This window comes from Opisthocomus hoazin, chromosome 3, assembly GCF_030867145.1.
Source record: "Opisthocomus hoazin isolate bOpiHoa1 chromosome 3, bOpiHoa1.hap1, whole genome shotgun sequence".
Taxonomy (NCBI): Eukaryota; Metazoa; Chordata; class Aves; order Opisthocomiformes; family Opisthocomidae; genus Opisthocomus; species Opisthocomus hoazin.
Window position 1 is genome coordinate 1953148 of NC_134416.1, and position 141250 is coordinate 2094397.

General features: G+C 52.0%; 2 protein-coding genes across 2 annotated transcripts; both read left to right on the top strand.

The window, feature by feature from the left end:
• The first annotated feature begins 17508 nt into the window (after window positions 1–17508).
• ZC3H3 (zinc finger CCCH-type containing 3) lies at window positions 17509–92417 on the top strand. Its single transcript, XM_075417221.1, has 13 exons — window positions 17509–17554; window positions 17737–17901; window positions 18199–18312; window positions 19022–19133; window positions 19180–19373; window positions 37928–38009; window positions 41367–41522; window positions 45374–45443; window positions 52967–53098; window positions 72205–72380; window positions 74065–74273; window positions 90071–90151; window positions 90328–92417. The coding sequence occupies exons 1-13, from the start codon at window positions 17509–17511 to the stop codon at window positions 90357–90359; spliced, it is 1569 nt and encodes a 522-aa protein (XP_075273336.1). The 3' UTR covers window positions 90360–92417.
• Window positions 92418–96817: 4400 nt separating this feature from the next.
• On the top strand, window positions 96818–99921 carry MAFA (MAF bZIP transcription factor A). Its single transcript, XM_075415445.1, has one exon. It carries the CDS (start codon window positions 97758–97760, stop codon window positions 98622–98624), a length of 867 nt encoding a protein of 288 aa, XP_075271560.1. The 5' UTR covers window positions 96818–97757; the 3' UTR covers window positions 98625–99921.
• Window positions 99922–141250: the final 41329 nt, after the last annotated feature.

Sequence of the window (141250 nt, forward strand, 5' to 3'; positions counted from 1 at the left end):
TGCTGGAGAGCAGCTCTGCGGAGAGGGACCTGGGTGTCCTGGTGGATGACAGGTTAACCACGAGCCAGCAGCGTGCCCTGGTTGCCGAGAAGGCCAATGGGATCCTGGGGTGCATTCAGAGGAGCGTGGCCAGTAGGTCCAAGGATGTTCTTCTCTCCCTCTACTCTGCCCTAGTGACGCCCCATCTGGAGTCCTGTGTCCAGTTCTGGGCTCCCCAGTTCAAGAAAGAGGAGGAGCTACTGGAGAGAGTCCAGCGCAGGGCTATGAGGATGATGAGGGGACAGGAGCATCTCTCCTATGAGGAAAGGCTGAGGGAGTTGGGCTTGTTTATCCTGAAGAAGAGAAGGCTGAGAGGGGACCTTATAAATGCCTCTAAATATCTGCAGGGTGGGTGTCAGGAGGATGGGGCCAGACTCTTTTCAGTGATGCCCAGCGACAGGACAAGGGGCAAAGGGCACAAACTGGAGCAGAGGAAGTTCCAGCTGAACACGAGGAAGAACTTCTTCACTTTGAGGGTGACTGGGCACTGGATCAGGTTGCCCAGGGAGGCTGTGAATTCTCCTTCTCTGGAGATATTCAAGATCCACCTGGACAAGGTCCTGACCAGCCTGCTCTGGGTGACCGTGCTTCGGCAGGAGGGTTGGACTGGGTGACCCACAGAGGTCCCTTCCAACCCTGACCATTCTATGATTCTGTGAGGTAATGATCTTAGCAGGATGCATCCTGCAGCCAAAAAGCCCCAAGGAAGGGGGTTGGCATTTTAGGGACAGGGGTTTTGCTGCAGCCGGTAACAATTATGATCTTAAAATAGTTCTGTATCAACCGATGGCTTTTTGCTTGTCCCGCTGTCACTGGCATCTGGTTACTCAATTCCGGTTGCGTTAGAAAAGGAAATGCCAGTTAAACTCATGGCATTAGCAACACTTGCAAATTTAATGGGAAAACTCTCGTGTTACCCCCAAGGAATTAAACCCTCAGTCAGTTGCTGTCTACAGTAATCCTCTCTGGCCGTACTTGGGGGCTCTGTGAGTTGGGAAACCGGTCATGGAGAACGGCGTTTCCTCCATGAGATCATCTCTGAGCTGCTCTGCTTGTGTTGGCTCAGTGGCTGGGTGATCTCATAGAATCATAGAATGGTTTGGGTTGGAAGGGACCTTGAAAGGTCCCTTCAGGGGGTTCCAACCCCTCTGCCATGAGCAGACTTTCCACTAGACCAGGTTGCTCAAAGTCCTGTCCGACCCGGTGCTGAACACTGCCAGGGAGGGGACATCCACAGCTTTTCTGGGCATCCTGTGCCAGTGCCTCACCACCCTCAGAGCAAAGAATTTTTTCCTAATATCTAATCTAGATCTTTCCAGCATTGTTAACTGACCCTCTTTGAACATCCCCTTGCCTGATGCTCTCCTGCGTTTGCCGAGGACGGTGGGAAGCTGTCATTCTTGGACCACCTTCCATCATCATTCTTACTGGTGGGTTTTTTGGCTTCTCATTTTGCTGTCCCATCAAATCCTTCAGTTCTGAGTTTGTTTGGGCAGGAATAAGTCTTTCTCTAGCTTGCAAAAAGAAGAAATAAAACCACTAAAGACTACAGAGCTCCAAAGCTGAGAGGGTGGGGACAAGGTGGGCACAGAGGCGGGAGCAGACACAGTGCCCTGAGCCTTTATATAGCATCATATCGCTCCTTTGCATGGGAGAAACCTGAAAAATGGTATTAAATAACTAACCTGGAGTCCCTTCTTGTCTGTAAACCTCTCCCTCAGCCTGCCAGCACTGGGGTGGGGAGCGCTGCTGGGTAGAAGTGTCTTACAGAATTTTGAAACAGTTACAAGTGAGAAATGACCAGCCCTAAAGGTAATTTTGGGACATTACCAGAAATTGCCTAAATATTCAGGCTGTACGCGACACTGCTGGGAGTGGGAATAATGGCAGGAAGATTGCGGAGGTGGCGGGAAGCCTGTTGACACGCTGCTCTCTGGCGTAATAGTTGAAAATGAAGGGACTGGAGAGGAAATGCAGTCGTCGGGAGGCTGAACATGTCAGGGGATATTAAAAGGTTATTTGCTCCTTTCTATTTGTTGTTGCTGCTCAGGCCGTTAACCTCTCCTGTGCTCTTTGGCCGTTGTTGACCAACAAGGGATACCGTACGCTGATACAGCTTCAGAGTAGACATTCATGCTCGATGAACCAGCTCCTTTCTTTGCCCTTCCCTAGAATAAGGGGTTGAGACATCAGAGGATGCTTAGTCTATGGTTGGATACGGCTCAATGAGCCAATCTGAGATTGGGTTGCGTGGGCAACTGGGCCAATTCAGCTGAAGCTGGGATCTTTACACCTGCTGAAATGGAGAGGGGACATCCGAAGTGACTTGAAAACCAATCTGTGTTGGATTTCTTTCTCTGTGTAAAATCTATGCAAATGTTTTCAGCTACGAGGCCTAAGAGGATGATGAGGGGACAGGAGCATCTCTCCTATGAGGAAAGGCTGAAGGAGCTGGGCTTGTTCAGCCTGGAGAAGAGAAGGCTGAGAGGGGACCTTAGAAATGCCTCTAAATATCTGCAGGGTGGGTGTCAGGAGGATGGGGCCAGACTCTTTTCAGTGGTGCCCAGCGACAGGACAAGGGGCAACAGGCATAAACTGGAGCAGAGGAAGCTCCATCTGAACATGAGGAAGAACTTCTTCCCTCTGAGGGTGACGGAGCCCTGGCCCAGGCTTCCCAGGGAGGTTGTGGAGTCTCCTTCTCTGGAGATATTCAAGACCCGGCTGGCTGCGGTGCTGTGCAGCCTGCTCTGGGTGACCCTGCTTTGGCAGGTGGGTTGGACTAGATGACCCCCAGAGGTTCCTTCCAACCCCGACCATTCTGTGATTCTGTGATTCTGAGTGATTCTATGACCGAAGTGCTTTCCCTGGCAGATGGGTTCACCCTCGCCAAGCAACCGAGACCATGAGCCCAACGCTGCAGGGCTGCCAGTGCAGCGTGAAGCCTCCGCTGTGACTTTTCTTGGAGGCACGTGAGAAATGAAAGGGAATGCCAGCGTGGGGCTGAAATGCCTTCAAGAGAGAAATGACGATAAATCCAGCGGGAGGAAATAATACGTTAGAGGGAAGGGATGCTAGGTGGAGGAACTTTGACAGGCTGGAGTAGTGGACCTGTGTGAACCTCATGAAGTTCAATGAGGCCAAGTGCAAAGTCCTGCATTTGAGACGAGGCAACCCCCAGTATCACTACAGGCTGGGGGACGAGTGGATGGAGAGCAGCCCTGTCAAGAAGGACTTGGGGGTACTGGTGGGTGAAAATGTGGACATGAGCTGGCCATGTGCACTCGCAGCCCAGAAGGCCAACCTTATCCGAGGGAGGGGATTCTGTCCCTCCTCTTTGCGCTGGTGAGACCCCCTGGGAGTTCTGCGTCCAGCTCTGGAGACCTCAGCACAGGACAGAGCTGGAGCTGTTGGAGCGGGGCCAGAGGAGGCCCCAGCAATGATGCGAGGGCTGGAACCCCTCTGCTGGGAGGAAAGGCTGGGAGAGCTGGGGCTGCTCAGCCTGGGGAAGAGCAGGCTGCGGGGAGAACTTATTGTGGTCTTTCAATACTTAAAGTGGGCTTATAAGAAAGATGGGGACAAACTTTTTATGAGGGCCTGCAGTGACAGGACAGTGGTTTTAAAGTGAAAGAAGGTCTGTTTAGATAGGACTTGAGGAAGAATTTTTTTACAGTGAGAGCAGTGAGACACTGTACCACGTTGCCCAGAGAAGCTGTGGATGCCCCATCCTTGGAAGCGTTGAAGGTCGGGTTGGATGAGGCATTGAGCAACCTAGTCTAGTGGAACGTGTCCGTGCCCCTCAACCCAGGAGGGCTTGCCTGCATGATCTTTGAAGGTCCCTTGCAACCCATACCATTGGATGATTCTCTGAAAGCCACTCGGTTGCGGTGTTTGGCCACTGAAGCCCCTGGTGTGAAGGTAGCACCGTGCTTCCCCCGGCTCGTGCTCCTGATTGAGGCTCTCGGGGAAAGGGAGATAGAAGCTGGCTCCTGGCTTGCTCATGAACCATGCGTAGCCCAAACTGTCTCTTTTCCTGCAGGCTTAATTAGGGCTTTTTACAGACCTAATGCTCCGGTTTTTAATCCCCAGCTCGGAGTAGGATTTATGACACTGGAGACGTTTCTGTCTCTGACTTTACTCCCAAGCTGTGTGGGTGGTGAAGAAGGATCAATGTGGCTCCTGTGCAGAGTAAAAATGTGAGTTATTTAAAACAGAGTCAAAATAAGGGATGTTGAATGAGTCTTGTAGCCCAGATGGGGCTGGTTCTGGAGTGTTTTTGGGGTGGGTGTAGAGGGAGCATGTGTTGACTGCCCTTCAGGCTCCAGGGCTGTCCCCAAACCAGCTGTGGAGCGAGCCGATGGGCTTGGCTGTGCACCAGCATCTCAGCGTGCACCATAGAGTGAGCCCACCTTGGAGAGATGGCGTTCGCAGTGGGGTGAAAAGCTTGAAGCCTGTGGAGACCTGTCAAATCTCACTTGTCAAAACCCAAAGATGTGACTTACGGAGACGTGTCATTCTGCATCTTGGACACGGGGACTCTGCGTGGATATTGTCCCCTTCCTGCTTCTTCAGCTGCAAAGAAGGAAAATGGTCCAGGGAAAAGGATGAGAAAAACTGGGGAAAAACAGAGCAGTGGCTGATCTTAGAAACAGGTCAAGAACCCCAAAGAATTTCTGCTGGTCCTTCCCTTCTGTCAGCTGTTACCAGCCCTCAGCAAAGGCTTGCTTGGTTCATACCGTCATCATCTCTTCCTGGAGCTGCTCTCATCTGGGCTGGTTGTTGGCTGGCTCCTGGGGATGGGGGCTTCAGGGCTTGGCTTTGTCCCCAAACACTTACAGAGCTTCCCGGGCAAAGCTGGGCACAGAGGTGCCATGTGGCCATAGCCTGAGGATGTTAAGCTTACCTTAGCTGATTTTGGGGTTCACCTCCACTGAAATTGTCCTTTGCTGAGCCACCAAGCCTGGGTCTTTCCCAGAGGTGTCCCATCTCCTTTCTCAAACTTTGTAGTGTTTGAAACATTGGATATTGCCGTTGCTGCCATGGTGCCCACGCTCCTGCAGCTGGCTCAGAAACATCGTTGTCTTCCCATGGTCTGGTCTGGTCCTTTGCAATGAGGATCGATGCAGTTGCTCTGCTCTCGCCTTCATTTTGGGTGAACAACTGAAAAAGATTTAAGTCTTACAAAGACATTGGACCAGGTTGCCCAGAGAAGTTGTTGATGCCCCGTCATTGGAAGTGATCAAAGTCAGGTTGGACAGGACTTTGAGCATCCTGGCCTAGTGGGAGGTGTCCCTGCCCATGGCAGAAGGATTGGACTAGATGATCTTGAAATGTCCCTTCCAACCCGAGCTGTTGGATGATTCTATGAAATAGTCTCCATCGGTTTAGTGCAAGCTTGACTGTAAGTCTTAAAACAGTGTTTTGAGAATGTGCTGCAAGAAGGTTGGGCTATTATTTTCATATCTGGGTCTTCCTGAGTGTAATTATTTGAGGAGGGAGCTTCTTCAGCCTGTGCGAGGTCTGGGAAGAGTTGTCATGCTCATGGGATGTAGATGTTGGGGGAAGCCACAAAAAAACCCTGAATAATCCTGCATTGCAGCTATAATCTGATGTTGCTCATACAACGTGCAGCCATAAAAGCGACTGCAAAGGTTTTGATTGAAGGATGAAGTAATGGGTTGAACTGTGAAGAAGAAACTCATTTAGATAGCTTTGATAACGGCATTGGCAACAGCGTACAGGAGAAGCTGAAAGCTTTTAAATAGATGGAGAAAGGATTAAACATTTCCAAGGCAATTTGTATTGTTTGCCAATGTTCCTGGTGGCTTTGCAGTTGGTGGTGTAGCTTCTACTGCGACCGTGGCATGTGGAAGGATGCTCAGGGCCAGAGGAGGAGAGGAACCTGTGCCACTGGGGCTGCCAAGGAAGGTGAGCGCCTCAGTCTTGCCAAAAATGGCACAAATCAACTGTGTCGTGGTGGCCGGTCATCTGCTCCTCCACTGTATCACCGTCATACATCAGCGCTACTCACCAAGCGAGCGAGCCCATCCCCATTATTTCAGCCCTTCACATGGCACCATCGCAGCTCACTCTCATTTAATTGTTAAGGTTAATTAGGATTTCAGTCCGCAAGATGGAAACCCTTGCTTTCAGTCATCAGGTCTGGTCTTGTTCCCTGTTCTTCACCAGCTTTTTTTCTGGAGGAATCTTTATGCTCGTTGGTTGAGAACCATTATAATACACTTGCAACTATTTTTCTTTCTCAAATCACAAGGATTTATTGGGTAGGGACATCTTTATTTAGGCAGTTAGGTAGCTTAATAGGTACTCATGGAGGCTGATAATTTTTCCCAGGTTTTGGAAGTGGTAGATGAGATCTGTGCTGGATTATTTTTTTTTACTTGAGATGAACATTAAGCTGTGTTTGAATGGAAATTCAGATTCAATTGAACCAAATTAAAGCAGGTTTTTTTAAAGTGTTTGTTGCATCATTTGGAGGCCTGTAAGTAGTGGTGTCCCCAAGGGGTCAGTACTCAGCCCAGTCTTGGTCAACTTCTTCGTCAATGACCAGAATGATGGGATAGAGTGCACCCTCAGCAAGTTTGCTGAGGACACAGAACTGAGAGGAGTGGTGGATACACCGGCAGGCTGTGCTGCCATTCAGCATGACCTGGACAGACTGGAGAGATGGGCAGAGAGGAACCTGATGAAGTTCAACAAGAGCAAGGGCAGGGTCCTGCACCTGGGGAGGAACAACCCCAGGCACCAGTACAGGCTGGGGCTGACCTGCTGGAGAGCAGCTCTGTGGAGAGGGACTGGGAGTGCTGGGGGACGACAGGGTGACCATGAGCCAGCAGTGTGCCCTGGGTGCCAAGAAGGCCGATGGGATCCTGGGGTGCATTAAGAGGAGTGTGGGCAGCAGGTCGAGGGAGGTTCTCCTCCCCCTCTACTCTGCCCTAGTGAGGCCCCATCTGCAGTGCTGTGTCCAGTTCTGGGCTCCCCAGTTCAAGAAAGATGAGGAGCTACTGAAGAGAGTCCAGCGGAGAGCTACGAGGATGATGAGGGGACTGGAGTGGCATCTGTGCTCCGAGGAGAGGCTGAGGGAGCTGGTCTTGTTCAGCCTGGAGAAGAGAAGGCTGCGAGGGGACCTTATAAATGCCTCTAAATATCTGCAGAGTGGGTGTCAGGAGGATGGGGCCAGACTCTTTTTAGTGATGCCCAGCGACAGGACAAGGGGCAACGGGCACAAACTGAAGCAGAGGAAGCTCCAGCTGAACATGAGGAAGAACTTCTTCCCTCTGAGGGTGACGGAGCCCTGGCCCAGGCTAGGCTGCCCAGGGAGGCTGTGGAGTCTCCTTCTCTGGAGATATTCAAGACCCACCTGGACAAGGTCCTGTGCAGCCTGCTATAGGTGACCCTGCTTCGGCAGGGGGTTGGACTGGGTGACCCACATAGGTGCCTTTCAACCCCGACCCTTCTGTGATGCTGTGATTCTGTGATTCTGTGCACTAATTATTGAAAGTAGAGAATGTTTTATGGATAATTGGACAGGACATTGCTAGTCACTAGGTTTTTAAAACTAATGGTTCCGCTGTATTTATGTTTGTGTATTGGAAGAAGACACATGCTTGTCCAGTTTTCAATTTCCAATCACCTTTCTGAACCTTGAATGTCGTAGTCAGTGAACTGAATTATTTGAGTAATCCAAATCAGGTTCTTTAAATAAATTAGATCTTGAAGTAGAAAATGTTTGACCTTTGTATTTTTAAGGAGAAAAAAAAATGTTGTTACAAATTCCGTAAATCAAACATTTAAATGAAATTACTTATTGTTTTCTGTGGATTTGGTATCCTCAAGCAGCTGGTGGTTGGGGATAGAGATGTCACTGGAGATCACAGTGGCTTCCAAGGAAAACTGGTGCAGGAGCTTGGAGGGTTACTGATCTGTCTGGGGAGCGCTTTTAAGCCCAAATCCTGTGTTTTCTTCTGCTGTGTGCTAAGGAACAAGGATATTGGGATTTTTTTTTTTTTCACTATTTCTCCCAAATCAGGGTTCTGCATTGCCACTTGCGAGGCTCAGGGTGGACGAGTTCGCTTCTGCCTCGCCGCTCCCCGCTGCTGTCCATAAACGTTGCCCTGGCTATGAGCTGCTCTTTCCTTGGGAATCAAATGCCAGCATGCAAATACGATTTCTTACTATGTAAGGATTACTTTAAAAAAAAAATAAGCTAAGCCTAAAGAAGATATCCAGTAGTAACAGAAAACCGTCCTTTACAAGCCACTTGTATTGCCGTCAGCGCCGAGAAATCCTCTCCGTTTCAGCTGGCTGAAACGCCGTTGGGATGCTCTTGCTCTGCTCTTGGTTTTGTATTTAATTTATATACATCAGATACTCTAATATTTCAAATATAGGTGCGTTTATGCAGGTGTTTATGTGGTTTTTTTGGATCAGATGGTCTCAAGTGTTGAGTGCGCACTCGTGGGCGTAGCACAAGGGTTATAAATCTGAGCATCTCCTACAGCTCTCTCTGCGCACCAGGACGAGTTGTCCTTGTTGCAGACCCTCACTTTCCACATTGGCTTGGAAATCTCCCTTTTCTTTTTGCTTTGTTTGAGACAGTTAAGAGGGGAGCATATTTTGGTAGCATCGCTTGCTGGCTCCTGGCTGAAATTTGGGTGATTTTCTTCCATTTTGAGCAGCTTCGCCGTGTTTGGAGGCAAGGAAGGCGCATTGCTCTGGGTATCAACTGGTGGTTGACTCCACGTTCTCTTGCTGAGCCTGTTTTTCCCTCTCAGTCGAGTTTTTGCTTTGGGTTTACCGGTCTGTTGGAAGAAACATTTCCACTTCCCAAATGACATGAAGGTGGTCTTGCAGAAAAGGCTGGAGGAAGAACCCAGCATTTCCACTTTCCAAGTGACGTGAAGTCAGTCCAACAGAAAAGACCGGAGGAAGGACACAGCAGCTCAGTGTTTGACCATGGGAAAGAGAAGAAGAAAGGCTTGGTCAACATGAACTTCTACGAAGCACCAACGTGAAGTTGCTGGACTCGGGCAAAGTTGCTGCTGCTTCGAGGGATGCAAGGGAAGAGCCCAGATCTCAACCTACAGAGTGTTTTATCAGCCCAGGACCACCACCCGTAACGTTTTTAGTGCAAGACACTGATTTTTTCCATAGTACTCAGCCCCAGCATTGGCCCTGGACCTCCGACAGCCATGACTCTGTTTTTAAACATTTTTATAGCGTTCCTCTACCCTCTTTTCATTAAAAATTTTTCTTCCCCGTCCACCTCAGGGGTGGGGGAAAGACAACCCTCAACCTTGTGTAGTCAAGGTTATGGCGATAAATTCTGTAGCATTGTCACTTCTATTCGGAGTAAATTGGCTGGCCGCTTTCGGGCTGAAGGGAAGATAATTTGCTGTAGTATTTCAAATGGATTAGAAATGGATTTGAAGGGAAAGTTCATGCCTCCCATTACAAAGGCTAGAAAGAAGACGATCTTAAGGCACTGTTCACACTCTGGCCTTCATTATCCACGCTTAATACCTTTCCTATTTTCCAGCGTTAATGAAATTTCCTGCCGGAGCGGGCCTTCTGGACGGACAGGAAGACTCTTTAGATCCGCGGGCTTGTGCGGCAGAAAGGGAATTACAAGCCCCTCATGTCGAGGGGCCGGTGTATTCTTCAGGTCCTTGGCCCGGCTATTATCTCATTAATTTTATCCTCTTTTCTCAATACAGTTCATTTCCAAAGGCCGTCCTTTCCATTAGGGTAACAATTCAACGGAGAGCTGTGACACCGCCGCCGATGAAAAGCGACGGGGCGTTTGGCGCGGCTCTTTGCCCTCCGTTACAACCGTCCTTCCCCTCGCCCGTCTCGCCGGTGGCTTTTCCCCGCGGCCACCGGGTCGGATGTCGCTGAGGGGGAGGGGGACACGCACCGGTGTTTGTGTTGGGGCTACACAACTGCTTGGGAGCAACAACTTGGTTTAAGAGGAAAATAGAGGTTTCCTACAGGTCAAGGTTGGGTGACGAAGTTTCCCCCGTGCTCTTCTGTATAGTTCAAGTTCCACTGTGATTTTTCGATATAAACATATTTTACCTTCAATGTATGGCTTCTATAATATACATAAATATAATAAATATTCTGATTAATATAATAAATAAGAAATATTTTAATAAATAATAACCTATAGAATAACAGCTGTGGCCAAAGGTGAACCCAGCGCATGTATTCAGCTGCTGAAATCCCCCATGAAGTATCACCAGCATTTTCTGGTGAGTGGCATCTCATCTCCTGTTGTGTTTTTAGCCTGGAGAAGGCTGAGAGGGGACCTTAGAAATGCTTATAAGTATCTTAAGGGTGGGTGTCAGGAGGACGGGGCCAGACTCTTTTCAGTGGTGCTCATTGACAGGACAAGGGGCAGCGGGCACAAACAGAAGCAGAGGAATTTCCATCTGAACAGGACGAAGAACTTCTTCACTCTGAGGGTGACGGAGCCCTGGAACAGGCTGCCCAGGGAGGTTGTGGAGTCTCCTTCTCTGGAGATATTCAAGACCCGCCTGGACGCGGTCCTGTGCAGCCTGCTCTGAGTGACCGTGCTTCGGCAGGGGGGTTGGACTAGATGACCCACAAAGTTCCCTTCCAACCCCAACCATTCTGTGATTCTCTGATTCTGTGTTTGCATTGGAGCCCGCCACGATGGCATGAACATCTGAGGGACAGGACGCCATCAGAGGGACCTGGACAAGCTCCAGAAGTGGGGCTGTGCGAACCTCATGATGTTCAATGCCAAGTGCAAGGTCCTGCACCTGGCTCGGGGCAATCACCCGGTATCAATACAGACTGGAGGATGAAGGGACGGAGATCAGCCCTGCCTAGAAGGACTTGGGAGTGCTGATGGGTAACCAGCTGGACGTGAGCTGGCAATGTGCGCTCGCAGCCCAGAAGGCCAACTGTCTTCTGGGCTGCATCAAGAGAAACATGGGCACAGGGCGAGGGAGGGGATTTTGGCCCTCTGCTTTGACCTGGTGAGACCCCCCTGGGAGTTCTGCGTCCAGCTCTGGAGCCCTCAGCACAGGACAGAACTGGAGCTGTTGGAGCGGGGCCAGAGGAGGGCTGCAAAAATGAAGTTTTTTTATGATGAGGGTGGTGAAACACTGGCCCAGATTGCCCAGAGAGGCGAGAGATGCCCCATCCATAGAAACATTCCAAGCCAGGATGGACGGGGCTCTGAGCAACCTGATCCAGTTGAAGATGTCCCTGCCCATGGCCGGGTGGGTGGACTAGATGGCCTTCAAAGGTCCCCTCCAGCCCAGACCATTCTATGATTCTGTGATCTATGGGCGAGGGGTCCCACAAGCCCCAGGCTGTGTCCCCTGGGCTTACCCCTCTGCAAAGTTCACCTCCACTTTCTGGGGGGCAAAGGTTAGAGGAGGCAACCTCAAATACAATAGCGAAGACCCCTAGGGAGGTGTTTGAGGTGGGTTACTGGGGCCCTTTGCACCCCATGGTGGGGATAACCACCGTAAACATTGACTTCTTAGGAGGGTGTCCAGGTGAGGAGCTGGACTGGTGCAGAGCCACCGTGGAGGCCGAGGGGTGCTGGGGACAGAATCACAGAATCACAGAATCACAGAGTGGTAGGGGTTAGAAGGGACCTCTGTGGGTCATCTAGTCCAACCCCCTGCCGAAGCAGGGTCACCTACAGCAGGCTGCACAGGACCTTGTCCAGGTGGGTCTTGAATATCTCCAGAGAAGGAGACTCCACAACCTCCCTGGGCAGCCTGTTCCAGGGCTCCGTCACCCTCAGAGGGAAGAAGTTCTTCCTCATGTTCAGATGGAACTTCCTCTGCTTCAATTTGTGCCCATTGCCCCTGGTCCTGTCGCTGGGCACCACTGAAAAGAGTCTGGCCCCGTCCTCCTGACACCCACCCTTCAGATATTTGTAAGTATATATTAGGTCCCCTCACAGCCTTTTCTTCTTCAGGCTGAACAAGCCCAGCTCCCTCAGCCTCTCCTCATAGGAGAGATGCTCCAGTCCCCTCACCATCCTTGTAGCCCTCCACTGGACTCTCTCCAGTCGCTCTTCATCTTTCTTGAACTGGGGAGCCCAGAAAAGGACATCCTTGCATGGACACTTCCACCACCTAGAAGGTGGAAAATGGAGATGGTCAAGCCTCCATAGCCTCCAGTGAGCTCAACCTGAGCCCCTGTTTGAGACTTCAGTGTGGTGGCACTCAAGGCTTTGGCAGCCTGAGCAGACGTTCTTCTTCTGAACATAAGGAAGAACTTCTTCACTGTAAGGGTGATGCAGCACTGGAACAGGGAGGTTGTGGATTCTCCTTCTCTGGAGATATTCAAGCCCCGCCTGGACACGGTCCTGTGCAGCCTGCTGTAGGTGACCCTGCTTCGGCAGGGGGGTTGGACTAGGTGACCCACTGAGGTCCCTTCCAACCACTAATGTTCTGTGATTCTGTGTGGAAGCTTTGCTTGGAGGCTACCTAGATGGTCATTTTTCTACCTCAAAATCGCAATGGCTACAAAGTGGAGGAGGTTCAGCCCCATTCCCTTTGCAGGGTGAGGTATTTTTCAACGCTTTCTGCCAAAATCCTTGAAAAATCCCAACGGGAACATCGCTAATGGCAGATACAGCACTAGTGGTCTCTCGCATGTGGGACCTGACCATACTTCAGGACTGCCGGAGACGAGAGCATGCCGCTGCGCACATCGCTGCTCCGCTCCTCTTACACTGGCTTTTTCTTTTTAATATAGCTTTATAAAAGCATAAAACGTTTTATAATCTGCAGCTGTTGCTGTTTGCTCGGCAGCTGCTACCTGCTTGCTCTCTGCTCGCGGACCGGGGGGGTCAGATGCCACCGGGTAATAACTCTTGATAAATGGTGACTTTCGAACAAGGAGCACTGGAGTGTGCAGCCGCTTCAGTGGCTTGAGCGAGCGCGGCGAGGCGAGAAAATAAATATTCCGAGGATTCGGGGCAATCAACCCAGCCGGGCTCTTAAACTGGTGCTTAAACCAGCGTGGATTGGGCTCAGCCGGCACGAGCAGCCCCCAGGGCTGTGCACGACTTGGGTTTGGGTGGATTTTATTGATGTTACAGACATAAGAGGGGTTTTTTTTTCCCCTTTTTAATTTTGCACCCCGTTGATGGTTTTCCAAGGAACCGTACTGAGGCTAGGAGCAGTTCCTTAAGTTCTCATTCGAGGCAGAAAACCCCTGCCCTGATGCTCAGGGATGTCTGCCCGTGCCCGGAGGAATGGGGAGGATTTGGGGTGTGCGAAGCCCGGGTTCGGTACGGACGGGCAAGGAGAAACAAAATTCGTGCAGGAGTAGGAAAAGCTGCTTGCTCAGAGCTGCGCCGTGGTTTTTGGGTTGGGATGTCTCGAGATATGTGGCCTGGAGGTTATTTTATTCGTATTTTTATATCTTTGAAAATCTAATATATATTAATGAGTAAATATAATTCCATTTATAGTCAATGTATTGGAACATGCATTCTCTAGAGATAATAGATAGATACACATATCTGTATAGGTATAGATACATCTATATAGATATAGATAAAGCTAGAGATATATATAGATATATGTAGAAATATAGATACTTTATCTATTTCAATATAAAAATATGTATCAGCATAATATGTATAATATACCTATAGATAGATAAAATTCGTGTCTCTAGAAATAGGTATCTATAAAATATATGGGTATATGTATATAGATATAATCTAATCTATATAGAATATACATAGATTTAGTATAGTTTTATATATAACTAGAGATATATATCTGTAGTTTATATAGTATATATACTATCTATAGTGTTTCTATATCAATATATATAATATATCGCTATAGATACAGATATATAGGTGTGCCTATATAGTTATAAACTGTATATACCTATATTACATATAGATAGATAATATGGAGGGTTTTTATACTTCAGCTTCTGCCCTGCCCTCTAACAGATGAAAACAATTCTATCCGGGCCTCGTATCTCTGTCAATTGTGTCTTGATACTTTCGAATATATATATTGAATATCTCTAGATATTATTGAATATATAAAAAATTCAATATATGTATTCAGTGTGTATATTCAATAACATCTAGAGATAATTGATAGATAGGTAATATTGTATAGATTTTTATAAATAAGTATATGTATATTGCTATAGATAATCTATAGATAATATATTTCAGTGCAGGTGTTTGGCAGGGAGATTGGAGCGAGGTGATCTTTAAGGTCGCTTCCAACCCGAACCAGTTTATGATTCTGTATGTGTCTATGTATCTATACATATTATCTATGATTCTGTATATATCTATGTATCTATACATATTATCTACAGATTATATCTATAGAATATTTATAGAATTTTATATATTGAATAATATCTATATATTTTAGGATTAAGTACATAATATATATTGCGTATATGAAATATACATAGTATATACATTATGCATATATACACAAATATATGAAATAATATCCAGGCCCCATATCTCAATCGGTAACACCCTATAGACATTCTTCTATGATTTCTGTGTCAAAAAGAAAGTAAATCCATCTCCGGTCACTACCCATTCCCCTGATGCCGTGTCTGTCCGGGGAATACGGATGAAGGAAGCAAATGCTTGCTCTCCAACTCTTCTTCTGATTATTTCCTGTTCAATCAGCAGTGCTGGCTGCTTCTGTCCTGCAGACTTGGGAGCTTTCAGGAGACTTTTTTGCAGCTGTGTTTTCTGAAGAAGGTTTTACGGAGCCTCCTTGAAGGGACTGATGTCTATAGCTCAGTGCTGGGCAAAACAGGAGCCCAAAAGCCATCGGCACTGTAGACCCCGTGGATCACAGCATCACAGAATGGTAGGGGTTGGAAGGGACCTCTGCTGGGAGTAAAGGCTGGGAGAGCCGGGGCTGTTCAGCCTGGAGAAGACCAGGCTCCGGGGAGACCTTATTGCAGCCTTTCAGTACTTAAAGCAGGCCTACAACAAAGATGGGGACAGGGTTTTTAGCAGGGCCTGTTGCGATAGGACAAGGGGTGATGGTTTTAAACTAAAAGAGGAAAGATTTAGACTAGATATAACAAAGAAATTTTTTATGATGAGGGTGGTGAAACCCCAGCCCAGGTTGCCCGGAGAGGTGCAAGATGCCCCATCCCTGGAAACATTCAAGGTCAGGTTGGACAGGTCTTTGAGCAACCTGATCCAGTTGAAGATGTCCCTGCCCATGGATGACTGGATGAGCTTCAAAGATCGCTTTTGACCCAAACCATTCGATGGTTCTGATAAAGGTATCGTAATATAGCATAGCACCACCACGGCTCTGACAAGACCCATGCCAGCTCCAGCTCTCCTCCTCCTCTTCCTCCCAGTGAAGAAGCTCTAGGAGGGCACTGAGATGCTCTGTGCCACCATCCACACCTCCATTAGGAGGAGTGTGGCCAGTAGGTCAAGGGAGGTTCTCCTTCCCCTCTACTCTGCCCTAGTGAGGCCCAATCTGGAGTACAGTGTCCAGTTCTGGGCTCCCCAGTTCAAGAAAGATGAGGAGCTACTGGACAGAGTCCAGAGGAGGACTACGAGAACGATGGGGGGACTGGAGCATCTGTCCTATGAGGAAAGGTTGAGGGAGCTGGGCTTGTTCAGCCTCGAGAAGGCTGAGAGGGGACCTTAGAAATGCCTCTAAATATCTTTAGGGTTGGTTTCAGGAGGATGGGGCCAGACTCCTTCCAGTGGTGCCCAGCGACAGGACAAGGGGCAACGGGCACAAACTGAAGCAGAGGAAGTTCCAGCTGAAGATGAGGAAGAACTTCTTCCCTCTGAGGGTGACGGAGCCCTGGACCAGGCTGCCCAGGGAGGTTGTGGAGTCTCCTTCTCTGGAGATATTCAAGACCTACCTGGACGCGGTCCTGTGCAGCCTGCTCTGGGTGACCCTGCTTCGGCAGGGGGGTTGGACTGGGTGACCCACAGAGGTCCCTTCCAACCCCTACCATTCTGTGATTCTGTGATTCTGTGAATTTAAGACTCGATGCTCCTCTCCGGAGCAGTTTCATGAGGACCAGACCTTGGGGAAACTGGAAGCGGAGCAGCAGCTTCTTTATGCAGTCCCCATCCCCTCAGCAAAAACCATGCAGCAGTTCTCCGAGCTTGGTAGCCAGTGGCAACAGCCCAATGAAATGAATAGGCTGTCACGCTAAGCGCTGAGAAATCTAACGATTACATTTTACAATTCCCTTTTTCTTTCCAGCACATGTTCATTTAAAGGTAATGCTCTCCGGGGTTTGCATTCTGCTGATAGGATAGCGGGATCTTAATTTACAGATATTCTCCGGTAATGCGCGGTTTATATACGTTCTGCTAATAGCATTATGAGCATAGTTTGGACTAATACAAAATTAGAGCTCTGATTTGCATAAACAAATTACTGTTTGGATTAGCACTAAATGGGGAAGACGACTGATATTTGAAGAGACTTGATTTGGCTGCAGCGGCTCTGTTTGTATAACGGCGTATACGCGAAAACGAGCTGGGTGGCTCCACGCGGGTTGGGAGGGAGGTGGGACAGAGCAGGAGATGCTGGGTCATGAACCGGAGGGGTTCTTGGTGGCGGATGAGCCCCTCTGGTCCATATTTGTTCCCAGGGTATCACTTCAGAGCTTCCTGATTGTGTTGGGTTTGCGTGGCAAGGTTTTGGTAGCGGTGAGGCTGCAGGGGTGGCTTCTGTGAGAAGATGCCAGAAGCTTCCCCCGTGTCTGGTAGAGCCAGTGACTGCCAGCTCCAAGATGGACCCGCCACTGGCCAAAGCTGAGTGAGTCAGCAACGGTGGTAGCGCATCCGTGATAATGTATTTAAAAAGGCGAAAAAAATGCTGCCCAGTAATACCTGGAAGAGAGGAGTGAGAATATGTGAGAGAACCAACTCTGTAGACACCAAGGTCAGTGGAGAAGGAGGGGGAAGAGGTGCTTCAGGTGCTGGAGCAGGGATTCCCCTGCAGCCCGTTCTGAAGACCATGGTGAGGCAGGCTGTGCCCCTGCAGCCCATGAAGGTCCGTGGTGGAGCAGATACCCGCCTGCAGCCCATGCAGAACCCAACACTGGAGTAAGTAGATGTGCCCAAAGGAGGCTGTGAGCCCATGGAGAGCCCGCGCTGGAGCAGGCTCCTGCCAGGACCTGTGGACCCATGGTGGACCCACACTGGAGCAGTCTGTTCCTGAAGCACTGCACCCCATGGAAGGGACCTGTGCTAGAGCAGTTGGTGAAGAACTGCAGCCCATGGGAAGGACCCACATTGTAGAAGTTTGTGGAGGACTGTCTCCCGTGGGTGGGACCCCACGCTAGGGCAGGGGAAGAGTGTGAGGATGAAGGATCAGCAGAGTCAACATGTGATGAACTGACCGCAACCCCCATTCCCCGTCCCCCTGCACTGCTTGGGGGGAGGAGGGAGGGAATATGGGAGTGAAGCTGAGCTTGAGAAGAAGGAAGGTGTGTGGGGAAGGTGTGTTAAGATTTGGTTTTATTTCTCATTATCTTACTCTGATTTTTAATTGGCAATAAATGAAATTAATTTCCACGAGTCAAGTCTGTTTTGCCCATGACGGTAATTGCTGAGTGATCTCCCTGTCCTTATCTTGACCCAGTGACTTTCATTGGTAATTTTTGTCCCCCTGTCCAACTGAGGACAGGGAGCGATGGAGTGGCTTGGTGGGCACGTGGCGTTCAGCCAGGGTCGGCGCACCACACTCATCGCTCAGAAGCATAACGGCATCACAGCTCCCAACCCATTGCCATCCCTCAGCTTCCCTGCAGGGTTTGTGGATGTAGGGGAGAGATGGGGAGCTGGAGGTGGATCTCCAGTGCTGCCTGGCCAACCCCACTCACATCCCAGCATCTGCTCGAGGTGATAGATGGGGGGTGATGACTCATCCCATGCAGGGATGTAACAAAACCCTTGCAAGAACCAGCTTTAGGGAGGAAAATAATAATATAAAACTTATAAAACCAAAGAATAATGATAATGATGCCACCAAAAATATCAAAGCCTGTAGAGCTCCGTAAAACTTGGCTAAGCTCAGGGGAGGTCCCACCTTGCTGATTCCCTCATGGGATTGCATCCACATTTCTTGCTCTGTTTGCTGCTAGGGTTGGAGCTTCAATCCAAGGGTGTAAGATGGGTCATCAGCCCCATCTTTGTGGGCTCACCTGGATCCCATTTCGGATCCACCAGGCTGCCTGTTAAGAAGCCACATGCCAGGAGTGCGGATTGAAGCTCTGCCATGTGCGGGGCATTGGGGTCAATTAACGGGCACAAACTGAAGCACAGGAACTTCCAGCTGAACATGAGGAAGAACTTCTTCATTCTGAGGGTGACGGAGCCCTGGAACAGGCTGCCCAGGGAGGCTGTGGAGTCTCCTTCTCTGGAGATATTCAAGACCCGCCTGGACGTGGTCCTGTGCAGCCTGCTGTAGGTGACCCTGCTTCGGCAGGAGGGTTGGACTGGATGACCCCCAGAGGTCCCTTCCAACCCCTACCATTCTGTTACTCTGTGATTCTGTGGGTCGATGGCAAATACCCGCGGAGTTTAGGGACAAACACCTTAGCTGTGTCCTAGCAGGCTACGATTGGGTGGGAACCTGACCTTTGGCGCCTGGTCTTTTCTCCTGCGGCATTTAGATTGGATATTAGGAAAAAATTTCTTTACTAAAAGAGTTGTGAAGCATTGGAACAGGCTGCCCACAGAAGGCATGGAGTCACAGTCCCTGGAGGTGTTCAAAAAATGTGTCGATGTGGCACTTTGGGACATGGTTTAGCAGGCATGGAGGTGTTGGGTTGATGTTTGGACTTGGTCATCTTAGAGGTCTTTTCCAACCTTAAGGACTCTGTGATTCTATGATTGCCGTGGGCGATCGAGGGGAAAGAAATGGCTTGATTCCTTGAAGGTTGTTTTTGTAGGTGTAAATCATAGGGAATCAGATCTTCTTCTCTATCTACAGCAGGAGCATCCCTGGTTCTTCCCTGCACCACCTCCATCCTCAGGCAGCTGAGGGTTTGCTCAAAAAGCAGCAGCTCCTTGCGATGTCTTCCCTAGTTTGGGCTTACCTTGACTTTATTGTTTCCTTGCAGATCCCCTCTATTAAACCAAACGCGGCCGTCACCTCAGGGCGGCAAATCCCAGCACGTGCAGCAGAGATGGAGGAGCAAAGGCTATCGCTGCATCGGCGGGGTGATGTACCGAGTGTCAGCCAACAAACTCTCCAAGACTTCCAGCACCCCCGGCCGAGGCCGAGACCTGAGCACCAAGAGCCCCGGCAGAGCAGGTGAGCGGCAAGAATTTCTCCCGATCCGCGTCCGAAATCCAATGACATCCCAGCTTTTGTTTGAGAAAATTGAGGTTTTTTCTTAACTCAGGCTTAGTTCAAGCTTGTAGAGATGCGCCGTTGAGCTGGTTCCTGTTTTTAACCTGAGCAAAGTCTCGGGCAGCTTCAAACGGCACCACAAGGTGAAAAGTATTTGAGATGCTCATCAAATGACATTCGATATTCACCTAAGAAAAGCTGGGAGGTCCGTTCTGCACATAGCTATGAAACAGGCATTTGGGCATAGTTACCGGCTTTACGTTTAGCTTCAAGTAAATTTGTGTTTCGGCTCCTCTTGTACTTGATGCCTCAAGTGTGGCTTTTGAGCAAGACCAGGTTTTTAACTCTGCTTAAAGTATTTCTTCGAATTTCTACTCGGGGTCAAATATTTTTGCTCCGTAACTGCTTTATTGACAGGTTCTGGGGACAGTTAAGCTGGGAAAGACGAAGCCAATGGCTTCGTGCTGTTGTTTTTCTTTGCTGGAAGGGTGAAGGGTGCAGAGACGAGTATGTTCGTGGATGATGCTATAAATGAGGCAATTTAGTGCCAAAGTCATTTTATGTGCGGTGGGAAAGTGGATGAAGAGAGGCAATAAATAGCACGGTGTCGTTGAGAGGTGCGGCCTCTGAAACTGCCGGCAGCCGGATTCACAAAATCACAGAACGCTGGGGGTTGGAAGGGACCTCTGTGGGTCATCTAGTCCAACCTCCTGCCAAAGCAGGGTCACCCAGAGCAGGCTGCACAGGACCTTGTCCAGGCGGGTCTTGATTATCTCCAGAGAAGGAGACTCCACAGCCTCCCTGGGAAAACCTCCTAATTTTCCTCCTGCTTTTCAAGCTTCTCAGGGCTACTCAGCTCTCCTGCTGATGGGATTTTTGGGCCTGCGCAAAGCTCCTTCCATCCGTAATCTCTGTTCTTCATGGGTTTAAAACTACGTGGGATGCCCCAGAACACTCACACGAAAGAGGAGCTACTGGAGAGAGTCCAGCAGAGGGCTACAGAATCAGAGAATCACAGAATCACAGAGTGTTAGGGGTTGGAAGGGACCTCTGTGGGTCATCTAGTCTAACCACCCTGCCGAAGCAGGGTCACCTACAGCAGGCTGCAGAGGACCTTGTCCAGGCGGGTCTTGAATATCTCCAGAGAAGGAGACTCCACAACCTCCCTGGGCAGCCTGTTCCAGTGCTCCGTCACCCTCAGAGGGAAGAAGTCCTTCCTCATGTTCAGCTGGAACTTCCTCTGCTTCAGTTTGTGCCCGTTGCCCCTTGTCCTGTCGCTGGGCACCACTGAAAAGAGTCTGGCCCCATCCTCCTGACACCCACCCTGCAGGTATTTGTAAGCATTTCTAAGGTCCCCTCTCAGCCTTCTTTTCTCCAGGCTGAACAAGCCCAGCTCCCTCAGCCTTTCCTCGTAGGAGAGATGTTCCCGTCCCCTCACCATCCTCGTAGCCCTCCGCTGGACTCTCTGCAGTAGCTCCTCATCTTTCTTGAAGTGGGGAGCCCAGCACTGGACACAGTACTCCAGATGAGGCCTCACTAGGGCAGTGTAGAGGGGAAGGAGAACCTCCCTCGACCTATTGGCCACACTCTTCCTAATGCACCCCAGAATGCCATTGGCCTTCTTGGCAACCAGGGCACACTGCTGGCTCATGGTCAACCTGTCGTCCCCCAGGACACCCAGGTCCCTCTCCTACGAGGATGATGAGGGGACTGGAACATCTCTCCTCTGAGGAAAGGCAGAGGGAGCTGGGCTTGTTCGGCCTGGAGGAGAGAAGGCTGAGAGGGGACCTTAGAAATGCCTCTAAATATCTGCAGGGTGGGGGTCAGGAGGACGGGGCCAGACTCTTTTCAGCAGTGCCCAGTGACAGGACAAGGGGCAATGGGCACAAACTGAAGCAGAGGAAGCTCCATCTGAACACGAGGAAGAACTTCTTCCCTCTGAGGGTGACGGAGCCCTGGCCCAGGCTGTCCAGGGAGGTTGTGGAGTGTCCTTCTCTGGAGATATTCAAGGCCTGCCTGGACAAGGTCCTGTGCAGCCTACTCTGGGTGACCCTGCATGGCCAGGGTGGTTGGACTAGATGACCCACAAAGGTCCCTTCCAACCCCGAACATTCTCTGATTCTGTGAAGAGACAGGAGAGAAGCTGGTGATGATAAATCCTTACTGCACATCGTCGCTGGCAGGGAGGAGGGCTGAGATTTAGCTTAAACCATGGATTAGCTGCCCCAGCCACCTGGGGAAGGGAAATGTAGATGCCTGCAGATGGTGGCAGAGATGAGGATGCTGCGGTGGCCGAGGGGTCGCAGAGCCGATGGAGCATCCCTTTCAGGTAATCTGCCTTCTGAGAGCATTAAAGGGATGCTCAGCAGCGGTTTGGTGGTGTTTTTGCAACTCAGCTTTGCTCAGGACAGATTTTCGACGGGTGAGTAGCCTGCAACGTCCTCCTCGCTGCTGGCTCTGCAGATAAGGACGTGCATGCTCGTGAGCGCCCGTCCGCATGGCTTGTTTCAAAGTCTGCGATCCTACCTGCGAGCTGTTAAATCCTTGGCTTTGGTGCTGCGTCTGGAGGAGGACGGGCAAGGATGAGCCTTTGGAGGCGTGAACAAAACGGCCATAAAGCGAGCTCAGGGGTTTGGAGACCAAGCAAATCCTGATGTCAGCGTTGTCAGATTTTTTCAAGAGCTTTGCTAACGGCAATGGGATTTTCTGAAGTGTCTGAATCAACTCGAGGTTGGTTGTGCCGTAAGCACCATCCACAGGAGTTGAAGCTGTCACCGAAGGCAGCGAACAGCTTGGTGGAGTGCAAGAAAAGGGGTGAAAGCCCCAAGATGGGAGCAGAGAAGATGCTAGATGGAGCAGGTCCAGTTTTGGGGACAGGTTTCAGGACAGAGTTTGACAGCTGGGAAGGGTCCAGGGGAGAAGCGATGACTGGAAGGACCAGAAAAGTGGAGGACATGGGTCTGTGGAATCTGAAGAGGAGGAGGTGGAGGGTCTGCAGGTCCCCAAGTTCATGAAGAGCTGCCAGGCAGCAGGAGGATGTCTTCTCCGTGGCCAGGTGGAGCAGCCAAACACCTAGGGGCTTAAACTGTAGCAGAAAGGTCTCAGGGAGAGGTTTTGAAGGATGAGGATTATGAAGTGCTGGAGTAAGTTGGCTGGGTTGACTCTGAGCATTATTGGGTTTTTTTAAAGAACAGATTACGGGAAGTTCTGATTGGGGAGGACACAAGAACTTCTTCACTCTGAGAGTGACAGAGTGCTGGAACAGGCTGCCCAGGGAGGTTGTGGAGTCTCCTTCTCTGGAGGTATTCAAGACCCGCCTGGACAAGGTCCTGTGCAGCCTGCTCTGGGTGACCCTGCTTGGGCAGGGGGGTTGGACTAGATGACCCCCAGAGGTCCTTTCCAACCCCTATCTTCTGTGTGATTCTGCCTTGCAGGAAGGAGGTGGACTTGACTCAAGCTGCTGCCTGATTTCCAGTCCATGCTTTAATTTAGGTGCTGGGAGATAATGGGAGGACTTAACTGCCCACCACTCTGCTTAAATCAATATTGCTGCTGCTGTTTGGAGCAGCAGCATTTCCGATGCAGCCTTTCCCAAGCCCAGATCTTGCGCGTGCTGTATTTCGTGGAATCATAGAATGGTTTGGGTTGGAAGGGACCTTAGAGATCATCTGGTTCCAACCCCCCTGCCATGAGCAGGGACCCCTTCCACCAGACCAGGGTGCTCAGAGCTCCATCCAGCCTGGCCTTGAACACTGCCAGGGAGGGGCATCCACAACTTGTCTGGGCAACCTGTTCCAGTGATTCACCACCCTCAAGATGAAGAATTTCTTCCTAATATCTAATCTAAATCTGCCCTCTTTTAGTTTAGAGGTGTTCCCTCTTGTCCTATCCCTACACACCCTTGTGAAAAGCCCCTCTCCATCCTTCCTGTAGGCCCCTTCAGGCACTGGCAGCTGCTCTAAGGTCACCCCGGAGCCTTCTCTTCTCCAGGCTGAACAGCCCCAACTCCCTCAGCCTGTCCTCATAGGAGAGGTGCTCCAGCCCTCTGATCATCTTGGTGGCCCTCCTCTGGACCCACTCCAACACATCCGTGTCCTTGTTATGCTGGGGGCTCCAGAGCTGGACGCAGGACTCCAGGTGGGGTCTCACAAGAGCAGAGCAGAGGGGCAGAATCCCCTCCCTCGCCTTGCTGGCCACGCTGCTCTTGATGGAGCTCAGGATACGGTTGGCTTTCTGGGCTGCAAGCCCACATTGCTGGCTCATGTTGAGCTTCTCATCCACCAGTACCCCCAAGTCCTTCTCCTCAGGGCTGCTCTGCTTGTTCCAGACTTAATTTTTTTTCATTCATGGAAGCACAAGAAAGTCTCTAAATTTTTGTAGCCACCAGCAAACAGCAAAGTCATGCGTAGGCAACTCAGCAAAGGCCGATGGATTCAGCCTTGCCATGAATATCCACCGCTGGGCTGGGACCAAGAGGAGCAACACCAGCTTGAAGTGCAATTTCTGGGAGAGGGCTTGAGCCAGAGGAATCACGGGAGGATTTTTTGCAAATTCAGGCATCGGCATTGCCCGTGGGGTTTTGCTGGGGTGGGATTTTGGGTATGGGAAGGAAAACAGCAATGAGTTTCAAGGGATTTAATTTGCAGAGGTGACTTCAAGCAGCTTTGAAAAGCAAAGAATCAATAGAAGGCATGGGGTGAGCGTGCACCAGCAAGCACTGGATGCTTTTGTGGATACTTTTTGATCTCCATTTTAGAATAACAGGACTTTCATGGAGATGTGCAGATGACTGGAGGTCAGCAGGTCGGACCTGGTGGCAGGTGGGGAGTGAGCTGGCTCCCAGTCGTGGCTTTGTCTGGGGTGATGGGGCACGGAGGAGATGCGATTCCTCTCCATCTTTCCTTCTCCACTGATGCTACGTCCTTTAGTGAGATTTCATTTAGAAAAATAGATTTAATTAATCCCATTTTGGGACAGAAGGTCCCTTCCAGGATTATTTTCTATAAAATGCAGACTCACCTATATATATCTTTTAAAGATATTTCATCTATTAGTAGTCTCATTCCCCCTGATGAGTGGTTCATTGGCTTTGGAGCCATAAAACCCTGATAACTGGTATACGTCAGTATTTTCATGTCATCTTTCAACTCTCACAGAATCACAGAATCACAGAATGTTCGGGGTTGGAAGGGATCTCTGTGGGTCACTCAGTCCAACCCTCCTGCCGAAGCAGGGTCACCTACAGTAGCCTGTAGAGGACCTTGTCCAGGCGGGTCTTGAATATCTCCAGAGAAGGAGACTCCACAGCCTCCCTGGGCAGCCTGTTCCAGTGCTCCGTCACCCTCAGAGGGAAGAAGTTCTTCCTCATGTTCAGCTGGAACTTCCTCTGCTTCAGTTTGTGCCCATTGCCCCTTGTCCTGTCACTGGGCACCACTGAAAAGAGTCTGGCCCCATCCTCCTGACACCCAACCTTCAGATATTTAGAGGCATTTATGAGGTCCCCTCTCAGCCTTCTCTTCTCCAGGCTGAACAAGCCCAGCTCCCTCAGCCTCTCCTCATAGGAGAGATGCTCCAGTCCCCTCCTCATCCTCGTAGCCCTCCACTGGACTCTCTCCAGTAGCTCCTCATCTTTCTTGAACTGGGGAGCATAGAATTACTCGCCATAATTCGTCCTCCTTCGTGAGGATGGATTCAACAGATACCGGCGTCTCTTGCTTTACAATACCCGGGGCTGGCAGGGCGGAAGATTTGTGTGTGCTCATCGTGTACGAGCCGTCACACCTTTACCGAACAGTCAGTGTTTTCAACACTTGACAAAGTTTATTTAAAAGACAGAAAAACGCAGCGTTTCCTCTCCCAGTGCCAGAAGCTGCGTGTTTGGGGTAGCGGAGAGATGGGAAACGCTCCTGACAGTTTAATAGCCTGGAGTTTACTTACAGTGGGTTCTAATTCTGCTGTTTGCCTGAATTTATTGGGTTGGTATTTTGTCTCGTCATGGCCCGACTACAAGAAGAAACGCGACGCTGGTTGCAGCGGCTGATCCATCAGTGCCATCGTACCGGCCCTGCCAGCAGAGCGGGGTGGGCAATCGTTTTGCTCCCTGGGGGTGAGTTAAAATTTGGTCCTGGGGATGCTCCTCTTGCAGCCCTGTGCTGTATCGGGGTCGATCCTCAGGTTACCAGGAGTGAGAAAGCAACTCATCCGTCTCCCGGAGCGAGGGGAAGAGCAGGGGTTTTGCCACAGCTCATCCGTGACCTGCTTCGTTATCAGCGGTGCGGCGTGGGGGACACCCGCCTTGGGGACAGGGAGAGCATCGTTGCAAACCCAGGAGAAGTTTCTGAAGGTGTTTTCAGCGTGAAGAAGCTCCCTGGATTCATTTTTGGTTTTGGGCATCACAGTGGTTCGTGCGGCTGCTGAGAACGGTGGTCTCCTCACACGTGTGGCTCTGCTCCCAAAGGGCTTCCTGCAAGTTCTGTGCTTGTGTCGCGAACACTAAAGGTTAAACATCGAAAGAAAAAGACTCTTTGCCTTCCCACCTGTGCCGTAACTCAGCTGCTCGAGCAAGGATGGAAGAAACTCGGAAGAAAACATCCAGCTGCGAGGCACGGACTCTCGCTTCTCCTCCCCGTGCAGGACGAAGATGCTGTAGCAGACATGGAAAAGCTCTTTAACCCTGGGATAACCAGTATTTCTGCAAAGGTATATTTTTCACTTTGCAGAAATAGTAGAAAATAGGCAGCGAGGTGCTGTGGAAAGCAGTCGATTCATTGCAGTTAATTAAGGAATTGTAATAATTGGGTTTCTCCGCTCACAACGAACCTTTCCTTCGTTTCTTTCCATAGCTGCTAAGATGTCATTCAGACACTTGAGGAATTTCCATGTTATTGGGGAAAGAAACAAAAGGTCCTGTCAACACAGCGTTTCACAAAGAAATTTGAAAGGGAAAATACATAAAAAAAAAACCCGCAACCCTCGACAAGATTGAAAGGAGCAGAAACCAAATTAAGGTTTGACATTGTCCGGAAAGCAGCCCTGACCCCAATTGAGGCCTGAGCCGCTGCGGCGAGAGGTGCTGTGAGCTGGGGCTGGCTCCGGCGGTGTTTCGCCAACGTCCAGGCTGCTTTCCTTGGGTAGATCTTCACCTGCACGCCTTCCTCATCCTCGGCTGAAGTGTTACCTCCTGGGAAGCACGCGGGAGCCCCGGTGGGATGGAAGGCTGGTGGCTTTGGGGACACTGTTATGGCTGGGTATCGCGTGCTGGAGGGAGGCTCATGGGTGGCAGCCAGCCCCTCGAGCAAGGTGATTTTGTTTGTTAGTGGTTTTCAATTCTTCTTCACAACTGTAGGATCCAGAAGCCTTGGAGATACCCATGATTGCTGAGCTCCCAAAGGTGGAGGTTTAAGAGAAGCTTGAAGTTCTCCCGAGCTGCCGAATAGTGTCTCCCAGTTCAGCTGTGGTGGTGGCTCAGACCCCAGAGGAGCTAATTGTTTAGACACAGGGTTGAGCTCAGCCCTCCAAGGCTGAGGGTCTTTCCCTGTATCTAGGCTCCGTCCCTCCATCCTGCTGCATAACATCCTCTCCTGCCTCAGTTTCCCCACCCTGCTGTGAAAACATCTTAGTACACAGCTGGGGAGACTGAAGATATGAGCTCTCCGCTGTGTCACGCTGAAGACGAACGACTGCTGCTCATGAACAGGATTCCAGATGTGGCAGGAGAACTCCACGCTTGGAGAAAAGACAAGGAAGATAACCATGGCGCAGGGAGCCATGCGTTAGAAGAAAGTGCACTCTCGGCTTCTCGTTTACCAACTAATTTTAGAAGTGCTGAGTGCCACAGAAATGCACTTTCCGTGTTTGCAAGGATGATAAAGTGCTCAGCACCACCAACTGGGAGGAGTGGTGGATACACCAGCAGGCTGTGCTGCCATTCAGTGAGACCTGGACAGGCTGGAGAGTTGGGCGGAGAGGAACCTGATGGAGTTCAACAAGGGCAAGGGCGGGGTCCTGCACCTGGGGAGGAACAACCCCAGGCACCAGTACAGGCTGGGGCGGACCTGCTGGAGAGCAGCTCTGTGGAGAGGGACTGGGAGTGCTGGGGGATGACAAGTTGACCTTGAGCCAGCAGTGTGCCCTGGTTGCCACGAAGGCCAGTGGGATCCTGGGGTGCATTAGGAGGAGTGTGGCCAGTAAGTGAAGGGAGGTTCTCCTCCCCCTCTACTCTGCCCTAGTGAGGCCCCATCTGAAGTACTGTGTCCAGTTCTGGGCTCCCCACTTCAAGAGAGATGAGGAGCTACTGGAGAGAGTCCAGCGGAGGGCTACAAGGATGATGAGGGGAGTGGAGCATCTGTCCTCTGAGGAGAGGCTGAGGGAGATGGGCTTGTTTAGCGTGGAGAAGAGAAGGTTGAGAGGGGACCTTATAAATAATTGCAATTATCTGCAGAGTGGGTGTCAGGAGGATGGGGCCAGACTCTTTTCAGTGGTGCCCAGCCGCAGGACAAGGGGCAACGGGCACAAACTGAAGCAGAGGAAGCTCTAGCTGAGCGTGAGGAAGAACTTCTTCCCTCTGAGGTTGATGGAGCCCTGGCCCAGGCTGCCCAGGGAGGTTGTGGAGTCTCCTTCTCTGGAGATATTCAATACCCGCCTGGACGCGGTCCTGTGCAGCCTGCTGTAGGTGACCCTGCTTCGGCAGGGGGGCTGGACTAGATGACCCACAGAGGTCCCTTCCAACCCCTACCATTCTGTGATTCTGTGATCAGGCTGGCCGAGGGCTTGCGTGAATGATGCTCTCTCCTCTGAGCCGCTTGGCTTTTGAAAAAAAGAACGGAAAATTTTAAGACTGTACATCCTAAACACATTGGGACCCAGTGGTAGAGGGGTAAGGGAGAAGTTGGTGGAGGAGAGGCCAACCCAATGCACCAAGGTGTGAGAAGAGTGAAAACTGGAGTGTTGATTTCCATAGTTTTCAGCTGGTTTTGGTGTTTCTTGTGCTGGGGTGCACTTGTGCTCAGCCCCTTCGAGCTGAATTCCTCAGGTTTGGGATTTTTTAGTCCTTTGGCCCCCTTCAAGATCAGTCCCTTGGCTTTGGGATTGCTCAGTCCCTTACTCATTTTGAACTTAATCTCTTGTCTCCTTTTGAACTTAATCCCTTGGTTTTGTAATTGCTCAATCCCTTGGCCCATTCTGAGCTCATTCCTTTGTCTTTGAGATTGCTCAGTCCCGTGGCCCCTTCAATCTCAATCCCTTGTCATTGGGATTACTCATTTTCTTGCCCCTTTTGAGCTCAATCCCTTGGCTTCTTTGGGCTCAGTCCCTTGTTTTGGGAATTACTCAATCCTTTGTCCCCTGCAATCTCAATCCTTTGGTTTTGGTATTACTCAGTCCCTTACCCCTTTTGAGTTTAATCCCTTGGCCCCTTTTGAACTTAATCCCTTCATTTTGGAATTCCTGAATCCCGTGGCCCCTTCATTCTCAGTCCCTTTTCTTTGGAATTACTCAATCCTTTGTCCCCTACAATCTCAATCCTTTGGTTTTGGTACTGCTCAGTCCCTTACCCTTTCTGAGCTTAATCCCTTGGCCCATTTTGAACTTAATCCCTTAGTTTTGGAAGTGCTCAGTCCCTTGACTTTGGGATTGCTCAGTCCCTCACCCCTTTTGAACTTAATCTCTTGGTCCCTTTTGAACTTAATTGCTTGGTTTTGGAATTGCCCAATCCCTTGGCCCCTTTTGAGCTCAGTCCCTTGACTTTGGAATTGCTCAGTCCCTCACCCCTTAGGAACGTAATCCCTTGGCCCCTTTTGAATGTAATCCCTTGGTTTTGGAATTGCCCAATCCCTTGGCTTCTTTTGAACTCAGTGCGTTGTCTTTGGGATTGCTCAATCCCTTGGCCCCTTCAATCTCAATCCCTTGTTTTTGGAATTGCTTAATCCCTTGGTTTTGTTTTTGCTCAGTCCTTTACCCAATTTGAGCTCAATCCCTCGGCTGCTTTGGCCTCAGCCCCTTGTTTTTGGGATTGCTCAATCCCTTACCCCTTTTGACTTTAATCCCTTGGCCCCTTTTGAACTCAATCCCTTGTCTCTGGGATTTCTCGATCTCTTACTCCTCTTGAGCTCAATCCTTTGTCCCTTTGGAGCTTAATCCCTTTTATTTGGGATTGCTCAATCCCTTACCCCTTTTGAGCTCAATCCCTTGGCCCCTATTGAGCTCAGTGCCGTGTGTCTGGGATCGCTCAATCCCTTACCCCTTTTGAGCTCAATTCCATGGCCTCTTCAATCTCAATCCCTTATCTTTGGGATTATACAGCCCCTTACCCTTTTTGATCTTAATCCTTTGGCCCCTTTTGAGTTGAGTCCCTTGGTTTTGAGATTGCTCAGTCTCTTGGCCCCTTCAAGATCAAGCCCTTGTGTTTGGGATTCCTCAATCCCTTACCCCTTCCGAGTTCAATCCCTTTGCGGCTTTGGAATTCAGTTTCTTTTTTGCGGGATTGTTCAATCCTTTGGCCCCCTCGACCTCAACTTCTTTGTTTTGGGGTTGCTCTGTCTCTTACCCCTTTTGAGCTCAATCCCTTGGCCCCTTCAATCTCAGTCCCTCTGTTTTGGGATTGCTCAATCCCTTGACCCCTTTTGAGTTTAGTGCCTTGTCTCTGGGATTGCTCAATTCCTTACCGCTTTTGAGCTCAATTGCATGGCCCCTTCAATGTCAATCCCTTATCTTTGGGGTTACACAGCCCCTTACCCCTTTTGATCTTAATCCCTTGGCCCCTTTTGAGTTCAGTCCCTTGTTTTGGGGATTGCTCAGTCTCTTGGCCCCTTCAAGATCGACCCCTTGTGTTTGAGATTCCTCAGTCCCTTACCCCTTCCGAGTTCAATCCCTTTGCACCCTTGGAATGCGGTTCCTTTTTTGCGGGATTGTTCAGTCCTTTGGCCCCCTTGACCTCAATCCCTTCGTTCTGGGGTTGCTCTATCTCTTACCCCTTTTGAGCTCAATCCCTTGGCCCCTTCGATCTCAATCCCTTTTATTTGGGATTACTCAATTCCTTGGCCCCTTTTGAGCTACATCCCTCGACTCTGGGATCGCTCAATCCCTTACCTCTTTGAGCTCAATTCCATGGCCCCTTCAATCTCAATCCCTTATCTTTGGGGTTACACAATCCCTTGCCGCTTTTGATCTTAAACCTTTGGCCCCTTTCGAGCTCAGTCCCTTGTTTTTGGGATTGCTCAATCTCTTGGCCCCTTCAAGATCAAGCCCTTGTGTTTGCGATTCCCCAATCCCTTACCCCTTCCAAGCTCAATGCCTTTATGATTTTGGAATTCAGTCCCTTTTTTGCAGGATTGTTCATTCGTTTGGCCCCTTCAACTTCAATCCCTTCATTCTGGGGTTGCTCTGTCTCTTATCCTGTTGAGCTCAATGCCTTGGCCCCTTCGATCTCAATCCCTTGACTCTGGAGTTTCTCAATCCCTTGGCCCCTTTTGAGCTCAGTGCCTTGTCTCTGGGATCGCTCAATCCCTTACCCCTTTTGATTTTAATCCTTTGGCCCCTTTTGAGTTCAGTCCCTTGGTTTTGAGATTGCTCAGTCTCTTGGACCCTTCAAGATCAAGCCCTTGTGTTTGGGATTCCTCAATCCCTTACCCCTTCCGAGTTCAGTCCCTTTGCGGCTTTGGAATTCAGTCCCTTTTTTGCAGGATTGTTCAGTCCTTTGGCCCCCTCGACCTCAGTCCCTTCGTTTTGGGGTTGCTGCTTACCCCAAAATCTCTTTGATCTCTTACCCCTTTTGAGCTCAGTCTCTTGGCCCCTTCGATCTCAATCCCTTTTATTTGGGATTGCTCAATCCCTTGGCCCCTTTGATCTCAGTCCCTTGTCTCTGGGATTGCTGAATCCCTTAATCCCTTTTGAGCTACATCCCTCGACTCTGGGATTGCAGACACTGGTGGGCAGGGACCTGGTCTCTTCAAGGAACACCGCTAGATCCAGCACTGGTGTAGACCAGAGCTTGGGAGATGCTCTGCGGCAGCCGCTCTGGCCTCCTTGCAAGCATCTGCTCATACAACAACATCGAACCCGGACCGTGCTTCGTTAATTGAGGTTGCTTCACTAATAAAACACCCGTGACTGCCTGACCTGGGGACGTGCACGTTCCTGCTAGGAGCCTGGGTGCAACCAGGCAGGAAAGTGTGCAAGCTGCATTTGTGTCTTGGCAGCTCAGCCCTTGCTTTGCTGTTACCTTCTGGAGAGTGAGGGCTTCTGCCGTCCGGTGAGTAAAATAAATTACCCCCAGCAGCTGCTAGTGCTGATCATCTGAAACAGTAGAACCCACTTAAATGAATAATAATTAAAGAAATAAATTTCCCCGAGTGCCAGCCTCAAAACTTTTTGTTCAGCAAGAAAGCGAAGGAGAGCCTCGCAAAATGAATCGCTTGGCTGCTGCCGAAGTAGGCTGCCTGCGCCGCGGTGGGCGAAGCGGGGTTATAATGGGACCTATTAAAGGGGCCGGCGTGATTCAAGGAAGCTGTTTCCGGGATGTCAAGGTCGTGTTGAAGCGGGCTGAGTAGAAACGAGCGTGGATGACAGCAAAACCCCTTCCCTTGATGAGCAAAAGACAACGGGAAACTGGGATGACCCCGTTAAAGTCATCCCTGAGTCAGAGCCAGAGGAGCCGATCGTCTGCCGGCCACGGGTCGCTTGGGCCAAGCGCTGGTTGTTTTCTTCCCTAAGATTTCCATAAATTATCCTTGATTTGGGGCAGTTTAAGCAGATGGGTAGCAATCACCCTAACGATTGTCTCACCCTCTTGCGCGTCCCGTGGCCCCGACGCATCCCAGCTCTGCGGCTTCTCCCTTTTTTTTAAGCTGTTTCAGTTTTCTACAGTCTTTCCACCATATAAAAAACAAATTACTAGAGAAGATGCACAAACAGACCTTTCCGCATGATGAGGTCCTGGTCCTTGAGCTGTGCCCTAGGAGCAATAAAGTCCTTCCTAAATAATTAAGCAGGTAATAATTAACCACACTCCCTCCGTGCAATATTTGCAGCCGATTTTTAATGCGATGGAAATATTTCAAGCGTCCTTTTTGGCGTGGGTTTGTGACATCGTGAGGGGGAGCTGAGGAGGGGTGTCGGAGCATCCTGCTCCTCATGCTGGCATCCTGCAAAGCCCCGACCGTTGCTCCCGAGCGCGGTTCCAGGGCTGCGAAGGCAAATCTCTGCCAACCTTGCCCTGGGGCAGAAGGACCAGGTTGTATGTGAGGGACCCCTCAAGCCCGGAGATATGTTCACAGAATCACTGAATGGTCGGGGTTGGAAGGGACCTCTGTGGGTCACCCAGTCCAAGCCCCTACCGAAGCAGGGTCACCCAGAGCAGGCTGCACAGGACCTTGTCCAAGTGGGTCTTGAATATCTCCAGAGAAGGAGACTCCACAGCCCCTCTGGGCAACCTGTGCCAGTGCTCCGTCACCCTCAGAGGGAAGAAGTTCTTCCTCATGTTCAACTGGAGCTTCCTCTGCTCCAATTTGTGCCCGTTGTCCCTTGTCCTGTCTCTGGGCACGACTGAGAAGAGTCTGGCCCCATCCTCCTGACCCCCACCCTGCAGATATTTAGAGGCATTTCTAAGGTCCCCTCTCAGCCTTCTCTTCTCCAGGCTGAACAAGCCCAGCTCCCTCACCCTTTCCTCGTAGGAGAGATGCTCCAGTCCCCTCATCTCCTCGTAGCCCTCCACTGGACTCTCTCCAGTAGCTCCTCATCTTTCTTGAAGTGGGGAGCCCAGAACTGGACACAGCACTGCAGATGGGGCCTCACTAAGGCAGAGTAGAGGGGAAGGAGAACCTCCCTCGACCTGCTGGCCACACTCCTCCTAATGCACCCCAGGATCCCCTTGGCCTTCTTGGCACCCAGGGCACACTGCTGGCTCGTGGGGTTATGGTAGAAAAAGGTCCTAATTAATGTGTGGGTGTTGGTGGAGAGGTGCAGCGTTCGACCCGCTTGTTTGAAGCATTTTTTTTTTCTGGTTGCGGAGCCTTCGACAGGGATAAATTGTGCCTCTTTTCTATCAAAAGCTGGAATTTCGAGCGGGAGGCAAATGTGGCGGAAAACACCGCGGGACCGCTCGGCTGTGGATTCCTTCAGAGGAGCAGGGGGAAGGAAAAAAAAAAAAAGAGAAAAGGAGTTAGGCTACAGCCCCCGCTATTAATCATAGCTGTAATCATGCGTTTAATGAACATGACAGCTCCCGCTCCCTCCGGAGAGACGCGCCGAGGCTCGCGGCTGGGTTGGGTACGACAATCACTTCTCGACGCTCGCGCTTGAGAACGCCGAGAGCCGGCGGAGCAGCCGGTGTCGGCCTGGGGATGATGCATGAAGAGAAACAACCCCGTCTGCACGGGCTGCGGGTTTCCTTACAGATGATGAGCTTCCAAGCGACTAAATCATTAAGAAAGGGGGGAAAAGAAAGAAAAAAAGAGAAAACCACCTGTCCCTTACGCAGGGTATAAAATATCAAGCCTGACGCTGCTGTGCTGTGTGTAATCGCTTAAAAAGCCCTTAATGTGCAGTTCTGGATGCTCTCCCCAGCAGCTTTTATTTTTTTCCTTCCTTTTTTTGTCTCCCTCCCCCTGTTCCCGCTGCCTTTGAGCGTGCGCAGGGGAGGAACGCGCCGTGCCGCTTATTGAAATCTCTGCGGCGAGGGACTTTTTTGCGATACGGAGGAAAGGGTGAGACGGGATACGGGCGAGTCGCTCTCCCGATCCGACGGCACCGCCGCGTCCCGACGCTGATGCTCTGCCCAGCGGGGAGCAACGGCGGAGAAAAACAACCCAGATATGGGACTGGCATCTGTCCTGCAAAATAAATCTCTGTTGTATCTGGACCAAAAGAGACTTGCAGAGAGCCCTGGGGGCATCATTTTGGCTTTAATTCAGTCCAGACAGCAGCAAATTTCAGCTCCTTATTTTTTATTTTAAGCCTTATACGGTTCTCCGGTGTCTTGCTCAGCCCTGGTTTTGCACTGTGTCAGTTACTTGAACAATACAGATACACCCTGAATCTCCACTAGAAAATATCAGATGCTTGGCATTTATTAATGAAATAATATGATATATATATGATATATGATATAATTTATCATATATATATATATAAAATATATAAAATATATAAAATATATAATATATAATGAAATATTAATGGCTCTAACCCGCCATCCCAAGTCAGTAACCACTCTAAAAATCAAAACTTGGGCTCCTTGAGACCCCCTTAAAGGTCTGAGATACCAAACCCGCTCTCCCGCATCTCCTCCCTTGCTGTTTTGATGCTTGCAGAGCCTTGCTTGTATTTAAACTTCTTCTTGCACGATGCAAAAGCTTCTAAAAATCCCATCGTGCCGGAGCCTGAGTTTCCTCCGTAAATCCCAATCGATGGTGAAATGTGTAATTACGGAGCTTCTTAACGGGCAGCGTTACGGAGCCACTGGGCTGTCTCCTCCTGGGGAAATATTGAGGTGGTTTTCTAGTAGTCCGGAGAGGATTTGCGTGCGGGGTGAGGAATTTGGCGATGGGAAAGCGTGGATGCAGGGTTGCTTCACCTGCTACCGGTCTGATGCTTTCCCAGACCTGGTCGGCACGCTGGATGGATGCATCTCACCCGGATTTTGCCATGGATGGGACCGGCTCTCGAGCGGTTAAACTGCCTCCAGGCTGCGAGTTAATTCACGGCAAGAGCCGGTAATGGGAGACGCGCGTCGCCTGTCCCCGTATAATAGCGTGACTTCTTGACAGAAGATAGAAGCTGGGCAAAAAAGCCCCCAGTCATTATGACATGGGTGCATTTTTGCCATATAGAAATTAAAAATCAGCAGCGTGAGGCCGTTGCACCTTTTATTTATTTACTTATCTATTTATTTCTTTCGTGATTCCTCCTTTCTGGCTAAGATGTGGTTATCAGGCTGGTTTAACTAAAAGGATGGCACACAAGCATGGGAACGTGCTCAACCCCGAGAGTCTGCTTTTATGCCCGAGTATTAAATATTTAGAGAGCTTGTCTGCTGCCCTGGGGAGCCGGCTCCTGGTATAGCCCGTCCTGCTGAGCTGGCTTGAAGGAGCATTAAACATAATTGCAAAGGGCTGAGGGATGTTCTATCCCTACCCTAATGGTCGGACTTTAATTTGGGTCTTTCTCCCTGCGTCAGTGGGGAGGTCAACCTTGGCTGGAGCGCGCTGGCCTCTTAACCCCCGGCCTCGCCAAGAGACGCTCTGCGGCATCTTCGGAGCAACCCGAAGTTGATGTGCGTTGATTTTAGCGCTGATAAAGAGTTGAAAAGACGCTGCGAGGCGTCTCTGTGATGGAGGCATCTCCAACGAGGCGGCTCTGTGATGAGGAAGGAAGCCAGAAAAAGAAAGAAAAGAAGAAGAACCCTCAGCGGTGGCTCAAATGCCTGGTTGATACTCGATGGGCGTGCGGCAAGCTCGAACGCGCTCGCCGGTGGGTTGTACAGAGCCTTTGCTCGATGCCTGTGATGGACAGGCATGTGCCGCCCGTGCCGGCATCGCGCCTGCGCCGACCGCTTTTGATTTGCAGAGGGAACAGATGGGGCTTCGCCGACGCCGGCAGCCCGAGTGACAGCTCGCGCGCGGGGAGAGCGCGGTGCCGCGCTATCAAATTCCGCTCGCTCACTCCCCAACACGCCCGGGCTGGCAGGTGAGTGACTGAGCCGCTCACGTACCACCTGGAAAGCTGAGATGCAGCCTTTATTTTCGATTCATTCTTTCCTACGCCGGTCGAGGACAATTTAATTACGCGCTTGCGTGTATCGGAGGCAGGCGCTGGGCTTCCCCGGCCGGCTGCGGGGAGCGGCCAAGCCAAGCGTGGAAATTTGCTGAACTGTGCAAATCACAGAATCACAGAATCACAGAATCACAGAATGGTAGGGGTTGGAAGGGACCTCTGTGGGTCATCTAGTCCAACCCTCCTGCCGAAGCAGGGTCACCTACAGCAGGCTGCAGAGGACCTTGTCCAGGCGGGTCTTGAATATCTCCAGAGAAGGAGACTCCACAACCTCCCTGGGCAGCCTGTGCCAGTGCTCCGTCACCCTCAGAGGGAAGAAGTTCTTCCTCATGTTCAGACGGAACTTCCTATGCTTCAGTTTGTGCCCATTGCCCCTTGTCCTGTCTCTGGGCACCACTGAAAAGAGCTTGGCCCCATCCTGCTGACACCCACCCTTCAGATATTTGTAGGCATTTATAAGGTCCCCTCGCAGCCTTCTCTTGATGAGTTGCCTGGAGGGGGTTGTTCTGGCACATTCAGTTGCCGATGGCAAAGGTCCCTGCTGTGTTTGGAGATGGCAAGGAGCCCTTTTGCCGTGGCCGCTCTGGAGGTGCCGGCGATGTGGAGATCTGTGAAGAGCGTTCTCACCTATCCGGGCTGTGGGAGCTGCCTGCTTTGGGTTAAGCAATAAAGGCGTGGAATAACAGAATGGTTTAGGTTGGAAGGGACCTTTGAAGGCCATCTAGCCCAACCGTCCTGCCGTGAGCAGGGACATCTTCAACTGTATCAGGTTGCTCAGAGCCCCGTCCAACCTGACAATGAAGGTCCAGAGGAGGGCTACGAGGATGGTGAGGGGACTGGAGCATCTCTCCTACGAGGAGAGGCTGAGGGAGCTGGGCTTGTTCAGCCTGGAGAAGGCTGAGAGGTGACCTCATAAATGCCTATAAATGTCTGAAGGTTGGGTGTCAGGAGGATGGGGCCAAACTCTTTGCAGTGGTGCCCAGCGACAGGACAAGGGGCAATGGGCACAAACTGAAGCAGAGGAAGCTCCATCTGAACATGAGGAAGAACTTCTTCACTCTGAGGGTGACAGAGCCCTGGCACAGGCTGCCCATGGAGGTTGTGGAGTCTCCTTCTCTGGAGATATTCAAGACCCACTTGGACAAGGTCCTGTGCAGCCTGCTCTGGGTGACCCTGCTTCAGCAGGGGGTTGGGCTGGGTGACCCACAGAGGTCCCTTCCAACTCCTACCATTCTGTGATTCTGTGACCACTGGAACAGGCTGCCCAGGGAGGCTGTGGAGTCTCCTCTGGAGATCTGAAGACCCACCTGGATGCGGTCCTGTGCAGCCTGCTGTAGGTGACCGTGCTTTGGCAGGGGGGTTGGACTAGATGACCCACAGAGGTCCCTTCCAACCCTTAGTATTCTGTGATTCTGTGATTCTGTGATCTCCCAGCTCTCCGGACAACCTGGGCCAGTGCCTCACCACCGTGACGGTAAAAAATTTCTTCCTTAGATCCAGTTGGAACCTCACATCTTTCAGTTTAAAACCATCACCCCTTCTCCTGTCGCTACAGGCCCTGCTAAAAAGTTTGTCAGCCTTCTCTTCTCCAGGCTGAACAGCCCCAACTCTCCCAGCCTTTCCTCCCAGCAGAGGGGTTCCAGCCTTTTTGACCATTTTTGTGGACCGACGATACTGAGGGCCGTGTGAATCCCTGCAAAATGTTACGATTCTGAGCAAATTATGTTTTTTTTCTCTGTTTCCAACAGCGAGGTTGCACGGCACGCCCAGTCCTGGCTTCTCTCCGTCCGGCTGCCTGAACAGATCAGCTACGAGCCGATACATCGCCAGGTCTGTACTCGCAGGGAGGATCGACACGCTCCGGCTCCGGATGCTACGCGTGATTTATGCTTAGGACGATGTCAGCAGCTTGAAACGCAGCTATTTAACTGGCTTTTTATTCGGTGAAGCTCTGGCCGCTGCTTTTCCCCCAGCCTCTGCTACGAGGTGGTTCTAAGCTCGGCAGAAAGCCACATTTTCTTCTTGGAAAAGGTTTGAGATGTTAGTAATGAATAGCAACACCTTTCTGGGAGCAAAGAATGCCAAATCCTGCTCAGAAAATCCTTTTTTAAATCAGCCATATTGTTCTCAAGGGTGTTTTTTCTCCCAACTTCAAGCCTATCCCAGTTCAGACCAGTAAACCTGCAGGTTTTCCTTCTTGCTGTCCCACCCACAAACTGGGAATATAGAATCATAGAATCATAGAATGGTTTGGGTTGGAAGGGACCTTAGAGATCATCTGGTTCCAACCCCCCTGCCATGAGCAGGGACCCCTTCCACCAGACCAGGGTGCTCAGAGCTCCATCCAGTCTGGCCTTGAACACTGCCAGGGAGGGGCATCCACAACTTGTCTGGGCAACCTGTTCCAGTGATTCACCACCCTCAAGGTGAAGAATTTCTTCCTAATATCTAATCTAAATCTGCCCTCTTTTAGTTTAGAGCCGTCCCCCCTTGTCCTATCACTACACACCCTTGTGAAAAGCCCCTCCCCATCCTTCCTGTCGGCCCCTCCAGGCACTGGCAGCTGCTCTAAGGTCACCCTGGAGCCTTCTCTTCTCCAGGCTGAACAGCCCCAACTCCCTCAGCCTGTCCTCATAGGAGAGGTAGTCCAGCCTCCGATCGTCTTTGTGACCCTCCTCTGGACCCGCTCCAACACATCCGTGTCCTTGTTATGTTGGAGGCTCCAGAGCTGGACGCAGGACTCCAGGTGGGGTCTGACGAGAGCGGAGTAAAGGGGCAGAATCCCCCTCCCTCGCCCTGCTGGCCACGCTTCTCCTGATGCAGCCCAGGATATGGTTGGCTTTCTGGGCTGCCAGCCCACATTGCTGGCTCATGTTGAGCTTCTCATCCACCAGTACCCCCCAAGTCCTTCTCCTCAGGGCTGCTCTCGAGCCACTCTCTGCCCAGCCTGTACTTGTCTTTGGGATTACCACATGGCAACTGGAAAGCACCATTGCTGCTGTTGAATGCCCTGCCAGCTTTCGCCTTGCCTTTTTTTTTTGGGCTACAGATGTGCCATATATCATCGTGTCCTTAAGTACGAGCGTTTGCAGACAAGTCCCTCTTAATTGTAGCAGACTAAAATTTATTCCTGAAGTGTGTCAGTTCCAGATGTCTGTCTACAGACGTGATGCCAGATTCTCGCTATATTTTATCATATCCTACCACTAATATGAAGTAATTTAAAATGTGCCATCGGATTTACTTGGGGATGGAGTCCAACCTGCAAATGCTTTCTTTGCAAATCAATGTGCTGGTGACCTGGCCAGATATCACAGGTAGCCCAGGTCTTGACAATGGCAGAGTCTTTTTTAATATCGCGCTTTCATCAAAGAAATACTCTTTTTTTTTAATGCTTATCATGCCGTATCATGGCTTGCCTTGCATTAGCCTTGGAAGCGCCTGAAGGACCAAGAAGCAATTTGTGGTGGAGCTCGGTGTCCCACTGAGCCATTTGTGATGAAAGAGGTGGTGGCATTTCTGACGCTGAAACGGGACCTTTGGGTTCAGTAGTTTGGCTGTATGAAGCTGTCTTTTTCTCGTTGCATTTCAACTCAAGAGCTGCAGACAACCGATAATTATAGAGGTGAAAATGTGCATTCCCCCCTAAAATAGTTTCCTGGAGTGAGGATTTATCATGGGCAATGTTGCTGTGATCCTTAGACCTATAGTTCTCACACCAGGAGGACCAAGACTGTGGAAGTACATAAATATTATATCCATATATTACAAATACATTAAAATAATTTAATATATAAATGGTTATCATTAGTGTCTAGGGAAGGAATGTATACAACTAGAGAACCTAAGGTGAATGGCTTTGTCCCTGTCCAGAGCACTGCGTCCTCTGCAAACTTGAGTTGACCGTGCAGTCCCATCTAGTTATCTGCTCGGAGAGGTCAAATGTGCCCTCCGTGATGTTGCATTCACCCAGATCTCAACACTTCCCCTCTTCCTCCTGGTCCCATACATCTCTGTAGCTGTTGGGTAATTACCTCTTCACTTGGAAGCTTATGGAAAATGTCTGCTAAGCTACTTTTGATATCCTCAAGTACCTTCTAATGGTACCAGGCAATTAATAGCGAGTTTTTCTGATGTTTGGTGTTACCTTGTGTTCCTGTGGCTGTCACGTAGTCCCTCGTTCATTGAGGTTCGTAAGCAGGTGTCCACTTGAAGACCTTCAATAGCCCTGGGGAGTGCAGCGGGCCAGCTGTCAGGGACATGTGCTGAAGAGCCCTCTAAGCTGTTAAGTATTTGCATCTTGTGCTGCACGAGCCTCAGCATGGGAGAGGATGATTTCTGCCTCACCGTGTTCCCCCAGACTGCAGGAAGCTCTCTCCGGGCTCACAAAATCATAGGAGAGAATCACAGTTATGGAGGTGGGAAGAGATCTCTGGAGAGCTCTGTCCTTCCTACTGCCCCAGAGAGCCTCTTGTCCTTCCAACATATCTCTCTGAAAAGGTCTGGTTCCACCTTCTTTACACCATCTCATTAAGAAGTCATGGAGGACAAGAAGATCCCCCTTGACCTTCTCCTTGCTGAGCAAATGAGCCCATGGCCTCTGCTCAGATGTCCTGTACTCCAGCCCCAACCATCTTGGTGGCCTCCACTGGACGCACTGCCATCCAGCGCTGTCTGTGTTGTACTGGGTGCCCCAGACTGGACCCGGTGGCCAGCTGTGGTCTTGCAAGTGCCAAATAGAGGGGATGGATCCCCTCCCTGATCCTCCCAGCTGCATTCCTGCTCATGCATCCCAGGACGCGATTAGTGTCATCACCGCAAGGAAACCTGGCTGACACCTGGGTGTCTTGATGTTCTTCAGGGTCCCCAGGTGTTCTGCAGAGGTGCTTTCTAGGCAGTTGCCCACAACCTGTCCCGCTGCATGGGGTGATTGTTTCCCAAATGCAGATGTTTCCAGGGAGGTTGGTCTCATCTGGCAGATTTTTAAACACTCAAGGTAAAAATGGCCAAAAATCAGAAAGACCTAAGAGCTAATGGCCCAGCATGAACTTCCTGAATATTTCACTCTCTTCAGAGTGAAACTTGGGCTTCTCTGTGTTTTCAGGTGCTGTTGACCTGTCTCCTCTATGTCATTGTTGCACTGAAGTTGGAGACTTTACGTGACCCTGTCTGTCTTTCTCTGTTTAGCCGTGCTGTTCAGCGAAGTTTGGCCATCATTCGTCAAGCCAAGCAGAAGAAAAAGAAGAAGGAATACTGTATGTACTACAACCGCTTCGGCAAGTGTAATCGTGGGGAGAGCTGCCCCTACATCCATGATCCAGAGAAGGTGGCTGTCTGCACCAGGTATGGATGGACATGGCAACCACGTGCTTTGACCCATCACGGTAGACTGCGCTGTCGGTTGGCTTTGGTGTTTGCTCATGTGGTGTTCACCAGGGAAACAACCTAGTAACGGAGATGTAAGACAAAGAGGACAGCTGTTCTGGGTCAGACCTAGGGTCTACCCAACATTGTTGGGTTGGGTTGGCAGGTAACTGCAGGAGGAGGACGAGAGGAGGCACAGAGAGAAAGGCACTTTCTCCTGGCTGGGACCTCTCAGCTTCTGGCACTGAAGTCCTGCAGCCTGGTAGGGTTTGGTTTTCAATTCCTAGAAGTTACCACCAAACCATCATTAGGTAACGGTCAACAGTTCTTTTTTGGGGGGAATTTATTTTGTCCTTTCTTTAACACGTGGTATTTATGGCAAGGAGTTGCACAACTGAGTTATGGACTGCATGAAAAGTGCTTCCTCAGCCGGCTGCTCAAGCGTTGCGCTGGGCACCTCCTCACTCATGGTTCATGAGAAGGATGGAATAATCATTCTCTGATCACCTTCTGGGCACCGTTTGTAACTATATAGTCCTTCCCTCTTGGTTGGAACTTCCCAGACTGGAGAACCATAGTCTATTTAATCTCCTCTGGTAATTTTTCTCTGAACTTACACAGCATTTTATACCTATTCGTGCTAATAAAGCGTCTTACAACTGGGCTCGAAGTTAAATACACGCGTTTTGGTTGCTCTGCACAGGCTGTAGGGATTATGGAAATATGTATTTTATGTTTTGGAGGTAGATACCATCACCAGGACATTTATGTCTATTAAGTAACCTTCTGTATCATGGCACAGAAACTCTAAAATCTAAAAAATCAGAGTAGTGTTTTAAGAATTAGTGATAAGATCAAATCAAAGTTTCTTAAATAGAATCAGAGTAATTGTCCTTAGTCATTTACTTAACTGCTGTCAGGCTGAAGGTGCCATCGGGGTTTGCCGGGTGGAATTTAGAGGCTAGAACATTTGGCCAGTCCCCAGAAAAGCCATCTGACTTGAATGGTTTTGTGAGTCCTGGGTAATACTCTGCTCTGCCCTAGTGAGGCCCCATCTGGAATACTGTGTCCAGTTCTGGGCTCCCCACTTCAAGAAAGATGAGGAGCTACTGGAGAGAGCCCAGTGGAGGGCTACGAGGATGAGGAGGGGACTGGAGCATCTCTCCTCTGAGGAAAGGCTGAGGGAGCTGGGCTTGTTCAGCCTGGAGAAGAGAAGGCTGGGAGGGGACCTTAGAAATGCTTCTAAATATCTGCAGGGTGGGTGTCAGGAGGACGGGGCCAGACTCTTTTCAGTGGTGCCCAGCGACAGGACAAGGGGCAATGGGCACAAACTGAGGCACAGGAAGTTCCAGCTGAACATGAGGAAGAACTTCTTCACTCTGAGGGTGACGGAGCCCTGGCACAGGCTGCCCAGGGAGGTTGTGGAGTCTCCTTCTCTGGAGATATTCAAGACCTGTCTGGACAAGGTCCTGTGCAGCCTGCTGTAGGTGACCCTGCTTCGGCAGGGGCGTTGGACTGGATGACCCCCAGAGGTCCCTTCTGACCCCGACCATTCTGCGATTCTGTAATACCTGGTGCAGGTATGGAAGCGATGCAGATCTGAGCTGAGTGACTTGAGGGCCTGCCCTGACCACGCACCGGGTGATTCCTTCTAGCAGCGTTTCTCAGATCTGCTGGGATCCGTGCGACAGGTTGGAGTCCTTCAGCCTGTGATGCCATGCAGCTACGAGACGTGATAATTTATTACAAGAGAACTGGTTCACGTTGCCAGCTCATTATACCTGCCCAACAGTTGATTAAACTACATTATTAGTCATTTAAAAAGTGTAGAAAAGCCAACTCCACTGATGAACTCTGGAGTAATTTCTCCTTAAAATTGCTGCTGTGCTAGAAATCATTTGGAGGTTGCACAAAGCACGACAGGAGACCATATAGGAGGGAAAGGTGATTTATTTATTTTTTAGCTCATTTCACTCACTCGCACTCATTCTCCCATAACACATCCTCACGAGCACCGAGGTGCGTGTGTCCAAGGCGCCTGGTCAGGATTACTTCTGGTGACATAGAGGACAAGGGATGCCAGCTACTGAGTCCTCACTTTGAACCCTTGGTTCTTCTTATGTTGGTGTCAAAGTTTGGTTTTGGGCTGTGCTCCTTGCACGTTTTAGGAATTGCGGGTCCTTGAGGCCTTTTGGGTCTCCATCCTGCCCCATTTCCATGAATCCCTAGAGGATAATGCTGATTTACTCCCGTGTCTCCTTCTAGCTCCAATTCCATAATCATCTCTTAATTTTCTCAGTGTCCTTTTGTTTTAGGGCGTCCTTTATTTTCCAGATCTGGGTGTTCTGAGGAGCTGAACGTGGCTGTGCTGTGATGACAATCATCTGCAAACCCAGTTGCCATCAACCAGCTGGTTCTCACATCTATACGTACCCTTTTATACTTTGTTCAAGCCAATCTGAATTACATTTTGTTTTTAATGAACCTCTCCATGCTCAGCTCGAAATATACCCAGATTTTATAAATTAAGCTAGGGGCATATTTTGTGCTCCAGAACCTCAGAATGTCACAGAATGTTCGGGGTTGGAAGGGACCTCTGTGGGTCATCTAGTCCAACCCCCTGCCCAAGCAGGGTCACCTACAGCAGGCAAACCTCCCTGCCAGGTTATGCAGCTCAGAACACATCCCTCTGGAGTCTGCTTCTGGGAGGTTCAGGGCAGCACTCTCCCCACAATAAGGTGTATTTTATTAATCTGCTGTCACGCTGGTACCTGCTAGGAAAGCTTCTGAGTCCAAACATCCTCACGTGCTTTGGGATCTTGGTTTCTGTTGTCTCTGCTCCTCCTGGTTGTTGGGCACTCACACCCAGGCATCTCCTGGATGCCTCCAGGACCTTGTCCAGGCGGATCTTGAATATCTCCAGAGAAGGAGAATCCACAACCTCTCTGGGCAACCTGATCCAGTGCTCTGTCACCCTCAAAGTGCAGAAGTTCTTCCTCATGTTCAGCTGGAACTTCCTGTGCTTCAGGTTGTGCCCTGGAGCATGTCCAGAGAAGAGCAATGAAGATGGTGAAGGGTCTGGAGAACAAGTCTTACGAGGAGCAGCTGAAGGAGCTGGGGCTGTTTAGTGTGGAGGAGAGGAGGCTGAGGGGGGACATTATTGCTCTCTACAACTACCTGAAAGGAGGGTGTAGTGAGACAGGTGTTGATCTCTTCTCCCAAGTGATAGAACGAGAGGCAGTGGCCTCAAGTTGCATCAGGGGAGGTTTAAATTAGACATTGGGAAAAATTTCTTTACTGCAAGAGTGGTCAGACATTGGAATAGGTTGCCCAGGGCAGTGGTGGATTCACCATCCCTGGAGGGGTTCAGAAAACATGTAGATGTGGCACTTCAGGATATGCTTTAGTAGGCATGGTGGTGTTGGGTTGATGGTTGGACTCGATGATCTTAGAGGTTTTTTCCAACCTATGATTCTGTGATTCTATGATTCATGCAGCATCTGGTGTAACAAAGGCTCTAGGAAGGACCTTTCTCCTTCTGGGAGCATCATCTCTGAACCTCATGGTACAGGCCTTGCTCTACCTACAAATAAACAGCCAAATACGATGAAAGAGCAAAATCCATCAGGAAGCGTCAGCTGTTCTTTAAGAAGAAGGACCTGCACCGAGTTAGGGTGTGAAATGGGCTTTAACAGCAAGCTCAGCAGCAATCGTTTATTTGTGGCTTTGGGGCAAACCTGGTGATGGGGCAACGCTGATGCTTGGTGTTTAATAACGCATGTTTTGCGACCCACCTCGTGCTCAACCCTCTCCTTCTGGTGTATCCACAGGTTTCTCCGTGGCACGTGCAAGAAGACAGACGGGACCTGTTCGTTTTCCCACAAGGTGTCCAAAGACAAGGTCTGTACGGCTTCCCAACAAGCGCGGTGCGGCTCTACGAGTCAGCGGACCTACGCTGGTGGTTCTTGGGAAGTCCACCTCGTTGAGTGCTTCCAACGGAGTTCGTTTGTAGTTTGCTTGCCAAGCTGTTCAGGCTTATGATGAGGTTGTGAGAGCTGAGCGTGCCTCTTCGGCCGGCGCGGTGACTCAGTAGATGTACGCATTAAGCAGCGGGTTGGAAACCAGAGCACCTGGGGCTGTGTCGGGTAACGTGCGTTGGGTGAAGGAGAGCTTTAACTCCAGGGATCGGAGAGAAAGAGCATGGGAGTAGCGTTTAGTTGCGTTTAATCCTTAGCTACCTCCGTAAGTTCGCCCTTCCCTCTAAATTACCCTGTGCTGGGGTCGGAGGAGGAGGATGTTCTAACACACAAGAGCTTGGAGGTAGAAATTAACCTTTCGAAAAAGCCAGGCAGTGAAACCGGCTGGCAGAACGGCTTTTGAGTTCGTCATCGTTTTCAACCGTCTTGATCTATTTGGGGCTTCGTGGTTTTATTACACAGAGCGAGGTGGAAAAATAATTAGGTTTTCTTCTAGTGATTATCAGTTGACGATTTAGCAGATTAACCTCCATTCAGTGGCTGGGATCTCCGATCGGACGTAGCTTTGGAGACCTCAAGTGTTGAAGCCGAGGCGAAGTAGGTGCTGAAGGTGAAGTGCAGCCGCAGGTCCTTCGCTGAGCTGGGGATGTTCTTCGAGCACATATTTACATTTCAGCTTCATTGGACGGATTTGAAGGATCGTTTCTCTGCTCCAGACAAAGAATCACCCAGACAACAGCGTCCTGGTGGACGACAGGTTAACCATGAGCCAGCAGTGTGCCCTGGCTGCCAAGAAAGCCAATGGGATCCTGGGGTGCATCAAGAAGAGTGTGGCCAGCCTGACGAGGGAGGTTCTCCTTCCCCTCTACACTGCCCTAGTGAGGCCTCATCTAGAGTACTGTGTCCAGTTCTGGGCTCCCCAGTTCAAGAAAGATGAAGAGCTACTGGAGAGAGTCCAGCGGAGGGCTACAAGGATGATGAGGGGACTGGAACATCTCCCCTACGAGGAGAGGTTAAGGGAACTGGGCTTGTTCAGCCTGAAGAAGAGAAGGCTGCGAGGGGACCATATAAATGCTTACAAATATCTGCAGGGTGGGTGTCAGGAGGATGGGGCCAAGCTCTTTTCAGTGGTGCCCAGTGACAGGACAAGGGGCAATTGGCACAAACTGAAGCACAGGAAGTTCCGTCTGAACATGAGGAAGAACTTCTTCCCTCTGAGGGTGATGGAGCCCTGGCCCAGGCTGCCAAGGGAGGTTGTGGAGTCTCCTTCTCTGGAGATATTCAAGACCCGCCTGGACAAGGTCCTGTGCAGCCTGCTGTAGGTGTCCCTGCTTCGGCAGGAGGGTTGGACTAGATGACCCCCAGAGGTCCCTTCCAACCCCTACTATTCTGTGGTTCTGTGATTCTGTGATTCTGTAAGGTTAATCCCCACGAGGTGTTGAAACGCCAGCCAGAGCGGTGTCGCTCCGCGGGGAGCGGTTTGTGATCGGCTCCAGTGTTAAGGCTCCGCTGTCGGCGTGGAGATGCCAGAAAGCGGGATCCGAACGAGGACCGGTTTTCGCGGAGAAGCCCGCGAGGCTCAGTCCTTCATCGTGGTGCTCGCTGAGTCTGCAGCCCCCCTCGGCTGTATTTCGCAGCTCTGCCTGGGGCACGGCGGGGACCGGAGCTCGCCTGAGCCCTGCTGGGTCTGGAAGCGCCGCTTTTAATTATTCAAGCTTTAGTTATTTAGCCCGTGCCCTGTGAATTGTCCTTATTGCACCTGCTTCTCCCCACTCCACTCGAGCATCACCGTCCTCCATTCCCCATCACCGTCCTCAATTCCCCACCACCGTCCTCCGTTCCCCATCCACGACGTCAGGTAGGTAATTACAGTGCAATTACTGACCTCTAAAGGATTTAACCCATGGGACGTCGGGTCTCAGCAGCATGCGGGACAGGACCTTTTTTCCAACACCGTTTGCCTTTAGGCACGCAGTTTTCTTGTCTCCCTTTCCCTCCGTTTGCCTAAGGCACGTTCGTTGTCAGCGGGGAGCTCATAAGTTATCCTGACGGTGAGCAGAGTCGCTCTGAACGAGGCACGAAGCACCATATGTTTTTTACATGTATCTCTCTGCAGAGTCACTTAATCACGAGTATATAAAACAGAGGAGATAGACTGGGGACAGCTGTACTCCCTGACTCGTGGCGTGTCAGAAGAGGGATGGGGATGAGAACTGATAGAAGGAAAAAGATCTGGTTTGGGGTTTTTTTTCCTTCCTATAACATAGCTAAACTTCAGAAATAAAGAAGCCAAGAAAGAAGAAAGCTTTGCAAAGGGACTGGCTGTTGGTGTATCCAGAATTGTTATAATTAATACAGAATCACAGAATCCCAGAATGGCAGGGGTTGGAAGGGCCCTCTGTGGGTCATCCAGTCCAACCCCCCTGCCGAAGCAGGGTCACCCAGAGCAGGCTACACAGGACCTTGTCCAAGTGGGTCTTGAATATCTCCAGAGAAGGAGACTCCACAGCCCCTCTGGGCAACCTGTGCCAGTGCTCCGTCACCCTCAGAGGGAAGAAGTTCTTCCTCATGTTCAGCTGGTACTTCCTATGCTTCAGTTTAGGAAGATTATACAGATTTGCAGTGGACATGGGGCCAGCGACTTCTTTTCATCCAATTAAGTGATGAGCAAGTGCTAACGGCAGCGCTCCACCCACTGCCTGGTGTTTTTGCTGAAGGATTGATATTCATCCAGACTACACAGGACTGTTGGTTTACGTCTATGCCGGCGAGTTAATGGCATTTCAGCGCTGGTCCCAGGACAAAAACCTTGGTGAGGCTTGGGAGCTGGAGATGCCCAAGGAGCTGTTGTGGTCGGTGGTTTGGCCACAGCCGTGTCCACCGAAGGATGCGACGGCTGGGTGCGGCTGGGTTCGTACCCGGGAATATTCCTCGGTGTGTTTAATTTTTGCTGGTGGAGATGCGGCCTCGGTTCGCTCTCCGGAAAATCCAGTCTTGGGGCCTCGAAGAAGACCCCAATCTTTTGGCTCCTGGGCTCCGTTTTGGGTGGATAAACGGGGACCGCTGGCTGCAGCATGGCACGGAAATCTCAACCTTTCCCTTTTAGCAGCACCGCACCAGTTAGAAACTGGGGAAGGACAGTGGTGTCCCCCAGGGGTCAGTACTCTGCCCAGTCTTGTTCAACTTCTTCATCAATGACCTGGATGAAGAGTTCAAGTGTACACTCAGCAAGTTTGCTGCTGGCACGGAACTGGGAGGAGTGGTGGATACCCCGGCAGGCTGTGCTGCCATCCAGCGAGACCTGGACAGGCTGAACAGTTGGGCAGAGAGGAACCTGATGAGGTTCAACAAGAGCAAGGGCACGGTCCTGCACCTGGGGAGGAACAACCCCAGGCACCAGTACAGGCTTGGGGCTGACCTGCTGGAGAGCAGCTCTGCGGAGAGGGACCTTGGTGTGCTGGGGGACGACAGGTTGACCATGAGCCAGCAGTGTGCCCTTGTTGCCAGGAAGGCCAATGGGATCCTGGGGTGCATTAGGAGGAGTGTGGCCAGCAGGTCGAGGGAGGTTCTCCTGCCCCTTTGCTCTGCCCTAGTGAGGCCCCATCTGGAGTCCTGTGTCCAGTTCTGGGCTCCCCAGTTCAAGAAAGATGAGGAGCTACTGGAGAGAGTCCAGCGGAGGGCTACAAGGATGATGAGGGGACTGGAACATCTCCCCTACGAGGAGAGGCTGAGGGAACTGGGCTTGTTCAGCCTGAAGAAGAGAAGGCTGCGAGGGTACCTTATAAATGCCTCTAAATATCTGCAGGGTGGGTGTCAGGAGGATGGGGCCAAGCTCTTTTCAGTGGTGCCCAGAGACAGGACAAGGGGCAATGGGCACAAACTGAAGCAGAGGAAGCTCCAGCTGAACCCGAGGAAGAACTTCTTCCCTCTGAGGGTGACGGAGCCCTGGAACAGGCTGCCCAGGGAGGTTGTGGATTCTCCTTCTCTGGAGATATTCAAGACCCGTGTGGACAAGGTCCTGTGCAGCCTGCTGTAGGCGACCCTGCTTCGGCAGGGGGGTTGGACTGGGTGACCCACAGAGGTCCCTTCCAACTCCTGCCATTCTGTGATTCTGTGAACTACAGTATCATCATGGTAATAAAACTGGATTAGAAAGGAGGTGGCCGTGCTGATGTCTCCTGCAGAAGAGCTGGTTTGTCGATGGCGTTTCAGGGACTGGATCCCTGGGAAGGGGTCCCGTGGGGCGTGGCTGGCCTCTGCCCATCTCACCTTTTCCCTTACCAATTCACCGCTACTGAAGCATCATCTAAACCCAAGCCGAGTTGTTAATTAACAAACCCACAAACGAAGCAGGCAGGTGCCAACTCTCTGACGAGCCTTAGAAACAAACGCTATCGGAGCGCGTGTTTCTGCCTGTCCGTGTCATGCTCCGCGGGGAAGGAGGATTATTTTTCGCAGGATTAGGTGCCCCGGGGGGGCGATTCGGAGGTCTCCGCTCACCTCCTCGTCGTCAGCACGGGCTGGAAGAGAAACAACCTCCTCTGCGGAGTTCCAGCCTGTTTCAGGGTGATTTATAGCTGTGGGGATGCTGCTACCCAAAGCGAGAGGCGACTTTGCTTTGCAGCTCCTGTAGCTCCCTGTTAACCCGGGTGATTACCAGCAAAGGTGGCTTTCGCCTCATTTATCAGCGGCGGAGAAAGGCAGGTGAAGCCGCTCGGTAGAGGAGAGCAGCGGTTTCCCCCCTGCTCGTGGGGTTTTGTGGAGCGGATCCCGCTTGCTCCTGGGATCACAGAATCACAGAATGGTCAGGATTGGAAGGGACCTCTGTGGGTCATCTATTCCAACCCTCCTGCCGAAGCAGGGTCACCTACAGCAGGCATGCTTGAGGATGACGGATTGCAGGAGCGGCTTGATTTTGGCCGTTGGAGTTGAGGTTTGAAGACGTGGAATTCTTTTCTTCGTGGGGGTGAATGACAGCGCGGTGTCGGCTGTGGTTTGGGGGTTGCCAGGTTTGCCCATGCCCCAGTAGTTGACCACTTTGTGGTGATGGGGAGGGGGGAAACCCCACAAACTCCTCATTGGAGAAGCTTTGGGTTGTCGTTGTGTGTCTCACCTCGGTGGGAAGTCACCAGGGATGGGGCCACGTGCCCAGTCCGAGAGGTGACAGACCAAGGGCTTACAGGGCTTAGCTGTTGGTTTGAGACAAAACTCTTGCTCAACCTGGGGGTGATCCCGTGCCTCAGTTTCCCCACCGAAAGAGAAGGACAATCCATCTATTTTCTATGGGAAAGCTATCACAGCAGCAGGAAGTTTTTCCCCATCCTAAACAGCAAAAGCTTTGCTCCAAGCAGAGGATGCTCTGCGGGGCGGAGGGCTGCTCCAGATGGGCACGATGCTTTGCAGATGCTTGCAAAAATGAAACTACCCCTCTGGCAATGGAAAAAGGAGCCCAGAGGAGAGGCAAAGCTGGTAGTTGGGGAATTTTGCCCCGCCGGGGATGCAGGGCAGAGCCCTCGGCCGAAGAGCGTCTTCATCGAAGTGATGAGCGGGGAATTTCTCCGTGATGAGGCAGAGCCACGGCCGTGTCCCGATGATTGAGAGAAACCGGTAAATCTCAATGAATGGGTTTGTGAGTGAGGGTTAGCGAGAGGCTAGGACTCGGGCAGCCGCCCGCTGCTGCTACAACAGCTTTTCCCCTTGAGGAACTCGAAAAGAATCAGCATTTTTCTCCCTAATAGAGCTTCAAAACTCTGTTGTGAGCAATTTGGAAATTCACGTGGAGTTTCGGGTTCATTAGCCGCCGGCTCCAAAGCGTGTACATAGTCAAAGCTGTCTAATACGGACGCACCGCACCAGTGCCTTGAATTAATGTTATTGTTATTTGTGTGGACGTGGTGGGGTGCAAACAAGGTTAATTGAAATGAGAGCGCTGCTTCCTCTTGATAATGGCTCAGGCTTGACAGCTAGGAGGAGTTTATTTTTGTAGAAGAGCTGCCTTTATTATCCCTTTTTATTAGAGCTAATTTGGGCTCTATATCAAAAACTACATTAAGGGAATCATTTACGGTCACACCACCACCACCAAAAAAGATAGCCCCAGAGCCCTGTCCTTTATGTTAATGTCTGCAGTTAAAAGACAATTAAAAATAAACTCTTCTCTTTTAAAGCACCCTTTGTTTTCTTTCCTCTCTGCTTCCCCCTCCTTCTCTCTCTCTCTCTTTGCCTCAAGTGAGCCAATTTAGTTAAAATCCTAACGTGCCCTTCAGGGAGAGGGATTTTTCCAGATAGCCTCGGTCTTGCAGAATTGTAAATATTAGTTTGGGGATGCTCGAACCAGCGGGACTGAGATGCTGCCAGTGAACGGAGGGATCGATACTGCGCCGAGCGGTAAGGAAATTCGGCGTGTAGGCGAGCAGCAAGGGGCTGAGCAGGAGGAGCTGGATCATCGCGACGGCTTCGGGAAGCGCCCGTTCCCGTCGGCAGCTGCCGAGTCGGGTCGGGAAGTTGCCTGCGGTAGCCGGTGAGTTAAGGATGCTGAAATATCGCAGCAGGCTGGTAATTTGTTTTTAATTATAACAGCTGGCAGGAGGTTGAAGTTTGTGGTTTGAGGACGATGAGGATCCTTGCTCGTTTGCGTTTCCCCCGTCGGCTGTCGCGCTGCTAAAGCTCGGGAGAGGGGCTCCGCTCCGTGTATCCGACCACTCTCCTCCTCAACCACTCGCGCCAGGAGCCCGGGCTCTCCTCCTCCTTTCCCTCCCTCCTGGAGCATCGCTCCTCCGGCGCACGGGGATAGTCATCGTCACATCGCTCGCAGCCCTGGGGGGATGCCGGGCTGATACCTTCGGGTGATGCCACCCTCCAAAAAATGCTTGTGGAGGTACAAGCGCTTCTTTTCTACCTTGCCAGAACCCATCTTTTGGAGCCTTTATCCATGTCCTCCAGGCACCTCCATACCCAAGGAAAAGTCAAACAGGGGAGGACCACACTTGGTTTAGTGCCTTTTGCGAGCGAGGAGCCTGGGGAGCAGCCACCCCTTCAAACTTGGGAGCGTTGGCAGAAGATGAACCTGCCACGTGCGCCGTGCTAGCGGAGCCCCCATGATAGCAGAGTTTATTACGATTCCCCCATGCCTTCCTCATGCTGTACAGAGGCAGTTTGGTGGCAGTTTCGTGCTTTCCACCCTCTCTCCAGCATCCTGAAGTACACCAAGGCAAGCGCGTTTGCCCCCCGTGCATATATACACTGGGACCGCTTAATGTCGGGGAGCTGCCTTGCAGGAGACCAGTAGAAGAACTAAAAATACCTCTGGGACCAGCGGCTGGCAAAAGACATATATTTATTTTACGTGTGTCACGGTTTTATTTCAGTTCTGGGTGTTGGAATGGTTCCTAATCACGAGTCGGGGCGGGGGAGCGCTAACGGGTTTCTCATCCTCTGCCCTCGCAGATGCCGGTGTGCTCCTACTTCTTGAAAGGGATCTGCAGCAACAGCAACTGCCCGTACAGCCACGTCTACGTGTCCAGGAAGGCAGAAGTATGCCAGGATTTCCTCAAAGGCTATTGCCCCATGGGAGAAAAGGTAAAAGGGAGACTGGCTCTTGGGGTCCCGGGATGGGTGCGTCTTTGCTGAAGCCACGAGCTGTTTTTCCGGCGAGCCACGGCACCGAAGGGAGCCGTAGAACTGGAAGCTCTTCAACACCTGGCTGTGATGAACAGCAGTCCTGTGCCTTGCCAAAGGGTTGTGGGCAAAGGGGCTTGGTTTCCTTAAGGGCAGGAAAAAAAAGGAAACAGATGAAAGGCTGCAGCTTGCAAATCACAGAATCCCAGAATGTTCGGGGTTGGAAGGGACCTCTGTGGGTCACCCAGTCCAACCCCCTGCCGAAGCAGGGTCACCCAGAGCAGGCTGCACAGGAACTTGTCCAAGTGGGTCTTGAGTATCTCCAGAGAAGGAGACTCCACAACCTCCCTGGGCAGCCTGGGCCAGTGCTCTGTCACCCTCAGAGGGAAGAAGTTCTTCCTCATCTTCAGCTGGAACTTCGTGTGCTTCAGTTTGTGCCCGTTTCCCCTTGTCCTGTGGCTGGGCACCACTGAAAAGAGTCTGGCCCCATCCTCCTGACCCCCACCCTTAAAATATTTAAAAGCATTTATAAGGTGCTGGTGTTTCCTCAGGAAGAACCTCCCCTGGGATGTCCCTGTTACCGGAGTCCGGTGCCCAAGCTGATAGCACCTGCCCCAAAAACTGCTCAGTTAAATAGATGAGAAGCAAAGCAAAAGCCTTATGAGTCCCAGTTTTCCATAGAAAAACTACAGACATTAACGCTTATTTTCCACGCTGGCTCTTGGACGGGTTAAAACTTGAGCCTTAGATCTGGTGGCTCCGTCTTAGCAGCAAGACCACCCGTCCTCACCCAGCTTGCAGCAACCGAGCCTCAAGCTGCGCCAAGATATCTACCTTGGGGCTTCGTAGAACCCACCGCCAAGTTCCTGGGGCCCCTCTGGTTTAGATCAATGCAGTGAAGTGAAGTCCCGCGTGGACTTTAGGTGCACCCCGGGTAAGACTTGCAACCTTGTCCACAAGCTTATGGCACCCTGCGTAACACGCGGAGCTCAAGAGAGAGCAGCTTTCCTGGAGCGGGACCTGGAGCTGACTGCCACTTGCTGGTTTCTGAAGGAATTTTAGGGCTGTTACATGCAAAGTAATGAAATCTGGGGGTTTATCCAACACCTTGTGGGTCCCTGCTCCTTTGTAAGCATCGGGAGTGGCAGCAAGTTTGGTTCCTCGGTGGCACAGTGCCGCGCTGCATGATCTCACCTTTCCCTGCTTTGTGGTTAAGGTAGAGGGTTGGCCATGCTGGTGTTCCTCTGAGAATTGAAGCGACCGTCCTGACTCCTTTTTGCTGTTTTCCATTAGTTTAATAATATTTTTGCCTCCTAGTGTGAACCGTTCTTTCATTAGTAGACCACGTGGTTTTCTTTTGGATTCCGTGAACAAGATATGGGCCACCTTCCCTTGGTTTCTCCAGCTGCCATCTCAACCCTGCGAGGTGATGCTGTCACATCAGAGTCCCCAGGCACTTGTAGTTCAGGAGGGGCAGCCAGTCGGTTTGCCATCAGGTTTGAATATAGAGGAGGTGGACTCTGAGATTTATGGAGGTGGTGTTTTTCTGCTGTAGTTGAGAGCTGCGAGGCTTTTCTCTTTTGGGGTGGCTTGTGCGGTGGGATTTCTGCTCGTCCTTCGACCATGCTCATCCTTTGACAGTTGTGGGCAGCAGGGCGAGGGAGGGGATTCTGCCCCTCTGCTCCGCTCTGCTGAGACCCCCCCAGGGAGTCCTGCGTCCAGCTCTGGAGCCCTCAGCACAGGACAGACCTGGAGCTGGTGGAGTGGGGTGAGAGGAGGCCCCAGCAATGATGCGAGGGCTGGAACCCCTCTGCTGGGAGGAAAGGCTGGGAGAGCTGGGGCTGCTCAGCCTGTAGAAGAGAAGGCTCCAGGGAGACCTGACAGCAGCCTTCCAGGACTTAAAGGGGGCCTACAAGAAAGATGGAGACTGTGTCGGAAGCCTTGCTGAAGTCAAGGTAGACAACATTCACGGCTCTCCCTTCGTCTACCCAGCCACTGTCTCCCATAACATCCTCCTAGGGAAGCTTAGGAAGTGTGGCCTGGATGAGTGGTCAGTGAGGTGGATTGAGAACTGGCTGAATGGCAGAACTCAGAGCGTTGTCATCAGCAGCGCTGAGTCTAGTTGGAGCCTGTCCCAGAACCCAAACACAACGGCGGATGATGCCTCCTGCAAGGCAAACCCATCCTTCCCCGAGGAGAAACCGCTACGGAGCAAAAACCAGGGAAAAGGAAGGGGAAAAAAGCCAAAAATGGCTTTTCCTTTTCCTTTAAGGAAAGCAGGACATCAGTGGCAGTGGAGGGAAGCGCTAAGAAATTTGTCTGTGCCTAATTACTTCTTGTGGCAGCGCGTGGAGGGGACTGCGTGCAGGGTAGACATTTCCTCCGAAGGAAAGCACGGGCATCCTGCCGCCTCCCTCCAGCCCAGCGCCAGCCATGCAGGCAGGGTCCCTACAATTATTTTTAAAATATTCCAATTTAAATGAAAATATAAAAGAGATATTTAGAATATTTATTCTATTAGTAAAAGTGCTTACCGTGTCACTTTTAGAGTGTCAGAAAAGCATTCTCCTACAGATGATGGATAGCAGCCTGTAATTATATATGGGGAGAAATTGCTGAGCGGGCCGTATTTAACTGGGGAGGAGAAATACCAGCTTGGGCCATTAAGGGTTAATTTTATTCTCTAAATAATATAAAAAGTGCTGAGTCCGTGCCTTTGCTCAAAGTAGAAAGTCCTCAAATGGACCCCGGAGAGTTTATAATATTCTACTGAATCAAGTAAAAATGTTAACCTTGCTTCATAAAACGATGGCTTGTTAAAGATGCGCAGTCCCTTTTCTTTTGAATAATTTAGGATGGGAGTAAATCTTCTCTTGTTCTGCCTTTCCCTGTCCGAGGAACGGCGAGAGTTGGCTGCCTGCTGTCTGAACCACCAAGGCCGCGAACAGCAAAGGTGTTTGCGACAGCGTAGCGTCCTCAGAGGATAAACTCAAACGAGGATGGCCGGTAATTAGGGATTTAGGTTCTCTTGTGCTGGGGTCTGGTGCGCAGGGCTCTTCTCCCAGTTGTGTTTTCCTCTCTGTGCTCCCCCGAAGAAACACAGTTTCTGACTTTTGTCAGACCTTCATAAAAAATGTCCATTATTATCCATAATTTATGATGTGTCGTTGGCAGTGTTGCCTCGTAAGTACTTTCTAGAATGTCTTGCAGGGTACTCAGGCCAAGTTGGTCGGCCCTTGACCCACCCTGTGGGCTGTAACTCCAACTGCGCGAGCTCTTCATATAAGCAATGCCAGGACCAGCCTGCTCTGGCTTCATCAGGTAACTTAGAATTAAGTGAGAAAGCTTTTAATTTCGCGTTCCCAAGTCCCTTTTTCAGGAACGTAGACGGTAGAGGGTAAAGGTCCCTCCGCCCTTGAGGAGAGGGGACAGCTCCTGTGTGAGAGCATGACCACGTCCTTCGTTAAGGGAATGGTACCCCCAACATTAATCATTTTCAGGAGGGAGCCAGGGCCTTGATTTCCAGCCTTCTCACCGGCTCCTCGTGGTTGGAAAGCTTCTCCAACCTGCATGTGTTTTCGTGGACCTACTGCTTCCTACAGGGAGTGGAGGAACCTTCAAGTTCAGCTTGGTGAAGTGGTCGGTGAAATAGGGCTCCAAATAGCTCTGCTGCCTGAATCATCTCTAAACACAACATCATACGTGTCTTAGCTAAAGCCACAAAGTGATGCCCACCATGGAAATCTCCTTTTCGCCTTGCCTGGAGCTCCCTGACCTTCTCCGGCCCCATGAAACGGTCACACTGGGTGAGGCTGGTCCCTCTGGGCTGGTCACCTGCACTGGAGGAAGCCTGAAGGGGGAAGTGGGAAGAGAGGGAGAAATGAGGCCTCTTGCAGGTGCTCCCCAGGGTTTTCCGAAGACGTTTTAATGAGCTGCACTATGGTAAAAGCTCCTCTCTGGTTCCCTGTCCCTACTCCCCTATGGGTCCTCGTGCCTGCATCTCGGTTTGAGGCATGGGTTCACCAGGAGAAGGTGGGGTGAGGCTGGTGGGCACAAGGGATGATGTAGCGCCAATGAGCAAAGCCGTGGTGGCATATCCCCCAACGCTAGGGAGAAGCTGGAGGAGATGCGGTCAGGAGCGACTGCTTGGCCAGCGAGCCTGAGGAGAGACGCTTGGCTTGTCCGATTGGCGATTTCTCTGCCAAGCCGCTCTCATTGATGCGCCCACGCTTGGCTCCTGAAATAAAACCCAAATAATATGAAATAATATGAAATAATATGAAATAATATGAAGTAATATGAAATAATACCTGGCCCAAGGAGCTCCTAGGGTGATAACGTGCATCTCACGTCGGGCTGTTGTAATATTTGATGACTAACCCCACGCTGAGATCTCTGTGTGGCTGAGACCTTGGGCCTGAGAGTTACGGCGAGCACTTGCATGACACCCATAGACAACCCCAACGAGGAGGTGCTGCAAGATTTGCTTTATAGGCACAAAACGGGGCTTATTGAGGAATAAACTGGTTTTGGAAGAATCACAGAATCACAGAATGGTCGGGGTTGGAAGGTGCCTCTGTGGGTCATCTAGTCCAAAGCAGGGTCACCCAGAGCAGGCTGCACAGGACCACGTCCAGGTAGGTCTTCAATATCTCCAGAGAAGGAGACTCCACAACCTCCCTGGGCAGCCTGTTCCAGGGCTCCGTCACCCTCAGAGGGAAGAAGTTCTTCCTCATGTTCAGATGGAGCTTCCTCTGCTTCAGTTTGTGCCCGTTGCCCCTTGTCCTGTCGCTGGGCACCACTGAAAAGAGTCTGGCCCCATCCTCCTGACACCCACCCTGCAGATATTTAGAAGCATTTCTCAGGTCCCCTCTCAGCCTTCTCTTGTCCAGGCTGAACAAGCCCAGCTCCCTCAACCTTTCCTCGTAGGAGAGATGCTCCAGTCCCCTCATCATCCTCGTAGCCCTCCGCTGGACTCTCTCCAGTAGCTCCTCATCTTTCTTGAACTGGGGAGCCCAGAACTGGACACAGCACTGCAGACGGGGCCTCTCTAGGGCAGAGGAGAGGGGGAGGAGAACCTCCCTCGACCTGCTGCCCACACTCCTCCTAATGCATCATGGCTAGGGCAGGTTTTGGCTCCGGCGTCCCCCAGCCCTCGCAGCGTGTCACAGCAAAGGCAAGCGAGTCAGCCCGGTCCCCTCTTAACTGCCGCGTCTGTAAAATGGTTTTTGTATTAAATAAGCTTTTCCCCCGTGGTGTACATTAGCGAGCGTGCCGCATTAAATCCCTATCTTCGTATTGTTTCCATCAGCTGCCTTGAAGCCTGTGGGTAAATTCTTCCCCCATGGGGACTGTTAAGCAGTAAGACACGGTGAGATTAAACAACGAGGCTACCGTGAAAACACACAGGGAGATGTACTGGAATAAATCACGGGGAAGCGGGGGCTGTGTGCTCCGGTATTCGCCGGCAATCCGTCATTCCTGGCGACGCAGACCGGCACAGCCAGCCCCATCCCTGCCGATGAAGCTTGACCAGGGGACCTGTCATGGCAACAGGGATGCTCGTGGTTGTCCTGCGCTGAAACTGCCCGTTGGTGTCCTAAAATCCATCTTTTCCCTCCTGCTGAGCTGCTCAGTCAACGGCCTTTCTCCAGAGCTCTGATTCGCACCGTGCCCGCGTGAAAGATCGGCAAAGCTCGTGCTGACGGGGTAGGTCTGGTTAGCACGCGCTGCCCGAGGAAGTGCCGCTTCCTTGGGGAAAATCATTTTCCTCCCCCAGGTGGGGTGCGGTGTTTTTCACCCTAGCAGCTGCTTGATTTTTCGGTAGAAAATTCAAACACAGGGGCTTTTTCTTAGCTGACGCCTTGTTCTCGTTTGCGTTTCTCTAGTCCGATGACACGTTAGGTTGGTTATTTTCTCCTTGTCTGGTGGAATCACAGAATAGTAGGGGTTGGAAGGGACCTCTGTGGGTCATCTAGTCCAACCCTCCTGCCGAAGCAGGGTCACCTACAGCAAGCTGCAAAGGACCTTGTCCAGGCAGGTCGTGAATATCTCCAGAGAAGGAGACTCCACAACCTCCCTGGGCAGCCCGTTCCAGTGCTCCGTCACCCTCAGAGGGAAGTTGAACAGCTTCTCACCATAAACTTATTTCATATGTCTGATACATTAAATTGAACACATTTCTTTAGGAAAATCCACGTGAGCCATATTAGCAGCAGCTAACAGTTAAATGTCTTCGGGTTTGTGTCTTAATTATCCGGTGCTCGGTTCGCAGTGGAGAGTGGCAGCCTGGGGTCCTTGTTCCCCTTAATCTGTTGTCACAGAAAGGTGAAGATCAACACTATTCATATTGCATATTCTCATCTGTTTGTTGTTGTCTGCGGGGTAAACCAGCATTTTTCTTCTCTCGCAGCCAACAGCCATCAGATGGTGGTCTTTCTCGGTCTTTTTTCCCCCTCCTTTGGTCCCAGGTTGACCCCCAGCCAGGTTGCCTTTTCCTTAAGCATATACAGTTGTTGAGGAACCTGTGCACGTTCATCCACATAGCTGCAGGCTGATTCCCAGCTCTGTAATTGCACTCCACCTCCATCTTTCGTCGAATCACAGAATGGTTTGTGTTGGAAGGGACCTTTAAAGATCATCTAGTCCAATACCCCATTCCATGGGCAGGAACATCTCCCACTAGACCAGGTGGCTCAAAGCCCATCCAGCCTGGCCTTGAACACTTCCAAGGATGGGGCATCTACCACCTCTCTGGGCAACCTCATCCAGTGTCTCAGCACCCTCATTGTAAAGAGTTTCTTCTTTAATGTACAATCTAAAACCTACCTTCTTTCAGTTTATAACTCTCGCCCCTTGTCCTGTCACCACAGACCTTGGTAAAAAAGTCTCTCCATCTTTCTCAGAAGCTGCCTTACTATATTGAATGGCCACAAGAAGGTCCTCCTGGAGCCTCCTCTTCTCTAGACTTCTCCAACCCCAGCTCTCTCAGCCATTCTTCTTAGGAGAGGTGTTCCAACCTGCTGATCATCCTGGACTTCTGTCTCAGGTGGTCATGGTGGCCACCATAGCACCTGTCACGTATGGTGCGAAGGTGAAGAACAATGGCTCTCCTCTTCCTGCAGCATCAAGAGACTTTGTGACGGCAAAAACTTGGAGGTGCTTGATGGCAGAAGCTTCTGGAGTGTAGCAAGTGTAAGAATCACCGTGAATTATTAAGCTGTGTATAAATCCTTTAAGAATGATTTTTTGGTTCTCCATCCTGCTATTCTGATCAATTGCTCTCCTTTTCCCCGAGGTCCCTGCCACTGTGGTTGGGCTAGTGGTGGGACGGCAGCTGCTCTGTGCTCACTGCTGCCTTTCAGAACTCCAGCCTCTCCCTTAGAGGAGAAGCACGTGGACAAATCTCTGGGTGAAATGTCTGTTGAGGTTGTTGTCAGCCAACCAGTCTGGAGGGCTGTCAAACATCTTCTGGCTGCAGAAATGCTGAAGGCCCAGGTTGTTCCTTGATCTCGTCCCTCCAAAACTGGTACTGGTCATGGCCAGAGAGGATCTGGGAGAGGTTTGGGATGTCTTGGGGGTTGTGAACAGCCCTCCCCCCTCCCTCCAGGTGTGCTAGCATCAAGAGAGGCCGTGTTTTGGAGATGAGTTTCTTCCAGATGTTTTCTGGGTGGCAGCCTTGTATCTAGGGGTCTTCAGCATCATATCAGTGGGTCAGTGAAGGTTTACTCCTCTGCTGGAGGCCCTTCAGATGCTGTGCGAGACCTTAAGCAGTTCCTTCACATGCGGATTGTTTGGTCCACGCTTTTAGTTTGGGACTGACCAAGAGGTTTCAAATGCAGACGATTTTTCTTTCAAATTGCCCCAGTGCTGACACCTGGAGACAACCAGCTGCGGCAGGAGCAGATTTCCTGGCGCAAAGCTCTCATCTCCAAGCTCCGTGACGATGTTTTGCTGAGTTAGACCCAATCAAGCTGAGAAGCTCCTTCATGCCCCGCTCTCATGGGGGCTGTTCGAAGTGCGAGAAGTCTTAATATGAAACCTCTCCTCTTGGTATTAGCACGGGGAGGGATACAGGGAAGGCTAAGCCTTGAGCCATCCCAAATTTCTGTGTCTTGGCCGTACCTCCATCTTATTCCTTTTGTGATCTATCACAGCTGCTTCCAGTTTCCTCTCTCCTTTGATTAAGAGAGAGCTGGTGGCTGCGGGATGCACTTGTGGCATTGGGTAAGGAAGGACAGGATCTTGTACGTGTGCAGAATCTGTCTGGACTTGGGCAGAGGGGCCATGGAGAAACAGCGATTGATGGATCTCTCAACGTCATGAGGGGCTGTCCAGGAGGCAACTGGGGCGGATGTTCGTTAAAGGTGTAAATTAATGAAACAAATGAGCTGATCAAAGGGTGGAGAAGGGGAAGACGAGAAAGAGTTGCAGGATTTTGCCGCCCAGAGGCATAGCACTTTTCTCTTCCATCTTGGTGAAACCTTTAAAGATGACCTACATGGGGATGGGCTTGCTGAGCCCTGACTCCCTGCTCCGTACCTCCTTGTCACCAAACACATCCTGCACTGGGGATAAAACTCACTCTGGCTCCGCTTAGAAGAATCAAACCTCAAACAGATTTAACTGCCTGCGTTCACGAAGGTTGGGCATTAAGGTCTGGACATCAGCAAATTGCTTCTTCTAAAGAGATGATCCATTTTCTACACTTCCAGCGGGAGAGCATGATGAGGCGGTGTCACATTAAAGCATCTCGGCAGCTTCGCCGCCTTCTCGTGCTCGTGCGAGGGAAAGAACCACTTAAGATTTAAATTTATCTCTGTCTTGCATGCTGCTGTTTTGGGCTCAGATGGAGGACAGGTGGTAGAAACGCCTGGTCTTAGCTACAGAACCGCTGGTTGTGTGCGTGAAGCTTTGCGTGGGGCTGGTTTTAGAGGTTACAAGCCCTCTTCGGGCTTTCTCGGGTAGGATGTCAGCTTGCGTGGTGGGGGGAAAGAGGAGAGGAGTTTGCCAGGTGGACCTTTTACTTGGTGCTGAAGCACACGCGGCATGGAGAGCTACCTGGGCATGGCTCCCTCACCTTCATTTTGACCCAAATTGTGTTGATTCTGTTTGCCAGGAATTTTTAGTGATATTTTAGGCGTATCTGTGGGCAGTAGCCACGCATCCACGTGTTCCAGCTGCGGGTTCGTGGTGTGCTGAGTGGACCTCAACTTCCCTGCTGATTTTCGGTGCTTGCAGGCATGTCTGGGTGCCACTGGAGATAACTCCTGGGCAGCGGGGCAGCCCCTTCTCTGGGAGGGGGGATTTGTGGCTTGACTTCTCCCATCGTTTAGAAATAGCTGATGGAGAGCACTGCCTTTGATTGCTCTTTTATAGTCCACTGCAGCTGTATGAAAATCAACAACAAAAGCAACTTCATTTATCTTTAATTTTGGCTCTGGTTGACAGATGTTTTCTGGCTGCTAGAGTTGCCTGCTTGATTTGTTTTTTTGTCCTATAATGTGTAGCAGAAATCTTCAGTTAACAAACTGATTCGTAAGTAATATCTTTATTTACAAAAAAAAAAAAGGGTAGGCTTGGTAATGGGTCTGCTTGTAAGATCATGAATGGTGGGCAGATTGGATCACGAATGGTGGGCAGGTTGGATTTGAGCGGGCTGAGATCTGTCTGGGGGCATCCCGTTGGCTCAGTGGGAATCACAGAATCACAGAATCACAAAATGGCAGGGGTTGGAAGGGACCTCTGTGGGTCATCTAGTCCAACCCTCCTGCTGAAGCAGGGTCACCCAGAGCAGGCTGCACAGGACCTTGTCCAGGCGGGTCTTGAATATCTCCAGAGAAGGAGACTCCACAACCTCCCTGGGCAGCCTGTTCCAGGGCTCCGTCACCCTCACAGTGAAGAAGTTCTTCCTCATGTTCAGATGGAACTTCCTCTGCTTCAGTTTGTGCCCGTTGCCCCTTGTCCTGTGGCTGGGCACCACTGAAAAGAGTTTGACCCCGTCCTCCTGACCCCCACCCTTGAGATATTCATAGGCATTTCTAAGGTCCCCTCTCAGCCTTCTCCAGGCTAAACAAGCCCAGCTCCCTCAGCCTTTCCTCGGAGGAGAGATGCTCCAGTCCTCGTGCATCTCATCTGGGCGATGATGGCTGTGCTGCTGATAAATCTCGGTACTGGCGATGGGAACCTGCAGAGGAGGTTTAAAACTAATCAGGTTTCTTTCACGCCAAATCCTACCCCTGTATCGCTGTGGAAATCTTTGTGGGTTTCCAGTTGCATCTTATTTACCGTACTCGGTAATGGCATAATGAGGGTTCTTATTGCTACTTTAATTTAACTGTAGTATCTTCAGCGGTACTCAGATGCTTACATTAAAGATGTTGCTTATCAGGGCAAGCTTCAACTGCTTAATAGCCTGGGCTGGTTGATAATAATGCCTAGATAAATACCAGTCTGTGATTTTCTCTCTTGCACTTTAATATCTTCGTAGAAGGAGGTGCGTTGCAAACATGAAAATTAGGAAGTGCAGGGGAAGAGCAGTTGCTGAACCACGGCTATAAAGTGGGAATACACCGATGGGACAGAGAGTTCTTGATTTCAGCCTGAACTTCTGTACAGCTGAACGCAAAGAAGAGCAGATTTCATCTTTGCTTCCTGTGCTGGACTCTCCCTTCGTTCCCATCTGTTCTCCGTTGTCGGATGATCTCTGTGTCCCACGAGCAGTAGATGACACCTTCCCTTGGCCACCTGGAATCACGCACGTGGTGGACCCCCTGTCCTCCCTGGTGTAGATGACACTGTAGGGGATGTTCAGTGGGTGTCTGGCTTGCTTTGTCCCCGATGGTGATGATTTGGGGTTGATTATTACTGTCAGTGGGTTCCATACACAAAACTGGCTCCATCATGGCTTTGGGGTGTGATAGATGAGATTGTGAGGGGCTCTAATGGAAATGAGGTTCCTCAACAAAGCAGTGCAGGGAATGATTGAATGCTGTGGACATTCTCATGCAGGGGTGAACACTGGTCTTTGCTCTTTGGCTTGGGATTCACCTTCTGAATGTCCGCATCTGAAGTGTTATAGTCCATGGCTCAATGTCCAAGTGGAAACCAGTAACAAATGATGTCCCTCAAGGGTCCATACTGGGACCAGTACTATTAAGTAACTTCATCAGTGACAGGTGGTGGGATCAAGTGCCCTCTCAGTGAGTTTGCAGATGACACTGAGCTGAGTGGTGTGGCTGATTTGCTTGAGGGATGGGATGCCATCTGGAAGGACCTGGACATACTGGAGGAGTGGGCCCGTGCGAACCTCATGAGGTTCAACAAGGCCAAGAGCAAGGTCCTGCACCTGGGTCAGGTTATAAGAAAGAGAGAGAGACTTTTTACCAGGGCATGTAGTGACAGGACAAGGGGTAATGGTTTTAATCTGAAAGAGGGTAGGTTTAGATTGGACACGAGGAAGAAATTTTTTACCATGAAGGTACTGAGAGACTGGATCAGGTTGCCCAGAGAAGTTGTGGATGCTCTATCACTGGAAGTGTTCAAGGCCAGGCTGGATGGGCTTTGAGCAACCTGGTCTAGTGGGAGGTGTCCCTGCCCATGCAGGGGGGTTGAACTAGATGATCTTTAAAGATACCATCCAACCATTCTATGATTTGATTATTCCTCATTATGACCAATGCTTTTCTCATCTGGTGGCTCAACCGGCACCGAGTACTTTGGGATTGGAGTAGGGCTGAGCTACTCACTGTCACTAGCTGGTCTTCCTCCATCCTTTTGGCTTGCTTTGCTTCTTTTATTTGTATTTTGGCTTATACCGTCAGCAAGCACTGTCAGAGCTGTGGGGCTCTCCTCTGGGCTGAGATGGACACGGGCAAAAACTAAGCCTGGAAAATCCAACTTCCAGCTGTTGTGACTCCAAGCAGATCTCTCACCAGCAGGGAGCTGGGGGCAAAAGGCGAGACCAGGCAGGAAGCGATTCCCAAATGAGAAGATACATTTAAAGAAAATAAAAAAATCATTAGAAATTCTTGGTTATGGTACTTGTGCTCCTGCTCGGAGATGAAACCTGGAGGTGTCGTGTGCAGACACGCTGAGGAGATGCAATGCTCTTTGACGTCATTTTTCTACGGGGCAATTCCGGAAGAGCAACACCCTCAAACCAAGGAGCAGCAAGATGAGAGGAAAGAGTTGATGGCAATTTAGAGGAACTTCTAAGGTGGCAGAGAAGGGATTCAAAGGAGAGCCCCATCCCTTAGGTCATTTCTGTTTGGTCTGGACCATGCTGAGGGGGTGGATGCCGCAGGGACCAGGGTTTTTCCTTGTCTGCGTCAATCCCTCCCAACTATTTTGCTGCCTCTTAAATGTGAGGATCCCAGTGATTTCAGAAACACCGACCCAGTCTTGCTCCAGCTGTGGAGGTATTTTAGCTCAGATGCTGCTTTATTACCTGCAGATGCCAAGGGAGAGGATTCACAGCTTTGTGGTAGATGCTGCAGAGCATTTGGTAGATCCCAAATCCTAGCGAGCATTTGGAGAAGGCCATCAGAAGTCATCACTTCCCTGCAGCATTTTTTGGGGGCACCAAACTCCCTTTTTGAGAGCAGAAACCCATTTTGGAGCAAGTTCCTTAGGATAATTGTGTTGGCTAAATTTCTCCATCATTATTCCACAGCCTGGATGATGTTTGGATGTATTGTCCTCCAGGTTTTAACAACAGGGAGCTAGATTTTTTATTTTTTTTTTAAGGCTGCTTCCATCTGCACCCAATTATAAAAAAGCCATCAAAAAAAAGCTATTTACTGGCTGTCAGTTCAGAGCGGCGTCAGAAAACAGCTCCACCACCTCCAGCGATAGCTTCCCAACAACCACTTAGTGCTGAGACGTGGTGGGTAAGAGGGACATTAAAACAGCCTGACATCAATCCAGCTGGTTAATCCTGCCGCTCGGCGATGGGGCTACCTGTAATAGCTCTGGCGAAGCTGCGTGGGTGTGCAGAAGGCTTCAAAAAATAGAAAGCACTGGAGCTGAGGCACTTGGGTTTTGGGGATTATCTCGTGCTTTTCACAGAATGTTAGGGGTTGGAAGGGACCTCTGTGGGTCATCTAGTCCAACCCCCTGCCGAAGCAGGGTCACCTACAGCAGGCTGCACAGGACCTTGTCCAGGTGGGTCTTGAATATCTCCGGAGAAGGAGACTCCACAGCCTCCCTGGGCAGCCTGTTCCAGTGCTCCGTCACCCTCAGAGGGAAGAAGTTCTTCCTCATGTTCAGATGGAACTTCCTGTGCCTCAGTTTGTGCCCATTCTCCCTTGTCCTGTCACTGGGCACCACTGAAAAGAGTTTGGCCCCATCCTCCTGACACCCACCCTGCAGATATTTGTAAGCATTTCTAAGGTCCCCTCGCAGCCTTCTCTTCTCCAGGCTGAACAAGCCCAGCTCCCTCAGCCTCTCCTCATAGGGGAGATGCTCCAGTCTCCTCATCATCCTCGTAGCCCTCCACTGGACTCTCTCCAGTAGCTCCTCATCTTTCTTGAAGTGGGGAGCCCAGAACTGGACACAGGACTCCAGATGGGGCCTCACTAGGGCAGAGCAGAGGGGGAGGAGAACCTCCCTCGACCTGCTGGCCATTCTCCTCCTAATGCACCCCAGAATGCCATTGGCCTTCTTGGCAACCAGGGCACGCTGCTGGCTCATGGTCAACCTGTCATCCCCCAGGACACCCAAGTCCCTCTCCACAGAGCTGCTCTCCAGCAGGTCCGCCCCAGCCTGTACTGGTGCCTGGGGTTGTTCCTCCCCAGGTGCAGGACCCTGCATTTGCCCTTGTTGAATTTCATCATTTTAATGCTCGCCTTCCCCAGAAGGTCTGCTTGGTGCTTTTATCACCTCAGTGCTCCCGATTTCGAGGCAGGAGCTGGACTCTTGTGTCCATCACGGTGGACAGAAAGCTGGACATGGGTCCGAGGAGATGGGAACACACTTCAGCACTTTTCCTTCTCTTGTCGGCCTGCTGGTCCCTTGTCACTTGCCATCCCCTGGCACTGGGAAAGGACTGATCGAGCAGGGGGTGAGACAAGCCTGGAGATGCTTGAGAAGTTCAACCTGGGCAATCTGCTGTAGAGCGGAGTCGGGAATGGCCGGCTGGATGGGGCCTCTCATCCCCACCCGGTAAGGTCAGTGCGTTGTTGTTGGTCGTCCCAGTAACCCAACTTCGCCTTCCTCCCGCCCTCCCCTGCTTCCTGCCAAGCTCATTGATGGAAAATGTTAATTAACGTCATTCCCAAGGCTGAACTGGGACCTTGCACCAGTTGCTGCCTCCTTCTTTGCCAGGTCCGTGCTAAAGAAGGCTGTGCCCTGCAAACCCCCTCGTCTCCATCCCGCTCCCCGTGCGTGTCAGGGCCCGTTGGGCCATTTAAGGCTTTGTGGGTCGTTAGCAGCACCTTGAATTTCACCCAAAGCTGCCTTGGCAGCCAAGGAGGAGTCCCGGCCGCGGGGGCTGCCAGCCGGGCACTGTCCCAGCACCGGGCACTGCTGTCGGTCTCCTCTGGGCAGGCTGCGGAGGGAACCCCAGAGCGGGGAGACCTGGAAGAGGACAACATCAGCTGGATGGTGGCATCCTCGTCAGCACTCGATGGAACTGGGTGGGGGGTTCTCCCCAGGGCTTTTTAAGCGTGCGGTGGGTTTTCTGTTGTCTCTGTTGGAAGGGACCAGAGGCTTTTTTCTCTTTTTATGGTCCAACCTGCGGGCTGGCGGGGGTCCCGTGGGTATAATTAGCCACCCCGACAGGTGGAAGGGATCGGATGGCCCCCAGCGCGAGGTCGTGCCCGCCACCCCGCAGCCCCGCTCGGCTTCACCCCGGCTGACACGCGGCGAGCAGCAAAACCGCCTTACGGCAACCCAGCCCCAGCATGTTTGCTCTGGCACGCGGGGCAAGAGCAGAAGAGCTGCTGTAAATAAACAGAAGGGGCTTTTCCAGCCGCCGAGCCCGGCGGGGAGGCGATCCCAGCCTCACCATCCCAGCCCTGAAACAGTGGTGATGGACGGGGCGTTACGGAAGAAGGGCCGAGCGCTGGGAGCAGCATGGAAAAGCCATTAGAAACCCGAGCTGGAGACACAACCCTGGGATTAGTCGCACATGGTTTGTTTGCTTTATTAAGTATCTTTCTGCTGTGGAGCCAATAAACGTGGTCTGGGACAATGATTGATTTGGAGGTTGGTGCTGGGGAGAGCGCTGGGGAGATGGCGCATCCCAATCCCGGCACCCAGCCAGGACCATGGCACCATCCCCCAGCAGGGATTTGTAACTGGTCCCTTGGGTGCCCCGCTGGGAAGAAACAGCCGTGTTTCTTGGTTTTTCCCCAAAAGAGTATCATTCCTTGATGTAACAGCATCACCACGGCTGCAAAAGTGACGTGTCTACATGGCTTTTTGAGGCCAGGGCTCTTTTTGCTGCTCTTCCCCATCCAAAGTCCGTTTAGTGCTGGAAACCGCTATGTGGGATCTCACATCCTTGGGCAGACGCTCTGAAGAGCTGCCACCCTGCTGGTAATTAGCAGTAATCAGCTTCAGGCAGGTTTGTAATTAAAAGGAGGCTTTCAGGGTGTCAACCATCATCTCATGGATGGAGTCTCGGAGGCGATGGTGGACTAGAAACCTTCCAGCAGGCAGCAGATTTGGTGTACCATCAGGCCAACTTGCCATCACGTGAGATCGATGCCGTTGAACTGGAGGTGGCCCCAGCTATAAGGAAGATTTGGGGATTATTTTGTGTTGGTGCAAGTCAGAAAGGTGATCGCACAGCTTAAGAGTCCATCCCTCGCTATTTTGCTGCCCAATATTGTATGAAACATGAAATCCTGAGGTTTTGCTCTTGCTTTCCTTGGGACCCACTTGTCCCAGCAAAGTGGGCTCAGCAGCTCTGCCCATCCTTCACCACGGGAGCCATGCCATTTCTGGGCAGGCATCATCATCCATCGCTGCCCATCCAAATAAAGAACCGCTTCAAGCAAAGCATGTGGGGAAAAGAGGAATGAGAAGATAAACCATATGGGTTTGCAGGTCTTGTCCATGTAGATTGTCTTAGCTGGCCCCGTGCTGTCTTGGCAGCTCTGCATCGCCTGGCAGCCCCTGCGTTCATCCCAGCCTTCAATCTCTAATGGGCCATGCCTTTATTTTTCCTCTCACCTAATTTTGTTTCACTTCTTTTTAAAGCAATTATGAGGTTGGAGGGTTTGCTTGTCTATTTGCTAATATTTTGGGAAAAATTACTGCCCTCGAAAGCTGTCGTGTCGCTGCCTTTTCCAAGCATTTATTCGTGGTCCGGGCCGTATCCCATCTGCAGGTGGAGGTGTCCAGACCAGCACAAGTTGGGGGAAAGGTAGGGAAAAAGTGAAAGCTGTTCTCCCAGACCTCTGCTTGATTCAAACATATGTTTTCTTGGTGGTTTGTAAGAGGACGACTGCTTAAACACAACTTTCTGCTCCGGAGGAGAGATCTTCCCATACCTGCTCTTGAATGACAAACCCAAAATAAGCATCAATGTTCCTACCAGCTTGGGACAGGCAGAAGCCGGCCTTGCCTGCACGGCTGGGATGCTCTAGTCTCTCGTGATGCTTTTCCAGTGTTGGTCCGTGAGTGTAAGAGAGCAAACCATCTGCTGGGCTGCTTCCAAAGCAGCATGGCCAGCAAGTTGAGGGAGGGGAGCCTGCCCATCTGCTCTGATCTGGTGAGATCCCCCCAGGAGTCCTGCGTCCAGCTCTGGAGCCCTCAGCACAGGACAGACCTGGAGCTGTTGGAGCGGGGCTAGAAGAGGCCCCAGCAATGATATGAGGGCTGGAACCCCTCTGCTGGGAGGAAAGGCTGAGAGAGCTAGGGCTCTTCAGCCTGGAGAAGGTCCAGAGACCTTCTTGTGGCCTTGAAATATATAATGAAGGCTTAGAAGAAAGATGGGGACAGACTTTTTACCAGAGCATGCAGTGGCAGGACAAGGGGCAGCGTTTTTAAACTGAAAGTGGGTAGCTTTAGATTGGACATAAGGAAGAAACTGTTTACCATAATGGTGCTGAGATGCTGGCCCAGGTTGCCCAGAGAGGTGGGAGATGCCCCATCCCTGGAAACATTCAAGATCAGGTTGGACACGGCTCTGAGCAACCTGGTCTAGTGGGAGATGTTCCTGCCCATGGCAGAGGAGTTGGACTAGATGATCTTCAAAGGTCCCTTCCAACCCAAAGCATTCTGTGATTCCATGTCTCTATGAAACACAAGGATTTGGAGCAATGGCAGAGCCTGGGCCCTCTGTAGAGATGACTCTACTTTCAGGTTGCCCGTTGGCTTGCAGACTTATTTGCCATTAAAACTCCTTCAAATAGAGGGGAAAAGTCATAGAAACTATGTTTTTATATGAATTTTTAGTAGGAAAGCAGTGCTGTCACTGTGCCATCCCCCAGATCGAGCCGGTGTCCATCTGAATCCCCGGCCCTCCTGCTGCTCAACGCCATCCCCAACCTCCAGCAGACGAGCTCCTTACTCCGCTGCTGACTTCAGTGATCGGCCTCGGGCATCAGAGCTGCCGAACCCTTCTGCCCTTTTGAGGAGAGAGCTCAGCAGGGTGGCTGCTTTATCCCAAAGGTCAGCATGGGGAGCTGCTCCCGTGCCCCCGAAGTGAAGTTACGTTAAAAGGGCAGGAGCTCACCTACATCCCGCATCGTCAGCAAGAGGCATTTTTATAAACAGACAAGAGGGATCACGCTGAAACCCTCACTGTGTTCCTCTTCCTGTGGATTTGTCCTGTTTTCCCCAAACCCATGCAATATTTGAGCATCTGTGCTGTCCTGTAGCAAGGGGTTTTGCAGCGTGGGCCTCCAAGTGTTGAAGGACCCATGCAAGAGAAAAGCAGGCTGCATCTTTGTTCGTGGAGAAGGTGAAGAATGGGATGGATCTTGGTGTTGTGAACCTTTCATTGTGCCGTGTGTGTTGGGTTGGGTTGTGTCTTGCCATGGGTGTCGCCGTGTGGTGCCTGTCGCCCTGCGAGAGTCAAGGTGGGCTCATTGGGTGGGGTGGAGGCAGCATCCTGGGTGGTAGTGGGTTCCCCTGGACATTGTGGGGCTGAGCAGAGCTCCAGGACCTACTCACACCCTCCATCATTTGGAATACACTGGGACGAGCTCCCTAGGTTGCTGGGTGTGGCTGTCACGGTGTTGGGAACACTTGACACTTAGGGAGAAGCTTTGCTTTTTCCCTTCTCCTGGCCAACATTTCCAGCCACCCAGATAGAAATCACACCTGAAGGCTTCTCCTCTGCCGTGCCTGCATCTCTTCCTGCCTTTCCCGGTGCCAAAAAGTGCCATTTCCCAGCAGAAAACCTTCTCCAGAAGAAGCTGTGGAGCACTGCGGATGTCTCCCTCCCACTGGCACAGCTGGTGACTGGGGACGGCTGTCAGTGTTGCTCCTGGGAGCTGCTAAAATTCCAGGCTGGGAGTGCAGAAGCACTTTTAGGGGTGAACATCTTGATGCCGTTGTTTTGCCAGGGCTGCGTTAAGCCTCCCTGGACAGGAGAGCGTTGGCCGAGCTCATTCCCAAGCCCCAAGCATCACGGGTTGAGCTCCAGCCTTGGTCGGTAGAGTGGTCCAGCAACAATCCCAAAATAAGTCCTGAAAAGAACATGCTTCATTCCTGCTCTTCCCTGCTCCTCCTCAAGTCCCAAGCATGTCTGGGACAAGAAAACCCCATGTCCTCTCTGAAAGCAGCTTCTCCAGCCCAGCTAACCTCTTTGGGACCTCCCAGCATCACCACCTTGGGGGTAGATCACTGCTGTTAAGACTTTGGTGACTTGAGTCCGTAAAATCAGGCACTTGGAAGGATGTAGGTGAGTGTGTAGCATCTCCCAGAGGAGAGTGTTATTTTTTATTAGTATTTTACCGTGGAATAGCATGATACGGAGAAGGAAGCACCAACACATCCCGCTCTTCCTTTAGCAATGTGTTGGTGCCACCTGAAGGAGCCCAGCTCAGAACCTGTGCTCCCTGCAGGTCTCACGCTGCCTTTCCCAACGTTGCTCTCTTTTTCCCTCGCAGTGCAAGAAGAAGCACACGCTGGTTTGCCCCGACTTTGCCAAGAAAGGCGTCTGTCCCAGCGGTGCCCGGTGCAAGCTGCTGCACCCGCAGAAGAAGCGCCACCCGAGAGAGGCAGAAGATGGGGACCGCAGCGACCGCCCCGCCAAGTGGAGACGAGTTCAGGAGGAGACGGGCAGGTGGGAAAGAGCAGAAGAAACTCTTTGCTGCTCTTAAACACTTTTCTTCCCAGCCTGCTCTGGGTGTTTTCTCTTTCAGGCGTGTATCCATCTGTGGGCTGGTTTATTTTAAGATGTTGATGATGTGGGTCACAGTGATGACTTCTTGATAAAGCCACCATGGACAGTAGGGTTGGGCAGGATCCGTGCTCAAGGGACAGGTCTCCAGGCAGAGCAGATGGAAAGAGATGATAGCTTGCATCTTGCTACCCAGTGTGTGTCGCTGGAGTGTGGGTGTCTTTGCCCTTAGAAATGTGCCGCCGAGGGTTTTGGCACCTCCAGGTATCTCTGAGGCTTTTGTAGACCTTCCTCATGGGAAATGGAGGAGCTCTGATGGAGACTCCACCACCAAAAGTGGGTACAGTGTATCCATAGCTCTGTGGGAAACTGGAAACCAGCATCTCTCTTCTTCAAATCCACGGCGGAGAGCTGAGCCCTTGGCGTGGCATGGAGGGGCTCACCATCAGGACTGCATTCACTGCCTGAAGAAGCGGAGATGGAGATGGACATGGAGATACCATAGGCTTTGTAAAGCCTTTTGATGCTGAGCTGGTTTCTTGGTTAATCTTTGGAAGCTCTCTGAGCTACCTCTGATGCTTTTGGGTGCTGGGATGGAGCCTGCAGGCTGAGGGACATGTTGTTCCTTATCCCCACAGGGAGACAGATTTTTCATGAGCTTGGCACATCCTTGCCTTCCTCTATCCTCACCCCCAAGCCCTGCCTGCAGAATGACGACATCCCAGCATAATTAAAATTAAAAAGCCAAGATTTAAAAATCCTGGTTAGTGGGAGGAGAAAATACCAACTTGGATGCTCCGTTACTCTTTGGCTCTTTGTGGTGGGACATGAAGGTGAAGGTGGGATGGAAACGGGGAGGACCTGGGAGCTGTGCCAGTCTGGTCCGTGGTCTTGCTTGGTCCTGGGCCTCATCCTGATCCTGCCTTGTAAGGTAGCAGAGGGGGACAAGTGCTCAGTGGGCTCTCTGAACTTATCCCGAATGACAGAAGAACCTTGGAATGACACCGGGCTCACGTCACCGGTGCAAACGAGGTGTAAAATAGCTCCTCGCTCTTTTTAGGTAAGGAGGCATGAGCAGAGGTCTGGGTGGTGGGGAGGCACCCTCCTCCCATCCCGGGGCCGGCTCCTGGCATCCTCCGCTGGGAAAGGAGCGCGCCCGAGCTTGAAGGCAGCTCGGGAGGGGTTTTTTTTTTGCTTTATTGGCACCGTCATCGGAGGTATCAAACGAGCTGAAGGGTAACGTTAGCTGGGCTCGGAGGGGGACGGCAGGGCTGGGGCCGAGCCAAGCCCAGCGGGGTTTCTCCAAGCCATCCCTGCTCCCCACACCTTCCATTTGCCCTCTCCTTCACTCGCTCTGCCCAGCCGGCACCCGAAGGGGAGCCCAGCACCTCCATGAGCATCTGAGAGCTGCAGGGGAGAGCGGGGCAGGGAATCCAGCTGCGGAGTGAGAAACTCCGGCTGAATCCGAGCTGGCTCCCGGGAGCCTGGAGATACGGGGCAGCCGGGGATCGAGCCCAGGGAGCCTCTGTGTGCAGCTCCAGTGGTTCAACCCAGCCTCTCCCATTGCACGTGATGTTGCCCAGAAGGATCGTTTTATTTTTTGCTTATTATTTTTCTTCCCCTGTAGGAACGATCCGACTCAGCTCCACGATGATGGGGAAATGCCCGGACCCTCCAGCGCGGAGCAAGAGGTGAAGTTTTGGAAGGAGACGGACGCCTCGGCAACCAACTGGCTGCAAAAGCTGCCGTCCTTCATCTCCCTCCAGTCCTCGGCATCCCCCGGTGACCAGAGCTGCAAAGTGGAGATGGACGAGGACGAGTCGGAGGACGAGCCAGGTAGGAAACACTTGCTCTGCTTTTCCTCACGCGTGCTCTGAGCTGCTCCGATTCACCGAGCGGGAGAGTTATTCCCCCACTGCTCTCTGTGGGTTTTGGTGGGACTGGTGTTCCTTGTGAGTCAATAAACCAGTTACACTGGGAGCTCAAACTGGGATAGCAACTGGGTTTTGCACCTCTGGTCAAGCAGGGGCATGAGCCCCTGGCTCTGCTTCCGAAACCAAGCGGTAGGATTTTGTCCCCATCTTTTATCATCAGCTCCTTCTTGCTTATCTTACAAATTATCTGATGGTGAATCCAGTCTCGTTCGTGTGATGGACCTGCAGCGTTCCCAGTAGGAAGGTGTTTCAGAGGGACGCAGGGATGCTGTGTCTCATCGCTGGACATGCAGAAGGATCACTGGACCCCGTCAGGACCATCCATCAGGACATGGTTTAGCAGGCGTGGTGGTGTTGGGTTGATGGTTGGACTTGGTGATCTTAGAGGTCTTTTCCAACCTTAATGATTCTACAATTCTATGATTCTGTGATCTCTGGACCATCCCTGAATCTGTGGACCATCCATCTCACGTGTTTCCCGATGTGAAATAGCTTCGAAGCTTTGAAATAAAAACAAAACAGAATTTCCAATGGCTATGGAAATCAGTAACATTTTTGGAAACTGCAGTGTTAGGATGAGCAAAATTTCTTACGAACTCCGACACAGGAGAGCTTCTGCCTCGACATTTTTTTCATTTTTCAAAAAGTTCAGGGAAATGTTTGAACTGTTTGAAACTGGAAGGACTGTGGGGAAAAAAAAAGCAGGGGAAGATTGTTGAAGTGATGAGATGAAACAAGTCTGGTTCTCTGCCAAGCGGCTCGTGGTGGAGGTGAGCTGCATTTCTGCTTCTCCAATGTTTTCCTTGTTTCCTCCTCTCCTAATTCAGCTGCTACACTGGAAAATCCGTTAATCACCTCTGTGGGAAGAGATGGGACTTCGGGGCACTCTGGGGATGCGTCTGCAGCAGAGGTGGTGAAGATGGTGAGGCAGAACTTTTGGCCAGATGATGCTTCACGCTTGCCTTTTCGTCTCCTTCTCTGGAGATATTCAAGACCCGCCTGGACGCGGTCCTGTGCAGCCTGCTCTGGGTGACCCTGCTTCGGCAGGAGGGTTGGACTGGGTGACCCACAGAGGTCCCTTCCAACCCTGAACATTCTGTGATTCTGTGATCTCCAGTCCTTTGCTGGAGGGATGCACAGCGGCTGCATCTCTTGAGCACTGTCACAGAAAGGGAGACAGCGCCTGACTCAAAAATCAAAATATTTTGTGGCGGTGATGATGAAATCCCCACTGCCAGCTCGGCTGGCACAAGGTGTGACTCGGTAGGAACCGAAGGGCTGGAGCATCCCTCCCTGTCTTCAATCCTGTGTCTCCTCCAACTGAGCGTGCAGCCGGAGCCGGAGAAGGAATGAATTATGGGGCCAAGCTCTTTTCAGTGGTGCCCAGTGACAGGACAAGGGACAATGGGCACAAACTGAGGCACAGGAAGTTCCGTCTGAACATGAGGAAGAACTTCTTCCCTCTGAGGGTGACGGAGCCCTGGCCCAGGCTGCCCAGGGAGGTTGTGGAGTCTCCTTCTCTGGAGATATTCAAGACCCACCTGGACAAGGTCTTGTGCAGCCTGCTGTAGGTGACCCTGCTTCGGCAGGGGGTTGGACTGGGTGACCCACAGAGGTCCCTTCCAACCCCTACTGTTCTGTGATTCTGTGATTCTGTGAATTCAGCACCGAAAGCCAGGCTGGGATGTTTGCCCGGTCATCCGTAAGCGGGCACTGAGGGTCTGCAAGGCTTTGCCTGGCTCGACCACAAAGCGCTTTGAGCCAGGGAGGGTTGAGATGCCTCAGCGCTGTCGGGAAGAAAATTCCCGGGATTAACAACATGTTCCTGAAGTCACAGGCGAGCGCGTGCGCTGTCGAACTGCGGCGCGGTGGAGAAGGTGAGGGACCGTTCCGGCTGGGCAAGCTCCTCTCCGCGACGCGGGGTGAAGCGCTCGGCTTCCCTTTCCAGGGATTTCTTCCTCCCCCCTGTGCACCTCCCTCCTTCCCTCTCCTTGGCCCTGGTTCAACTCCCTTTTGATCTCGGCAGCGGGGCCGGGGAAGCGTTCCCAAAGCGGCTTAATCGGGTTTTTATATCTCTGCGATGAAGACGGAGCAATTAATCCACGGACAGGAAAGCTGTCGAAACAGCCTGGATTGCGCTCGGCAGCCCGGAGTAGCTCGGTCGAGAGGGCAGAGGCATCGTCCTGGCAGTGAGGGCATCCTGCTCCTCTTAACTCCAGTTTGCCTATTCAGGGAAGGATGATTTCCAGACGTTTTGAGTGGGAGGATGAGTAGAAGGAGCTGGTTCGGTCCAGGGATGTCGGGAGGAAGGCTACGGGGAGCTGATGGGTGTGAGGTCGGGGTGCGCATCCCTCCGTGCTTCTTTGCCTTTGCCCAGGGAGCACGTGGTGACTGGAAAGCGGATGCTGGAGGATCCATAGGAATGGAAAACTGGGCAGGAATTGCAGATGGCTGTAAAATCGTCTGATGAGGAAGCAGTTTCCGTGCCAAAGGGATGCAGCAGTCGCACGCGCGGTGAATCACAGAATCCCAGAACCACAGAATCACACAGAATCACAGAATAGTAGGGGTTGGAAGGGACCTCTGTGGGTCATCTAGTCCAACCCCCTGCCGAAGCAGGGTCACCTACAGCAGGCTGCACAGGACCTTGTCCAGGCGGGTCTTGAGTATCTCCAGAGAAGGAGACTCCACAACCTCCCTGGGCAGCCTGTTCCAGGGCTCCATCACCCTCAGAGGGAAGAAGTTCTTCCTCATGTTCAGACGGAACTTCCTGTGCCTCAGTTTGTGCCCATTGCCCCTTGTCCTGTCACTGGGCACCACTGAAAAGAGCTTGGCCCCATCCTCCTGACACCCACCCTTCAGATATTTGTAAGCATTTATAATGGTTGGGGTTGGAAGGGACCTCTGTGGGTCATCTAGTCCAACCCTCGCACCGAAGCAGGGTCACCTACAGCAGGCCACAGAGGACCTTGTCCAGGCGGGTCTTGAATAGCTCCAGAGAAGGAGACTCCACCACCTCCCAGGGCTCCGTCACCCTCAGAGGGAATCCAGGGGTGTGAACGCTGTTCGGTGCTTGGGTTCACCCGGGCTCGGCGCTGGGCTGTGCTCGCTAATTAAAGTCTCATCTCAACACACAAACAAAGGGGATCGGGGGCACAGCAGCAGCTGAGGACCCCCATAACTTAACAGAAGAAAAGTAACCCCGACCGCTAACGAGCCATCATCCCAAGAGGGCGCAGAATGAGGCTGTGGATGCCGCGGAAGGACCGAACGCTTCACGGTGGCCAGATCACCAGGACTGGTGCTTATGAGCTTGAGGTGCTGTTCTGAGCTGAGCTGGTGGTCAGGATGAGTCCTTGCGTAGCTCTAGGTAGTAGCTGGTGTCTGCGGTGGCGTTTGGGGGTCTGCGCCTTCCCCACCGCAGGCTTTGTACGAAAGATAATATTCGGTTTCTGCTTGTGAAGCCTGAAGGTGACACGCAAATTGGCGGGGTAGTAAATAAGGAGGAGGACAGGTTATTATTATGGAGTGAGCTGAATTGCTTGGTTAAACGGTCACAATTTGAGAAAATTCCCTTTTAATACTGGTAAATGCAGGAGGAACGAAGAAAAACGCCATCTCCGTGTGCAGGAGGGATGGAGCCGGGGGTTTGGAGATGACCTTTAAGGACCAATGTGGGCAACAGCATCAGGCTGCGGGGTCTCAGTGGGGGTCTGCAGCCTCTGACCTTGGGACTGCGAAGGAGTGGTGTGGTCTGCATGCGTGATGTTGAGCCCGCTGCTGTCCTTCCTTGGCCAGGGTTCCCAAGCTGCAAGAGGAGCCTTCTAATCTGGGCTCGGAGGAGTAGTTTGAGGGTGCTGGTGCTTTCCGAGCATCCTCCGAAAAGCCCATCCAGCTAAGAAGGGTAGGCTTGGTGGCATCCCATCCTTCACCTCCTTGTGTTCTCCATCCGTGAGGGCAGAGCCGGAGGGAACACGGGCTCCCCCACCCCTCCGACACCCATTTCCAGGTAATGGGCTTTTCCATATTTCACCTTCCAGTTAAATAGCCTGCGCTGGAGCCTAACTGGCCTCCCCGCGCTAATTGTAAGCAAGCGCACCAATGCAAACCATTCCAATCGAGTGCTAATTTAATTAGAAAGCACCCATTTTAGTTAATTTGTTCGAGAAGATCACTGAAAACTCCTGGAGAGAACAGATGTTCCCCTCTCCCCCGATGAACATTCAGGGGTTTGTAAATGGCTCCACTCAGCCTTGTTTAGGAGAGAAAAGAGGATTTTATAGCTGCAAACGACCCTTTCTGTAAACATTTTACAGCTCTCTGCACGTTTGAGTGACGATAAACCCCTAGCAACTCGGCGGGCTGCAAATTTGCGACCATACGGCCATCATTTTATTGTCATATTTCACGGTCGTAACGTTAATGGAAGATGCTCGCTACAGTCTTTTTTAACGGCTCCGCTGAGCACGCTCAAACGCTTTGGCTTTGGAGGAATTCGTGGAGGTGCAGCTCTTCTGCGTTTGTTTACAGCTTTCACTTCTGGAGGAATAACTTTGGAAATGCAAATCTCCCTCCTCAGCTGCCGGGCTGGACCCGCGCTTGGGAGCTGCCTCCAACAGGGCGCGAGGCTGCGGGGACGGGCAAACCCTTGGTGCCGGATACTGGTCTGACCATCCCCAGCTCCTGGAATTTAAGAGAAAGCGGGTGCTGCCAGCCCTCCCCGTGGATGCCACCAGTCCCTCTCGGCTGTGCCGAGGGTCCCGTGGAGTCTCCACCACTGCAGCGTCCCCTTTAACGCTGCTTCTGCCACCAACTTTTTGATCCAAAATTTGCTTCGGCAGCCTGATGAGGCAACCAACCCTTTTAATTCGTGTGAGCCAGCAGCAGAAGATGCCCTGGAGCCTTCCAGAGAGCATCTGGGTGGTAGGGGATGGAGGATGAAGACACAACGGGATTCTCCTGGGATAACAGGAGCCAGCGTCTACTGCCAGCTTTGACCCCAGTGGGACTTAGTGGAGTTTGGTCCTCTTTGTAGGGTTGTGGAAGAAATGATTTTGTGGATAAAATACAGGGAACAGGTTTCTCTGCGTGGTCACAAGCATCTCCTTGTATGTCCCATGCTCCAACCCTGACGATCTTGGTGGCTGCCATTGAACTTGCTCCGGTATGTCCGTGTCCTTCTGTACTGGGGAGCCTGCAGAGCTCCAGGTGTGGTCTTGCAAGTGTTGGATATTTTCACAGTGCCACCAAATTAGCCCGATCCTGAAAAGCGCTGCTAACGAAGCGTTTAGTGCAGACCTCAGTGCTGAACTCGGACTTCTTCATGATAAATCCGAAGCTTTTTGTTTAACCAGGGGAACAATTTTTTATGTAGTTTTCTTAATATTGATCCATTATCCCTTGCACATCTCCACGGAGGGTCCGGCTCCAACTTCAACCACCTTCAAATAATTGAAGACAGAGATTATTTGAGCACAGCTGAAGGTAGTTGAAGACAGCAATTCCTCATTAGTCTTCTCCAGACAGAAACGCCCCAGTTCTGTGGCTTACATCCTAGTTACCTTCAGGAGACATCTGAGCCACCTTGGACTTACCTGAGGATCTTGATTCCTGGCTGGTGGGGAGCAGAGGTCTAAGGCCTTCCTGGTGGGGGTTGTTGCCTCTTTTTGGAAAAGACCTTGGCCATGATGAAGTTATGGGCCAGTGGCTGCACCTGCAGCTGGTCCGCCTCCATGGCCTCTTCTTTAGGCGGGACCATCTCCATGACTTCTTCTTCGGGTGGGGCCACCTCCATGGCCTGTGAATCTCCCACAACGTGGCTGAGGGAAGCTGTTCTGTCCCACGCAGTCTTCCTAGTCTTTCTTCTCCTTTATATATTCCTCCTCCAGCTTTCCTCCATTGACTTCTCATTGCCAGCACCTCCTTTCTGAGCAGGGTCGTGGTGGGTCTGCCCCGCTGCTGGTGGAGGTGTTACGGCCAGCTGTTGTCAGGCCTGTCTTGGAGAGATGGTCACTGGAAAGGACCTCTTTTCCCCAGAGTCTGGCTGAGGTTCTGCAGAAGGTCTTTCCTGGGCCTCCCAACTTTTGAGGAACCTGCTTGAAGGTCTTGGTGCATCACCTAAATGTTAGCAATAACTCCTTGACTCTTTGCTGTTCACCTGCCTGCTCTGTGCCTCCTGGATGCTCACGGCAGCAAGAAGCTCAGCAAGCTGTGGAGCCAGATCAGTGGACGATCTAATAAGGGTTGGGGGATGGTGGACAGTGAGGTGGCTCGTGACATCTCAGGGCTGCTGTGATGTGGTTGCCTACCAGGTTGGAAGAGCGAGAGGGGCAATGCTGCTTAGCCTTGGGTTATTCTTTCACTTGCAGAGAGCCAGGTGGCTCCACAGGGCTGCTCCTGGTCCCTTTGTGGGTCATTGGGCCAGATCAGACTGGTGGGAGAAAGCTGAAGATCATCTGAGATCTTCGGTCAAGGTAGTTTTAGCCTCTGCAGGCAAGAACAGCAACTGAAGTCTTCATGCAGGAACAGGGGTTTCAGCAGAATAGTGGTGTTTGACCTCTGTGTGCCTCAGTTTCCCCGTTTTTCCTAATTAGTAAGAGCTCTGGAGCTTTATTAGTGGTTTGGAGGTGGCTTGGGGAACTGCAGGGTGGAAGCAGCTGAGAGGGCTTGGGGAGAGCTGAGGATGGGTTTCAGGCCTGAGAGGAGCAGATAAACCATCTCCTTTGTGTTTTGGGGACAGCTGTGTGGTCCCCATTCAGGCGTCTGGCTGTAAGGACGCTGCATCCATGTACTGACACCAAGGCTGTTGCGTGCCACGTGCCATCTGCTCACTGACGTGGCGCAGGTGTTGCAACGGAGCAAGCTGGTGCCCCTGGGCCCTCCGTGCCATCAGGGTTTGCCGGGTGAAATTTAGAGGCTAGAACATTTGGCCAGTCCCCAAAGAGACCATCTGACTTGAATGGTTTTGTGAGTCCTGGGTAATACTCTGCTCTGCCCTCGTGAGGCCCCATCTGCAGTTCTGTGTCCAGTTCTGGGCTCCCCAGTTCAAGAAAGATGAAGAGCTACTGGAGAGAGTCCAGCGGAGGGCTACAAGGATGGTGAGGGGACTGGAGCATCTCCCCTACGAGGAGAGGCTGAGGGAGCTGGGCTTGTTCAGCCTGGAGAAAAGAAGGCTGCAAGGGGGCCTAATAAATGCTTCTAAATATCTGCAGGGTGGGTGTCAGGAGGATGGGGCCAAGCTCTTTTCAGTGGTGCCCAGTGACAGGACAAGGGGCAATGGGCACAAACTGAAGCAGAGGAAGTTCCATCTGAACATGAGGAAGAACTTCTTCCCTCTGAGGGTGACGGAGCCCTGGCCCAGGCTGCCCAGGGAGGTTGTGGAGTCTCTTTCTCTGGAGATATTCAAGACCCGCCTGGACAAGGTCCTGTGCAGCCTGCTGTAAGTGACTCTGTTTCGGCAGGAGGGTTGGACTAGATGACCCACAGAGGTCTCTTCCAACCCCCACCGTTCTGTGATTCTGTGTGATTCTGTGATAGAGGTCTACTAGAGCAGATGCCACGAAGGCTTCTGCCATGATCGCTTCTCCCTGTCCACAGATTTCTCTGTGGGCCCCTTGTCCTGCTCCAGTGGCCAGTCAGCTCAGGAGCCCTGTGGAAGGACCTTTTCGTCAGTGCCCATGGAGATGCCACCAGTGTGTATGGGATGACCATGCTGTAGTCATATTCTTTCTTCTGCAGCCCTGGGCCATTTTCAGGTCCAAGTCTAGCCCTTAGGATCATAGAGTGGAGGGGACCTGGGGACATCATCGAGTCCGGCCTCCTACTTAAACCTGTCCAGCCTCAACAGTAAGGTCCAGCTCATCATGTCTCTGCTGGTGACAGCTGGGAAGTCAAGGACACATGGTCGAGGATGTGTCCCTTGGCAGAACCTCTTAGGAAGCAGATAGGAGATGGCAGAAGCAGGTGGAAGCACTTCGATGGTCGTGGTGAGAGCTCACGGGAGGTACAGAACTTCCTAGATCCTCAGGAAATGACACCAAGGGGACAAGGACAAGCTAAGGAGAGGAGGGACAGGAGGACACCAAGCCCTGAAGTCTGCAGGGAAAGGAAAAGGGAGTTAGGAGTATTCTTGATGTACCTTGTTGTCCTGAAATCATCCTTTCCGTCACTGCCTTCTCTTGAGGTCTTCTGCTTTTGCAGGATAATTTAGCAGGAGCAGGAAATCTCCGTCTTACTTCCTGATGGTATCCGTGGACCCTCCTCATAGAACAGAATCATAGAATCATGGAATCATTCAGGTTGGAAAAGACCTCTAAGATCATTGAGTCCAACCAAACATCCTGGTTCATCAGCCAAGAGGGCTCCAGGGCAGCGTGGACCTTGGTGGTACCTTCCTGGCTCTTCTCCTGGCACTTGGCAGATCTTGTTTGTCCTGGAGAGGGTGATCCACGCACCTGGCAGGTGGTGATGGGATGCTCCCATGGACGCCCTGGTCTTGCTGTGTTATCCTGCTGCTGGTGGATGCTTCCCTCGCCAGCTCCCCGGCCGACGCACGCTCCGTCGGGCATGCGGAGAGAGTTTAATTAGAGAGCATCAAAACTCTTTCATAACTGAATTAACAAACCTCTCATAGAATTGCTTTTTCTAATGCAAAAATCTGTCGAGCTGCAGGTAGCAGGCTGCACCTATCCTTCGAGCAGGACAACGCGTATCAGGCTAATTGGCTTCCCGTTAACGGGCCGGATCTGCTTGGGTCGTTAGCAAATGCATCTTCTCCTCCTGAGTCAGCAGGTCCCTATGGGTTTTGGAGCTGTTTGGTGGGGGTCCCTGCAGTGGGAGAGGTCTAGGTTGCTTTCATCCACCCCGGATACTGGTTTCAGACATCTTCTTGGTCATGGGTGCCTCCTTCCCAGCCCGGAGAGGACAGATGGGCTGGTGCTCAGGCTAGTGGACCTCCCCAGGGGACACTCCCTGGTGGACCTTGCCTATCCTTGTATCTGGGAGCCTTTGCCTCCATCCCTCCATCCTTCCATCTCCATCCCCTACTAAAGCCCTGATCCCGCTGCAGGACACCATCAGGCTTGGGGTACCGTCAGGCTTTGGGGCGCTGCAGATAACACGGGAGATGTTGAAGGCTGGAGAGGGATCTCCTCGTGTCTTGGTGGCTCAGAGAAGGCCCAAAAGTCAGAAACTTCACTGCTGTTTAATTTTCATATTGCAAAGTGGCCAATTTAGTTGAAACTTCCAGTAAACCCGGTAAGTGCTGTGGCTTTTTCTAATTGGGCTCTTGCTCTGAATCGGAATCGTAGTTTCTTAGCCCACAAAAGGCTGTTGAAAATGCTCTGATTTACTTTCTGCCTTGACCAAGCCGCCTGCACGTTTCCAATCCTCTTCCCTTATCGATTTGCCGGCGACTTTCAGACCTGCCAAGTCTCAGTCCTTTGCCAGGACTGAAATCTGCTGCATCCATATTAATTTTTTACCTGCTTTTTTGGGTCTCGTCCTCCGATGTTGGAGGGTTTGGAGACCAGGGCTTTTAGACTTTGCTCAGGATTTCAGAAGACCTCTCTCCTTCAGATCATTGCCACTGAGCAGCCCTGTTGTTCACCCCCCAAGCTGTTTAGTGACCTGAAAACTGGAGATAGAAGAGCCCTCCGAAATGGTGAAATCCCATCTTCTTCGGGATAAGCTTCAGCTCACCAGTAAAGGACAGATCTGGTGTTCACCATAAGTCCTCATAGTCAAGTCACCAGGTACCACCAGACCACAAGCACCTCTGCCATGCTCTTAACCCAACGAAGCCCGTCTCCCACAGCTGCAGCTCGTGGCTGGTTTTCTGGTTGCTTTTTTCGTCCAAAAAGAAGGAATTAAGGAGAATAGACATGGAAAGCATGTCCCAGCACAGATGTCCTGCTCTGCAAGCATGGCAGGAGTTGTTCACTGCCTTCCCCTCTGCCCTAGTGAGGCCCCATCTGGAGTGCTGTGTCCAGTTCTGGGCTCCCCACTTCAAGAAAGATGAGGAGCTACTGGAGAGAGTCCAGCAGAGGGCTATGAGGATGATGAGGGGACTGGAGCATCTGTCCTATGAGGAAAGGCTGAGGGAGCTGGGCTTGTTCAGCCTGGAGAAGAGAAGGCTGAGAGGGAATCTTATAAATAAATATCTGCAGGGTGGGTGTGAGGAGGATGGGGCCAAGCTCTTTTCAGTGGTGCCCAGCGACAGGAGAAGGGGCAACGGGCACAAACTGAAGCAGAGGAAGTTCCGTCTGAACATGAGGAAGAACTTCTTCCCTCTGAGGGTGACGAAGCCCTGGCCCAGGCTGCCCAGGGAGGTTGTGGAGTCTCCTTCTCTGGAGATATTCAAGACCCGCCTGGACAAGGTCCTGTGCAGCCTGCTGTAAGTGACCCTGCTTGGGCAGAGGGGTTGGACTGGATGACCCACAGAGGTCCCTTCCAACCCCGACCATTCCGTGATTCTGTGAGCAATGGTGGGACATCTCCCCCAGCACGTCCCTGCTTCAAACATCCCACTCAGGAGGCAAGAAAACATCTGAGCATTTTTCCTTCTGAGCAAAGCTTCTCCTGACGTCCCAGCTTTGAAGTTTCCCGCACCTGAGGGGCAGAAGGTCTGGGTGGTGAGGTTCTGGTGCGGGATGTCTCACCGGATGGATTTAGTGCAGGAGTAAGCCAAGGAGATCCAGTCCCCCCAGCTGCTTTTTCCATATGAGAAATCATTTGTGGGAAATTCTGGGGCTTAGCCTTGTGCTGCTGGCCTTTCCATCCCACCTTTTGTTCTTGGGCTTTATTGAAGAATAATAATAATTTTAATTAATTAAAAAGAGGCATCACCCAACCGAAGTTTCTCCAGGAGCTGACTCAGCCGAGCGCTTTTGCTGTGAAAGGAAAAGCCATTTCCAAGGCAGATTCAGCCTCCGGGCTCCCCTGAAGCGGCAGGGAAGGGGTTAAGGGATATTTTTCCTTTAGGAATGGGGGAAAAAAAGTGTGTGTGGAGTTTGGGGGGTTCCTCCTCATCCAAGAATCTGTCAGGGAGATGCCGGGACGCATCTTGGTTCTCTGAGCCATCGGGTAGAAACTTTTGCTGTATTAAAAGCATTGGCTGGCTGGCCGTTGAAACTCCTGCTAATTGCAGTCACCTCGTTAGCTTGCTTTTCTTTGAGAAATGGGATGATTTTTTTTTTATTTTGGGGCCGTTTCACACAGGGTCAGCTCTCGGGGAGGAGCGCGGCAGCCCTGCGCAAAGCCGCTCCCCAGAGCCCGTCTGGATGCAGGGGAGGATAAAAACCCCCGGCAGCATCGGGAGAGCGATGGAGACCAAACAGCCCATCAGGCTGGAAGTTGATCAGGAAGGGAAAATATCAATATAAGCGGCTTTCCCTCCGGCAAAGCTTTTTATGGCCTCATGGAGGAGTTGGGAAAGCGGCAAGCCAGCCGCCTTCCCCTGCATCCCCCTGGCTTTGGGGCTTGGGCGTCTTCCACCCGTGTTGTCGTGGGGCATCTCCAGCTGCCTCCCACCCTCGCAGCTCGGGGAGAAAAGCCATTTTTAAACCCTCAGCGGTCCGGAGCGGTCGGCCTGGAGGGGATTTGGGGCCAAGGACCAGACCCACCTCCTTTTATCCCTCATCCGAGGGGATTCCCCACCTTGAAATCCCTTTCAATCCCCCCTGTATCAGCATCGGGATGAAACGATTTTTGTTTTAACTTTCCCGTCGTGTGCAGCTGGAGCCACTCGGCTCGGCGGCGTCTGGGGGAAGGCCAGGTTTTATTGAAAAATATAATGGTGCCACCTGAAGCGTGATTTACTGCACTGTCCACTCCTCGGACTTGATAATATATTTCTATTAGATTTCCTTCTTTTCCCTTCCTTCTCCTCGCGGAGAGTGGCAAGTTTCTCCATCTGCCTGACACCTTCTTAGGCTTAGGCAAAATAAATGTTGATTTTCATCAGGAGGGAGAGTGCTGGAAGTCCTAATTCTCCAGCGAGGCTGACAAGCTCAGCAAAAGCCGCCCGGCTTGCGACGGGAGAGCTCGTGATCCAAGCCCGGTTCTTCTCTTTGGAAGCAGTTCAATCATCGTAATGAAAAAGGAGTTTCTTAGCCCGGCTTTCGCTAACTAGAAATTATATACCTGGTTCCTGGAAGATGGATTAGGCGGCTGCCGAAATGCAGAGAAGAAAGCCGGGGAGGGGGGGGAGATGTGGAGAGAGCGAAGGCGCCGCGAGATGCGACCCAAGATTGATCACGCCATTTGCAGGATCTCCCATGCACAAAAAGCGGAAAATATATTTTCGTTTGCCAGGGTGGGTTATGTGACACCCCCGTTTTATCCAGGTTCCCCCCCCTCCCCGGCTTTCACGGTGGGGTGTTTCGGGATGCGGCGTTCGCCCAGCTCCGGCTGCTCCCCATCGGGTGAAGCATCCACTGCTCCATCCTTTCCAGGAGCAGCATCTCCCTCCATCCAAGATGGGAAACTGAACCATTTTAGTCCTTTCACAACCCGTTTTGGTTTTATTTCATTTTTTCCCTCCTCGATTTTTTGAGGAATACATTTGAAATCGGGCGTGGATGCTCTGAAAGCATCTCGGCTCCGTGCAACCCCGTACCGAAGTCGGGAAGCTAATTACGATCAGTTTAAAAATCACCTCTTTTTTTTTTCTCCCCCCAAAAAGAAATCTGTATTTCTGCTTCTGTAATTATATTTCCTTTGAATTACAAAGTGTGGGTTTTGTGCTGCTGCGTGGGTATTAGCTAATGAAGTTTCCTGGGGGAAAACTGAGCCGTTTCCATCGGTCTTGTTGGACTGGGGCCGCGGTTGCTGGTGGGGCAGGAATGAGGAGATGCTGATTTCGACCCTTTGGGGTTGATGGGCACCAGCTCTGCCGGACCCTAAGTATAGATTTGGAAATCGCAGGCTGGAAAACCCATCTGGCTCGATGTAAAAAGGGGCACTTGGAGGTCAGCTGGAAAATCAGGAGGTGGTCAGAGGCCGAGCGGGGTGCGATGGGGGTCTGCTCGGTGTTGCCGTTCCCCAGAGCCGAATTTGGCTGCGTCGCTGGTGACTAATAGCCGAGTCCGTCATGGCTGCCGTGCAGCCTTCTGATGTATGGGTGTTATATTAAGGGTGGAAAGGTGCTAAATGAGCCCTCTTTGTTTTACATAAATTAGCTCAAAAGCTATGTATCACTGCCACGGCGGCTTAGACTCCGAGCAAGTTTGTTTACCCAAGTTTAAAAGGAAAGAAGAACCCTTGGTGGCTCTCCGCTGTCCGATGCTGCTTGCGATCCTCGCCCCTCATGCCTCCCTTGCCCCAAAACCTTCTCCTTTGGGTTTTCAAGGCTGCTCGAAGGTCCCCGTGGTCCCACCTCCACGTTGGGTATCATGCTTGGGAAGTGGGATGCTGGGTTTTTGCAGAAACACGGGCAAGTTGTGTGCTGCTCATGCAGAACATCTGCATCTGGGTGGGGTTTGGGCTGGATTCCCTCCAGCTCCCGCATGGCCTTCTCCGCCTCCTGTAATTCCAAGTGAGTGGGGACTTTTCACACTAAAACTCTTTGCTCAACAAGCTGTGGGTCCGTTTTTCTGGGAAACCTCCTCCTTTTCCCATCTGCATTCATCTCAGTGTCTTCTCCTCAGCGAAGTGGCCACCATGCTCCTGGCCACCCCTCGGTCTGGCAGGGAGAACCCTGTAACCACCCCTCCACACCCTTCAGGGAGGAAAAATAGGAGAAACTCCACGGAAAGGCACATCCAGTGTTGTGGTTGAAACGGAGGAGGACTTCACACCGTCCACCTTGGTCCAAGGGATGTGCCTGGATGTGTCCTACAAAGAGTTCACCTCCCAGAGGCACTTCATGGGGTTTTGGCTTTAGACGAGCATCTGGGACCCTCTTTGGAGGTGGCACAGTGCTCCAGCAAGCAGAAGTCATCCCCTGGAGCATCCTGGGGGAACACTGGGGGTGGTTGCAAACTGAAAAAACCTTTTGCCCCGAATATCTTTGTGTCCTTTGGTGTGGCCAAGCCGCTGAAAAGCATCATCCAGGCCCTGGGACCTGGGACCCTAGGACCTGGCCAAAGTCTGCTTGATGGCAGCAACCGCTCAGGAGCCCTGCCCATCGTGCTGGGCTTGCCCGGGTTGAATCCCCAAACCCCATCGCATTGGAGCCCATGGCTTTCCAGGCAGCAGCGATTTATCCCAGGCTTTTTATCATGGTGCAGTGAAATCCCACCAGCTCCGCATCCACGAATCCTCCACTTTGGTCCTCGTTTATCCCTCTGCTGCCTTGTAATCACCAATTAGCAGGTTGGCTCCCTGTCCCAGGTCACTCCATGGTCCCTGAGACAGCAGAGCTGTCTCCAAACCTTTCACCAGCGTGGCCAGAGCGCCGGGCGTGAGTTAACCTCATCATCTGCTGTGGAGCAGGTCGTGATGCTCAGCAGGGATGTGTATTTGGGGAACCAGCCAGCTCCACCTTGGCCATGGCCAAGGGGGACATCGGCTCTGGGCTCACGGGGAGACATTTCCCCAGCCCGAAAGGACCAACTCTGCACCAAAAGACTCGGGAAAGAGCCACAGGGCAGCAGGACCACACTGAGCTCCATGCTGGGGACACAAGGCCAAATGTCAGGTCCTGTACTACAGTCACAACAACCCCATGCAATGCTACAGGCTTGGGGAGGAGTGGCTGGAAAGATGCCCAGCAGAAAAGGATCTTGGGATTTTGGTTGACAGGCGGCTGACCATGAGCCAGCAGTGTGCCCAGGTGGCCAAGAAGGCCAACGGCATCCTGGCTTGGATCAGGAATGGGGTGGCCAGCAGGAGTAGGGAGGTGACCATGCCCCTGTGCTCGGCACTGGTGAGGCCGCACCTCAAGTGCTGTGTTCAAGTTTTGGGCCCCTCACTCCAAGAAGGACATTGAGGGGCTGGAGAGTGTCCAGAGCAGGGCAATGAAGCTGGTGAGGGGTCTGGAGAACAAGTCTGATGAGGAGCAGCTGAGGGAGCTGGGGCTGTTAGACTGGAGAAGAGGAGGCTGAGGAGAGACCTTCTCGCTCTCTACGACTACCTGACAGGAGGGTGTAGTGAGGTGGGGGTTGGTCTCTACTCCCAAGTAACCAGCGATAGGATGAGAGGCAACAGCCTCAAACTGCATCAGGGGAGGTTTAGATTGGATGTTAGGAAAAATTTCTTTACTGAGAGAGTGGTCAGGCGTTGGACCAGGCTGCCCAGGGCAGTGGTGGAGTCCCCATCCCTGGAGGCGTTCAAAAAACCTGTGGATGTGGCACTTGGGGACATGGTTTAGTAGGTATGGTGGTGTTGGGGTGACGGTTGGACTTGATGACCTTAGAGGTCTTTTCCAACCTCTGACTCTATGATTCCACGGGGTGGCTGGCAGGGCGGTGGCAGAGCCGCAACCGTCGCTGCGGGCTTCAGGATGGGAGGCGTGGGATGCAATTCGATGGAGTCGTTTATTTTTCTCTGCTAATTATTCCATGTCATTGGTGATACCTTGCCCTCGGGGGCAGCTTTTTCTCCCTTTCCCCACCGTCGAAGCACGAAGCAACGAGGCTGCGGGAGCAGGAAAGGAGCTTGAGATGCTCCCGCGCCCGCATCCCGAGGGATTTCCGCGACAACCCACACCAACCCCGATGACTTTCTCCTCTTTTTTTTTTCTTCCCTTTCCCCTCCCAGGCAGCACCAAGTGGAAGAGGACTTTGCCACCGGCATCCTCGCGGGACTCCGAAAACGCCCGTCTTGAGGAGGGTGGCAGAGGTGAGGCTGGTGGGTGCTGTCGGGGTCGGGTGCTGCCGGGGCAGAGGACCACCCGCATCCCCGGCGCCCGTGCCCATCTCCGGTGCGTTAACCCGCCGCGACCAGGCAAGGAGAAGCCCGGGGGGGGTGTCCTGACGCGTGTCACCTCCCACCATCACCTTTTTCCTTTCCTCCAGGCAAGCAGCTGCAGATCAAGCCCCGGCTGTGAGCAAGCCCCGACCCCGCGGCAGCCGACGAGCTCAGGAACCGCAGAGCCGGGCACGACCTGGCACCTACCTCAGGACGCTGTGGCTGGATGGTGGCACCCCGCTTCTCATCTTGCTTTCCCGGGACGTCATTTTGGCAAGGAGCTGGGTGGCGGCGTGAGGAAGCGCCGCCCGTTCCCGCTAGGAAGCGGCTTCGTTTGAAATCTTTTTTAATTTGCCAATAAATTGTCTTTTCAGTTCCTTGCTTGAAGGTGAGCCCAGCCACCGGGCTCCTTGGACGCTTGCGGGACTGGGAAGAGGCTCCCATCCCCGTCGGTCCTCCCGCAGATCGCCGGTCCGCTGCTGTCCCAGCCACGAGGTGACACGGGGACCTGAGGAGCTTAATGCCGTCGTGCGATGTGCGCGCATCCAGGTCAGCCGCTGTACTGGGGACAAGCGTGGCCGGTGGTTGCAGGTCACCGTGCCGGGATGTAACGGGGCGTAAAACCCCTTGCATGGCTCAGCTCCGCGTCCAGAGCCCTCCTGCATCCATCCTGCTCCGTTCCCTTGCTTTTGGGAGGAGATATCTCGGAGCAGAGCCGTGTGCTGAGAGCATCCCTGGTGGAAACGTGGGTTGGGAGCAGCGTTGAGGTCACACCAAACGCTCCTGCAGCACCGTCGGGATCTCCCATGGCCGGTTGTACCCTGAATTCCCACCTCTCCCCATCCCAGCGGGGGTTTGGTCTCCCCTGGGAGACCCAAACCGGCTTTTGGGGGGGTTTTTTTTGGGTCCCTCCAAAGCACAGGGAGAACATTGTGCAGAGCCAAGCACAGCTGCCGGCATGATACATTTTTGCATCCGTGGGTACAATTTCCACGGGGGTTTTGGGGCAGCAGATGCTGTTCCCCCACACGGATGCAATTCTGGGGACACCTTCAGGACCTCCCCTTGCCAAGAGGTGCTGAGAGCCAGCAGCAGCCATGTGGGGTGGCAGGATTTGCCCATCCACTGCCCCTCAATCTCAGCACCTTCGGGCAAAAAGCAACAGCAGGGAGGTGGGTGAGTGCCCGGGCTCCCTTGGGACCCAGCACCCAGCTGCGCTTGGCGGTGGGGTGGGCGATGGAACCACCGCGATGCCACGGGCTCAGGTGCACCACAGCTCCGGTGCCAGGGCTGATGGCTGTGGTTTCGTCCCCATGGCCGGACAACACAGGGTCTCCTTGGGGCTTTCCTTGGGAGAGCACCCATGGGTGCGTGCACCCCGTGGAGGGGTCTTGTTATCACCCCACCTCTACAGGCTGGGATGCTCCCCCCTGCCCACCTCGTCGTGGGGGGATTCATTGCCTGGTTGGGGTGACTCCTGGCATGGGGTACCACCAAGGGTGATGTCACTGACGCCTGTCACCTCCCTGGGCTCCCACTGGCTTGGTTGGGGTGACTCCTGGCATGGGGCACCACCAAGGGCGATGTCATTGACGCCTGTCACCTCCCTGGGCTCCCGTTGGCTTGGTTGGGGTGACTCCTGGCATGGAGTACCACCAAGGGCGATGTCATTAACGCCTGTCACCTGCTTGGACTCCTGTTGGCTTGGTTGGGGTGACTCCTGGCATGGGGTACCACCAAGGGCAATGTCATTGACGCCTGTCACCTCCCTGGGCTCCCGTTGGCTTGGTTGGGGTGACTCCTGGCATGGGGTACCACCAAGGGCGATGTCATTGACGCCTGTCACCTCCCTGGGCTCCTGTTGGCTTGGTTGGGGTGACTCCTGGCATGGGGTACCACCAAGGGCGATGTCATTGACGCCTGTCACCTCCCTGGGCTCCCGTTGAAGGATGCTGCCCACTGCTGAACCAGCAGCTGAGGGGGGGGTCAGTACCACTTGGAGACCAGTTTGGGGTGGCCACGTCCCCAGTATCCCCCCAACCGTGGTGAGGACCCATGGGTCCTCCCCCTGGAGCTGCACTCCTACCCCAGCATGTGTACAGTGAGCTTTTTTTTAATAAAAACTTCTTTGTTTCCATTAATATCAAATGTCTTTTATTAACCTGTGTGTTTTGATATGTAAATAAAGAGTTTCTTCCCCCGGATGCCCGGTTGGAGCGTGGCTCGGCTCTTTTTTTTCAGTGATACGACACGAATATCCCCTCGCAGAGCTTCTGATGCCGGCGGGGGGAGCCGCTCTGCTCCCCAAACCTTTCAGAGTTTTGAATTATGACAACTTGAGAGTTTTTAATTATGACTCTGTCCAGTTCTGGGCTCCCCAGTTCAAGAAAGAAGGGGAGCTATTGGAGAGAGTCCAGCGGAGGGCTGCGAGGGTGATGAGGGGACTGGAGCATCTCTCCTACGAGGAGAGGCTGAGGGAGCTGGGCTTGTTCAGCCTGGAGAAGAGAAGGCTGGGAGGGGACCTTAGAAATGCTTACAAATATCTGCAGGGTGGGTGTCAGGAGGATGGGGCCAGACTCTTTTCAGTGGTGCCCAGCGACAGGACAAGGGGCAATGGGCACAAACTGAAGCAGAGGAAGATCCATCTGAACATGAGGAAGAACTTCTTCCCTCTGAGGGTGACGGAGCCCTGGCCCAGGCTGCCCAGGGAGGCTGTGGAGTCTCCTTCTCTGGAGATATTCAAGACCCGCCTGGACAAGGTCCTGTGCACCCTACTGTAGGTGACCCTGCTTCGGCAGGAGGGTTGGACTAGATGACCCACAGAGGTCTCTTCCAACCCCTACCATTCTGTGATTCTGTGATTCTATGACAACTTTTTCCACCCTTCCCCAAGAAGGACGTTTCTTCACGGGGTGGTTTCCTCAAAAATGAAACCCACCTTAAAATGACTAAAAAAATCGCCCCGGAGGAGATGATGATGCTGTGAGTCCCCGGGGTTGGCGGGCACGGGGCGATGGTGGTCGGGAGCTTCACTGCGTCCCGTAGCCGCGGCTCCCTAACGAGCGGGCTAACGGAGACGAAGGCTCGCGCTGCACTAATTAAGCGAGGCGACCAGTAGCTCGCGGAGAGCCCGCGACTCTGCCGCCCGCCGGTGCCCCTGCTCCCTTCCCGGGGAGGTTCGTAATTTATTGCCGGCTGTCGTTAAATCACTGCTCGGGGGTGATTAATTTCTGAGCACGGCCCCTGGAGAGGCGTTGCCGAGTCCTGACGGGTTCCTCACCCCACCGCCAGCGGCCACGACGCCTCGGTGATGGGCCTCCATGGGGGTTTCTCCGTCCTCCCCGTGATCACAGAATCACAGAATGGTGGGGGTTGGAAGGGACCTCTGTGGGTCACCCAGTCCAGCCCTCCTGCCAAAGCAGGGTCACCCAGAGCAGGCTGCACAGGACCTTGTCCAGGTGGGTCTTGAATATCTCCAGAGAAGGAGACTCCACAACCTCCCTGGGCAGCCTGGGCCAGGGCTCCGTCACCCTCAGAGGGAAGAAGTTCTTCCTCGGGTTCAGCTGGAGCTTCCTCTGCTCCAGTTTGTGCCCGTTGCCCCTTGTCCTGTCGCTGGGCACCACTGAGAAGAGTCTGGCCCCATCCTCCTGACCCCCACCCTGCAGATATTTGTAAGTGATGCCAGGGATGCTGCGGTGGTGGACCCCAGCGAGGACGTGCCCCCCGGGGGATGCCTTGGCCGGAGGGTTGGTGGCACGGGGAGACGTTTTCTGGACGGCACCGTAAACATTTCCTGGAAAACCTTCCTGCGGTGGGTGCTGCTGGCACAGCTCTTGGTCTCCTGCCGGGGAAGCAGGTGCCGGGCTAGCAGCACCCGCCGGCTCACTTTTCTGGCTGTCATCGGGGTGGCTGTCCCCTGCCCTCCTCCTCCTCCTCCTTCTCCTCCTCGGTACGCATAGCTGGTCCCACCATGGCCACCAAGCTCTTTGTGTGATTTGTCCCCTTTCCCAAAATGGTTTCCAGCCCTTCTCCGGGCAGTGACACCTGGATTTGGGCCGCGGATGCTGGTGGAGCATCGCCAAGGTGGTGGCCACCGGCTGATGGGGTGCGTCATGGTGGACACCACCCTCGCCGTGGGGTGATGTCCTTGCGAGGGCTCCCCAAGCTATGCACTAGCATCTCATCGTCAACCAAGTGGGGAAACTGAGGCAGCACCCACGCGAGCACGCAGGCACCCAGGTCCCACTCGAAGGGTTAAAGGGCCAGACGAGCTGCCCGCTCTAAAAGCGAAAGGTGACGCCATCCCACCGCCATCCCGCGGCCACCAACCTGGTTATGTCACTCGACCGCCTGCAAGTAAACTTAGATGACCGGTTAGGCGTGGCGGGGAGGGCTGGGGACATGCCACCGGGGCCCGGCCGCGCTCCCCCGGCCGTGTCACTGTACCCGGCCACCCCGCTAAAAATACCCGAAGGGGGGTGTCACGGGCGAGCGACGGCCCCGTTGGAGCTTGGCCTGTTCCTAATCCCCTCGTGGCTCCTGTCCCATAGTGGGTGGCAGCTGCTGATGGGGGCCTGGTGCCCCCAAGGTGCGAGCAGCTCCAGGGAGGACCCACATCCCACGCACCCCCCCCTTTTCCCAGTGCGGGACCCCAACATCCCACTGCACAGGGACCCCGATACTGCATTCAGGGGTCACACAATTAAGCAAATGAGTTAAAAACACCCCATGAGAAGAACTCTTGGTTGCAAAACCATCAAGACGCCCGTTTTGTCCCCTTCTTTGCCTCCCACCCTACAAGACGGAGGGGGTGCAGTTGTCCCCTTTCCAAATTTGGGGTCTCCAATAAGGGGTATTGGTGTCCCAGGTTAACCAAGGTGGGGTAAATTCCAGCATCACCGGGGTCCCAGGGGACACATCCGGAGCTTTGCCTGCATCCATGATCCTCCCCGGGGGGGGGGGGAGACCCCCCCATGTCTCCCTCAACTCAATTGTACCTTGAAAAGGAGAAGAAAGATGGGGAAGAGGCCCAGGACCCCAAACCCTCCAGAGGCCGGATCCAATAAAAGAAATTATGTGGGGTTTGAATTTCTGGGGATGCAGTAGGATGAAGGTTTTCTTCCCCAAAAAAAGCCTTTTTCCATTAATTCAGCCCAAATAATCAGTGATTTTGAATGGTCCATAGGCATCCATGGCGGGCAGTGCCCCTGTCCCCAAGTCCTCAAGCGGGGATGGTCATCGGCTGGGCGAGGGGCTCATCACCCACATCCCACAGAGCTGCTCTGTGGGATGAAGCCGGTCATCCCTTGGGGTTAGGTGGGACAACTCGATGATGACTGCCCCGTGCCTCGGTTTCCCTCAAGCACCTTGGTGTGGGGAACAGCTGGACCTGCAGCTGGGACCAGGCTGCCATGTGCTCCATCCCTGGCCTCTCTGTGTGTCCCCATCCTAACCCTGACCCCACCAGTGTGAACCCCGACTCTCTCCCGGCGCCCCAAACATCTTTATCTCTTCCGTCCTGGCAGAACTCGGAGCAGCGCGACCGCATTCAGGCCTGGACCTCATCCTGCGGCGGGCTGAGCACCCCATGGCGGCCGGGCCAGCTGCCGCTGGGTGCCGGTGACGCCTTTTCCGCCTGTTGGGATGGCAGTCGTCATCGTCTTCGAGCTGGCGACGCCTCTCCCCACGCGCCGGGCACGACCATCACCACCCATGGCCACCAAGCTGGAGGTGATACGTAGATAATTGCGCTTCGGGACATGGTTTAGCAGGCATGGTGGTGTTGGGTTGACGGTTGGACTTGATCGTCTTAGAAGTCTTTTCCAACCTTAGCGATTCTGTGAAATCACAGAATCACAGAATGGTGGGGGTTGGAAGGGACCTCTGTGGGTCATCTAATCCAATCCTCCTGCCGAAGCAGGGTCACCTACAGCAGGCTGCAAAGGAACGTGTCCAGGTGGGTCTTGAATATCTCCAGAGAAAGAGACTCCACAACCTCCCTGGGCAGCCTGTTCCAGGGCTCCATCACCCTCAGAGGGAAGAAGTTCTTCCTCGTGTTCAGATGGAGCTTCCTCTGCTTCAGTTTGTGCCCGTTGCCCCTTGTCCTGTCACTGGGCACCACTGAGAAGAGTCTGGCCCCGTCCTCCTGACCCCCACCCTGCAGATACTTAGAGGCATTTATAAGGTCCCCTATCAGCCTTCTCCAGGCTGAACAAGCCCAGCTCCCTCAGCCTCTCCTCGTAGGGGAGATGCTCCAGTCCCCTCGCCATCACGAGGAGCATGCGGCTGCTCCCCGACCACCTAGTGAAAGCGTCAAAAAACTAGAAAATCCTAAAAAAAATCTAAAAAAAAAAATATATATATGTGTGTAGGTATATACCTATGGCTTTCCGCAAGGATGGCAAGCGCCGAGCCCTCTCCCCGCAGAGATTGACAGCAGCCCCGGGGGCGTTGCCATGGGGATATGTAAATCGCGGCGGGAGGCCGCCGCGCTGATAGGCGGGGGAGCTACTGGGCCCGCCCCCGGGAGGCGGGGCCGTCCCCGCCTCTCCCCCGTATATAAGGTCGGCGGGCTCCATTCAGCTCCCCGGCAGCGCCGAGCACGGGCAGCGAGCGGGCAGGGGGTCCGGCCCCCACCCCCGAGAGGAGGAGGAAGGCAGAGGAAGGCAGCCCGGGGAGGTGGGGCCGGGGCAGGTGCCAGGGGAGGCAGGAAAGGGGCGGGCAGGGCTCTCGCCCGCTCCTCGCCATTGGGAAGCGATCGCGGAACGAGCGGCCGGAGCCTGCCCCGAAGAAGCGACCGGATAAGCAGAGCCCCCGCCCCAGAGGAGGGGTCCCCGGAGCCCGGTTACAGCTCGGAGCAGAGTCCCGGAGGAACCTCCAGCAGCGGAGAAGTCCGGTTGCTGAGACACCGGATCGAAAACTCCCGACGGAGGTGTCTGCCTTCAACCCGGAGCCGAGCCCCTTCGGACCCCTCCCGGAGCCGGGCTGAACCCCCCGGAGCCGGGCCGACCCCCGCCCTCCGGAGCCGAGCCCCGTCGGAGGCTGCTGGAGCCGGGCTGACCCCCCCAAAGAGCCGAACCCCCCGTCGGAGACTCCCGGAGCCGGGCCGAACCCCCAGTCGGATCCGGGCCGAACCCCCAGTCGGATCCGGGCCGAACCCCCAGTCGGATCCGGGCCGAACCCCCCGTCGGATCCGGGCCGAACTCCAACCCCCCGGAGCCGAACCCCCCCCGTCGGAGCCCCTCGGAGCCGGGCCGAACTCTTTCCCCTCCCTCGGAGCCGAGCCCCGTCGGAGGCCCCCGGAGCCGGGCTGATCCCCTCAGAGCCGGGCCGAACCCCACGTCGGAGCCCCCCGGAGCCGAGCCGAACCCCCCCTGCACCCGAGCCCCGTCGGAGCCCCCCGGAACCGGGCCGAGCCCCGTCGGGGCAGCCCCTCGCACCGCAGACAGGGCTCCGGAGCCTTCGGGACCCCCCCCAACCCTCGGTGAACGGCGGTGCCCGGGGGCTCGACCCCCCCCCGGTCCCTCCATGGACTGAGATGGCCTCGGAGCTGGCCATGAGCTCGGAGCTGCCCACCAGCCCCCTCGCCATCGAATACGTGAACGATTTCGACCTGATGAAGTTCGAGGTGAAGAAGGAACCGGCGGAGGCGGAGAGGCTGTGCCACCGCCTGCCCGCGGGTTCCCTCTCCTCCACCCCCCTCAGCACGCCCTGCTCCTCCGTGCCTTCCTCGCCCAGTTTCTGCGCTCCCAGTCCCGGTGGGCAGCCGGCTCCTGGTCCCCCGGCTCCCACCGCCTCATCCCTGGGCTCCAAACCTCAACTGGAGGAGCTGTACTGGATGTCGGGTTACCAGCATCACCTCAACCCCGAAGCTCTCAACCTGACGCCGGAGGACGCGGTGGAGGCGTTGATCGGCGCCCCTCACCACCATCATCATCACCACCAAGGTTACGAAGCTTTCCGACCTCAACCTTTCGGTGGCGAGGAGCTACCCCCGGCCGCCCACCACCACCCGGGCCACCACCACCACCATCACCACCACCTGCGGTTGGAGGACCGCTTCTCCGACGATCAGCTGGTGAGTATGTCGGTGCGGGAGCTGAACCGGCAGCTGCGGGGCTTCAGCAAGGAGGAGGTGATCCGCCTCAAGCAGAAGAGGAGGACCTTGAAGAACCGGGGCTACGCTCAATCCTGCCGTTACAAGCGGGTCCAGCAAAGGCACATCTTGGAGAACGAGAAGTGTCAACTCCAGAGCCAGGTGGAGCAGCTCAAGCAAGAGGTGACCCGCTTGGCCAAGGAAAGGGATCTGTACAAAGAAAAATACGAGAAGTTGGCCGGCCGGGGCTTCCCGAGGGAGCCCTCTCCATCAGCCGCTCCTAAACCCGCCGCCGACTTCTTCATGTGAGCCGCAAACCCCTGGGGGGGGAATGGGGGGGGGGGTATGTGGGGGTCCCCTCCTTTTTTTCCTTCCCGATGTGGGGAGAGCAAACCCTCTGCTTGTATAAAAAAAAAATTAAAATTTTTTTTCCCCCCTTGATATTTTGGGGAGGGGGAAGCTGAGCACCCCACCCCTTCCCCAAGTCCGGGACTCGGAGCAGGGGGTCCCAGGGTGGGTGGGTGGGGGGCACCTGGAGCCAAGCCTGCATGCGGGACGTGTACGGCGCGCCGGACCCCCCCCCTTCCCCGGCAGCATCAGCGCCATCCAGGAGGCTTCTCCCCCCCCCCCAGCCCCCCTTTTTTTCCTGCGTGTTTCACCCCCGATTTGATTGATTATTTTTTTCTCTTTTTTCGGGGGGGGGGTTTCTCCACGGATCGTCCGGGGGGGGTCCCCGGCAGCGCTGCGCCCTGCCCGGCCCCTCGGCCGGCAAACCTGAGCCACATTTAACTTATTCACCCTTGTAAATATGTAGAAATTAGTTAGTTTTTCTGCCTTTTTTTTTGTTTTGTTTTATTTTTTCCTCGAGCCTATATTTTGCTTGGTGATTTACGAAAAAAAAAAAAAACCCAACCCCCAAGACCCTTTAGAAAAAGAGAAAAAAAAAAAATTACACGAGTCTTAAAAGTTTGTATGTAATAGCATGCAAATAATATCCGAGTTAATTTAACGACGTTGGGAAGAAGCCGAATGCACTATATACAGGAATCAATTGGGTTAAATAATGCTGTTTTATAGAGATTTAAAATTATCTATGCTCTTAAAAATAGTGTGGGGGGGTGGGGGGGTGGGGGGAGAGGTAACAACTCTAGGGTGACCTGGAAGGCAATATAGTAATATATGGACTGCGAACGGTTGGCTGCTATCTCACTATGCACCAGATTTATTTATTAACCCTCGGGAAGCGGAATATGATTTTTAACCTCGATGTCTCAAGGAGGAGAGGAAAACGAATTTATTTCTTGCGAGGAAAGAAAAATCGGAATTCGTGTGGTTGTTTGGAGCGAGAGCGGGGCCGATCCTGCGCGGACGAGCGGGGTTTTGGTTTGTTTTTTTTTTTAACAAGTTGCTTATTTAAAAAAGAAAAACGATTTAAAAAAAAAAAAAATTTGATCTTGGGGAGAACACCACGGACAAAGCGAGCTCGGGAACCTGGTGCATTTTAGGTACTGAACGGTGCGGAGCGTTTTTAACGACCTGTTGTTTCGATTTGTGACGGTTTTAACGATGTTGCATCAAGATAAAAAAAAACTTATATTCAACTAGAGCCTGGGTCGGGTTTTCTCTCAACTTTGGGGGGGGGTCCTACAGCATCTCCTTTTCGTTTTGGGGTTTGCTGCTTCTTCGCTTGGGGGTCCTGGTGCAAAACTCTCGGCGGGGACGGGGGGGGGGATCGGAGGGATAAATCCGGCGCTGATCATCGCTTGCGAGCCGGGGATCGCCGCCAGCTCTGCCCTGCTGAACTCTGGCTTTTCCCTTTTCCTGCCTTTTTTTTTTTCCTCTGTGTGCTTTCTTTTTTTTGTGGGGGTTTTGTTTATTTTTCTTCCCCAGCCGGGTACTGCATTTTTTTTGTCCCCGTGGGTGATGAGAAGTCACCTTCACCCCAACTCCAGCTGGGTCTGAGCTTGTCCGACACCGTCCCGATGAGCCGCTGGCTTGGTTTTTAAACGGTAATAAATAATTTTTCTTTCCCCTTTTGGCTTCTCCCTTTTGAGTTCTTACTTAAGGGAGGGGGAAGGAAAAAAAAAACTGAACCAAACACACACCTTCCCTAAAGGAAAGCTTTCGGGCTGGTATTTTTACAAAATGTTTTGGGGGGTTTTTTTGGGACTCTTTGCAGGGACGTACAGCCCCGGCCGCTCTGCTCCGTGCTGCTGGGAAGCCCGAGCAACGGCTGCCCCACTCGCAGCTTATCCCGCTTCGTGCCGGGCTCAGCGGGGCAATTTGCAACACAGCCCTTGGTCCAGCATATTTCTGAGTATTTTATATATATATTTCATATCTGTAATGTATTTCCCCCCCCCCACCTCGTGTATTTTTGCACAGGCTCAGCCAAAGCCGGGAGCTGCCCCGGCACGCTGGCTGCAGCGTGTTTCTTCCTGTCACCCTCCGTAAATCGCCGCTGTGCTGAAGCAGAACCCTCTGGACCAACTCTCTTCAGGCTTTGTGGGGTGGGTGCAGCCCCAGGACCCTCTGGTTCTGCCTCCCCTGCACCCCCAGACCTCATCCCCCTCTTTTTTTTTTTTTTTTTCAGCTGCTTCGGACTCAGGGTCTTGTTTTTTGTCCAGAGGGTTTTTGAGCAGCCTGAGCTCGGCTCAGTATCGGGCTCGGTTTTTGGGATGGGAGCTGGGGTGCACGGAGAGACCCTCACCCTGTGCCTGATGCATCAGGGCTGGGCACAAAGGGGGAGCTTGAGGGTGGGGGTTCATCCCCTATCCCTATTTTTTAGAGCTGGGAAATCTGTGCAAACCTGGCTCTAAATAAAAATAACCCGTCCTGCTGCCCGTGCAGCCTCTTGCAGGACATTGCCTTCTCTCCTTATTTTTTTTTGGGGGGGTGGGGTGTGAAATAGAGCTTTTTGGTGGGTTCCTCCCCAACATTTCCTCCCAACATTCCTCTCTCTCGGCCCGTTTTTGGGGGGAAAGTGCTTCCAGCGGCACTCCCTGTAACTAAAGTGGAGTTTGGGGATGAGAAGGGGCTTGAGGCCAGCGCTGTCCCCAAAACATCCTAGGGACCTTGGTCCCTGCTGCCTTTCCTCACCCCTGGATCTTGCTGCTGTCTGTGCTCCCTGGGGGCATGTCCCTGGGGGGCTGGTGCCCCCTTTCCTCGCTGCGGTGGGGTCAACAGGAGGAGCAGAGCTGGCTTTGGGGCTGTGTGGGGGATTTGGGGGAACAGCTGTCCTGGGGTGTCTTGCCTTGGGGTCCAGCGTGATGCTCTCCGATACTCGTGGGGCAGCTGCCATTGCCTCCTGCCCTGTGATGCCTTTCCCCACCACCTTGGCAGAGAGAAGGCAGAGGTTTGGGGCTGAAGACGCGTAATTTTTCCCTGTTCCTTGGTGCCTGGCACCTCTGTCCCCATCCTCTTCGATTTAAATTTCTTTTCTTTTTTCCATGTGCAAACTGGGGAAGATGCAGCTCGGGCCTCACCATGTTGCTGCTCCTGGAGCAGCAAATTTTGGTGATCGTGGCATCACCCCTTCCCCTTCATTCCTGGTCCTCCAAGGGACCCCAACTCCTTGCACTGCTGTGATTTTTTTTTTATTCCCCACTAATAATAATATAATAAAATTATTATTGATTTTCCAGCACCTCCTGGAAATCCCCCAAGCAGGGGAAGAGCTGGAGCAGGGCATGGGGTGTTACTACCACCTGTTAATGGCGGTCCTCAGTGGGGGACCCCACCCCAGGGCAGCTCCCTGGGGATGTTTGGGTCAGAGTCGCACCCTTTTGCCCTGTCACAGTGTTGGGGTGCAGCTGGGGACCCCAAGATGATCCCCATCACCCTGACTTGCTCTGGGCTCTTCCAGGGTCGGCCATCCTGGATCTGGCCGTGCTCCTGTTGGGTGAGTAAATAATAAAAAATAAAGTGATTTTTGCACCTGAACGGGGCTGGTTTATGACTTGTCTCCTTGTTGGGGTGGGGAGGGCTGAGGCCCCCCCCTTGGCCATGGTATGGAAAGGGTGGTGTTAGAGCCATGTCTGCAATGTCTTTTCGGGGTGGCCTCAAAACATCGACCTTTGCTGCAGGACCCTGGGTTTGTGGAGCTACGTGTGCGTGGCTGGAGCATCTTGGCACATGTTTTGGGGGGGTTGTGTGTTGTGGGACAGGGTGGCCTGTTGGCATGTGTCCCATGCGCAGTGTGCCGCAGGGCTGCGGAAGTCTGCGGGGTGCCACGTATGCGAGTTACATACGAAAATATGGATTTCTGGGTTGCTCTGACCTCTTTTTAAATATTCTTTTTTTTTTTCTCATTTGTCCTGGTCTCTGAGAGGAGATGGAGCCCCCTTCCCCAAGTAGTTGCTGCTTTTTGGGGTCTGCACGGGGTTGCGGGAACTCGGGATGCCGCATTCTCCCTCCTGCAAGGATCCGCAGCCCCTGCACCCATCCTGGCCGTGCTCCCTTTGGGGAGGGTGAAAGCCCCAGCCCCGTGGTCTCACCCCAACCCCACTGGGTGCACTAAGGGGTGACTGGCTCTTGGGGTGGGGGTCTGCGGACAAGCCCCCTTACTACCCTGTTGCAGAGCTTTTTAACCCCTTTTTCCAGCTTTACTCGCACTTTGCACGCACTTGAAGGCACCACGGGCATCACTGGCCTGGGAAAGATCCGAAACTCCTCCGGTTGTCCCCACTGATGGGTTTTACACCCCACTTCCATCGGACAGAAGGGTGATTTGGGGGGGATACACGGTTCTAAACACAGCAGCACCCTAAGGCACCTCATCCAAGCCCATGTGGGTGCCCGGAACTGGTTATAACCCCCAGCAAAGCCACCCATCCACCGGTGCCGTGTGCCCCGTCTCGTCCCCAAGTAGTGATGAGCTGGATCGTCCCAGATAACAGAGTTTCTGCAAACAGGAGGAAAAACCACAACCGGCGGATCAATGCGGCACGGCCAAAGTACCCCTCGCTCCTTCCTCCTTAATTATTGATGCTCATACCCGGCAGGTTTGTCACCGAACTGCTGCGGCGCGTTCTGCACAAGTCCCGACGTCTTGGTAACATGAGAACTCCAACCCTGGGATAACAAATCATGGTTAGGAAGCGGGGTTGGGCTGCTGGGCACGCAGGAATTTGGGGTTACTTTCGCTCAAAAACCCATGAATTAATTCGATTCCCAGCAAAATAAATCCCCCAACAAAACAAAAGCTCCGAGAGGCCGTGCGGGACGAGTTGTCCCCAGGACTGACCAGCTGCGAGCTGTGCCCGGACGCAATTTGGAACTGATATTTTTTGGCTCACGCCGATATTTATATTCTGGCTTGGCCGAAGTTTGCCTTTTGCATCTTCCCTCACTCCCGTGCTCCGGGTATGGCTGCCTCCTCCTTGGTTCCGCGTCCCCAGGAGCAAAACGCTGCCCTGCTCACCATGTATAAATACATATATATATATATAAAAAAATACATATATACATAAAAATACATACATATATAAATGCATCTATGTACTTATATCACCTTGTCAAAACCAAGCTCATTTGCTTCTGCCAGCTCATGGGCTCACTTGGTTTGGCACTTTCACTGCTCATCCCTACGGCTGGGATTTATTCCTAGCAAAGTACAGAGCCTTACGCCTTCCCCCAGCCGGCGCATCTGTGTTTCACCAATATCATCCCTAACCTCGAAGGGAGCTGAGGCCCTTCCCGACAGCCAGGATGCGGGAAACTCCGACGCAGACCGTGAACAGGACCACAACTGGGGTTCTGAACCCAAAGTCTTTGCTTCCAGGTGGGTCTGCATCACCCAGGAATGATGCTGCTGTGGGAGGTGGGATGTGGGAGGTGGGATGCAAGGATACAGGACATTGGATGTGTGATGCAGCTAGTGGGATGCAGGATATGGGTGTGGGATGCAGGAGGTGGGGTGTGGGATGGAGGAGGTGGGATATAGGATGTGGGAGGTGGGATGAAGCAGGTGTGATGCAGGTAGTGGGATGCAGGATATGGGTATGGGATGGAGGAGGTGGGATATGGGATGCAGGAGGTGGGATGAAGCAGATGGGATGCAGAATATGGGATGCAGGGTATGGGTGTGGGATGCAGGAGGTGGGGTATGGGATGGAGGAGGTGGGGTACGGGATGCAGGAGGTGGGATGAAGCAGGTGGGATGCAGAATATGAGATGCAGGATATGGGTGTGGGATGCAGGAGGTGGGGTATGGGATGGAGGAGGTGGGATATAGGATGCAGGAGGTGGGATGAAGCAGGTGGGATGCAGGATATGGGATGCAGGAGATGGGATGTAGGATGCAAGACATTGGATGTGGGATGCAGAATAAGGGTGTGGAATGCAAGCTATGGGATGCAGGAGGTGGAATGCAGGGTGTGGGAGACAGGGTGCAGGAGCTGGGATGCAGGATACAAGGATACAGAATATTAGATGTGTGACGCAGGTAGCAGGATGCAGAATATGGGTGTGGGGTGCAAGAGGTGGGGTATGGGATGGAGGAGCTGGGATATAGGATGCGGGAGGTGGGATGCAGGATATGGGATGAAGGAGGTGGGATGCAGGATATGGGATGCAGAAGGTGGAATGTAGGATGCAAGACATTGGATGTAGGATGCAGAATATGGGTGTGGAATGCAGGGTGTGGGAGATAGGGTGCAGGAGCTGGGATGCAGGATACAAGGATACAGAATATTAGATGTGGGATGCAGGTAGTGGGATGCGGGATATGGCATGTGGGATTTTACGTGCAGCATACGGGATGTGGGATGCAGGATGCTGGTTGTGAGCTATGTGGGGTATGGTATGCAGGATGCTGGATGTGAGCTGCAGGCTGCGGGGTATGGCATGCAGGATGCAGGATAAGGGAGGTGACAAATAGGATATGAGCACTGGGGTGCAGGATATGGGGTACAAGAAATGGGATACGGGATACAGGATACGGGATACGGGATAAGGGATGCTCCCCTGCAGCAGGCCCCTGTGGCTGTGTGAGCAGTGCCATGGCACCCTGTGTTGGCTGTCGCTGCTGCTGTGCTGGGAGGAAGGGGAAGAGCTGGATCACTCGTGAGGAGCAAGAAGGAGCCCAGCACTGCCAAGCCCACCCTTCCCTGACCGGACAAGCTCCAGCGAGGATGCAACACTGACAATAACCAGCAATACCAGCTCACTCCAGGCACTTTTGATAAGAATTTATTGGGTGCTGCCACTCATACCTACATACTACTGTGTGCGCAGATATCCATGTGTGCACGTAGGTGTGGAAACCTCTGTGCGACCGTGCACGTAGTGGGATGCAGGATGCCTGTCCATGAGTGCACACAGGGAAAGCAGCTGTATTGCCAAGTGGGTGACATGCAAGGACAGGGTCAGTCCTCGGGTCTGGTGGTGATCACGTCCCGTAAGCCACGAACCTTTGCTGTCCCACCTGCCCATGCGGAGCAGCTCTCCTTGGTGTTGTCACCCCCAGTGTCCAGGCATCCCGTCACCTCCCCCATGCTGGCCGCACAGTTCCTCATCCCTGCCTGCCAAGTTTCCAATTAAGTCATTAGCTTAGAGCCTAATTACCCACACGGTAAAATTCCTTGAGTCGTTTATTTTTTTCCTTGCCTCCTTTCCTCCCTTTCCATGGACGAGAGCTGGGGGGAAGAGGGAGGGGCAGGTAGAGCATCCCTCCCCCCCACCCCCAGCACCAGGTTATTAATTCATGTAACAGGCCAAGGCTGGAGCCGAAGCCCTGGCAGCTGTCTGCTCCCTGGGAGCGCGAGCTGTAATTTGCACAAGCAAAAATAAACTAATTGTTATTTTTGATTTACATAAAGGGAAGGGAAGAGAGGTGGGGGAGGTGGCAGGGAGGGTGAAGGGGAGCCTCACGCTGCCAACCTCTCCTGGGCGGTGTGCGCCATAGGACCAGCTCTTCCCCTGCTCCCGTGGGACTCATGCTGCCTGTCTGGGGGAGGATGCTGGTAGCAGGAGGAGTTGACAGCTATGGAGAGTCTGGGCCATCATCTTCCTCGCCATGGGGACAGAGAAGGTGGCCCACTGTCAGCCGCGAGGTGTGAAGCCCATCTCGATGCAAGCACAACCCAAAGGGAGAGGACAACTGCTTTCATCAGCTGGTTAAAAGGAAAGACCTGCCGGTGTCAGGCCACTTTTTGGGGACGAAGGTAGGTTTATTTGGGGTTTTCACTTTGGCCATGGTGTGTGTGGATCAAAAAGAAGGGCCTGGTCAATGACAACCACAAGAGACAAAGCGGGAACTTGAGCTGAGGGGACACCCCACATGTTCACTGTCCCCCTTACTTCTTAGTGTTAGTCCTTTATTTTCTGAGGCCCCTTTTTTGGGGGCTTTTTCATGCCCAGACACCTTTCACCCCAGGAGTTTATCGCTCCCGCTTCTGCTTAGTTGACCAGTCTCTTGTTCTGGCACCAGCAGTGAGTCTCTAGCCCTTGCTCTCACTGCTCAGCTGATTGGGTGGCTGGAAGTGCCATCTGGAAGGTCTTCATGTAGGAAGACCATAGACCCTTGAGACTTTCAACTATTCTCTCAAGTGAGAGCTGTGGAAGGACACCTGGTGGGAATATGTTTTCTGGATCTGGGCTTATGATGGAGGTAAGCATGATGGAAAATAGCAGAGGGAGTTATGAGCGCTCCTTTCTCATCAACTCAAAGCAGCCTAAGGACCCCTCGGGCCAGAGAGGAAGACGAGGAGGATGAGGAACACATCCATGGTCCCATTCATTGAGAGGGGAGCGATTTGAGATATCGGGGCTCACCGTGTCCAGCAGCGTCCCCACCATGTGGCATGGGAGACCCCTGCCATGCCAGCGCATCCCAAGAGCCTTTGTCATAACACTTTGAACAAGACGTCGCGAGCGTTTAATTTAGATTTACACTGACAGGTTCTGTCCGTTAATTAAATATCAATTGATTGTTTGGAGAACACTTCCTTGGGTTTATCGCGTTTCTCAGAGACAAATCAAATTGCCATGTCATTAACTTGCAGCTATACAATCCATACATAATTACTGTCTTATTAATACCTTCGAGTTACGAGGAAGTTTTAGGCAATTAATATTTGTGGGATAGTTTGTATCAACTTAATTCCGTCAGGGTTATGCTAATAATGCGGACATCTAATAAGCTGGATAATTAACGTCTTTCTCGTTAGCATCTTCTCAGATGCCAGTTAAATGTCAGGCCAGCCTTTGTGTCCAGGCTGCGTTTAATTAAACATGTTTTAGAGAAGGGCTCATGTCTGTTACATGTGAACAGAGCCAGGCTGGAGCAGCGTGTGGCTCCCACCCTGCCTGGGCTGTAGATGCAAAGTTGGTTTGGGGATGGTTTGGAAACGGGATCTAAGGACTGCTCACAAGACAAGATGCAGGAGGAGGCATTTTTTTGCCTTGAAGCAGGGTCAGAATACTTCCCTGATCAGTGTTGATCCATCGTTGCTCGATTCAGAGCAGGGTTTAAGGGTTGGTCTTCCAAAAAAGTGGCCAAAGCAGCCGGCTGCTTGACGTGGAGGTGGGCACAGTGGAGTGGGCGAGGTACTGGCCAGCATCTGTGACTGCATTTCCCCAGCAAGCCCAGCCTTGGCTGCAACTCCAAAAACGATGACCATGAAAATTCAGGCAAATCTCAGGCTCAACTTGGTCCAAAAGGTGGGGGTTTTGGTTGGGTTTCTTCCTGGACTGGCAAAAGGTTTGCTGTTGTACCCCAGCCCTGGGATCATCTCACCCCATGGTGCTTCTCCGGGGCGTTCATCCTTTCTCATCCCTTGAGCTGGTGCAAAGGGGGAAATCAGTAGGAGAATATGGCTGTATGTCCCCAAGGCAGGGACTGGTGAGCCGTCTCCGTCTCCTGGTATGGATACTGTTGGGATGCCCACAGAACAGGGATGTTCATCAGCTGTGCAAGAGTCTTGACCATAAGATCTTCACCGGGAGATGTCCATGACCCGGCTGGCCCTGGATTTCCCTGCCCACAGCCTTCTCTTCCCAGAAGCTCATGAATAAAAGATTGACCCTACCTACCTGGCCTGTTTGTCTTTGTGAAATATTAATCAGTTGCTGATTAAGTTTTAAGGAAGGCACATGCTGCCCAGGTGGGTTGCTGTGCTCTAGCTGCTCAGAGACAGCAGGTTTGAGATGGTAAGCCACTCCAATTGCTCTGGGCGAGGGATGGGGAGAGTTTTGCTCCTTCCTTGCTCCTGACTGGGGTCCCTACAAGATATTCTCATGAGACAGTGGGAGGGGGAGGTCCAGGCTGGGCTCTGCTCCGATTTGAGGAGGAGACTTGTCGCACAGCGAAGCCCAGGACCTCCAGAGAACACCAGAAAGAGCTGAATTCAGGACAGGAGACAGAAGACTTACCACTGTGACCACGGAGGAGAAAAAGGCCTCAGGTGATCTGAATGAGGTCCTCCAACCCTGGCAAGTGTGGTGGCTGCAGAAGTACTGGCTCCTTTCAACAGTGAAGCCTTCCCGAGGCAGCACTGCCATTGGGAAAGAGAGGAACTAAATAAAAATCAAAATAATTTTCCTTTGTGGCTATCCATAGCCCCTAAAATAGAGGCTCTGTTGCTTATTTCTCCCCCCCCCCCCTCCCCCTGCCCCCTTCTTCTTGTCTTATTCCAAGGGCAGACATAAGACACTCAGGAGCTCATTTTTAATTGCTGTTAGGAGCTTAGCTAATGTTGTCCCCAAAAAAGGTTCTTGGTGAGGTTGGGTCTTCATGTGCTCTGTTCTGGGACAGGATGGGGAAGGAGAGGAGGGAAGGATGCTCCAGCACCCGATGTGCTGGAATCCATGCTCCCACTGCCATTGCAGGCAAGGTTGCCACATGCAGCTCTCTGGCCAGAGGTTCCTGCCCCATGAATATTTCAGGAGCCAGCGTGGGGTCCCGAGCGTCTCCTGGGATGCAGCATTTGTGCAGGCTGAGGTAGCACAGGACAGAGAGCAGAGGAGGCGTGAAGAAAACTGTGATGAAAACCAAGCAAAAAGCTATCAAAGCCACAAGGTCAGGTATGAAACATTGATGGCCCTGTGCTGCACTGGAAGGCAAGTGTGGAGGACCTGGTGAGGTTGCGGTACCCCAGATCTGGCTTCCTTCTCACCCATCACAAATGCACAGCCGGCAAGGTTTTGGGTGGTGGTTAAAGACGTATGAGGCTAGTTGTGCAACAACTGACCCCATCTGGTGCCAAGACTCCCTGGTGCTCGTCTCCTGCACTCTGTAAAATGTGGGCGGTGAGACTGGGAGGGGAGACACAGCTGCCCCAGTGTGAGGGACACTGTGTGGGTTGGGTCCTGTGAGAAGCACCAAATGTGGTCCTGGTGATGGGTGTTTGGGGGGGAGGGGGTGGACCACATGATGAAGGTGGTTGAATGGGAGGGATGGGCAAAGGGCTGGAGGTGGTTGTGGTGGCAGAGATGGGCAACGGGATGCAGGTGGTTGTGGTGACAGAGATGGGCATGAAGGTGCATGGGTGGGAAAGATAAGCAACGGAATGGAGGTACCAAGAGGGATGGGCAATGAGATGGAGGTGGTTGAGTGGGAGGGATGGAGGTGGCTGAGTTGGAGGGATGGGCAGTGGTCTATGTCTGGTTGTGATGGGAGGGATGGAAGTGGTTGTGGTGGTAGGGATAGCCAATGGAATTGAGGTGTTTGGGTTGGAGTGATGGACAATAGGAGGCAGGTGGACTCTGGGGGAAATGGGCAATGGGATGGAGGTGGTTGGATGGGAGGGATGGAGCCTTCAGGCAAAGGCCTGTACCTGGGTGGGGACTGCATTTCCCTTTTTGGGGAGGTCAAGTATCCTGTTTGGCCCCTCCACACCCTGCCTGTGTCAGCATCTCAGGGCCAGGGCTGCTGCCCACAAGGTCTGCACTGGGCATCCTTCCCACATCCCCCACCATGTTCGGCAGAGATATCAGCCCCATGTCAAGGACCATCTCCTTCCCTCCCTGCTGCTACATCTCGAGGCAGCCCCCGCTCACGCCAAAGATGAAGTTCCTGAGCTGGTGTTGAATCAACCCTTCCTAGAAATAACAGCCCTTCAAGAGCTACATTTTCTTACACAAATGATTTCCTTTTGCCTGCGTGCAGGCTCATTAGCATTCCTAAACGTGACCGCAAGGATCGATGCGGTGCTGGGCCAACGCACGGCAGTCGATTCGTGTTTGCTGGGAGACTTCAGCTCCCCGTTTAATCAGGCAGGATCCAGCTGATGGCAACAGCTTTCTCCTGGTTTTTTGGTCTGGTATTGGTCACCCGCTGATTAATTTCCAATGGGTTCATTCATCAGAGAAGGAGGCTCTCTGGTTTAATTAGAAATGGGTAATATGAGTGCATATTATCATGCAGTTGTCCAGCGGTGGGTTATTGTGAAAGCATGTTGAGAGTTTCAGCTTTTCATAAAATAAAATTCTTAAAAAACTTGGAACAAAAGGTCTCCAGTCTTCTGGCCTGGGAGCTGATGTCGGCGGCTTCATTGCCACCTGCCCGAGCCCACAGGCAGCCTGTCCCAGCCCTCTCCACAGGCAGCTGCTGGGCTGCTGCTTCCGAGCTGGTAAGTGCCACCAGATCACAGAATCACAGAATCACAGAATGGTAGGGGTTGGAAGGGACCTCTGTGGGTCATCTAGTCCAACCCCCCAGCAAAAGCAGGGTAGCCTACAGCAGGATGCACAGGACCTTGTCCAGGTGGGTCTCGAATATCTCCAGAGAAGGAGAATTCACCACCTCCCTGGGCAACCTGTTCCAGGGCTCCGTCACTCTCAGAGGGAAGAAATTCTTCCTCATCTTCAGCTGGAACTTCCTGTGCTTCAGTTTGTTCCCATTGCCCCTTGTCCTGTCACTGGGCACCACTGAAAAAAGCTTGGCCCCATCCTCCTGACACCCACCCTTCACATATTTGTAAGCATTTATAAGGTCCCCTCACAGCCTTGTCTTCTTCAGGCTGAACAAGCCCAGCTCCCTCAGCCTCTCCTCATAGGAGAGATGTTCCAGTCCCCTCATCATCCTTGTAGCCCTCCGCTGGGCTCTCTCCAGTAGCTCCTCATCTTTCTTGAACTGGGGAGCCCAGAACTGGACACAGTACTCCAGATGGGGCCTCACTAGGGCAGTGTAGAGGGGAAGGAGAACCTCCCTCGACCTGCTGGCCACACTCCTCTTGATGCATCCCAGAATGCCATTGGCCTTCTTGGCATCCAGGGCACACTGCTGGCTCATGGTCAACCTCTCGTCCACCAGGACACCCAGGTCCCTCTGCGCAGATCTGCTCTCCAGCAAGTCCACCCCAAACCTGTACTGATGCAAAATCAGATATTAGAGGACAGAGCGACTCTTTGCTATGGAGATCTTGTGGGACAGGAGGGCAGCATCCACCCTGCGCATCCCAGTGCCAGACTTTCCCCCGTGCCATGTTGTCCCCTCAGTGAGCTACGTGGGACTCGGGTCCATCCACATGTGCTGGCTCCTGCTGGCTTTGCTGGCTCCGGGTCTCCTCGCGAGGAGCTGCCGAGTCAGCAGCCTGCACATCTGCAGCACGGGATCCGCCGGAGGACGATATTAATCAGATTTTTTTTTGCTCCTGGACTTTGGCAGCCTCCCTGCGTTCGCAGCTGTTCCTGCGCCCTGGGAAATGAGCTCCGGTGGCTCCCCCCTTGCCTGCTGGGGGGCCGCACCCTGTCCCCAGGTGCTTTTGGGGCCGTGGGGACAGATGTGTCCCCCTCCTGCGGGTGAGCTCTAGGGAGAGGAGGTGCTGCTAATGTCCCAAGGTGGGAGATGCTGCCCTGCCACCCTCCCCAGGCATAAAGCTGTTTAATCCTTCTCCCTCTCAAACACGTCAGTGCTCCTTGGAGCATCTTTGGACAACATCTCTGCCAAAGAAAGCATCCTGGACAGCACTTTCTGCTGGACCAAGCAGCACCATCAGGGTGACAAACCCTCCCCACAATGCTTGGAGAGGGGGGATAAGGTGTTATGGGACATGGGAGACTCTCTGCGAAAGGGGTGCCCATGCTGCTGGCTGCACCCACCTCCAAGCACGGGGTCCCACGTGGCACGTGCTGCTCGGCTGTGCTCTCGTGCCGTAATCATCCGGAAGCTGGATGAGGCCGTGTGGATAATTAATATAATACACCCTACTAAGGCAATGCTTCCCTGTCGAGGCAGTGCTGAGCTCTTTATGGGCACTAATATTGGTGGGAACAGGTGGGAGGAGAGGAGGAGAATCTTCTCCCAGTAAGGACCTGTATTCCCATTCTTGGAGAAGAATCCTTCCCAGTGCCTCAGTTTCCCTGGATGCAAATGTAGGGGGGGATTGTGGCTTGGCCCATCTAGCTGAGAGTTATATTGTGTTGTCCAAGTGACTTTTCGGGCAGGGACTGCTGTGCGCATGTGCTTTCAATGCTGTTTTCCATCGTCTGGATTTCCAGCCTCCTTTCTCATACCTTCATCCCAGTGGTTGTGGTTAGGTGGAGGCAGCACTGCCAGAGATGGGGAAAATGGGATGTAGGAGCTGGGAAACTGTCATCCCACAGGCATGGGGACACTTCAGTGGCAGACGATGAGGACAGGGTGGGTTTCCTCAAGCCTTGCTGGCCCTACGCATTGTGGTTTTGTGCGGTGCTTCCTTCCCCATGAGCACTGGATCTCCATGGGGGTTGGAAGCAGAGGGGGTGCAAGGGAGGGTGCTCGGTGCAGGCTGTGGATTGCTCGTGATGTTTTGATGTTGTCATGTAATCAGCATTCACTTATTCTCTTTGATTTTTTTTCCCCTCCTTTTTGTTCTTTCTATTTTTCATGTTTCCACCACATACGCAGTTTTCCTCCCCCATCCCTCCCCAGCTCCCCCTTCCCCTGTGATACACCAGAAACCTGAGACCAGGAATCATCTGGGTTGCAAAGGGCTGTTAGAATGTCTCCTGCTGTGGCATCTTCCAGCCACGCTTCCAAGCTCTTAACCCTGCCCAAGCTGCAAGAGCAATCCTTCATGCATCCTTCTTGCCCCCATGCAGATCCCCATGCAAAAATCACCAGCAAGCCTGAGATCTCCCAGCAGAAGGGCCAGAAGGAACCATTTTGGAGGCTTTGGGCTGGAGAAAATAGCTTTGTGGCCTTTGAGTGGTCAGACTGGTGACGCTGGATGCTCTGCTAGGCGGTGGCCAGGGGATTTCTTGCCCTTTTAGGGATTTGGGGTAGAGTGACTGCAGAAGGTGTGGGGGGGATGGGGGTGGGATAGGACATTGGAGGATGCTAGGTTAGGTTTGTGGGCAGCATGGCACTATGGGGACAGACTGTTTAGTAGGACCTGAGCGACAGGAGAAGGGGTAATGGTTTTAAACTTAAAGAGGGGAGATTCAGATCAGATATAAGGAAGACATTTTTTGTGATGAAGGTGATGAAACACTGGACCAGCTTGCCCAGAGAGACGGTGGATGACCCCGTCCCTGGAAACATCCAAGGTCAGGTTGGACAGGGCTCTTAGCAACCTGGTCTAGATGAAGATGTCCTTGCTCTTTGCTGATAGGGTTGGACTAAATGACCTTTAAATGTACCTTCCAACACAGACTATTCTATGGTTCTATGGGGGAAGCCAGAGCAACAGGGCAAAAAGCTGTTCTGGGACTTTGGGTAGGGTTTTAAGCACTGAGGTTTGCTGGGATACTGGGGGCATTGGGACTTTCATGGGAACAGGGTGGGATTGTCTTACGGAGGCACGGTGATGCTGTGAGCACCAGATCCTCCTGGGATGCTGGGCACAGACTCGTGAGCACCAAAACATTGGAGGATACTGGAGCAGTATTTGGGACAGAAGACTTTTCAAGGGCAAGGGTGGAGGTGTGAGCAGCTGGGCAACACCGTGGGCAGGGAGGCTTTTGGGGAGAGCAAGACTGGACCTGTTGGCCCATGGCTGTAGAGGGACAGCTGGTGGGATTTGGGGCACCACAGCAATCTGGGATAAAGGGTGGGATGGTAAGTACACTGTTGCTGTCAAATATCGGAGGTGAATGGCTAGGAAAAAGATCTACATTTTTTCCTGGCTGGGTCAAGTGAAAACAGACTATAGAATATTAGAATATTAATCTTGTTTCCTTGATGGAGAGTCCCAGAAAGGACCATATTTGACCTTTTCAGTGCAGGACAGAGGCTGAAGGACTCTTCTATGCCAGATCCTGCATGAAAGGGCTGCACCATGCCCGACGCATTCTCAGCGGTGTGTTGGGCAGCCCTGGGAGGCTCTCCTTATGCCAGCTGCGCCCTTCCTGAGTGCAGTTGTGGGAGAATAGGCCTTTCACTAATTTCTGGCTTTGTCCACATGCTGGCAGGGTGAGGAGAGAGTGATCTGTTTGCTCCTCTCTGCTGAGCATGAGATCTCAGCTTCTGCATGGCAGCTTGGGTTTGCTCATTGGGGTTACTGGCTTTGCTATCCGGTTCCTGTATTTTCTTCAGAGACCATCTCGTAGCAAGAATCTGGACACCACCATGTCCCTTCATCCTTTTTGGGGTGCAGGAGCCCATGCATTACCCTGAGGGCTGTCCCAGCTGCACAGAACAGGGATTTGGCAGAGCCCCAGTAGGAGCACACTGTCTGGCTCCTGGATTTTGCTTTGGTCTTGCCTGATTTGGCTGGTCCACGGGTCAAATATTGGGGTGGGAAATTGTACCCAGCACAGAGAGAGAGCATTAGCATCCTACAGCATGCAAGGTCAGTTGTGGATGGACAACAGTGAGCTTGGTTTACGCAGCTACTCTAACACCAACCTGGTGTGGGACTATTGGCCACCACATCCACCACCTGTCCCTGCCAAGCTGCTCTTGTCCTACAGCCTCAGCATCTCCTCTGGCCCACAGAGGAAAGCTCTTGCCTTAGAGGTTTGCCACCACTCCCCGAAGCAAGGGGCTGCTAAGGAGAAACAGCACCATGAGGCCATGAAGGTGACTTTGAAAAGGCAAAAAAAATTCGTGATGGGTAAAGACAGCTTGTCTTCCAGTATTTGAGGAGGTGTGCGCTTCTGTCCCTGCTTGTTTGTCACCCGAGGCTATCAGGAGCACTCAATCATCTCAACCTTTTTGATCTTTTCCCAAAAATTCATTGGAGGATGCAGAAAAGTGGATCAGCTCCTAAGCGCTGCATCGAGAAAGTTGCAGTTTAAACAGATTTATTTTTTTTTTTCCCTTTTGATGGTGAGTGGGGTGTTTGAATTAAATAGGTGTTGACTAAAGCCAACACGGAGCTGTTAGCTGTGTGAACATGGATCACCGGACCTCGCTCTGTGCTCCTTGACATCTCCTTTCCCTTTTGCATAGTCCCCAGATAACCACTGGTGCTTCTAGGAAATTAAAAAAAGTCCCTCAAAGTGTAAACCAAGGAAGAATTTTTGATCTGATAAGCAAATGGGGATAAAAGGCTGTGAAATGAATCCCAAGGCTTCTTTAGCCACCACAGCCCAGATGACTGCCACTTTTCAGGCTTCTCTAGCCCAGGTTGTGAAGCAAGCAGAGGTGCAAGGACTGTTCTCCTGACTGAATATTCGCTGATGGTCTTAAAAGCAGCCACTGTTTACGCAGAAGACTCCTCTGCACCTTGTGGTGACACATCCATTGTGTGGCTTAAAGAGTCCCTGGTTTTCAGGGTTGTCAGTCAGGCATCTTCTAACGGTGCTAAATTCACTTTAAAAAAAAAAAAATACCCACAAAGAAGAAATATTTCAGCAGCCAAAACAAAACCTGGCCAGGATCCATAAAGCAAATAGCTGAGCAAATTGGGGCAATTGTCAAGGGAGGTCAAATCTGTTGCCTGTCAAGGCTGGCAGTTTCCTCTAGAAAGGGCTTGATGTAAATCATCTCCCCGTAACATGTGCGGTATCCAGGGGCAGCTCTGGTTTCCTAATGCGCATCATTTCCGTGGGGCGAGTTTTGCATACGCAGCCGAGGCCGATTTTACATCACGCTGAGCATTTAGCACCGACTGGAGGCTGCTCCCCTGCCGCTGTCTTTCCCGGTCGTGTTTGGATTCGGTTTGGATCGCGCTGGGTTTGCAGTTGCGGTGATCTTTCTCAGCGGTGTGGGAGCGAGGACTGGCAGCATGGGACATGGGTTCAACAGAATCACAGAATCACAGAATCACAGAACATTAGGGGTTGGAAGGGACCTCTGTGGGTCATCTAGTCCAACCCCCTGCCAAAGCAGGGTCTCCTATAGCAGGCTGCACAGGACTGTGTCCAGGTGGGTCTTCAATATCTCCAGAGAAGGAGACTCCACAGCCCCTCTGGGCAGCCTGTTCCAGTGCTCTGTCACCCTCAGAGTGAAGAAGTTCTTCCTCATGTTCAGCTGGAGCTTCCTGTGCTTCAGTTTGTGACCATTGCCCCTTGTCCTGTCGCTGGGCACTACTGAAAAGAGTCTGACCCCTTCCTCCTGACCCCCACCCTTGAGATATTTATAGGCATTTATAAGGTCCCCATCTTTCTCTGCACTGATGTGCAAGAGAGCAGAATGGTGATTAAACCCACATCCTCAAAATGGAGCCACGTAGCTCATAAAGGCACCTAAAACTTCCCCAAGAGGCTGGGCTTTTGTCTACTACTTCGCTGCTGATCTCAACAGGGCCACAGACTTCTGGTCTTGAAGGTGGCTGGCATGGCAGGCCTGGTGTCCAGTAGGTCAAATTTAACTGCAGCACGGAGTGGCCTCCTCCAATGGACCTTTTAGTCCGGCTGCCCAGGAATAGTCCCTGGCATGGTCTAATTTACGAGCCTTTGCATGTGCACCTCTCTCAGCCTGAAGAAGGAGGTGGCTGTGCTCCAGCATGTCTCCAGTAACTCTTCCCATTACGGCGGTGAGTCTGGGGGAAGTATAAGAAGGTAAAAATTTTTTAAAAATCGGAAAAAACCCCAAACCACTCAAAACTTGCCCTCTTGGGCAGAAAGAAGGTGAAGTGAGGTTTAAAATGAGCTTATCAGCTATGTCCATGTTGCTTCTAACCCCGTTTCCGTTGCAGCTTGCATCTTGCCCCAGCTCCTGGACAAGCCCAGAATGGTGGCTTGGAGAGCGGAAAAGCCCAGCGGTGCAGAGGGGAGTTCCAATCCTGTGTGGGCCAAAGCATCTTCATCTCATCCCTCAAGGTCTCTCCTGATGCTGTGTCAGCAGGGCTGGGATGGAGGGTGCTCAAATCCCCAGAGCAAGGATCCAGCTCTTGGTGCCTCTCGACTATCGGGTTTCCAGGTCTGGTTTTTGGGATGTGCTCACTGCAGTTTCATTCCTGGTGTGTCCATTGCGTGTTTTCCTCTGTGAAATAATTAACACTGCTTTTTGAGTTGCTTTCAAGTGCCGTTCTTTCCTGCTTCTCAGCCTTCCCCATCCTTGCCTATATGAAATGCTGTCAGGGCTCACAACAGCCGCTTTGAGCGAGGCATTTAGAAATGAAAGTGTCCAAGTCTGTGTGCTCCACTAAAATCCACTGGAAGCTGCTTACGGTACCACGGACGCATGTTCTAACAGATGATTTCAGGAAGCCAGTGCAAGAGGAGGCGTCTCCTATGGAGAATGAGCAAGACTGAAAACCAATTTGTCTGCATCAGCCTTCGCAGAAGTCTGCAGAGTTTCTGTCTCACTGTGGAGGCTGACTTTGCAGCAGCAAACAAGCTGACGTCAAAGCAAGGAGATCCAAAATTTCTCACACTTCCAAGTCGACCTTGCTTTCCTGGCAGGAGGATTTAGGTTGGAAATGCTGGAGATGGATTTGCTGGAGGTCCAGTTGCAACATGTGCAAACTCCTGTGGTGCAATGGTTGGAGAGTTATGGGAGATGGCAGGGGGGAAGGACGCATCCCATCCTTCCTCCCTTGTGTGTGCAAACACGCCCACGAGGCTGTGTGCTACCTCTCATTCGTTTGGGGCTTTTCCTGCCCATTTGGGAAGTGCAAGACTTGCTGTTCCTGGGCAGTTTGGCAGAGGCTAAGCCACGCGCGCGCGGTACCATGAGAGATAAGGCACTGACAGAGGAAAAGAAATTTTGACTGTTCCATCAGTTGAATAAAAAGAAACCTGTTTGACGTGAAGATAATTAAAGCCATTAAAAGCAGAAAAGAGCAATCAAGCCTCAAACAAAATTTCCTCCTTCCTTTCCTGCTTGCAGAGCTGAAGGAGACCCAGGCTTTAAGGGTGATTGTGTTACGCTTGGACGATGCTGCCAGGTTGGTGATTTTAGGTACCGCAGGTTTCATCTGATCAAACATCAGCATCTTCCCTTGGGCCAGGCAGCCTGGATCACTTGATGGTTACTTGAGAGAGTCACCGGAGGTTCATTAGGTTTGTTTGGATGAATGCACTATAAAATTGCTGGCTGCTCGGATGGAGACATGTACAACAAAGACAGCTAAGTTTAGGAGAGATGCTAATGTGTTTTGCTGAGCCCTGTTTGCCGCAGAATCATAGAATAAAATAGAAACATGGAATGGTTTGGGTTGGAAGGGACCTTAAAGATCATCTGATTTCACCCCCCCTGACATGGGCAGGGACATCTTCCACTAGACCAGGTTGCTCAGAGCTCCATCCAACCTGGCCTTGAACACTGCCAGGGAGGGGGCAGCCACAACTTCTCGGGGCAACCTGGGCCAGGGCCTCACCACCCTCATGGGGAAGAATTTCTTCCTAATATCTAATCTAAATCTGCCCTCTTTTGATTTAGAGCTGTTCCCCCTTGTCCTATCACTTCACACCCTTGTGAAAAGTCCCTCTCCATCCTTCCTGTAGGCCCCTTCAGGTACTGGCAGGCTGCTCTAAGGTCTAAGAGCAGCATGATCCCTTTGCTGATGAAATGAAGGAGTGAAGTCTTTGAAAGCCCTTTGTGGGCCATTTATTCTGTGTCCATTTTGGGAACCCATACAAAGGCATCATGATGGGAGCAGTGCCCAGGGCTGAGGCCACCGTGCTGTCTGCCTCTGCATCCTGATTATTTCATAAGGCAAAGCAAACTACCAGGCATTTGAAATGCTTAAATACAGTGGCTAAGGAGCTGTGAAGCATTAACACTGATGAGAGCTTTGTCTTGATTAATTCTTTATTATTTTCTTTCAGGCCAGCTGTGGGTTTGTAGTGACAACAAAGATAGAACTGAGGTCATTTGAGTGTCAAGGAGACTGATGTGCTGGACAAGTCCCTGGAGCTCTTGTGCTGTTCATGTGGACAAAACATCTCCAGCACTTAGGGCACCATTTGCTTTCTCCTCTTGTCTTGGCCTCTCTACTGAGATTGCCAAGAGGGGCTGGTGTTCATGACCTGCCCCAGCACATCATGAGGGCATGTTGGTGAGTGTGGGGTTTCATGCTCCAGCTACGTTGTGATGATAGTGTCTAAAAGCAGTCATCTCACATCCCTTGTACCCCAGGTACGTGATCCTGCCCTGTCCCTCCGACCAGAAGTGACCATGGTCTGAGCCCATGGAGAGCTGGTCCAGGGATGCTCCCCAATATGGAGTGCGTTGCTTTTGCTGTAAGATGGTTTTCTGTTGGTTTGTATCCTTCAGTGGGCCTGAATGAGCTCTGGTACCAGGCCACGTGTGTGGGTTTGGTTAGAGGGACTGCTCCTTTGAGTGGCAGCCAGCTATATGACTGGCTCCTCTCCATTGCAAATTTGCCTTGAGGAACTGGGTTACTCTTGGCTCCTTCTCTGCCACAAGTTCCCACTACCTGGAGCGCTCTAAGGGCATTGAAACACCTTCCCAGGGCACCTACAGATGGATGAATCATGTTCCCAGGTGGAGAAGTCAACCAAAGATGTTCTGCCCATGCCCTGCGGCCATGCTACTGCCTTATGTCTACACAACTGTCCTTGGGACCTGCTCAGAGCCCGTCCCTGAGGCAATTCGCACTAAAGATCTAACTTCTGACCATTTTGGAGGGTGGAAGGGGTCTTCCCCACCCTATTCCCAGAGTCCTTGGGTCTGACTTAAGAAGTGCTCAACATTTTTATTGCGGCATAGATATGTGGCAGCCCTGAGGGCAGGAAAGCATGGCTGGATCAACAGTGCTGGCTCCAAACCAGCATCCTGGGTGTACAGGAGGGTGCTGGAAGGATGTTTCAGACATGGAGCCACTTTACCTCCTGCATCTCTGGGTGTGAAACAGGCTGATGGGATGCCTGTTACAATGTCCCAGCCTCTTTTTCCTGCCTCCAGCCTGTCCTCAAAATCTCTTTTTCACCAGTTCTTTTCACATTATGATTTGACTCTTGTTTTTCTATGTTGCTCTGTGTTTCCAACCTCTTGCCTCTAACCTGTTGTCCAGCTAATGAGCATACAATTATCTCCTTCCCTTCACTTATGTCAAGGTTGAATGCTGACTGGGAAGGGTATCTATGAAGCTTATCTCTGCAGTAATGGGCCTGAGACTTCTCTGGGGATATTCTTGCCGTAGCAAAGGCTGGAGGTCAGCTCACTGGAGATGGCCTGAAGAACTGCTTTAGGGGAATGTGAATTAGACTGGTGGATAAAGTCTCTTACAAGATGTAGGTAAGGAAACTCTGTTTCTGTGGATCCAAGGGGTGCCAGTGAGGGTAACCACTAGGTACACGAGAAGACGTTTTTCACCCCTTGATGGTAGTTGTCCAAGACCTCCAGTTCTTCTTAGGGAAGACTGTGCTGCTCCAACGGGTGGACAAAGTCCTCGGTGTTTTTCTGGCTGAAAAATCCCTTGGTGTTTTACCTCCTGGCTCATTTTAACTTTGACCTGTTCCCTGACAAGTCTCACCACAAGTGCTTGCAGAGGGCTGGAGGGGACTTGATGGGTGGGTTGGGGAGGTGGAGTTCTTCCCATTACGGATAGAAAGAAAGTAGCAGCTTTGGGTTAAAGAGCTGTCTAGACTTGAAGAGACCATGTACTACCCTGGATTGCCCAGATCCTCTCTGCTGTGCTTCTAGCCACTTGGAGGGCTGGTGTTTCAGAGAACTTGTCTACATTTCTCAGCTGCCTCAGCTGATCTAAAAGATATCACCTCTTCTTTGAAATCTTGCAGGTTGCGTATCCTCAGACTGCAGTCCCTGCAAGATTATCGCTAAAGAGATTGCACCTTGTAATGCGGTTGTATTGGCCCATTTAGCCCAGGATCCCACTTCCAGCACCAGCTAGTGGTGGAGTCTTAGGGATGGAGCAAGGCAAAGAGAAAGCAAGCCTGAGCTGAACTGAGCTCCCTTTGCAGCCAGCTAACCGTAATAACATAAACTACAGAGTAGAATGCAATGATCCAGAACTGGAATAGCTGCCTCTCCGTCATCCAGGTCTATGTAGGGCCAAGAGGGAAGGCGGACCAGGGCAGAGAAGGTAAGCAAGTTAAAACTGTGGGGCAAAACCGTAAGCGTTAGCTCCAGTGCAGCCAGAGCTAGTTTCTCAACCCAGCACGGTAAAAGGGGGTCCAGGACCTTGCTTGTTCCCACAAGGGGCTCCAAGAATGATGATGGCTTTGAATTAGGCTATATCCTCAGAGATGGCTGTGTCTGCACAGGCTTGGGGACCATTTGGCACAGCGATTGCTGATGGCAGCAGGCAGCACAAAGGAAGTTGCAAGAAGCTCCATGGGACATTACAAAACAAGTCGAGCTTGGGGAAATTTCTCAGTCCCCCTCCTCACTCAAAGGCTGGATTTTGCCTTCTGCATCACTCAGGAGAAAGGAGCCCTGACGGCTGCTGGCTTGGGATGGGACTTGGAGCCAGTGCCTGGTCTCTGAATGCAAGCTCAGCTTTGAGGGGGAGAAGCTGAGAGCTGGAAAATGTTAAAGATCTATTAGATCATCTGCTCTGTCCCCAGGAGGGCCGTCGGGATTGTCCCCCCCAGGTGGCTGGGACGGAAACGTCTGCTGTTGCAGGATTTTCATGGTGGTCCTCTGGGAATAGCAGCAGAGCCCAGCACTTCTCCCTCCCAGAGTTTGAAACCCTGTGAAATTTCTACCTTTTGCTTCTAGTTAGAGCAACCTAAGCATTCCCCTTTTCCCGAGGGACCTCTGCCCTCCAGGTACAGGGGACCCTTCTTCCATTTGTCTACCCATCTGTCTGTCTACTGAGGTCCCTGCACCGTCGGTGCCCACGTGCAAGGGACGTTGCTGGGCCTTTGGGTCCTGCCAGCCCCCAAGGTAAGACAACAGGCACCAACAACAGTCGAGTAATTGGGTAGGATGCAAAGGCAAACGGTGTCCATGGAGGATTGTCCTCACAAAGAAATTTCCCTGCTGAAACACATCAGGGAATTTCATGTCTCCATGCCTGTGAGTCTGCATCCTCCCGAGGCTGGCACCACCTTTCCCAAGCTGTGCATGAGCTGAAAGCCAGTAAAGTCCCTTTCCCTGTGGGGCAGTGGAGGCATTTATGTATTTGCTTCCAAATGGACAACCCATGCCACTAAGGGATCAGGATGAAAAGCATGTGTTAAAGTGGAGGGCTAAGAATGCAGACTGGATGTTGGAGTTGGGGGGCAGATTGGGTTGAGGACTGTAGCTTCCCTGGCCTATGAGGAGAGATGAGGTCTCTGCAAGAGGGGAGGGAAAGGAACTGGGAGGGCCCAGGTGGGACACCCTTTGGTCTACTGTGGGTGCTGTGTCTGCCAGCAGGCTTGGAGAGCTGTGCAGAGTCAGAGGAACGGGGACAGGGTTGTTGATGCAACACCTCTGCACATGAGCTCACCACACAATGGTCGGTTTTGCCCTGTATTGGAGATAATTCAGCAGCCAGCCTTTGTCTGTCTCTGTCCAGTCTGAGAATGAATTTATTGCTGGTCAGATTCAGACCCTATCAGAGCTGGCAGAGATCTGTCCACTGATGTGAAAGCTGTAGGTAGCCATCACACCTCCTTCCACCTAGGCTTTCCTGACCAAATGACCCACGTTCATACGATCGTTGCTTTGTTTAGATGTAGCAACCATCCCCCTCCCCGGTCCAGCAGCTTCTATGCAGAACATAACCAGACAAAGCAGACAAAGCTTTGCTATTGGAGCAACTAGTCAGTACAGCCTGGGAAAAAAAACCGCACTCCAGAAATAACCAAGGTGTATTTAGACTGTGAACACGTGCAATACAATTTAAATTGTAAAACGTTTTGAAAGCTGGCTGCTGGAGATGAGGACCTGTCCTTTTCTGTCCATATGCTGCGCAGAGCATGGTGAGGGCTTGGACTCCAGTGGAATGGTCAGGTGCTATCCCACTGAGCGTGACAAGGACGGCAATAACTGACCAAAGCACTCATGAAAACCTTTGACCAGTAGCCCTGAGGGCTCCAGAGGCTGCTCATGTTCTGGAGAAGACATGAATACAACACAGGACAACCAGTGCATCAGTGAGACCCAATAAATAAAACAGGGATTTACTGTTCCCAGGTAAAAAAGCAGTAAACTTAGCTGGTTTTTTTCAGTGCAGTTTACTGCTGAAGCAGCTGAAGAACCTTCTAGGAAGAGGATCCTCTGAGGGTAGGAAGGGCAGATGTGGATCTTGCATGGTGTGGGCTTTCTGCGATGCTCGGCTCCCAGCTCTGGTGGGCCTGGGTGGGTGAGCCAGGTGCCTGCTTAACCAATTGTGCCACCAAGATGGGGTCACAACCACCCTGCTGACTCCCCCAGAACATTGTGCTGGCTTCTCCATCTGAGCTAATCATCATGGCCGTACTTTGACCTCTCCTTGCTCTTGCTGCACCTTCAGCCTCCAAAGCTGCAGGAAGCTGCAGATGCAGCCTGATGTGGTCCTAAAGTCCTTGAGTCATCTTCCACCTGCCTAGTTTGGGTCCTGCTTCCACGACTTGCTGGCATTGCATTCATCCCTCCCCATCACTTTGCAGACCCGTTGTGTGCAATGGGGTTTAGATGAGGCCAGGACCAAGGGACTGCAATCACAGAGGATTCCCCATGTCTCAAAATCCCTTGATCCCAAGGATGGAAGGAGGTCTTGGGCCACATCTGCTAGCCTTGTACAGTTGACGTCATATTGCTGATGAATCATAGAATCATAGAATTATAGAACACTTTGTGTTGGATGGGACCTTTAGAGGTCATCTAGCCCAACTCTTCTGCAGTAAGCGGGGACATTTACCACTAGAGCAGGTTTCTCAGAGCCCCATCCAATCTAATCTTAAATGTTTCTAGTGATGGGGCCTTCACTAACTCTCTGGGCAACCCATTCCAGTGTTTCCTCACCCTCGCTATAAAAAATTTCTTCCTTCTATGTAGTTTAAACCTACCTTAGTTTAAAGCCATTACTCCTTGTCCTGTCACAACAGGCCTTGCTAATAAGATTTTCCCCATTTTCCTATAGGCCCACTTCAAGTACTGAAAGGCTGTCAGAAGATCTTTCTGCAGCTTTCTCTTCTCCAGGCTGAACAGCCCCAGCTCTCCCAGCCTTTCCTCCTAGCAGAGGGGTTCCAGCCCTCGGATCATTGTTGTGACACTCCTCTAGCCCCACTCCACCGGGTCCAGGTCTGTCCTGTGCTGAGGGCTTCAGCGCTGGACACAGGACTTCCGTTGGGGCCTCAGCAGAGCAAAGCAGAGGGGCAGAATCACCTCCCTTGACATGCTGGCCATGCTTCCTTTGATGCAGCCCAGGATACGGGTGGCCTCCTGGGCTGTGAGCGCACACTGCCTTCTCATGTGCAGCTTTTCATCCACCAGTACCCCCAGGTCCTTCTTGGCAGGGCTGCTCCATTCCTTCATCCCCCCATCTGTGTTGATATCGTGGGTTCCCCTGAGCCAGGTCCAGGACCTTGCACATGGCCTTGTTGAACCTCATGAAGTTCACACAGGCCCACCTCTCCAGCTTGTCCAGGTCCCTCTGGATGACATCCCATCCTTCTGGTGTGTCAACTGCACCACTCAACCTGGTGTCATCGGCAAGCTTGCTGAGGGTGCACTCGATCTTGCAGCAAGATGGGGCAGCCCATGGGAGGGACAACCTGTGGTCTTCCTCCCCTACAAAGTCATCCTTGTAGCAAGCATGCTGGCATTTCTCCCCAGCCCACAGGGCCAGGTCCCCCTGGCTTCCACCATCCCACCCTGGCAGTTTCAGCCTTGCAACCCTCCACATTTAACCTGGAAGCATCCTCATCGCTTGGCTCCTTGCTTTCCCCTCCTTTCCTCATCTGAGTTCTCGCCCCCGCCGGCAGCCGGCGAGCCTCTTTCAGGTTACCTCCGAGCTTTAATTGAAAGAAGCCGACGCTGAGCGCAGGCAGCACACAAACACGCCGAGACCCAGGAGCCACTCTGAAGCCTGACTCAGGTTGGGGAACCTGCCGGCACGTCACGGGGCTGACAGATAATTAAAGTGACAGTTGATCACACGGGAGGAAGAGGGGGATGCAGCAGTGACAGAGGCAGCGATTCCTCTCCCGAGGAAGTTACGGCAGCATCGCAAGCCATGCAAAGAAGATGGTCTAGACAAAACCCCTTTTGGCCACCTCCAACCCAGCTGTGTGGCCACCCTCTCCCTCTCACCAACTGGCATAGAAGGGTTTGAAGTCCCCTGGGTGCCGCTGGTGCGGTACAAAAAGGCAGGGCTTGATCGCTGGAGTATCGTGGTGTTTAAACGTGCGAGCAGGAGCGAGACTTATGTGTGTGCATAAAGACAGATGGGCTAAAATTTCTGAATGCTCATGAAAGATTCAGGGGCGTCACTTGTTAAATTTAATTGGGAGAAACCCGACTCAATGCCTGACTGCACGGTTTGCTGGCTTCTGCTTAAGAAGTCAACTGACAAGCTTGTCGTATGTGTTTTTTTCTATTTTCCTTCCTTGCCTTTCTCTCTCCCACCTCCTTTCACCAGCTCCTGCTATGGGCAGCATCGTGAATGATTTGGGGAGCATTGCCTCCTGCCTCCTGTTGGGTTGAGCACCACTCCTGGAGTGGCAGGTACATGGGGAGGCGAGAGGAGGGCTTTTGGTTATGCTGTCAGCTTGGGATCCAGGAGATCATAAGAGTCCAAGTGCTGCCTCTGCTGCAGGTCCCTTGCACACCCTCAAGCCAGCAATTTTGATCCATATTCAGGAAGGGATGCAGGTGCTTCGATAAAAGACAGGTACCAGCATAGATTTGGGCTGTAATCCCTCTGCCCTGGGGCTAGGACACTTTTCTTCCCTGTATGAGAGAGACAGAGAGGGGAGGGGAGGGGAGGTGGCAAAGCTCCTCTCCTGGGCAGGTCCTTCTTTGGAGCTGAGCTTTCCAGAGGATGGAGGAAACGTGTGTGCAAACAGGGGTGACAGCAGAGTTTGATGGCTTCTTCTCATGGGGGATTTTGAAAGCGATGGGTGTTTTCAATGAGGAAGTGCAAGTGCTATTTGATTCTTGTAAAACAAAAAGGAAGAGATGCCAGGAGGGACTCATCCCTCCAAAAGCCTGCGCTCATTGTGGGTGCTTCTGCTGCCAAACAGAAAAATAGGCCCTGCTGGAGGGGTAATTAATCTCATCTGAACTTTGATGTCTGCAGAAAGTCAGATGAATCACACCTGAAAATGCCTACTTCTCCCTACCGACTCCAAGAAAAGCTGGTGTGACTCCCAGAGGTGTTCTCATGCTTCACAGATATCATTGGAGAGCTAATGTGGACCCTCCCCACTCTTACTTAGATGTGCGATGCCAGGTGCTCACTCCAGCCCTGTGCCTGGACCTGGGACTGGATTTGCACAGAATCTCCACATCCTTGAGCACTTCCAGGCCAAGCCTGCATCCAGCTACAGCAGCGAATCATAGAATGCTTTGGGTTGAAAGGGACCTTTAAAGGTCACCTAGCCCAACCTCCCCTCAGTAAGCAGGGATATCTTCAACTAGACCAGGTTGCTCAGAGCCCCTTCCAGTCTGGACTCTAAACTGGCATAGTGGGAGCAGAGAGTTTTGGAAATCATGCAGCTCCAAACGGTCCTTTGCTCAAGGTGGGATGCTTCTGGCTGGCAGCTGTCACATTAAATTTAATACCTGAGCACATCTCAGGCATAGCCTTAACTCTGGGGACTAGGGGCAATGGCAGTGCTCACCAGGGCTGGTTGGTGGGCATATGCTAGGCCCAATGTGGTACTTTGCAACCTGCCAGATGACCTGGTCATCACTTTTCAGGTACGAAGGACATGGAACTTGACCCCGTTCAATGGGCTATGCATTGTCTGGTGAGATCTACAAGCCTAAGTGAAGCTATTCATGCCATTAAGACTTCGCAAAATATAAAACCCATACATCTTTCCATTTGAGTGTTCATCCACCCTTCTGCCTGTCCATTTATCCATCCATCCATCCATCCATCCATCCATCCATCCATCCATCCATCCATCCATCCATCCACCCATCTATTCTCCCTCTTCCAAGGCTGCCATTTAAGCATCTCAGTGTCAAATTCTCTTTCCCCTCGAAGTCACATGCTGGTTTGGAGCTGTGTTGTCCTCCACAGTTAGGTTCACAATTCCTGGATGTGTCTTTTGAACCCCGTAGCGCTGCATGGCACTGCTCTTTTCCTGTAGATGAAGTAGATCTATTGCTTCACAGAATCACAGAATCACAGAATGTTCAGGGTTGGAAGGGACCTCTGTGGGTCATCTAGTCCAATCCCCTTCACTGGAATAGGTTTATGAGATGAATACGGCCCCATTGTTCTAGCTGACAAATCATTGGGGTGATTACCAGGGGTCAGGAGCAGAGTGTACCAGTCACACCCATCTGCAAATCCGCTATTTTTCCTCTTATGTGTCTCAGTCGATGATCCTAGCATAAAAAATAGCATTTGTTGAACATCCGGACATGCTGGAGTGCTCCTGCACAGAGAGGCAGCCCTCGGGTTAGGACACAGAGTTGTGCAGGGTAGATCTTCTCTAGGTTTTAGGCGACTAGATTTTGGGACAGGTGCTGTCTAACGTCTTTGTCAGTGACATGGACAGTGGGATTGAGAGCACCCTCAGCATGTTTGCCAATGACACCCATCTGTGTGGTGCAGCTGACATGCTGGAGGGAAGGGATGTCATCCATAGGGACCTTGACAGGCTTGAGAAGTGGGCCTGTGCGAACATCATGAAGCTCAACAAGACCAAGTGCAAGGTCCTGCACATGGGTTAGGGCAACCCCAGGCACAAATGCAGGCTGGGTGGAAAATGGATTGAGAGCAGACCTGCTGAGAAGGACTTGGGGGTGCTGGTTGATGGGAAACTCAGTATGACCCGGCAGTGTGTGCTCGGAGCCCTGAAGGCCAGCTGTATCCTGGGCTGCATCCCCAGCAGCGTGGCCAGCAGGTTGAGAGAGGAGGTTCTGCCCCTCTGCTCCGCTCTGGTGATACCCCCCCGGGAGTCCTGCGTCCAGCTCTGGAGCCCTCAGCACAGGAAAGACCTGGACTTGTTGGAATGGAGCCAGAGGAAGCCACAGCAATGATCCGAAGGCTGGAACCTGAAGGGGCCCTACAAGAAAGATGGAGAGGGCCCCTCCTTGTCACCCCAGACAAGGGCCTGGGGTGATAGGACATGGGGTAATGGCTTTAAACTCAAAGAGGGTAGGTTTAGATTAGATATAAGGAAGAAATTTTTTACTATGAGGTTTGTGACGCACTGGCACAGGTTGTCCAGAGAAGCTGTGGATGTCCCCCCCCTGGAAGTGTTCAAGTCAAAGCTGGATGGGGCGATGAGCACCCTGGTCTGGTGGAAGGTGTCCCTGCCCATGGCAGAGAGGCTGGAACTAAATGATCTTTAAGATCCCTTCCAACTCAAACCATTTTATGATTCTATGATTCTACGGCCAATTCTCATGGGTTTCACTGGGAGTGAGATAAACTGGTACCAACGTCTTCTACACAAGGTTGGTAGGAAACCTCAAACCAGCAATTGCTGCCTTAAGCCCAGCATGTTGGCTCAGACACATGATGGAGTTACTACGATTTAGCATCTTCTCATTCATCAGTTGGGCTGTGGTAACCCCCTGTCCTGGGGGCTCTCAGCCACCAAAATACTTTAGTGTGAATGAAGTTGATTAGGGCTTAAGTGAAGCCACACAGTTGTAGGCATGTGCAAACAGGCATGACAGTGAAGTCTGATGGCTTCTTCTCGTGAGGGATTTTGAAAGTAATGGGTGTTTTCAGTGAGGAAGCACACATGCTGTGTATACGCAGCTCAGCTGATTGGGGGTAGCTCAGTAAGCTGCTGTAACTCAGTATTTTTTGGTCATCTACCCTTGCCATGAGCTCTCCCTTGGATCCATGACCGCTGGCTGTGCAGGACCATCTCACGTACAGCAGTATCCTCAAAGGCTGAAGCAACAGTAACGAAAATGTCGTTTCCTTCTTGCCACGGATAATTGCCTCCTTCATTAACAACTTGCTGTGCATCCCCTATATGCATTGGTCAAGCTTTACCTTTGGCTGTCAGATCTTCCAGACTTCTTCTGCTCTGAGATAAGTTGTATTAAAAAGAAACAGATGACAACACATTGCCAGGTTCCTGCAGCTCCATGATGACTCAGCGGCAGTTTCACACTGATTTGGGTTCTGGCTTTGAATTTCGCAGGATAGATATACAAGTTTTAAGGAAAAAAAAAAAGGGTGAAATTTGCTAATCATGACAGCTACCCCAGGGGGGAATTTATTGCCTGTAATTACAAAACTTTCACCAAACTTTTATTGCACTTGTTGTGTCCAAGGGACACGCTCTCTGACTGATTACCTGAAGCGACGCTAAGTGCAGGACGACACACGGCTGGTGACAGAGCAGCAGGAGATGGAGTCTCTGCAGATCCCACAGTTGCTGGTGGCTTCTGGTGATTTCAGTGACAGAGCTCCATGGGAGGAGATGAAAACTGCTCTGAAATCACAAGAGAGCTGTACCTACCCTGCCTTAGCGCTCCTCCCTCCTGTGGGACCTCCAGGGACCCCTCTGCTAAACTTGGAAACCTAGGACTTGCTCCTCAGAGGGGAAAACACGTTGCTGTGCAAAAATAAACGGCTAGAGCAGTCCAGAGGAGGTCAGCCAGCACCCTGCTTCTGGAGACAGTTTCAGCAGCAGCCAGAGATGCTCCTGGGTTCAGGGTCCACTGCAGCAAGGGAAACAGTTCTGTTCAAAATCTCAAAAGAGAAAGCAACTGTGTCTTTTGACCACGCTTCCTGCTGGAGATTGCCTTTGTATTTGTCCTTCGGTTTCTTTTTGTTTTCTTCTTCTTTTGTACCTTAAAAAAAACCAAAACAATTCCCCTCCTTTTTCTCCACCAGCAAAGGAGGAAGAAGAGGAGGAAAACTAACTAGTATGAGAGGGTAAAAAAAATCTCTGCAATAGAAGCACACTCCCCGTGATTTTTTGTGTCGAAAATGAAACCTCCAAAAATCCCCTGTTTGGCTTTGAAGCAGGATAAAAGAAATTTGATTGAAACACACATTTTTGTGTTGTTCTCTACTCCTTATTTAATTCAAAAAATGCTGCTGACTGAAAAGTCTTTTGACTACTGAGTCTCAAACAGGGGCTATTAATTTGACATTCAGGCCCATCTGGCCAGAAGTGGTCCCAGAGATGTCACAGGAGGGTGATGACAACACCTTACTGTCAGCAGCTGCCCTGTATCAGGTTCCTACACCATGAGGATCTGGTGGGGGAACATGCCCTGCAGGTTGCTCGTGTCAGCAGTGTCACAGGTCCAGGTTTCAGACCTTGGCATGGAGGCTGCCAGGAAAGAGCCGATGGATGAGCTCTGGAGGATGGTGGCAACCTCCCATGGGGGTCTTTTGCAATGTTTGGTAGACCTCTAGCTCTTTTGTCTGAACATCATGCTGGCAATGTCCTGTAGACTTACTACACAGGTTTCACCGAACTGTGTGTTCCCACTCCGTGTAAGAGAGTTGCGATGCAAGAGGTGGACTCAACACAGAGCTCAGCCTCTGGTTGTAAAATAGTCGTTGGTTTAGGAGACGGCTCTATGCAGAGCAAAGCTTTTCTTCTTGCCTTCCAGGGCCAGTCGCACCCTTTGACTCAAGGGGTATTCAGTAATCCAGCCGTGTCATCCACCACAGTGATTTGATACCTACAGAAGGATGCTCTAGCGATCTCCCCAGATCAATGGAGTCCAAGTCCCTTCTTTGCACCACTTCGTTTTCTCTAAGCACCTGAGAAATAAAGCCCTGTTTTACTTGCTGAGCTCCAATCAGCACAACCTCTCACAAAAGCCTTTCCTTGGAGTGTCCTACCAAGCTGCACTACTTGGTGTGTGGGACAGGCAGCAGTCCCGCACCAGGATATATCTGCCTTTCATTAATGCTCAGTTGAAACTGATGGCCTTGGTGACGGGCAGGCAAGGGGGTTTTCAGTTACTCATGCAGCATTTGGGACCCTGGGCCCTCACGCTGTGTATGAAGTGAGGTGTGCAGTGTGATGCTGAGAAAAATAAGGAGCAGTATTTGCCCCATAGCTGAGAAGACTCACTTTGTTGCTTGCATCCACATTGCCTTAAGACTACTTCTGTGGTTGAGGGATGGTGCCAATTTTAGGCCAGCCCTCTCATGGGACCTCAGGTGTGCTCAGGACTTAGAGATTATTACAGGGTGTCCTCACCCACCTTGCTGAAGTACGATGGGCCAAGTAGCCTCCTGATAATTCGTCAGCAATTGAGTAGAATAGAAGAATTTGGATGCAACCTCTTCTAAAGATGGGTCAGTTTTGTTCTGGGTGTACTCAAGCACAAAAAGGTCTCCTGGTGCTTGGAATTCTCTATGGGCTCAGTATGGCCCATCCATTCATGCATCTCCCTCCTTCTCCCTGCCAGCTCTGGCTGTGTTGGCAGATGTGAGGCCAAGAACTCCAGCGTAGGTGTTTCTGGACCCATCTGAGCCATTCACTGCAGTATACATCTTAGCCTATCCCCCCAAAGTGATGGGAGCCATTTCCCATGGGGAAGCCCCATCAGCCAGCAAAGGCTTCACTCCCACTTGGGGCGTTGTCTTAGGCTGCCTGTGAGATTTCTTCAAGAGGATCATACTGTAGAAAATATTTCATGAAATTAGAACCCTGTAAATAAACAACTGCCTTCTTGCATTCCTCCCATTGAGGTTTCTAGATATTTCTGTTACAAAACCTTTACAAAATCCAATGCAACAAGCTCAGTGCTAAGACGCTGACCTGCTGGTGTCATTGTGGTTGTCCTGGGTGGGAGGCTGCAGGCTTGAGGGCTCAACTTTGGGTAACAGTGCTCTGTCTGTGTGAAAGACTTTGCTTGCCCAGGATTGCCTGACCATGGAGTAGCGCAGTAATGCTGCCTTTACCAGTCTGTGTCCCCTTGCAGAAGAAATTGGGGGGCTCCCTAAGTGTCTGGGTGGAGTCTGGCCATGCAGTCTTGTTGGGACCTATCATAGCATGAGAAATAAGGATCCTGCCTGTGCAACTGCCTTTAGACAGAAAAGACAGCTTGGCCAGATTAGTCCCACGCACCAGGTACATTACCAATGCAATGGAAACCCTGCTGGTTTGTGCTGCTGGGATGTTAAATCCCCAACACTGAAGTGCTGAGTTGCCCAGGCCTTTTTGGAGGAGGCAGGGGCTCTTGCCTGCACTGTAGTAGGTGCTTCTTTTCCTCGGTTGGGCTACGTAACTTGTCCTGAGCACCGGCCACTGTTGCTACCTGATTTACAGCAGTTCTCACAGATCCTATGGACCACAGCCTGAGGCTCGTACATCTAAAACTACAGAAAGTTCACAGCAGAGCAGGCAGCTGGAGGGTAGATGAGACAACTCCAGTGTAATCAACACTAGCACGGATAGGACTTCAACACTTTTCCTGGGAGAACTCATTGAGCGCAATGTCTCGAAGGCTGGGAGAAGCAGCAGGCAGAAAGCAGCACATGGGCAAGCCAGGGGCCCGATGTTTAATGTTACTGCTGCTTAGGGGCAGAAATAGCTGCTATTGGGTTGCATTTAGTGATTTGGAGCCAGAAGGTTGAGGTCATGGCCACAGAGCATGAGCTGGTGTTTTGTGTCCACTGCGATTCCAAGATCTCTCCCCAAGAGCCGACCTGGGAATAGCATCCCCCTCCTGCTGCTCTGGGTTAGTTGGGATACTACTTGCCTTATTCAGGGGGGATTTTGCTGCATGCTGTGGCATGAAAGTGTGTGTGTGTGCATGTGGGAAATGGGCAGAGGAACAAATTTAGGTCTGAGCTACAAAACATGGGGCTTTGCTTAAAGCATCCTGGTCTGTCCACTTGTGTTTGCCTGCTGCTGGCTGCTCTCTGCAGGGTGCAGCCAGGCTGGATATGCCATGCCAGAGTTCAAGTATGCCCTGAAGAAGGTGGGAGAGAAGCGGGTGCGTCTGGAACTCTCAGACCTCTCCTGCTGGACTGTTACAGTGGGATTCAGCTCAGCAGAAGCTAGACATCATGTGTAGGATCACCCAGCTAGATCCTGTTATGGGGAGATATCATCTGTTTTAGCGTCTGAGCTGTCTGACCCATTTTCAAATCTTTAGGGTGAGGTGACACATGCAAAGCCTGTGTTTCTCCCATGGGAAAATCCCAGCTGGAGATACCTATGTTGGGTGAGCTCACTTACCTCCTGCCTCAGTTTCTCCATCTTTAAATGGAGAGAGGGAAGCATTGCCTGATGTCAAAAGGGCTGGTACATCCTATTAGAGAGTTGGTGCTTCGAGAGCGATAGCAGAACTACGCCAGTAAATACCAGTGCTGAGCTGCCCTTTGAAATCACCCTGCAGGGAAGGAGAATTCCCCTCTATGGAGAGGGGCCAGCCAACCCTGGAAAGGGGCAGGTTTAAAGGCCAGGGCTATGGGCTTGGATCTGGATCAATATCCTTTTTCCTCAAACACCTGCTCTTGCTAGAAGGCCATCAAGATACCAGAAAGTCATCTCTCTGCCTCCCTGGTTCTCATCCAGCCTCAGCCTCAGACCAGAGCATAAGAGGGTGTAGAAAAACAAGCACAGTGGGAAGACATCTGACCCCACGAGCCACATGTCCTGCTTTGAGCAGTGATGAATGCGGTGGCATCTGTGGGACACCCCACATGCCAGCAGCTGGGGGCGGTAACCTCCCCTGGGGTAGGTTTATTTCTGGTTTCAAGTCTGACTCCAGAGAAATTGCGAAAAAACCACCAATGTCTGAGCACATTTCAGATGATAAAGAGGGAAAATGATGAAGATGTGGTCTCTTCTGAGTTTGGCTTCGGTGTTACCATAGGCTTGAGGAGATGGGTTTGAGATCCTCCCTACTGCAAGGTAGAACCTGAGTTAACCACACTGGCTTGAACACTGGGATATATGCAACATCTGGCCAGAACCTTGTTGTTCAAAATAAACAACAGACAATTGGCTAAAACTGATCATTTTCAAAGGAAAGGGAAGTCCCAGGTACTTCTTGATCAATTTTTCATGGAAAGCTTTGAAACTGTCAAAATATCTCTTGTTGACATAAACTCAGCTTTCAGCCTTTTGTATTCATCTCAGGGAAGGTGAAAGCAATGCTTCTGAAATACCTATGGAAAAGAAAGTCATAATTGTAATGTGTTTGCAAAAGGAGGAGAGAGAACATTTTACTATGGCCCCTAGTGAGTCGTGACTGGGAAGAGGAGGGCAATTTGCAATTCCTTTACAAGTTTTCTTCCTGGTTACCTACTGGGGGAAGAGAAACAAAGAGTTAAAAAAAAAATCTAAAAAATTCCCCATATAATAGGAAAATTGTCCAGCTCCTACATGCTGATTTCTACATGCCTGAATCACACTGCAAAAACCCCTTCTGGATGTGCTTATCCCACCTCCCCATCCAGAAGCAATGACAGCCAAAATTTCAAGGGTTTAAAGGAAGCAGGGAAGTCTGGTGGCCCTCAGACTTTGAGATTCACCTCTACACAGCATTATTTTCAGGCAGGAACGGGAAGACCTCTGTCTATCACTCGGCAATGCAGGAAAAGGGGATACCTTCTCGGTGGTCCTCTGTGCCTTGGTGCCCGTGGGCTAAAGGGGCTGTTTCTGTGCTGTCACAGCAATGTTTTCCTCACCCAGTCATGTACTCTGGGATCACTCTATCTCTTCCTCACCTCTCCTGGAAAGATCCTGACTTCGAGGAATTGCACTGCGGTTGTCCGTCTGGCCAGATTTCTTCTTGTTCCCCTCGTTAGATGGGAAGGGTGGTGAGGGTGGCCTGGGGATGGTGTCCGTACAGCTCTGTGCCAGGCACGTGGACTTGATGGCAGGAAAAATGGGTTATTTCTCTGCTAGGCATCCGGCAGTGAGCGCATGCCATCCGTGGATGGGTGCCTGCCCCTTCCTTTGCTTTCCGAATCATTTCTGCAGGGATGGGGAAAACCCACAGCCTCCTCCAGCTGGCCCTGCTGGCTTGCATCCTAGCTCTGCTGCAGGATCTGTCCCATCTCCCGTGGTGGTGAGCTCCACGGGTGAATGTACCCAGGCACCCGTGAGACCCCTGGGTGCCCTCAGTCCTGTCCACGTCGCCTTCTCTCTTCACCTCCAGGCATCCTCCAGGCCCTGCTGTTGTCTTGGGGTGCTGCAGTGACAATTGTTAGCGTTAAACCAGCCGCTTGAATTTCCCCCCTTTCTCTCAAAGTAATTTTTTCTCACTTCCGCACAGCGTGTGGAGTGAATTTTAGCACCCGTAAACACTTTGCGCTGCTGGCTCCCGGCTAATTGACTCTGACAGTTAGTGTAGTCAGCAGCTGAATGGTGTCACTGGGAATTAGACTGCCGTGATAGACTGCCAGGAGCAAATTACTTTGTCACTTCTCAGCTGACTCTAAAATATGGGGCTTTTTTGTAAATTCTTTTTTTTTTTTACTTTTGATTTTTCCCCCAGTTTTTGTTTTGTTTTTGAGATTTTCTTCACGCGTGTGTGTGAGCGCACACGGGTGTTTGAAGACCCGATAAACTGAGCCTGATTTGTTTAAGGATCATTTTCTGCTGAAGGCAACCTGGCGAGTTGGTAACAAACTCCTCTATCCCCACCCCGCCTCCTGAGCCCTCCCGTAATGTTTATGCGGCTGGTTCTGGAAATACTCTTTTAAAGGGGACCCATGGGGACTGCAAGCAAGTTGCACACAGGGAAAGAGATTACACACGGCTCCTGCAGCGCACACATCCCCCCGCCGGTCTGTGGTGTCCCCCCAGCCCAGTATCCATCACCCATCTGGCAGTGCCATGGATCTATCACTCCTCCTTCCACCTACACCAGCAGTCTTCGATTGCTTGTTCGTCTTCCTGACGCATTTCTTTTGCCATGCAGTATTTTAGGATTGAGTCCTTTTGCCAGCTGTACCCCTCTGGTTATCCTTCCTCTGGCTGTGGGGTCTCTCTGGTCCATCCTTTGATCTGTCCTTTTGCTGAGCTTATCCCCTTACCTCCTCTCAAATGCCACCCATGGTGCCTTCAAGCCAGTAGGCAGTGCTGGAATGGTTGCTGTCAAACTGTCCATCCCCAAAGTCCTTTCAAGGTCCCATTGGCCGCTTGCATGATGCTTGTTGGAAAGCTGGTGTGAAAAGCTGGGGTGTTCTGGATGTGCTGGTGTCAATGCAGCCCCTCTGAAATACAGGACGAGCGGGATTTTAACCAGGCAAAGGCAGGTAGTTCATGGGGTGATCAAACCAAGCCCTATTTCAATGTCACACGGATGTCAACTTGCCATGGCTGTCCTTACCTGGGAGGACCTGGACTCTCCCTAACAATGTCACATCTGACACGCATATGAACTAGGGTGAGGAGAAGGTTATTTCTCCGACAACATCCCTTTGCTTCTGTGCAGTACTGTAAATGTCACCCAGACCAGCTCAAAGCCAGAGGAGAAAGGCACAGGGCCACTGCCTGGCTCCACGCTTAGTGGTTTGGGACTGGAAGTGAAGAAAAACCCTGAACTGCTTTCATCCAGCTGGACCACTCATCTGGGGATGATCCAGGGCTTTGCTTCTATTAAATTAATCCTGCATTGGAAGGGCTTTTCGTACACGTGGGAATGAGAGGGAAGGGCTCATGTGCCTGAACACTGGGCTGGGGTTTTTTTTGGTAATGTCATTTGTTTTAATGAAAGACATTTCCACTCCCTGCTGTGCCTGCATCCTTAGACCAGCGCCACTTGTGCAGTGCTGCTACTATCACACTTTACATCTTTCCAAGTGTGATTCCACCCCATAAAAATCGTGACTTCAGGATTTACGCTGACAAAAACACACTTTTTTTACAATTTACCAACAGTACAGCCTCTCCCCCAACTCTCCCTGGTGCTCAGGGGCGAAAGACAACATTGGCCCAAAAGAATGTTCCTGGAGGACTCATTTGTTCTCCTCAACACAGGCGATGGCCAGCTTTTATAGAGAGGGGGGAAGGTTGCCTCCTCCTTCTGTCTACGAGCTGTAGGAATCTCACAAGGTTGACTCCAGGACCACGTATAAGCAGTTTGGCCTCAGTAACAGGGGGTTATAGCTGGGGTATGAGCAACCTTTTGACTCTGTATTGAAGGGTTTTGTTGTTCTGCTTTGAGACTGGAGTCCTGACATTCAGGGGAGTGGATCATCTGAACCTGAAGCCTATGGCCACATCTCTTTGCTGCAGGGAAAAGAAGTGTAGGCGGCAGTCCAGAAACTAGAGGACAAATAAAAAGTCCTCCAAATGCATCTACATTATGCTAGATGTGTACTGGGGAGCACCTGGCTGACCTGATTACGAATCAGGACTCACTGCGTTGCAATGCTTGGAGACATTCATTCCTCCTTGAACTCCTCCATGGGCTGATATCCTAACAACCAGCTTCGGCAAGGCTGTTAACTTCCCAGCCTCTCCAAAGCCTAAAGCATCTGGGCACCAAATTTCCCCACCAGAGAGAAGCCAGTGACCTGGACCATGCAGCCAGGGCAGCTGTCCTGCTGTAAGACCAGCAGAAATGAGATGATCCCGCCTGGAAGAGACTTTATACAGCCAGGCTCACCCCATGCTCCCTGGACACACAGCAGAGATGCCACAGTAGGTAATCCACATGAAAATACCAACTCTGGCTTTGCTTCTTGCCAATAAAATGAAGTGTGTTTAATCCTCAGATTGCCTGGGCCTCCTTTTTGCCAGCCTCTGGCTCTGACACAAGACTTGCATCAGTCCTAAGTAGCAGTTCATCAGCCACACAATAAAGAGGCACCACCGGTGTGGGGAAGAGCCCATGGCTGGACGGCAGGATGGGGATGCTGGGGTCCTCCCCTGCATGTCTTTGGCCAGGTCCCTTCTCACGGATGGCTCAAGTGCTTGGCTGTGTTCTGGGGAAGAGGTGATGCTCTGCGCACACATCTCAGTGCCCAGCCTGCCTGGATGCACGCCTCTGACTTCATTTAGATGGAGCTGGGAGCTGCCATCCCTATTTTGGGGGAGAAACCACGATTTCTGCCCTTTCCCAGCGACCTGGGGGCTTCTGGAAGGATGGCTGATTAGCTGGGTGCCCCGAGGTCTGCACGTCTCCTGGACCAGATGGTTTAGTTGGAGGCTCTAAAGGAGCAGACAATTCCCCAGGGTCCACTGAGCCCTCCCGCTGCTCCTTCAGGTGCACAAAGACTTTTCTGGATTGCTAGGAGCAGGCGAACACCTGGAACACCTCACCATCCAAAGCAGGGATCATGCAGACCTGACCCTTGGGCATCTGGCAGGGTGGGTGGTGCTCCTGACAGCATTCATCCGAGCTACGCAGTGAAAGAGTTGGTGTCAGGCGTCGGGCTTTGCAGGAGTGATGAGTGGTGTGATGAGCAGTGGTGATGTGATGAGTGGCAGTGATGCAATGAGTGGCAGTGATGACACCACGTGTCTCCTTGTCACTCTCGGAGCTTCAGCCTCTTCTTGGAGGAGAGTTTGACAAGCTGATGCGAGGAGGAGCCTGATGGCTCTGATAAAAAGATATCTCTGCAAAGCAGCATCCAGAGGGTTTTGTGGGCACTCAACTGGTGCATGGAGCTGCCTTAAGTAAAATCAGAATCATCATTAACTTTGGTGGCATTACTCTAATTCCTCTAGGAAGGGCTGGAGGGAGATGGGGAGAGCAGAGGATATTTCACATTAGTACAAGTCTGCTAAGGTCTGAGGTGTGCCCCAGCTGCTCCTGCATAGCAGAATCTTTCATGCTTTAAAGACAGCTTCATATTTTGGTGACCTCCTTTTTCCTTCAGGTGCTCAGGGCTGATGGCACCTGTGGCTCCAGGAAACTTTGATGTGAGTGGTGTGTGCTCGGAGTTCCCTGCATATTTCCTTGAGGTGACCCATGGCAGGGATGGTTTGGAAGGGGGATGACCTTTGGAGGAGAAGAAGAACATCCCCAGCCTGTCAAGAGGAGGGCTGTGTCTACTGGGGAAGAGCCAAAAGAATACTGATCAGCAGAGCATGGGAGAGAAAATGAGATGCCCAGAATAGTTCTGGGATTGGACCTGGGCCTCATGGTGAAAGCTTGTCTATCCACAAGACCTGTCCTCCTGCCTGGCTGCTGCCCCGTCCCAGTGAGCAGCTCTTCCCATATGACAGGGTCCTGCAGAAGCATGGGGACCCTGCGGCATGGCTGTGGTGGCTCCATGGGTCTGCAGACACCCCCAGACATGGTCCCTGGCAGTTGCAGATCCTAGGAGAGTGGTTCTGCAGGGAGAACTGGGCTTAGGCCAAGGCGTGTCTTTTAAATGGGATTTGATTTATCAGCAGGATTCATGCTAGTGAACTGGGTGGAGTGCAGTGTGGGAACTGCATCTGGTTATGCCTGGGGTTTAAACGTGCCCGTCGTCATGGCCTCCTGTCCACCAGAGCACCTGCCCAGTGCTGCTTTGCGCGCTGCTGAGCAAGGACCTCTCCAAATTCAGCCTTCGCTTCTCTTTTTGGCCCATTTCCCTCCTTTCTCCTAAACTGCTTGCAGTGCCCTGGACCAAATACAGCATAGGACACTGCAGGGATTTTTTTGTGGTCCGTGTTCTGGTAGACTCAGATGTGTATTTTTGCAAAAAATATAGTTCCTTCCATCAGGGTTCAGAAAAAATCCCCTGTGCCCTAGGAAGCCAAATGAATTGGAGAGGTGAATAGGGACTTGGCAGAACAGAATAGTGCCAAAATCAGCCACAGATGAAGAGTCCTGCCCAGAAGGGAACAGGATGTTTTGACGAATGATTAGAGGAGAAAAAGAAGAAGAGCAAACCCACCCCAAAGCAGGAATGCAAAGCACCCCACTGCTGCCCGGGCTACTTGACTTTGCCCGCTCCTGGGACTCTCTTGGCTGTGACCTCCAGGCGATGAGTTTCTCACTTCACAGTTTTGGGAGCATGTGTCCCTCTGGCCTGCAAGCTGTCATGGTTCAAGTGCATTAATCTCCCCCTGCCAACGTCCTGTGATGAGTGATTTTAATTTTACAGGCTCTCGGATTACACTGAACTGTGGGGACGTATAAAAACATCCCTGGGTTGGGGCATTTTGACTTTCCCGTTCTAGGATTGAAGCGCAATGTCTCCGAGGGCCAGATCCTGCTCCTTCAATATGCAGTTGTGATGACAGCAACAGGAAGATCCCAGACAACACCTGAGCATCAGCATTTTGCCAGGAGATCACACAGCGCTGCGACGGACCCAAGCCCTTCTCCGAGTCGTGCAAGGTTTTGAACCACAGCCGTTCCGTGCCAACCTGAACTGGGCTGTGTGGTGTGGTTATAGGGTGCCCGAATCTGGCTCTGGGAGACTCTGTCTGTGTGCATGGATGTACATGTGAGGCCATGTGTGCAAAGCCATGCACTGCGTCAGGAAGGCACAGCGTGGTGTTAAGAAAGCGTGCGAACATGCGTGCATGTGTCCCAAGCTCAGGAACAGCCTTGCAGGTGCCTTAAAGGTTGCATTTGGCTGAATGCTGCCTCGTTTGCCATTCCTGCCCCGTTTGCCACCACTGACGGCTCTGAACACCTCATTCAGGGTAAGGAAAGGGCTTCTGACACCAGAGGAGAAGCAGTATCCTCTAAAAACACA

Excerpts from the sequence above, each read along its gene's own strand:
- ZC3H3 (XM_075417221.1), top strand. The coding sequence starts at position 17,509 with ATGGGAGTGAAGCTGAGCTTGAGAAGAAGGAAGGTGTGTGGGGAAG. Across the intron at positions 17,555-17,736 it reads AAGGAAGGTGTGTGGGGAAG|GACAGGGAGCGATGGAGTGG; the intron begins GTGTGTTAAGAT and ends TGTCCAACTGAG. Across the intron at positions 90,152-90,327 it reads TCTTGAGGAGGGTGGCAGAG|GCAAGCAGCTGCAGATCAAG; the intron begins GTGAGGCTGGTG and ends CCTTTCCTCCAG.
- MAFA (XM_075415445.1), top strand. The coding sequence starts at position 97,758 with ATGGCCTCGGAGCTGGCCATGAGCTCGGAGCTGCCCACCAGCCCCCTC.